This window comes from Oryzias latipes, chromosome 9 (genome assembly GCF_053564925.1).
Source record: "Oryzias latipes strain Hd-rR chromosome 9, Olatipes_Hd-rR_3.1".
Taxonomy (NCBI): domain Eukaryota; kingdom Metazoa; phylum Chordata; class Actinopteri; order Beloniformes; family Adrianichthyidae; genus Oryzias; species Oryzias latipes.
The window spans coordinates 19,519,828-19,642,259 of record NC_136245.1 but is presented as its reverse complement, the minus strand read 5'-3'; the positions used below and the strand labels follow the sequence as shown (position 1 = coordinate 19,642,259).

Here is a 122,432-nt window from a genome sequence, read left to right as displayed (position 1 = left end):
TGCTGGAGATGGTTTCCCAATGGCTGCTCTGTCTGGGGTGTCAAGCTGGGGGGGTTTAGAGTCCTCATCCCCCTGTTGAATCTATGTCCCAGAAGGCTTAGTGACACAGGCCCAGGCAGCTGCCGCAAAGCCGGATGGGTAAGGAATAAATTGCTTTGTCTCCTCCAGAGGAATGAAGACATACAAATAAACACAATCAGAGACAGGTTTCTACCACACCAGAAAAGTCACCAGGTTTTAACTGGCATGGATGGACAAACCTGTTTTGGAGCCATGGAATCTGATGATCCGGATTTGGCCAGAATGGATGGATGGCTCAACTTAATTAATGAAAAAATGTTTTCCTATGAAAAATAAAACACAACAACAATGCTGCAAAAGAAAATGTATGCATTATCTGAGAGGAGGAAAAAAAAACATGGTTTCTTGCTTTTTGGATTTTATTTTAGGGTCAGTCCACAAAGATGGACATCCAGGTCTGAGAGCAGCTTGTGTTGAGATGTTTGTGGGCACAGCTGTTTCCAACACCAAAGAGCCAACTATTGACAAGCGCTGTGGCAATGCACAGCCTGAGTGGCCCTGAGGCTATGCATGGGGGCAGACAACAGTTCAAACAGGTACCAGAGAATGACAGGCTTTTGGCTTTTTCTGATTATGAATCGTCCTTTTTTTTTCTCAGCTGCTTTTCTAACAAGCAGTTTTGCTTCATTGCAAAGCCTCCATGTTTTCAAAGTCCTTCGCTTCACCTATGTGTCACTTTAAAGCATTTTTTCTTTCTCTGCACTCTTCCAGTTATGTAATCTCTGTGTCTAGGTCCCTTGGTCCCACATATTGACACTGTCCCACAATGCTGGCTGACCAGTTTCAGGAGAATCTATGGAACAATAACCATGAACTAATTCATCAAACATGTTTTAGAGTGACAGCAGTTGACCTGGCTAAATTATAAGCTTCACTATTTTTGGAACCCACCAAATTTAAGTTACATAACTTGCCATGTGTGGGTTCAAAACAATCTTCTCAGCTGATGTTATGTGATCTGTGTTGACAACAAACCTCAAAAGGCATGGCCTCTGGGATTTGATACATGGTTAGCACCTGACTGACAACCACCATACAAGTCTTAATTGACCTGATTCCTATCTTGTCAGATTGATACTTGGTTGGTAAAATAAAACATACAGTTAATTTAACCTATGAAAAAAACTTTGAACTGTTTTTTTTTTCTCTTCTAAGGATAATAAATATCCCTATACTTGGAAATCTTTTTCTCTGAAGGACTCTGTCATGTGCAGTCTTGCACTGGTATTTGAAAAATGTTCATGATCTTATGAAGCATTTTCTACCCATAAAAACTGCTAAACCAAAACTACAGAATGGAATTTAGATTTACCAAAATAAAATGAAACTGTTAAAAAACAAATAGCTCTTTAAATCACTCTTAATTGCCAACATTTTTGGGGCTGTAAACATCCCCCAAAAGTTAACCAAGAATTAAAATAAAGTATGAGCTCATTTTGGGACTTGTGATGTGCCCGTATTTACAAGCTAATGAAAGAGATATGACTCTGTCCGTGACACCGAACCTCAATGTGGGCTTTCTGAAACAGCATATTTACAATCTTTTAGGTCACTCCAGCTCATACTTCATTGAACTCTGTTTGGGTTCTACTAAAAGAAATAAGCTCCACAGCCCCCTCTACTGTTGGACTGGTAAAATTGCACAGTCAAAACCAAATACAATCTTTCATAAATCTTTACTGGTGCAGGTTTTTTTAACAATAAATTGTGTGTGACATAATACAATTGGTACTAAAAAAATGAGATACATTTGCACGTGAATAAAAACTTTAAATACCCTGTTTCAATGCATTACTTATTTATCTTTATCTAAGACAATGTATGAATTGCTTTAATCCCAATCTATACCAAATACAATTTCATAAATGGAAACATAAAGCTATGTTTGGGTGTAGCGGATAATTTCACTCAGATCGTAGCCTGTCACTGCAAAGGCATATCCATCGCCGTCACAGAATTTGGCCCCACAGATTTGTGTGTCCGTCACGCATTCATTATGTAAATGTGCAACCTGCAAGGAAAGTACAACAAATTGGTAAGAATCTCATTTCAGGTCTGAAAAGTGAGTAATAATGGGCCAAATATGACTCATTCATTTACCTCTACAGAATTGGTCTCTGGTGTCACAGACAGGTGCCACACCCTGACAAAAGAGTCCTCAGCAGCAGAAAGGAGCTAAAATAAACGTTTAAAAGAATATCTTCTCAAACGGTTTTCACTGGTTAAGAAAAGGTATATTAAAACAGAAAAGTTCTGCGTTCAAATTAATTTAAAATTTAAAATACATTGATTCGATTGTGATTTAGAAATCTGACTATCACACAAATGAGAACATTTCAGTAATTGATCTGGCTTGTTCCATGTCCTGCAGCATATCTTTGTTCTCTCCTTCTTTCAGTAATTTTCTATTGTTAAAAGTAGCCAGTGTCAGAATTTTTTAGAAACCCGCTCCAATAAAAATAGTTTTTTGTGGGTCCCCGTTGGTGTTATTTTTTGATGACGAAGAACATGTATTAGCAAAATTGAGCTCAGACAATTGCAGACAAATAGATCCATGTCTTTGATTTGCTTGTCTGAGCTCAGAATTGTACAGTTGGACAGCTCTGATATTGCTTAGCTTGCTTACTCTGCATAGAGATTCATTTATCAAACCATTCTCAAATGGTTTAAGAATTCTAGTATACAGTCATTCCTAGTGTTCATTTTTTAACTTCAGATTCTTAAATTAAATACCTAAGCGATGATGGCATTTCTTTTACCGGTACCTTTTTTTAAAAAAAATTATGAAACAAAATATAATTCAGAAAGCTCACCAGTCCAGAAAAGGGAGCGATGTCCAAGGAGTATATCCAGCGGGCGTGAGCGTTAATCTCAGACTGCAGAATTCCTGTCACTGCTTCATAGATGCGGATCTGGCCCGAGCCATATCCTGCCACTACTGTACCTTTCCACAACTTGACAGATGAGCAAGATATGCTGAAAGCAGAGAGAAGCATAAAGGATCAATGCCATCCAGTAACAAGGAAAAAAGATAACAGATTTTAGATTAGAGAAGCACAGGAAATAAAAAAGAATCAAAGGATGATAGAAAAAGTCTATCATTTAGATAGACATACATTCTGATGTGATAAACATAAGGAAAAAAAACATAAAAGGAAATGAATGATAAGAAAGCATCTCTAAAGTTTAAACTATAGTGGCCCTGAAGTGCAAATCACATCAACACAAAAACATAGTGAACATCATAATGACAAATAACAAAACAAATATTAAAAACACAATATGAGCTTTCAGGAATCAAAACATATTTCCAAAAAACCAAAACACAATTCCAAAAAAAAGGAACGTAATAAAAATAAAACATTTTGGGAAACAGAAGTAATTTCCGGAAATCAAAATGAAATGCAAAAAAAAAAAAAAAATGAAACAAAAGAAGAAACCGCATGCGTTTGCAAAAACTCAAACGTCAAGTACCTTTTAGGGTTTCATATTGCGTTTCATATTTTTAATTTCCTTTTTACAGCCACCGTATGAAACAAAGTATTGTTCTGTTATTGTGCAATTGTAATTAGTACTGTTCCAATGTAGGCAAAAAACAAAAAACACAATAACTATAACAGAACTTACTCCAAACCAGCAATCTTATTAAGAAGTTGAAATTCCTCTCCAGACTTCCACACACACAGGCTGCCCCCGTCATCAACAGTCACCAGGTTTGCTACACACTCCTGAGGACCAAAGCATGTAAAGACATGGTTATAGAATATCTGTAGACCATCAAAGAATACTATAAAATATCCGTCATGAGGAGATTAACAGACCAAACCAACAGCTAATGGTACCTGGCTGCCAGAACACTCTGCTGCTATGTCAGTGATGGATTCCTTGTGCTCCTCGAGGACTTCAGACAGCGTGATGTTACTTCCTTTACTGGGAATGTCAAAAACTAGAATAGCGCCTGATGAAACACCTGGAGAAAAAGTAATCAAATAAACTCAAGACTTTTGGGATACATGATCAAAAAGTGTTTCAAAAGCCGATACTTACCCACACAGACGTAATTTTCAGAAACGGCTGCTATGCCTCGAGCAAACACTGCCTGTGCTGGGACAATCAAAATAAAAGCGTTACGCCACAAGGCTAAATGGAAGAATCATCTACTCACAAAAAAAAGAGCGTCAATGTGCAATCATGGATTTAGCAAAAGACACTGCATGTTTTTGAAATAGACTCATATGCTTATATCCGTTTACCTGTGGGGGTTTCAGGTGTGTCAAGTGCATGCCAGTACACCATTATGGAGCCATCAGATTCATACATCTAAAACCAAAAATGTAAACATGAGAGACTACAGAAAAGACAGTGACCACAGTGAATCGCACTTTTTATTGACATTTACTGGGATTATAGCAGAATAAAGCCCTTTTTTTCTTTTATGAAGGCAATAATTGTCAGCAGTCGAATCACCTGAATGCCTTTCTGAGAGGTCACCACCAGCAGCTCACGAGAGGGCAGAACACAGAATGCAGCCTGTAAAAAATACATGTATATTAGCTCTCAGCTTTAAAAAAAGATCTATCTGTATTAATTCACAATGTTAACTTCAAATACATAATGCATCTTTTCAAAACTTAACAAATCTATTTTTTCAGAGTTTTCTTCTATCTTATCTTAGTACCATCAATGTCCATACTAAAGAAGGAGGGATGATCTACCTCTAGTTTCTAAATCTAGTCATTTTTGCAGTGAAGTTAATAATAATATTATTAACTTGTAATAATATTTACAAGTATAAAAAAGGGTTTTAGATACTATCTTCTATGTAGGGCATCATATACATTTGTATGCATGCAAGTATAAGCTGGAACATCACAGCAGTGTACATAATTCCTTAATTTTTCTGTCAATATTTGTAATAAATGTATTTTTATCCAAATATGCTTTAGTTAGACATGCTGTAAGTTTCTATTTTGTACCAATAACATCCTTTCAAGATGAATAAAAAGTACATTTCCTGTTTTTAGTCTAAATATGTGGAGTCAATCTCCAATCGCTGCTCTGCTTCTTTTCCAATCACTCATCTTACTGCTGATTCTGATTATCAGCAGTTAGGAGGAAAAGGAAATGTGAAAAAGCCAGCAGGACAGTGACCCTTGAGCACTAGAGCTTGATAATCCCAGGCCTAAATAGTGTTCAAAATGTAACAGAGGGTATGTAGAAATCAAATCAGATGTTGCTTCGCCTGAAGTTAAACCTACGTGTTTGTACCAACTTTAAGGTACATTCAACGTCCATTGTTTTGGGTTCTTTAAGCCCATCCTATGAGTAAAATGGTTCCAGTTTTTCTTTTCTGAAAACATGTGCATAATGTTTAAAGACCCACTCCAGTCATCTTTTGGTCTATCGTAAATGAATCCCCAATGATCGTTTCATTACGATTATGTAATTTTTTAGTCTAAAAAAAAATTCTAGGACAGTTTCTAGGATATAGTTTCTGCAGGAGTTCATCAGAAAGTCATCTCTGAGTTGTGGGCAGAACTGCTGGCATGGGGCAAGCCCATTCCCCCTTCCCATCACCCAGAACTAAGCTCTCTGTTCACTCCTGCTAATTTCCATTTAATTCAAGCCTTTTGCAGACCATTACATCTAATTATCACATTTCCTGTGATTTTTCACACCGACGTGGCTTGAAGGAAGACTGACCTGCATTATGAGCGACGTGCTTGTAGCAACGTTGGGCTCCTTGGACTGCAGCTGGCGGTGGGAGTAGTTTAGCCCGTCCCAGGACGCGCTGACCATGTTGACCACGTTGGCATGGACCACTGTGAAATAGGTAAGACGCCTCGGTGCGATTCGCAGCACGCTGAGATTATTGTAGAGCGCCGACGCGCTGTTTTTAATCTGGATGCTTTTTTCTTTGTGAAACATGATGATGGAGGAAGCTTTGTCTAACAGGACCCAGACGAAGAGCGGGAGACTTGACCAATCTCTAAGACAAAGGGGAGCAATTGTTACCACGGTTTAATTAACCAAACAAATGAGAGAATGTAATTACTGAGCAGAAAACAGCTCTAAAGTCTAGTACTACTAGCCGCGAGGGGAACATGTTAGCTAAAGACGATTGTCGTGAAAGTACGACATAAAAAAATAAGAGAGCACTTAACATACCTTTATCTCAAATTACACAAATTGGTGCCTTTCTTCCATTAGTTCAGTTTTAACCCCTAAACATAGACGAGGACGGAGCACTTTCTGCATTAGCAATAGGATTACCGATGCGTCCTCCGCAGCCATAGAGACAACGTACTCTTACGTAATACGTCATCACAGCGTGCTCTGTTGCTGAGCAACCGGAGACGCTTGGGGCAGCGGTCGCACAGAACAGTGAGTACAGCTTTAAAGACCTTTTCACGACATATATGTGTTTGAATGTCATTGCAGTGAAGTGGATTGTGAAGTTTGATCTGCTAAAAATAATATGTAAGTGTTATTAAGGAAAAATTAAACGGATTGATGATTTATTTATCTTTGAATGCTCATGGCAAAGCTTAATGTTTACATAGGAGACTCAAACAAAACAACAGTGATCGCAAATTATAATAAAACCTTTCATTCAGAAACAGGATGCAATTAATTATTAATTCAATTTAGATCCAGAAAACAATACAGAACTGTATTTTGAAGGATATTTTTTTAACAAAAACATACAGTTTAACAGCACGCAGAAATCAGAACATTTTTTTAACTTCCATGTCCCTTTAAGGCTCCATATACGGTACGTGAAAAAACCACAACAGTAATGATGTTCAACTAACTCTACTAACTCTTCATTGACTTAGTTTCAAACCTGACATGTGATTCTTCAATTCTCCAGAGAATTACTCAGAAAAAAGGACATCAGGCCATTTGGACCTAATTGTTGAGCCCAGGGGATGCTGATGATGCAGTATGGGAGATTATGGATGAACTAGTAAGCAAACTATCAATACATGTAAAGATAATAAATGACAAAATCTGGATAAAATTCACATTTGAAACACGTGCTATGACCGTTACACATTTAAAGTTTTTGTGTTTGTGTTTGCAGCATTTATCTTATTCTGGATTATGGGCCAAAAAATACCTCACAGACACTTTGAAGTGCCAGATTATGTGCTTAGACAAAGGAGACGGTGCAGGGGAAACATCTAGAACAGAGGACTATGAGCCTTTGCCAGCAACTTTAGATCCCTGGGCTCAAGGATGCTTGCCAGTCGTGAATTTTACACACGAATTTCCCTGCATGTCACCACAGGTAATATTACATCTATTTCATGTTACTGCATTTTGTCTGTTGGACTGCTTGTAATCATAGTTACTTCATAAAGAAGACTTCTCTGTCTTTGAACAGGAGGATGATTCTGACTCTCATCAAGTCCAAGTCAGGTCAAGATGGCCAGTCAGTGAAAGGCTGACGAGCAGCCTTTTGTTGACCAATGAAAAAGGCATTATCTCCTTAGGAGACCCCAGTGGGAGAACATCTCCCACTGGTTGCACCCAACCACAGGTACCAGGTGCATTCTTCCTGCAATTATTTTTCTGCATTATTTTATAATTACACTTGTTGAAACTAAATATCTTTGTATATTTTACCAGGGTGTTCAGATGGATCAGATCCAAGTTCAGACAGATCCAAGTGAGAAAAAGCTTTCTAATGCTGGTTTGTTGTGTTTAACCAATAGTCCACTTTCCATTGAAAAACTAAAAAACACCATGAAGCATATCAGTGACACACAACATCATAAGAATAGTCAGAGTCCCCCACAAAAACGGAATCAAAAGAAAAAGCAGGGCACAAATCTGTCTCCTCAGGCTGATGCAAGCAGATTATTACCACTAATTTCCCACCCAAGTCAAAGAAAAGATGTGGAGGTGAAGAGAAAGAGTACAGGGCAAACTTTTCTGAAACATAAAAATGTGTCAGGAAATTTCCTCAAGGAGAGCAAAACGCCTTCAAGGTTGGATCCTTCATGTTTGCCTCAAAAATGGATTTGCCCACAGTATGAGATTGTTGATTATGTCCACACAAAGCAGAAATCAACCAGAGAAACCAGACAGGAATCAACATTAAGCAAGCAGACAGACTGGATTGAAGCACCACTAAAGCCTTTAACCAGCTCCAAGAATCCGCTAAAAACGACGAACAAGAATACTTTGGATTTTCCCCATTTGTCTAAAATTGAAAGGGAGCCAAACCAGACGAGCAATGTTGGGAGGTTTAACAAAGGTGTTTCTTTCATTGATTCTCAGGGTGTTGAAATCAACCCTCAAGCATGTAAGAGTCCAACAGAACCTACCAAGTTAAAGCCGATCCAAAACCATCCATATGTGCCTTTGTGTTCAGTTGACCAGGTTGCTATAGGTTCACCTCAGGTCTCTTCATCATTTCAGTCTTTGAATGTGACATCTGCCAATAATTAGTGATGAAATGTTATATTTGGCGATGAAGAAGCTATCCGCATACTGTATGAAATAAAAAATATTAATGATTACAACTTGGTTTTTTCCTAGTTTTATCTGGTAGAAGAAAAGCATTGAAAAGGAATCAAACTTTTTAGGAAAGAGGTGATTCTATATTACCGTGAGATACTTTGTACTGATTCATAATCAATTTTAGATGCTCCTGATTGGTGTGTGAGGCCAGGAAGGGTGTCTGTATTATTTATTATTTTTTCTTCTTCATTTAACATAAAATTTTCTGACTTTTATAGTGACAATAGGAACTTTGTCAGTCTATAACTGTAGAAGCTGTTCTTGTGTGTCAGCATCTTCTTGGTCAAACAGCTGATTTGTGTGCTGACCTCCCGCTGGGTGTGGTGGCGTGCGCCTGTAATCCAAGCTTCATGGAGGCTGAGGCTGGAGGATGGTTGGAGCTCAGGAGCTCTGAGCTGCAGTGGACTATGCTGATCGGGTGTCCGCACTCTGTTCCGTATCAATATGGTCTTCCTGGGGGAGCCCGGGACAACCAGGTCGTCTAAGGAGGGGTGAATCGACCCAGGTCGGAAACGGAGCAGGTCAAAGCCCGCGTGCTGTTCAGTCGTGGGATCACACCTGAGAGTAGATGCTGAAGTTCAGCCTGAGCAACACACTGAGACTCAGCCTTTTGACCTACTCTGTGCTCTTCATCACGATCCACCACAGCATAGTTTCACATTTTACAGTAGATTCTTTAAACCTTCTGTCTTCTCTGTTCAATCAAAACGCCTTTGTTTTTCTTCTTCCTACACTCCCCCCTACTGGACAATATAAGCATCAATGTCAACTAAAGTAAAACAATTTTTTCGGGGGATTTTTTGGAAATCCATATGGAATCGTATTGAATTGTTTCAAAAATCATTTTAAAAAGTGTGTTTTTAAAAAGACTGAAAAACTGTCTTGAAAAACACTTTTTTTAAACTGTATACACTATGCTTCCATATTCCACAATGTACTATGATGCTCTTAAATATAATTAGATTTTACTGTGAATTATGACTCTTTCACTTTGCAGTTTTAGTGGCTCATTTTAGCTGATAAGGTGGCCCATTTTACCTATTACCTGTGGCATATCTCTAAAATACGAGACAGGAGATGGTTCAACAGCTGCAGAATATAAACAATAGCATTGTATTCCATAAATTCAGCACAAAAACATTCAAAACAATTAAGAACACAATCAAATGTCATAAATTATTTTGTAATCCATTTCCAAAGAAGTTAACCAAAAACTGACTTAATTGATGTCAATTGATGTCACCTTGATAAAAATAACATACAATCCTAGAATTAAAACAGTTTATTTGTAACAGTAATATTTTAATTTTAACAATATCTTTTGTTTTTCTTTCTGTTTTTTAGTTTTAAAGTTTGTTTATGTTGCCCTATCATACTGAAAGCACTGTAAAAAAGAAAAGGGGTGGAATCTAGTTTTTCTTGTAAAATAATGCTGTCCTGTATGAAATGAAGACTCAGTGTAAATGTCAGACTCAACTGAGTCAATATAGTTGGTCAAATTGTCTCAAACAGTAGATCTGCAATATGAATCCCTCCAGAGCTGTTTTAAAGAAAACAATGAATGTTTGAAGATATGCCACAAAGACATTTAAATTCCTTAACAAAGTAAATAATTCTCAGATGTTTTCACTAATCCTTGTTTCCTTAATCATTCGGTTTTTACATGACCACTTTTTGTGTCAAATAGTAAAAAGCTGCTGTTATTGAGAACCCAATATATTTATATAATCATTTAAATCAAAAACCAGATCTTTTGATTTTGAAGATAAAATAGAAGTGAAGAACATCATATTTTATTAATAAAATCATCCTTTACAAAAGCTGGTAAAAAAAAGTAAAGTAACATAGACAATAAAAGGATTTAAACGAACTTTGGACTTCTGTGTGTGTAAAGAGCAGAGGGTGTGGATAGCATCCTTTGTGACAGTGGATTTTTTTTGCATCTTATATGTCAGGAGAGAGACCTGACTGGCACCTCAGAGAAAAGTCATCCACAAACTGTCACATAAAAAAGTGGTAAATAAAAAAAAAGAAAAGTTTATTAAAACATTTTCCAAGACTATGAAGATTAAGATTTTATATTTTTCCTGTAGTAAATCATTATACCGACAAATATTATGACAATATGTGTGAGACTTTAGTTAGAGAAGCTGTTCTTGTGTGTCAGCATCTTCTTGGTCAAACAGCTGATTTGTGTGCTGACCTCCCGCCGGGTGTGGTGGCGCGCGCCTGTAATCCAAGCTTCATGGAGGCTGAGGCTGGAGGATGGTTGGAGCTCAGGAGCTCTGAGCTGCAGTGGACTATGCTGATCGGGTGTCCGCACTCTGTTCTGTATCGATATGGTCTTCCTGGGGGAGCTTGGGACAACCAGGTCGTCTAAGGAGGGGTGAATCGACCCAGGTCGGAAACGGAGCAGGTCAAAGCCCGCGTGCCGTTCAGTCGTGGGATCACACCTGAGAGTAGATGCTGAAGTTCAGCCTGAGCAACACACTGAGACTCAGCCTTTTGACCTACTCTGTGCTCTTCATCACGATCCACCACAGCATAGTTTCACATTTTACAGTAGATTCTTTAAACCTTCTGTCTTCTCTGTTCAATCAAAACGCCTTTGTTCTTCTTCTTCCTACACTGCCCCCTACTGGACAATATAAGCATCAATGTCAACTAAAGTAAAACAATTTTTTCGGGGGATTTTTTGGAAATCCATATGGAATCGTATTGAATTGTTTCAAAAATCATTTTAAAAAGTGTGTTTTTGAAAAGACTGAAAAACGGTCTTGAAAAACACTTTTTTTAAACTGTATACACTTCTTCTTCTTTCTCTTTCGGCTTTTCCCATCAGGGGTCGCCACAGCGAATCATCCTTTTCCACCTCACTCTATCATGAACATCTTCTACTCTAACGTTAGCCAACTTCATGTCCTCTGTTAAGACATCCATATATCTCCTCTTTGGCCGTCCTCTTGCCCTCCTGCCAGGCAGCTCCATCTCCAACATCCTTCTACCAATATATCCACTATCCCTCCTCTGAACATGTCCAAACCATCTCAGTCTGGCTTCTCTGACTTTGTCGCTAACACAGGCAACATGAGCCGTCCCTCTGATGTACTCGTTCCTTATCCTGTCTAACCTGGTCACTCCTAAGGAGAACCTCAACATCTTCATCTCCGCTACCTCCATCTCAGCCTCTTGTCTCTGTCTCACTGCTACCGTCTCTAACCCATAGAGCAGAGCTGGTCTCACCACTGTCTTGTACACCTTTCCTTTGAGTCTTGCTGACACTCTTCTGTCACACAACACTCCTGACACTTTCCTCCACCCGCTCCAACCTGCCTGCACTCGCCTCTTCACCTCTTTTCCACACTCCCCATCACACTGAACTGTTGACCCCAAGTACTTAAACTCCTGCACCTTCTTCACCTCAGCTCCCTGTAACCTAACGCTTCTACCTTGATCCCTCTCGTTCAGACACATGTATTCTGTCTTACTACGACTGACCTTCATGCCTCTTCTTTCCAGAGCAAACCTCCACCTCTCTAGCTGTTCCTCCACCTGCTCTCTACTCTCACTGCAAATTACAATGTCATCCGCAAACATCATTGTCCAGGGAGATTCCTGTCTTACCTCGTCTGTCAGCCTGTCCATCAGCATAGCAAACAAAAAGGGACTCAAAGCTGATCCTTGGTGTAGTCCCACCTCCACCTTGAACTCCTCTGTCTGACCTACAGCACATCTCACCACCGTCATACTTCTCTCATACATGTCCTGAACTACTCTGACATACTTCTCTGCCACTCCAGACAACCTCATACAGTACCACAGCTCCTCCCTCGGCACCCTGTCATACGCCTTCTCTAAATCTATGAACACACAATGCAGCTCCTTCTGACCATCTCTGTACTTTTCCATCAACATTCTCAAAGCAAAAATGGCATCAGTGGTGCTCTTACGGGGCATGAAACCATACTGCTGCTCACAGATCTCCACCTTCTTCCTAAGCCTGGCTTCCACTACTCTTTCCCACAGCTTCATTGTGTGGCTCATCAACTTTATTCCTCTATAGTTGCTGCAGTTCTGCGTGTCACCCTTGTTCTTAAAGATCGGAACCAGGACGCTTCTCCTCCATTCCTCAGGCATCTTCTCACTCTCTAAAATCCTATTGAACAACCTTGTTAGAAATTCCACTGCTGTCTCTCCTAAGCACTTCCATACCTCCACAGGTAGGTCATCAGGACCAACGGCCTTTCCGCTCTTCATCCTTTTCAGAGCCTTCCTAACCTCATCCTTTCCAATCTCGGCTACTTCCTGCTCCACAACAACCACATCTTCCTCCCTTCTTTCCCTGTCATTTTCCTCGTTCTTCAGCTCCTCAAAATACTCCTTCCATCTTTTCTGTACACTCTCTTGGGTTGTTAGCACCTTTCCATCTCTGTCCTTAATCACCCTTATCTGTTGCACGTCCTTCCCATCTCTGTCTCTCTGTCTGGCTAGCCTGTACAAGTCCTTCTCTCCTTCCTTTGTGTCTAACCTGTCATATAGTTCATCGTAAGCTTTCTGTTTGGCCTTTGCCACCTCTCTCTTCACTCTACGCTGCGCTTCCTTGTACTCCTGTCTACCTTCTTCAGTCCTTTCTACATCCCACTTCCTTTTAGCCAACCTCTTCCTCTGGACGCATTCCTGTACTTCCTCATTCCACCACCAAGTCTCTTTACCGTCTTTCCTCTTTCCAGATGACACACCTAGCACCTTCCTACCTGTTTCCCTGATAATTTCTGCTGTAGTTTCCCAGTCATCTGGAAGCTCATCCTGACCACCCAGGACCTGCCTCAACTTCTGCCTAAATTCCTCACAAGTTTCTTCATTCTGTAGCTTCCACCACTTGGTCTTCTTTTCTGTTTTCCCTCTCTTCTTCTTCCTGACCTCCAGAGTCATCTTACACACCACCATGCGGTGCTGTCTGGCTACACTCTCTCCTACCACCACTTTGCAGTCATTAACCTCTCTCAAATGACCTCGTCTACATAGGATGTAGTCCACCTGAGTACTCCTACCTCCACTTCTGTATGTCACTCTATGTTCCTCTCTCTTCTGGAAGTAAGTGTTGACTACAGCCATTTCCATCCTCTTTGCAAAGTCCACCACCATCTGTCCCTCCAGATTCCTTTCCTTCACACCAAACCTGCCCATCACCTCCTCATCACCTCTGTTGCCCTCACCAACATGCCCATTAAAGTCTGCTCCAATAACAACTCTCTCTCCTCTGGGAAAACTCTCTATGACCTCATCCAACTCACTCCAGAATCTCTCCTTCACTTCTAACTCACAGCCAACCTGTGGCGCATACCCACTGACTACATTCACCATCACCCCTTCAATTTCTAACTTTAGGCTCATCATCCTGTCTGAGACTCTTTTCACCTCTAGAACACTGTTTACAAACTCCCCCTTCAGAATCACTCCTACCCCGTTTCTCTTCCTATCAACACCATGATAGAACAGTTTGTATCCTCCTCCAATACTACGTGCCTTGCTGCCCTTCCACCTTGTCTCCTGCACACACAGTACATCTACCTTCCTTCTCTCCATCATGTCTGCCAGCTCTCTGCCTTTCCCTGTCATTGTGCCAACGTTAAGAGTCCCTATTCTCAAACCTATGTTCCTGCCTTTTCCCTTCTCTCTCTGGCCACGGACCCTTCTGCCTCCCCTCTTTCTTCGACCAACAGTAGTCAAATTTCCACCGACACCCTGTAGGTTAACAGCATCGGTGGCGGTCGTTGTTAACCCGGGCCTCGACCGATCCGGTATGTCTAAAGTGTTGTGGATGATTCGCATGGTTATTTTGGCAATTTTTACGCCGGATGCCCTTCCTGACGCAACCCTCTCTATTTATCCGGGCTTGGGACCGGCACAGAAGTAACTGGCTTGCAACCCCTGTGGCTAGATTTTTTAATCTAGCCACAGGGGTTGTTTAAACTGTATACACTATGCTTCCATATTCCACAATGTACTATGATGCTCTTAAATATAATTAGATTTTACTGTGAATTATGACTCTTTCACTTTGCAGTTTTAGTGGCTCATTTTAGCTGATAAGGTGGCCCATTTTACCTATTACCTGTGGCATATCTCTAAAATACGAGACAGGAGATGCTTCAAGAGCTGCAGAATATAAACAATAACATTTTATTCCATAAATTCAGCACAAAAATATTCAAAACAATTAAGAACACAATCAAATGTCATAAATTATTTTGTAATCCATTTCCAAAGAAGTTAACCAAAAACTGACTTAATTGATGTCAATTGATGTCACCTTGATAAAAATAACATACAATCCTAGAATTAAAACAGTTTATTTGTAACAGTAACATCTTAATTTTAACAATATCTTGTGTTTTTCTTTCTGTTTTTTAGTTTTAAAGTTTGTTTATGTTGCCCTATCATACTTAAAGCACTGTAAAAAAAGGGGTGGAATCTAGTTTTTCTTGTAAAATAATGCTGTCCTGTATGAAATGAAGACTCAGTGTAAATGTCAGACTCAACTGAGTCAATATAGTTGGTCAAATTGTCTCAAACAGCAGATCTGCAATATGAATCCCTCCAGAGCTGTTTTAAAGAAAACAATGAATGTTTGAAGATATGCCACAAAGACATTTAAATTCCTTAACAAAGTAAATAATTCTCAGTTGTTTTCACTAATCCTTGTTTCTTTAATCATTCGGTTTTTACATGACCACTTTTTGTGTCAAATAGTAAAAAGCTGCTGTTATTGAGAACCCAATATATTTATATAATCATTTAAATCAAAAACCAGATCTTTTGATTTTGAAGATAAAATAGAAGTGAAGAACATCATATTTTATTAATAAAATCATCCTTTACAAAAGCTGGTAAAAAAAAAAGAAAAGTTTATTAAAACATTTTCCAAAACTATGAAGATTAAGATTTTATATTTTTCCTGTAGTAAATCATTATACCGACAAATATTATGACAATATGTGTGAGACTTTAGTTAGAGAAGCTGTTCTTGTGTGTCAGCATCTTCTTGGTCAAACAGCTGATTTGTGTGCTGACCTCCCGCCGGGTGTGGTGGCGCGCGCCTGTAATCCAAGCTTCATGGAGGCTGAGGCTGGAGGATGGTTGGAGCTCAGGAGCTCTGAGCTCCAGTGGACTATGCTGATCGGGTGTCCGCACTCTGTTCCGTATCGATATGGTCTTCCTGGGGGAGCTCGGGACAACCAGGTCGTCTAAGGAGGGGTGAATCGACCCAGGTCGGAAACGGAGCAGGTCAAAGCCCGCGTGCTGTTCAGTCGTGGGATCACACCTGAGAGTAGATGCTGAAGTTCAGCCTGAGCAACACACTGAGACTCAGCCTTTTGACCTACTCTGTGCTCTTCATCACGATCCACCACAGCATAGTTTCACATTTTACAGTAGATTCTTTAAACCTTCTGTCTTCTCTGTTCAATCAAAACGCCTTTGTTCTTCTTCTTCCTACACTGCCCCCTACTGGACAATATAAGCATCATTGTCAACTAAAGTAAACCAATTTTTCGGGGGATTTTTTGGAAATCCATATGGAATCGTATTGAATTGTTTCAAAAATCATTTTTAAAAAGTGTGTTTTTAAAAAGACTGAAAAACTGTCTTGAAAAAAACTTTTTTTAAACTGTATACACTTCTTCTTTCTCTTTCGGCTTTTCCCATCAGGGGTCGCCACAGCGAATCATCCTTTTCCACCTCACTCTATCATGAACATCTTCTACCCTAACGTTAGCCAACTTCATGTCCTCTGTTAAGACATCCATATATCTCCTCTTTGGCTATGCTTCCATATTCCACAATGTACTATGATGCTCTTAAATATAATTAGATTTTACTGTGAATTATGACTTTCAATTTGCAGTTTTAGTGGCTCATTTTAACTGATAAGGTGGCCCATTTTACCTATTACCTGTGGCATATCTCTAAAATACGAGACAGGAGATGGTTCAACAGCTGTAGAATATAAACAATAGCATTGTATTCCATAAATTCAGCACAAAAACATTCAAAACAATTAAGAACACAATCAAATGTCATAAATTATTTTGTAATCCATTTCCAAAGAAGTTAACCAAAAACTGATTTAATTGATGTCAATTGATGTCACCTTGATAAAAATAACATACAATCCTAGAATTAAAACAGTTTATTTGTAACAGTAATATTTTAATTTTAACAATATCTTTTGTTTTTCTTTCTGTTTTTTAGTTTTAAAGTTTGTTTATGTTGCCCTATCATACTGAAAGCACTGTAAAAAAGAAAAGGGGTGGAATCTAGTTTTTCGTGTAAAATAATGCTGTCCTGTATGAAATGAAGACTCAGTGTAAATGTCAGACTCAACTGAGTCAATATAGTTGGTCAAATTGTCTCAAACAGTAGATCTGCAATATGAATCCCTCCAGAGCTGTTTTAAAGAAAACAATGAATGTTTGAAGAAGTGCCACAAAGACATTTAAATTCCTTAACAAAGTAAATAATTCTCAGATGTTTTCACTAATCCTTGTTTCCTTAATCATTCGGTTTTTACATGACCACTTTTTGTGTCAAATAGTAAAAAGCTGCTGTTATTGAGAACCCAATATATTTATATAATCATTTAAATCAAAAACCAGATCTTTTGATTTTGAAGATAAAATAGAAGTGAAGAACATCATATTTTATTAATAAAATCATCCTTTACAAAAGCTGGTAAAAAAAAAAGAAAAGTTTATTAAAACATTTTCCAAGACTATGAAGATTAAGATTTTATATTTTCCTTTAGTAAATCATTATACCGACAAATATTATGACAATATGTGTGAGACTTTAGTTAGAGAAGCTGTTCTTGTGTGTCAGCATCTTCTTGGTCAAACAGCTGATTTGTGTGCTGACCTCCCGCTGGGTGTGGTGGCGCGCGCCTGTAATCCAAGCTTCATGGAGGCTGAGGCTGGAGGATGGTTGGAGCTCAGGAGCTCTGAGCTGCAGTGGACTATGCTGATCGGGTGTCCGCACTCTGTTCCGTATCGATATGGTCTTCCTGGGGGAGCTCGGGACAACCAGGTCGTCTAAGGAGGGGTGAATCGGCCCAGGTCGAAAACGGAGCAGGTCAAAGCCCGCGTGCCGTTCAGTTGTGGGATCACACCTGAGAGTAGATGCTGAAGTTCAGCCTGAGCAACACACTGAGACTCAGCCTTTTGACCTACTCTGTGCTCTTCATCACGATCCACCACAGCATAGTTTCACATTTTACAGTAGCTTCTTTAAACCTTCTGTCTTCTCTGTTCAATCAAAACGCTTTTGTTCTTCTTCTTCCTACACTGCCCCCTACTGGACAATATAAGCATCAATGTCAACTAAAGTAAAACAATTTTTTCGGGGGATTTTTTGGAAATCCATATGGAATCGTATTGAATTGTTTCAAAAATCATTTTAAAAAGTGTGTTTTTAAAAAGACTGAAAAACTGTCTTGAAAAACACTTTTTTTAAACTGTATACACTATGCTTCCATATTCCACAATGTTCTATGATGCTCTTAAATATAATTAGATTTTACTGTGAATTATGACTCTTTCACTTTGCAGTTTTAGTGGCTCATTTTAGCTGATAAGGTGGCCCATTTTACCTATTACCTGTGGCATATCTCTAAAATACGAGACAGGAGATGGTTCAACAGCTGCAGAATATAAACAATAACATTTTATTCCATAAATTCAGCACAAAAACATTCAAAACAATTAAGAACACAATCAAATGTCATAAATTATTCTGTAATCCATTTCCAAAGAAGTTAACCAAAAACTGACTTAATTGATGTCAATTGATGTCACCTTGATAAAAATAACATACAATCCTAGAATTCAAACAGTTTATTTGTAACAGTAATATTTTAATTTTAACAATATCTTGTGTTTTTCTTTCTGTTTTTTAGTTTTTAAGTTTGTTTATGTTGCCCTATCATACTTAAAGTACTGTAAAAAAAAAAGGGTGGAATCTAGTTTTTCTTGTAAAATAATGCTGTCCTGTATGAAATGAAGACTCAGTGTAAATGTCAGACTCAACTGAGTCAATATAGTTGGTCAAATTGTCTCAAACAGCAGATCTGCAATATGAATCCCTCCAGAGCTGTTTTAAAGAAAACAATGAATGTTTGAAGATATGCCACAAAGACATTTAAATTCCTTAACAAAGTAAATAATTCTCAATTGTTTTCACTAATCCTTGTTTCCTTAATCATTCGGTTTTTACATGACCACTTTTTGTGTCAAATAGTAAAAAGCTGCTGTTATTGAGAACCCAATATATTTATATAATCATTTAAATCAAAAACCAGATCTTTTGATTTTGAAGATAAAATAGAAGTGAAGAACATATTTTATTAATAAAATCATCCTTTACAAAAGCTGGTTAAAAAAAAGAAAAGTTTATTAAAACATTTTCCAAGACTATGAAGATTAAGATTTTATATTTTCCTGTAGTAAATCATTATACCGACAAATATTATGACAATATGTGTGAGACTTTAGTTAGAGAAACTGTTCTTGTGTGTCAGCATTGTCTTGGTCAAACAGCTCTTTTGGTTGGAGCTCAGAGCTTTCATGTTATAAATTTTATTTCAAGATTATTAACAGAATGAATCACAAAAAAGATGGATTTTGGTTGTAGTCCCACAATTGAACAATACATGACTCTAAATGTGTTGACTAGAAACTGAAGGCAAAACAGTCTCTTCCTACATGCAGGGGACATTTGTGTCAGTGATCCTTAGCTGATCCAGGGTTGTCTGATCTTCAGTCAAGCCATGGTTTGATGCATCTCTTAAATACTTGCTGGTTTGAATCCCACTCACTGTGTTTGACCCCAGAACAGCTGCACATGATTATGTCACTGCGAGCGTCCAGAGTTCTGAGTCCAAATGTGTCTTCCCTGTAAAACTGAGGCAGAAACATAGAAAATTCTGGTTTATATGTTAATTGATGATGAGCCGTCTGCCCTAAGCCCAGAGGGTTTTTGGAAACAGTCATCATTTAGGTAAGGGATACTGCCTAGACGAAGAGTCCGTTATCAGAAAGTATCGGACGACACAGAAGCCTGAACTGGCTGTTTACATGAAGTCTGTTTATTTCTGATAAACACTTCGAAGGGCATTACAAAAGAAATAGATATTCAATCATTTTTTATGACTTTATTCTTGTTCCTTTTTTGGTCAAAATTATTTTTTTATGAAAAGCCGACTATTTGACACGTAGTGTCTTGGTAATGGTTGAGCCGGCACCGACTTCAACTGCAGTGGCAAAGGACAGTGTTATGCAAGATAAACTGATCACACCAATACCTTAAAATAAAACATCACTTCAGAGAGAAGGTTCACCTGTTACTGCTTGTTTTTTTCCCAGATGGTGAAGCAAAAGTGTTTCAAAGAAGCCAGCGCTGAAGAATTTGGACTACTTTACCAGAACCTCTTTTTTAGGTGTACATTATCACTGTCCATGTATTATCGTTTTTTAATCCACACCCAACAGCCAATAAGCATTGAGTATTCACCCAGAAACTCTTCCATAAATTTACAGTGCAATCTTCTTTTGTAATACACCACAATAACCTATAGTTATTCCTATATGATTAAAACCTGTTGCAACCACCTACCCTCTGTTACAAACATATCAGTGGAGGCAGGAATTGTTTTTTTATTTCTGTAGAAAAAAATGAGATTAATTGAATTGAATTGAATTCAATTTTGTTTGTATACCCCAAAATCACAGCAACAGCCGTCTTGGTGGGCTTCGAAGTAAAACATGAACTCAAAAGGATCATGAATACAAAGAGTTCACTAGGAAAATACTAAAATGAACTAACAAACTGACTAACAAACAGCTATACTAGCAGCCCTGCCCTTAGACCCTCCTTCGCGGTAAGGAAACACTCCTAAAAAAAACGGATTCCGGAAAAAATGAAGAAACCTCAGGGGTGTCCACATGAAGGAGGGAGCCTCCCCCAGGACAGACAGGCGATTTACCAGAACTCTTAGAGAAGAATTAACTTATTAATTTATTAACTCTTATTAACTCAGGAACTTAATGCTGTGTTTCCTGATTACGTTTCCAGGGTAGCATATAAGGCGTAAACAGGATGGGTCCTAAAACTGAGCCCTGTGGGACTCCATAGTTAACTCGAGTGCACTGAGAGGAATGTCCATTTACATGAACGAACTGATATCTAGGCAGACAGATAGGATTTAAACCAAAGTGGCTTTTGTCCTGTAGGTGGCAGTAAAGCTGCTTAACTACAACTCTTTCTAGGATTTTAGAAATAAAGGGGAGGTTTGATTTCGGTCTATAGTTGGCCAAGATGCTAGGATCCAAACTGGGCTTTTTCAGAACAGGTTTAACAACTGCATATTTAAAAGACTGTGGCACGTAACCCGTTTCCAGACAGGCATTTTTCATTGTTAATATGGAATCATTAATTAGGGGAAAAGTTTCTTTAAAAAGTCTAGTGGGAATTGGGTCTAACAGACAAGTTGAGAATTTGGAGGACGTAACAATTGATGCTATTTCCACTTGATCCACAGCCGTGAAGCAGTCTAATGTTACAGAGGTTTCTATGGATGCCTCCACTTTTACCGCTTCAGCCTGCTCTGGGCTGATAGTGGGATTAACTTGATTTAACTTATGTCTAATATTTGAGATTTTACTATCGAAAAATGTAAGAAAATCAACAGAGCTGAGAGAAACAGGAACATGTGGTTCTACTGAGCTCTGACTGCGAGTTAATTTAGCTATAGTGCTAAAAAGAAATCTTGGATTGTTTCCATTCTCTGATATTAAGGTTGAATAGTACTGGCTTCTAGCTCTACGCAGAGCTTTTTTATAATTTAATAGGCTATGTTTCCAGGTATTCAGAGACTGCTCTGAACCGGAGCGGCGCCATTCTCTTTCCAACTTACGGGTTTCTTGTTTAAGAGAACGTGTTTCAGCGTTAAACCACTATGCTACTCGGTTTTGTCTAACGAATTTGGGTTTCAGGGGGGCAACAACATCGAGTGTACTCCTGAGGGCTTGTAAGGCATCATTAACAAAGTTGTCATTTATACTAGGACTGATACTATGGGAGCTGGACTCAGTATTTTCTCAGAATATCACTAAGTACTGGCTGAACTGTGTGTTTAAACTCAGACAGAACGGTCAGTCAAGGTTCTTCTAGGCTCTTTCTTATTCACTGGAGCAGTAGCATGTTCTAATGTAAACTGGAAGGTAATCAGAATGTGATAAGAAATGATGGGATTAAGAGGAAGGACACTCAGCTGGCTGATCTCTATACCATGGGTTAAAACAAGGTCCAGGGTGTGCTTATGACAGTGAGTGGGTTCATTCACACTTTGGGTGAAACCAACATCATCTAATAAAGCTGCAAAAGCATTTCCTAGACAGTCATGATTAGACAAATGCAAGAAAGCAAAAAGACTTTCTCCTGACAATGTTGTGTGTGCTGTGGTTGGAGCTTGCAAAAAAAAAAATAATAATAATTAACAGCAAAAATAAACCAAGATGCATCTGCAGCCAAAACATGACCTTTAGGCAGGACTGAAAACATGCTTCTAGCACAATTACTGTCAAGTGACTGTTTTATATTTTCTAAAAATAAAAATGAAACATTCTTAGGAGGTTATTTATTTTATGAAATATGAATCCATTATTATATGAAGAAAACCTGCTAACATCTGGCTAATTGCTTAAATATTACAGGTCTTTGTAGGCCTCTTCCATTCATGATGTTAGAGATACATAAGTGGGATCGGAGATACCTCGACTGCCATGGGATGATGACATCATCATCTGGTCCACCAATCAGCACCAGTTTCTTGATGCGCAGGAAGTTTTTTCTCCATTCTATATAGGAGATACGATTTTTTTCATTAAAAGTATTCTTTTTTTTAATATCCACAAAGCAAGGAGGAGGCAACTAAAGCCAATACCTGCCATTTTGCTGTGTGGTTTTCTACCATTCAGTAGTGGAAGGAAGTTGTTGTGTTTCAGGTATTTTACCTGTTGATGAGGATCTGCATGGAAAACAAGTGTAGCATTTTCTATTCGTCTGCAATCAATTAACATAACCACTCATTATGATTTCTGATCTTACCATTCCAAAAGTTGCAAAGAGAAATGCGCTTCTGCATAAATTTGTTGTAGCATAAAAAGTACACGGAATCCATTGCAGAAGATGGATAATAGCTTTTCATGACTTGAGACACTGTGGAGTTGGAGCACACATTTCACTTTAACTTCACTAGCTTCCATCAATGACACAATTATCACAAGAAGTTTTCTGACCTCCATACTGTCCAGCCAGTGGCGAAGCCAGCGCAATGAAAGCGTGCACGTTGTGGTTTGGGAGCACGGAAAGAACTCCTCTGCAAATTAGACCCCCTTTACATTAAAGGAAAAAACACATGCAAGAAGCTCAGGAACAAAGAAGAAGAATTCTATTTCTAGTAACTATTCTAGTAATTATGCTAGCAGCATCTGGAATAAAAGAAGGGTGGTAGGATCATGGAACTGATTGCAGAAGCAACAGATGCAGATTTATGGAGACATTTCTGTGTAGAATTTCAAACTTCAAGATTATCCCTCCATTTTCTTGAATAAAAACTGGGATTCAAATACTGCAGAACCAGTTAAAAGATGAGCTGCTGACTGAAACATTTGGCATGACCTAGATGTTCTGCAATGACATTCCTCCTTCAGTGAGGACTCTCCATTAGCTAAAACCAAGGACTGTGTTAATTATATTCATTTGGCAACAATTAAATCTCATGTACGGTTCTCCTTAGTAGCTGCTGTAGGTGCAATCACATTTTGAACAGAATTATCTCACTGGCTGATAACATGACAACAAAAAGCCACAGAACAATGTAGCAAAAAGGAAAAATTAAGACAAAAAATGTCAACATCATGGAGAATTTGCATTATCTAAAATATGGAGGAGACTGCTGTTAACTTTAATTCATGAACAAGTGCAAGCAGAAACACCCTGAAGAGACTCTTAAATCCTTGACAGCAGTGACAGCAGCTTAAATGAAAAATAAAAAAGTCAAGTCTTACCTTTGCAAGTTGTGTTGATGTCAAAGCTTCTACATCTTCTGTTTCGAGATTTTTACCAGCTGTAATTTTATTCTGTATTTGGTTTTTTATCAATTATTGTTGGTTAAATCACCAGTTTAAGCGGAAATTGGCCCTTAAACACTGTAGCAGCTGTGTGTATTTGCCAAGGGCACTGAGAAACTGTTTTGCATCCTCAAATTCCTTTTCTACCTATCAACCAAAGACCTTCCTATTAAACCAATACTGTCTTTGCAACATATGGGGAAAAATCCCAGACAATACAACACAAAAACAGGCCTCTTAGAATTAAGTCCAAATTCATACTTTTTAGGAAGATTTTCTTTGAATCAAAACAAAAACAACAACAAAATCTGCCAATAGGGTAAGAATAATGGTCCTACTAAGAATTCTTATTTAAATAACGATGTTCTAGTCAATAAGACAAGTTTTCTCTATCTTTGATTATAGTTTGCTATTAAAAAACTTAAGATAATTGTCTTGCAAGACAGAAAATACGACATTTTTTTTTCAAACAAGGGTCATTTTAGAGTGAGACATTTTTCATAGTCGCTCACAACCCCAAACGGTGCAACAAAGATGGTGAGCAATATATGAGCTATCCAGCGGTGAGTAAAACAAAGATGTACACGGATGCAGTCGTCTGCACGTGGATGCAGATAACTCAACATGTTATCAAGTGAAGAAACTGTGACCGTCCATTACGGTACTCATGAAGATTGCTATGTTGCTGAATAAATACTGTATGAGTGTTTGCAAACCTTGAGAGAAACACAGAAGATGAACACCACGTGGAGACTTCTTCATGATTCTTTGGATGACCTTCCCAACGCCGTGGACCTGCTTCCACAAGGGCTTAATGCTTTCCATATTGTTGAACAGATCAATCACAGTCACCTTGGTACTGGGATGCTCCTGCAGGGTTTCAGAGAGAAGAAAATTGATGCTTTACAGTCAGTGACACACGCGTTAAAACAAGTGTGATAACGAACTGTTTTTATTTTTTTGATCAATATACACTAGATCCTATAGATTTGCACACAAAGGCTAAATTATATATTTTTTTAATTATTATTTTTCTAAACTTTACATATTTAACCTTAAATATGAGAAAAATGCAACTATTACTAAAAACTAGAGTATATGAGTGTTAATACTGTTCATGTACAACTGATTTTTTTTTATTTGAAATGGTTTATTTCAAGCAATCAAATAGAAATAATACACAAAAGCAATATAATCATCAGTTATACATTCATACAGTAACTAATCAAACTTAGGATAATTAGACATAATTAATAAATATTGCTTGAAAGGGAGTGGAAGGAAGCGAATTTATATAATCCCACCCAGTTATACTATAACCATTTTATTACATGATTTATCAATATCCGGTTCCTAGGTTTTATCAGACAGAATTAACAATCATAAGGTATCAATAAAGCACATGCCAAAGATGAATTACTTAAGTACTACGTCAAAAATAACTATTTTAGAAATCAACATGGCAAATGCAGCATCTGAAATATATGCAAATTATGTTACTTTTAAAAGTCATCCATATGCTTTAAAACATAATACTATATCAGTAAAATAGACAACACTGTTTCAGGAATTTTCATAGCAAAATTTCATCAAGTATCAAAAGTTAAAAACATGTGCAAAGTTATGCTACATTAGGAAAGATTTTTGAATCAATTTATCAATTTTAGGAGCTAGTGAAGTAATATCATCAAAAGTCAATCAATTTAACAATTTTCAAAAATGATTAACCATTTGTTTTACTCTTTTTATATTTTTTTTTTGTATTTTTATTTTATTTTTTTATATAATAAAGTAATGCTGTAGGGGAAAAATAAAAAGGGTCCATAAACTGTTGAATTGTCCAAGGTTGGCATTTCTTCTTTTACTGATAACAGCCGATTTTCTTGGTTTAAACAGTTAATAGTTTTCTTCCATGTTATGTCTGCAGACATTAGATTCAGGTCCTGTTGGAAAAATATAATCTGTCGCTTTGAGATTACTTTTCCTTGTTGCATGTTCAATAAAGTCGAGAAGGAGAAACCACGGAACTCGGCCGGATTAAAGATTAACACATTTATTTCCCTAACAATATTTCTAAAACAGAGTAAAACAAAATAAAACAGATATCCGGTTTCCCAAAGTTTCAGAGCTTGCACAGCGCCAAATTACAAACGTCTTAACGTGTCAGCCTGTTGGGAACAAAGGAAAGTTCCTCCGTCCAGCTGTTTTAACATCTCGGTTTCAGCCGCCTCCTTCGTAGCACAGCATGGTGTCCAGACTCCTCCTCTGGACGCTCGGATTGGCTGGCAGGGAGCCTGCCTACCTCGTCCGTCCATATTAGGAGTTACAGCATTTGGTCCTGGCTTCCTGCTTCAAACGTCCAGGGGGGTTATTTCAAAGACGGACCACTGTCCGACGACCAATGGTGTCCCCATGGGGGTCCAGCACAGCCGCCCGGATCCCTCTCCGCAGGCAGTCAGTCTCAACCCTTTGTCCTTGTCATGCGAGTTGACACCTCCAGGGTTTCCCACGATTGAATCCTAGAGACAATTTAATTCTGGTCCATGTCAGATCTACAGTTAAGGCTTCCAGATGGTCTTAGAAGATCAAAGACTGTTTTCTCCTGGAGGGGGTTGGAGGTTGGAGCTGCATTCCTGAAACCTCTTTACATATGCAATTATCAGGAAGTCCCTTTTAATTGAAATGACTGAAACCCACACACAGTAAACCAGAAAGAAAACCTTCAATGAAATAAAATGAAGATAAAAACCTAGGAGAAATGAGAACCACAAAAAATAAATTCCTTCAGTCCGTATCCTTCTTCAACTGATATCAGCTGCGGTGAAAGTTGAGGTCAAGTTGTCTGCAGGTCAGAACTCTGCTGTTATACAGGTGACGTCAGACATACAGAGAAAGTGATGATTCCAGGTGTCATATTTCTTGAAATTATTTGGCTCTTTGATTTATTACTCCACGTTGTTTCAGACAACCGTAATCAAGCACTTCTCAAAGTCCTTCATGGTGTTCACGACCAGAACCTTGGCCCGGTCCTCTGGACCGAGTGGTTTGACGTAAATCCTGCAGCCTTTAACCCAAGTGTTCTCAATCTGTTTACGCTTCCTGAGAAGCCGTGCATGTTTTGAGATTTCAGCATTCCTTCTGGTCAGATGGTCGTTCAGATAAACAGCAGATCCTCTGAGATTTTTGCGTTGATTCATCAGAGCTAGCTTGTTGTGTTTGTGATTCACAAACCTGATGAGGATCGCTGGTTTATCCGTCTCCTTTCTCCTGGGGAGCAGGTGGCAGGTCTCGATGGTATTGAGATCCGGGGAAATCCCTTTAGATGTGAGAAATGAATGTATTTGCTGTTCCAGCGACGCTGCACCGATCTCCGTATTAGAACTGCTAGCTACGCTAGCGCTAGCATTAGCAGTGCTAGCTCCAGCTGCATTCAGCTTCGCTCCGGTTTTGATTGGTACTCCAGTGACAATGACATTATTCATCCTTACTTGCTGTTCCACATCGTCCAGTCTTTTCTCCAGAATCTCGACCCGGTTTTCTCGCTGCTCGTTTTGAGCCCGAAATCTTCGGAACTCTTCCATCATATCCCAGAGTGGTGTTAGCTTAGCCGACACTTGATCCATAAAACTTTTCAGTTTTTCTTGAATAATGTCAAGAGACTTTTTGAGGTCTTCGTATTCCTGGGGTTTCTTCGGGGGCATGGTCAGCTCTAATTTGAAGATAGTTGTATTCGCAGAGAGGCACGCCACGCGTCCTGCTGTATAACCCGGAACCGGAAGTCTGTGTCACAGACTGCAGTAAGAAAATCACAGTTTTCAAGAATTTCTCTTTTTTAACACATTTCATATATATGGAGAACTTCTCCTGCAGTTAGAGACCTGCTGTCCAGCATTCACTGTGTCTTTTTTTTAACTAAACATCTGAAAAGGTGAAATCAAAACGTGATCTGCAGCCGTGGATGATAGTAGACTGTACAAAGGCAACAGCTAAGGTGGATTTTTTTTTCTGTTGTCAGATTTTTTGACTCTTCAGTCTGGGTGATCTTCATCTCACTTTTCTTTGAACATCTTGGAACAGCTGCTTAAAAGCGACAATTAAAAAACAAAACAAAACGTGAAAAAGGGTTTTCAAAAGCACAATCTTCACCTGATCTTTGTAAAAACATGTGAAGAATAGTTAGAAACTGCCTTTAACTTTTATTAAACTAATGGTTTAAACTTAATTCACTGAGCATGTATTGTCATCTCAAAATTATATTACATTTGAAGAAAGCACAGCCAAACTATTGTTCTAACAGTTTATCCTCATCCTCCCTCTTTTTCTGTACATGTGTGATCTGCTGAGCAGGCCTCAGACTTATCTTCACTTTAGCCTTGGAGCTTCTCTCCAGCAGTAACCTGTGGGCGTGATTTTCACACGAGGTCCATCGGACGAACTTCTGAATATGCAAATGCAGGGTTTTTATACCAACCCCATCCCTGAGCTCGTTGGTTCGGACTTTGAATGCACCATGTTCATCTGTCTTTGTTTGTACGAAGTAAAACCTCCACAAAAGATAAGTTTTGTCTCTGAGTCATTATTCATTATTTCTGTGTGCAAGAAACTGACGGGGTTACGAACTAATACAATACAGTCCTTTCTAGACAATCCAGTTTCTTCACAAAACATATGGAATATTAGAAGCAGTTCAGTGCTGTAGCTCTTGTAGCAGACTTACAGATGGCATTAAAGCTTTAAAAACTTTATGACACAGACGTGCTGTAGGTAAGCAAATACATCTTTGAGATGTTTTAGCTCTATTTTTTTATTTGAAATGGTTTATTTCTTGCAATTAATTAGAAATAATAAACAAAAGCAATACAATCATCAGTTATACATTCATACAGTAACTAATCAAACTTAGGATAATTAGACATACTAATAAATATTGCTTGAAAGGGAGTAGAAGGAAGCAAACTTATATAATCCCACCACATGTTTCAGCTCTATAAAGAGGACTTCCTATCCTGCACTTTACAAGCACCTCACAGTGAGAAGTCCTACCTCCGTAATGAACCTGGAGAGTGTTTGTAGATCATTTGGTCCACTTAAGATGCCGTGCACGATGATCACATGTTTGTAGGAGCTGGTGCAGCCGACTGCCAGCAGCACCATGAGCGCAGGGGAGGTTAGGATTGAGCTCAAAGTCTTCATGCTAAAGCGCGTTGGCAAAAACAACCTCAATTGTCTTCTCTCAGCTTTTACATTCGGAAAGCCACACTGACTTCTTAAAAGAGCTGAGAATGCTGAGCTCCCAAAACCATTTCTGATTACTCATGGCTTCAGAAGCAACTTTCAAGAGTGATGGCAAAGTCCAGAAATAAAGGGAATCATTAAGATTGATTTAGTATTATAACCACTTTAAGCCTCCTTTGTGTATATATACAGTCAGGACCATAAATATTTGGACAGAGACACATTCTTTTTAATTTTGTTTCTGTAAATTATCACTGTCAATTTTAAATAAAACAACTCAAATGCCATTGAAGTGCAGACTTTTAGCTTTTTAAAGATAAAGATACTTTATTGATCCCAGCTTGGGAAATTCAGTAGTTTATTCAGAAATTCAGTAATTTATTCCATGGGTTGAATAAAAAGATTGTATAAAAATGTGAAAAACTAAAGCATTTTTTAAACACAATCCCTTCATTTCATGGGTTTGTAAGTAATTGGACAAATGACTTCCATGCTATTGCATGGGCAGATGTGGGCATTCCCTTGCACTGAACTCAGCAACACAAAAAGGTGTATGTGGGGGAGTGGGATATAATCATGGTATCGATTTCTCATCGTGTTTCGTTTTTTAACATTTCATTTTGTTTTTTGGAAAATACTGCATATCTTCCTGTAGTGGCTGGTCTCTATACACGCCGGGCAGGTAGCCAAACTTTAGGAATAAAAAAGGCTGGGCTACTGTTACAGGATATGGTTTTAAAAATGCTTTGGTTTTTACAATTTGTTTTGTTCTCTAAAATGTGATGTTTTTCAAATATATATTTTGTTTATTTATTGTTGCTGAGATCTTTAAAAAAATATTTTCGTCAAGAGATTTGATCTGATTTGCAGTTCAGGACCATCACTAACATTATTCTATCAGATTTCCGAGTCACACAACCTTTTATGATTCTTTTTGTTTTTGTAATAGTTACAATAGTTACAATAATGCAAACATTTCTCTTTTTAAGTCCCAATAGAAGCTTAAAATCCCATTCCAAGGAAAGAAGATCTGTCATACTTAATCTGCTTCAACACAAGACACACTGACGCGGCTGATTAAGATCAGTCAAATGGAAAAAATTCAGACATTCTGTTCTATTTCAGCTCAAGATTGTGAAGAACTTTAGTGTTCTTTCATGTTGTTTCTGCTTGGTGCTGTTCTTTTCAAAGTTGCAAGTTTTCTGTGGTATTGCACTAAGATAATTTAACTCCATAAGAATCCATACGAAAATGGAGTTTGAAATTCTAGGCAAGGCAAGGCAAGTTTATTTGTATAGCACAATTCGTACACAAAGTAATCCAAGGTGCTTCACAAAACAGAAAAATGCATTAAAATCACAATACATCATAGAAATAATCAACGTAAAATTTACTTTAAAAGAGAAGAAAAAAATTTGAAAATTTATTTAAAAATAAAGGAAGGAAAGGAAGAAAAGTGCAGATAGGACCTTTCAGTCATATACACGGCTAAACAGAAATGTTTTGAGTCTAGGTTTGAACATGAACACAGAAGAGGCCTGTCTTACGACTTCAGGGAGGCTGTTCCAGATCTTAGCTGCAGAATATTGAAACGCTGATTCCCCTTGTTTAGTTCTGACTCTGGGAATCAACAGGAGGCCGGTCCCTGAGGTCCTCAGAGTAAGAGATGGTTCATATGGCACTAACATGTCAGAGATGTACTTTGGTGCGCGGCCATGGAGAGACTTGTACACAATCAGAGCTGCTTTGAAGTCTATTCTTTGAGGTACGGGGAGCCAGTGCAGAGACCTGAGCACAGGACTAATGTGATCATACTTCTTGGTTTTGGTCAGGACTCGAGCAGCAGCATTTTGGATGTACTGAAGCTGTTTTACAGCTCGTTTGGAGAGGCCGGTGAGCAGGCCGTTACAGTAGTCTAACCTACTGGAGACAATGCATGAATAAGTATCTCCAGGTCTGGCTTTAATATTATGTTTTTGATTTTGGCAATGTTTTTCAGATGGTAAAATGCCGCTGATGTTACTGACTTGATATGGCTGTTAAAGTTCAGGTCAGAGTCCATGATTACCCCTAGATTTCTGACTTGATTTGAGGGTTTAAGAGACAGAGAATGAAGGTAGCTGCTGACACTTTCTCTTTGTTTCTGTGGGCCAAAAATAATAACTTCGGTCTTGTTTGAGTTTAGCTGGAGAAAGTTGTTCTGCATCCACGCACTGATCTGTTGAAGGCAGTGGCTGAGTGAATCCACCGGCCCATATTCACCTGTTGTCAGTGACACATAGATCTGAGTATCATCTGCATCGTTGTGATACGAAATGTTATTACTGTGTATTAACTGCCCTAGAGGCAGTATGTAGAGGTTGAACAGAAGGGGTCCCAGGATCGATCCCTGGGGCACACCACAAGTCAAGGTCATGTAGTCTGAGACACAACTCCTAATTTCAACAAAGTATTTCCTGTCTTCTAGATAAGACAGGACCATCACTAACATTATTCTATCAGATTTCAGAGTCACACAACCTTTTATGATTCTCTTTGTTATTGTAATAGTTACAATAGTTACAGTAATGCAAACATTTCTCTTTTTAAGTCCCAATAGAAGCTTAAAATCCCATTCCAAGGAAAGAAGATCTGTCATACTTAATCTGCTTCAACACAAGACACACTGACGCGTCTGATTAAGATCAGTCAAATGGAAAAAAATTCAGACATTCTGTTCTATTTTAGCTCAAGATTGTGAAGAACTTTAGTGTTCTTTCATATTGTTTCTGCCTGGTGCTGTTCTTTTCAAAGTTGCAAGTTTTCTGTTGTATTGAACTAAGATAATTTAACTCCATAAGAATCCATACGAAAATGGAGTTTGAAATTCTACATAAATTCTACACAAAATGTCTCCATAAATCTGCATCTTGCTTCTGCAATCGAAAGAGACTATTTGAACTAAGGCGCCAAACCATGGTCCTATCACCCTGCTTTTATTCCAGATGCTGCTAGCATAATTACTAGAATAGTTACTAGAACTTGAATTCTTCTTCTTTGTTCCTGAGCTTCTTGCATGTGTTTTTCTTTTAATGTAAAGGGGGACTAATTTGCAGAGAAGGTCTTTCTGTGCTCCCAAACCACAACGTGCACGCTTTCATTGCGCTTACTTCGCTACTGGCTGGACAGTATGGAGGTCAGAAAACTTCTTGTGATAGTTGTGTCATTGATGGAAGCTAGTGAAGTGAAATGTGCTCCAACTCCACAGCGTCTAAAGTCTGTAACAACTATATTCCATCTTCTGCAATGGGTTTAATGTACTTTTTTATGCTACAAAAAAATTGTACAGATGCAAATTTTTATTTGCAACTTTTGGAATGGTAAGATCAAAAATTTTAATGAATGTTTTTGTTGCATATAAACGGTAACAATTGAAATACCTGAAACACAACAACTGCTGAATGGTAAAAAAGCACACAGCAAAATTGCAGGTATTGGCTTTAGTTGTCTCCTTCTTGCTTGGTGGATATTAAAAACAAAAATACTGCTAAAGGACAAAAAAACCTTATCTCCTATGCAGAATGGAGAAGAAATGTCCTGCGCAGCAAGAAACTGCTCGACAAGACGTTGATGATGTCATCCCATGGCAGTCAAGGTATCTCCGTTTCTACTTGTAAAATCATTCAAAAACGTCGTGACTGATAAAGGCCTTAGGCCTGTGATGTTTAACCAATTGGCTTGATGATACCTGCTTTGGGATTTTATAAAGTACAGTAGGGTTTCTTCATAAAGTAATGGATTTGAGTTTTGTAAAAGAATTACATATTTATAGAAATTTCTTTTTATGTTTCATTATTTTGTTTCTTTTATTTATTTTTTTGGCTAGAAAATATAAAACAGTCACTTAACAGTAAATGTGCTAGCAGCATGTTTTTTTGACCTACCTGAAGGTCACGTGTTGGCTACAGATGTATCTTATTTCATTTTTGTGGTTTGATATATATATATATATATATATATATATATATATATATACTGTTTTGCAAGGTCCAACCAATTAAAGATTGAATTAGAATATAGAAAATGACTTCTATTGTCCAGTAGGGGGCAGTGTAGGTGCAAGAAAAACAAAGGCGTTTTGATTGAACAGAGAAGACAGAAGGTTTAAAGAAGCTACTGTAAAATGTGAAAGTATGCTGTGGTGGATCGTGATGAAGAGCAGAGAGTTGGTCAAAAGGCTGGGTCTCGGTGTGTTGCTCAGGCTGAACTTCAGCATCTACTCTCAGGTGTGATCCCACGACTGAACGGCACGCGGGCTTTGACCTGCTCCGTTTCCAACCTGGGCCGATTCACCCCTCCTTAGACGACCTGGTTGTCCCGGGCTCCCCCAGGAAGACCATATCGAAACCGAACTGAGTGCGGACACCCGATCAGCATAGTCCACTGCAGCTCAGAGCTCCTGAGCTCCAACCATCCTCCAGCCTCAGCCTCCATGAAGCTTGGATTACAGGCGCGCCACCACACCCGGCGGGAGGTCAGCACACAAATCAGCTGTTTGATCAAGACGATGCTGACACACAAGAACAGCTTCTCTAACTAAAGTCTCACACATATTGTCATAATATTTGTCCGTATAATGTTTTACTAAAGGAAAATATAAAGCCTATATCTTGGGGAAAGTTTTTAGTTTCCTATTTTTTTTAATCTCAAGTTTGATTTTAAAATGTGCTTTATTATTATTTTATGCTAAAAACAGCAACTTTTTTTCAATTTAAATAATGAAAATACTTTGGCTGTTTTTTAACAAGAGCAGCTTTTTTGACACAAAAATTTGGTCATATCTAACTGAATAAAAAGATGAGGAAACAGAAATTAATGAAAACATTTCTGAATAAATTATATTTTAAAACACTTTACATACTATACATGTGGCTTATCTTTAAATATTTAACATTTTCTTTAAAAAGAAGAAAAAACAAAAACAAAACCTTAATTTCATGAAAAAAAAGTATTCAGTTATTTTTATTTTTTATTTAATATTTGAGATTGTAAATTAGATTTTAATAATAAAACATGTTCAGCACTATTATTTACTATTATCTAGAAAATAAAAAGTTGGAGAGGCTGATCAATGCCTATGCCAGAAAGTGGCTTGGCCTTCCCAGGTGCCTCAGTACCATTGGACTCTATGGCAGGGGGATGTTAGAACTACCTATATCCAGTTTGGTAGAGGAGTACAAGTGTGCCAAGGCAGTGGCGGTTCTACACTAACTTACTCCCTGGGCGTGTAACACCCCCCCCCCCCCCCCCCCCCGCACACATACAAAATTTGACAACATCCTGTTGTGTTCCCTATCTTCTATTTAGCCATTTTACTCAAAAAATGCATGGATTTTCTAGACTCATATTACAGGGGGGTCAAACTCAGTCACACAGGGGCCTAAGTTAAAAACACGCTTAAGGTTTTGCCTGAAGAAGATAAACATTTACTGAACACACTAAAGCTAAACTTTTAAACCTTTTAAACTGAACTTTTTGAACATAAATATGAATAAAAACAGGAACATTAATCCAGAATAACTCAAGTTAAACCTTAAATAACTTGTAATATTTTGTTCTCCATTGAAATATATTCTGTCAAAATTATACAAATATGAACATGCTGCAGGACAAAACAAAGAAAGCCTGGAAATATTAATAAGAAATTACATATCAAATAATTCCATTTTTATGCTCTTTCATCCTTCTTTAGAGCATTTTTTTTAGAGCTGGACTCCTGCTTCATTTTTAGCAATAATTTCTTAATGTGTGACGTCCTGTGTGTGTCTTTGTGAAACATATCAGAGGGATTAGATCTAAAAAATAAAACTTATTGTGATTAATATGTTTAGGTCTTATAAAACATTAAAGACTAAATCTTAGAACTCATCAGTGGGATTACTCCAAAAATATTTGGCATTTCCCTAAATTTGTGCAACACCAACAATAGAAATCCTCCAAAAAACCTCAATCTATATAAAATGGTCTGCGCTCACCCCCCCCCCCCCCTTCCCCTTCCCCTTCCCCTTCCCTCTCACACGCGGCTCCGTCTCTATGACGGGAGGCGCAGCTGCGGCCCAGAGTTGATTGTCAGATAGAAAAAGACTCCCCTCACACCTTTTAGTGTGATTCAGCCAGCCACCGGCGAGTTGCGCTCCCCTCTCGAGTTTTTTTTACATATGTTCCAAAGACTACCGCAAAGAGGTGTGGCCGCAAGCGTCTTGCAGCAGAGGGCGGTGGTCACGTGCGCATCGGGTCTGCTGCCTGTGTCGGAGCAAAGAATTGTGGGAAATAATCCCCATTGCCTGCTTTTGTCGAAATTGGGTTGAGCACGGATGTTTGTTCTGCCTAAATCCTTTTCATGTGCCTGTTTTACATTGTTTCACTCTAAATTATTCTTTTTTTTTTTTTTCTTTTTTTTTTTTGCACCATAAGTGTGAAGAGGAAACAGGAGGAAGACATTATTAAGAGTCTGATGTGTCAAATTAAAAGTATTAAGTGTAAGTAATTTCAAATTAAAACTTCAAGCTACCTCTTTGAATATTGTATGTGGCACATTACTCATCGGACACGGCCAATGCTCCTATGAAGTGCCGCCCTGGGCGACCGCCCACATCGCCGCCCATATCAAAAACCGCCACTATGCCAAGGTCAGGTTAGAGATGACACTCCAAGATACCTGTGACTCACTGGTTGCCCAAGCAGCTCCCATCCTGGCCACTGGGAGGAAGTGGGCCCCGAAGGCAGCAACTGATCTGGCCAAGACAACACTTAGGCCGCCTTTACACTGCACAATTCAAGTGACCCAATTCCAATTTTTTCCTCTCACGTGGCACAGATCAGATATGATCGGTGAAAGTGTAAGCAGGACAAAAGCGCATGGATTCCGTTTTTCTCAGATCGGATACAGGCCTCTCTCATATGTGGACATAAATCGGAAACAAATCGGATACGTGCATTTGCGTGTGCCATGTAAGCAGACAAATCGGATATTCCCCAGTAAATGCGAGTCGTACGTCAGTGACGTCAATTCAGGACACCACCAACTGAGATCACATGACTTATTAAGGTGCTTTTGTGCGCTGATTTTGCTGTCAGCGTGTTACCTTTCAGCCTCAGGCTTCAGACCATAGTTGGAAACCGCTGTTATGTCCGGTCCGGTCCCGTCCCGGTCGGGACGCAAACGGTAACTAATGAAGCAGGACACCGTTGTCATGGAAAAAGCTAGAAGCCGTTAATTTCTTTGGGGGGGGGGGGGGGGGGGGGGTGGATGATGGGGACCGTGTGTGTGTGAGCGCGCGCGTGCTTGCGTGTATGTGTAAGGAGAGAGAGGGGGTGTGAGCGCGGAGCGGGGGACTGTCGGAGAACCGTAAATTAAAAATAAGGTGTCTCCCCCAAAGGTTTTGGAGTTTTTCTTAGCCCACTCTGGAGGCTAAGGGTTCAGAACGGAAAAGTGAACACTTGCAAACACTTCCTCATTCAAAACTCAGAGAGAGCCGAGCAACCCTCCTTCTTTACCTCCCCCGTGCATCCACTCAGGAGCGCCCAAGCAAGGCAACGCCTCCTTCCGTCGCCGCCTTGCCTCCATGACAACCACAGTCACAAAAGTCTGAAGGAGGTCCGCGGAATGCGGAAATGCTGCTACGTAGTCCTCAGAACGTCTACGTTTGATAGTTTCAGCATTGTATAGTGTAAATGCAAAAATCAGATACGGGTCACTTTTAAAAGATGATGTAAGCGGGTCGTCAAACAAATCGGATATAGTCAGAAAATCGGATATGGGCATCAAGACCTGCAGTGTAAAGGCGGCCAAAGACACAAAAGACATTGTGGGATGCGTGCAGGAGGGGAGGGGTGGTCTTGGTCTCTCATCTAGCGCAGCTTCCTGGAGGAAGGCAAACCCAGCTGAGAGGTGTAGACTGGTGGTCCAAGAGATACGCTGGGAAGAGGAAGCAGCAACATGTGCTCAAGCCGTGGCCCAGGCAAAGCAAGGTCAGTGGATAGGATGGGAAGGAGTGGAGAAGAGGAAGTTCTCCTGGAAAGACCTGTGGGAGATGGAGGCGTCCAGGGCAAGCTTTATAATTAGGGCTACCTATGATGTCTTGCCTTCTCCTGCAAATCTAAAACAGTGGTAATCTGGCAAATCTAAAACAGAGGAATCCCTGAGCTTTCTGGCAAGGCCAGATGCCGGGGATCACATCACACTTGAGCCGGGGGTGTCCGTGTCCCTGCGGTGTGGGTTCTGGTCATTGCCCTTGAGTGCTGAAGCCAAATTTCCAACTGTGGCTGAGCCTGGTCGGGCCATGTCTACAAAAACCCTTGTGGGCCCCCTTCTCCCCAGCGTTGGGCCCTCCTGGCGCTGCGGGGGGGCTGCTCTACTGGTTGGGCTGGGGCGGAACTTTCTTTCCCCTCATGCCTCCCTGCTCTCTGGCTCTGGGGGCCTCGTGGCGGTCCTGCTGGTCCTGGCCTGGGTGGCGGATCTGATCGCCCGGGGGGGTTGTTCTCTACCTGCTGTCGTGTGGCATTGGGGGGTTCTGGCTGCCGCGGCGGCGTTCTTGGGGTGGGGATAGCTGGTCACTCTCCCTCCTTCTTTTCACATTCCACCATCCATTTTAGAAGAACAAAAACACTCACTTAAGCACAGGTGTTAGCTCACCTTTGCACTAATAGTTTGCATGATTGATTGAATGAAATATTTCACACTAGTTGGTTTGAAGGCATAAGTGTGCGTATGTGAACACTATCTGTTTTGTGTACATGTTGACATGTGGACATTTTTGCAGCTAACAGGTGTGTTTATAACATTTGAGTGTGTGTGGACAGGCCCCGCCCTTTGAGATTTGAGATTTGTATTACATCTGAACCTTACCGTAATGATGAACGCCCAGTAGCTTGTTGCTTTATGCCGCTTCATGGTTTTACCCCCCCCCCCCCCTCCTATGATCACCCTACTACCCCCCCCCCCCCCCCCTTCTAACATCCCTCGCTCTTCTTACCTCCTTTCATTTTCCGTCCGGTCCAACACAAAAGATCATCCAAAACAATTAAAATGAATAAAGTTTTTCCTCGATTACAAAAGGGGTTTATTCAGACATACCTCTGGTTTGTTGGAAAATGCATAACCCCTGTTGTTAAAGTAAAATATGTCCAACACAAGAGGCCCTCAGTTCTCATCTGTCTGCCCAGCTGTTGGACAGGACAAGCTAAACAAAATACATTATGGAAGATTTTACTTTACCTTTTTGCATTCACCTCATATCTCTGATGTTCAGATGTGTGTGAAAAATAATAAATTAGCGTTAAGATCTGATACAAGAAGTAAATACGCTTTTAAAGGGAATTTACAAACTTTATACCATGTAATGTTGGTTTGCTCTTTGTAAAATTGCCTCCCACCACAAGGACGGCGCCAAAGATTGAAACCTTGTTTTCTCAACCGAACTCGCAAAAGAAGGCGGTATTTATGAAAATATAAGCCAATGAGAAGTCCGCTATTCAGCCTGAACACCAATCAGTGAAATATCATCATCATTAGCAAGTTAGTTTGTCCCTCAGCACACGTGAGTGTAAAAAGAAGGCGCTGTGTTGGTTATTCATCTTTACATTTCGTTTTTTTCCATTACTTTAACTCCTTTCTGTAATGAAGACGAAAAAGGAGTCAAGTGAGGAGGTATGACCGACATTATTCGCTTTTATTCCATCACTATAACTTTTAAAATGTTTCCCCCGCGGTCGGACGGATGTTTCCCCTAAACTAAAACGAACGATGTCTGTAATAATTAGCAGAAACTGCGTTGTTTCTCTTGTTGAACGTGTCCAGAATGTATTTATTTATTTGGTAGAAATGAATTACTCCCGTAAATAATTTACATGTTAAGTTGAATAGTGGTATTAGACCAGATGCATAACGGTTAACGATTAAATATGACACACACATATTTGTATTTTGTCTGATGTTGCAGATGTTTGTCTCTGGCTCATGTCATGATGAGGATCAGCCTGCTTTCCCAGCCAAAAGGAGCAAACCCGAGGTCCCGTCAGAAGAGATTGTCTATCACCCAGTGAAGCTGTCGAGAAATGACCTCTACAGGCCTCCGTCAGCAGAAGAGTTGAACCAGTTGAAAGAGGCTGAAAGCTTATTTCATTGCAGCCTCCTTAAAATGCAGGTGAGACTTCTGACATAAATTTATAGGAGGAAAAAAACAGTTGAGACGTTTATTTTACTTGACCAATTGCTCAGATGTTCCAGCCTTCTTCTTAAAATCCCTCTCAGATAATCTATTCATCTTTTTCGAAATTGTTCCTAGTAGTCTTTCAATTATGATAATGCCGTTTGTTTGTTTTCTCTAGGACTTAGTTTCTGCAGAGCGCCACTAGTTTATTAGAAATTCCCCTCTGCGGGCCAGTGTATTTTCTATGTTTCAAATAAGTTATATTTCAAACAGCATTTTTTTCCAACTGCTCCTGAGTCAGGAGTACATACTCAGAAGTGCTATTTTGAGCTCAATTTTCTTCATATATGTTGTTCCATCATTAGATAAATGCTATAAGAACATGTTTAAAACAAGATTTTTGTCAGTGGGGCTTTAAAATCCTGGAATGTCATCTCTGACAGATGGAAGAGCTGCTAAAAGAAGTGGTCTTGAGTGAGCGGAGGAGACAGCAAATTGATTCGTTCATTGAAAAAGTCACCAAGTGTCTTCAGGCTGTGCCGACTTTGCCAAAAGTAGAGGTATGTAGTAATAGATTCAAGTCCTTTACTCACATCTACAACAGCAGTTGTAAAATTATCTGACGGTGTGTTTACAGGTAAGCGACCTGTCTTGGCTGTCTGGTCCAGTGAAAGTTCCTTTTCTTCTGATGCCCAAAGCAACAAAAGGAAAGTTCTACATGACCCCACCAGCTTCCATCAATGTGATTGGTAGCTACCCTCTTGGGACATGTATTAAACCCCACATCAAGGTAGACCTGGCTGTCACGATTCCTGCTGTAAGTCTACACATAAAGTCTTAAATTAATTGTTATTAGTTAACTGCAGTTCACACATCCTCTCAATTGCCACCTTTCTTTTTTTCTTTTTCAGGATGTTCTTCAACCAAAAGATTTTTTAAATCAAAGGTATCCAAGGAAGAGAGCTCTTTACCTTGCAGGCCTTGCCCAGCATCTCTCATCCTCCTCTGAAGTTGGTACCTTGCGGTATTCCTGTCTTCATGGGAACCGCCTCCGACCAGTACTTCTGTTGACTCCTCCAGGTACCTTTATTAAAATGTGTAGCACACTTCGCGCATTTGTCACTTTGAACTTTGTGTTGCTCATAAATTCTAAACTTGGTTAGAAAATTTGAATCTTGTTTAAGTTTGATTTTTGGATGCTCCGTGTTGTGATTTTTTTGATTTTATTCAGGTAAAGACTCCAGTTTTACGGTACGTGTTCACGCTTGTCCTCCTCCTGGATTCTTCAAGCCCAACCGTTTCCACCCCCAAAGGAATAATGTCCGGACGGAGTGGTACACTGGAGTGCAGACCGCCCAGCCTGGTAAGACATAAGGTTCTACCTGTTTATCTTTGTAATCTGACTGGGGTGTTCAACAACATCTTTGAATCAACTGTCTACTGTGAGCAAATGATTAGTCTCAAAGTTTCTGTTTAGCTTGGTGTTTAATGAGAGGAAAATTGTTTATTTCAGAGTCCAGTGGCCCTCCCACTCCTCATTACAACAGCTCTGTTCTGGGAGATTTACTGCCCAGAGCTCACCTCCAGTTTCTGTCTGCTGTAAGCTCCCAGTGCTCGGCTTTCACCGACGGCGTGGCTTTACTCAAAGTTTGGCTTCACCAAAGACAGCTTGACCAGGTTGGGAGCTTACTGTTTGGACAGTTGCTTTTTGTATGTTTCTTTCCACTACATACATGTTCATCTCAGACATGACATTTCATTGTCTTGAAGGGCACCGGTTGTTTCAGTGGTTTCCTTGCCTCGATGCTGGTGGCTTTTCTTCTGAGCACTCACAGAATCAGCAACAACATGACAGCCTATCAGCTGCTGCGAAACAGCTTAAACTTCCTTGGTAAGATAACAGCAGCATACATTATTTATGCTATTTACATTTTAACAGTTATAATTTACAAACTTAGCTGTATATAAATATTTCTATTTAGCATCCACAGACCTGACAGTGAATGGAATCAGTCTTGCCAAGGACCCTGACTCTTCAGCTGTGAGTCAACTTTTGCAGGTTTTGTTTTACTTAAAACAAAAAAATGGGGAAATCCGTTCATTTTGTGTTCTTTTTCACCTTCACAGCCTTCTCTGGCTGAGTTCCACAGTGCTTTCCAGGTTGTGTTTGTCGATCCTTCAGGACATCTCAACATGTGCTCTGATATGACTGCTTGTGCTTACAAACAGGTGAGTCTCAGGAAAGCAGCGGTTTGGGTCAACGCTGTGATTTGCTTGATGTTTTGTGGTTTTGACCTGTTTTTTGTTTTGTTTTTGTGGTTTTTAGCTGCAGCATGAGGCGTCTTTGTCAATGCAGTTCTGGGATGAGCCCACTGTAGACGGTTTCCACTGCCTTCTCATGACCCCTAAACCCATGATAAGGACAAGTGACCATGTCTTCCAGTAGGTTTGCTTTAATCAACTAATATACATTAACAATACGGATATATTTTCTGCAACAAAAGGCTCAACACTCCGATCATCTTTTGATCTATTTTAAAAGCGTTTCCAGTGTTCTTTTAATTATGATTATGCTGTATTTAGCCATAATAATAATTTTAAAAAAGTGTCCTTTTCTAGGACATAGTTTCTGCAGAGCAGCAGTAGTTTATTAAAAATACACTTCTTAGCTCAACGTTTTCTTTATTCATTCTGGCATCATCATCACAACAACGTCACAGCCCATCCCACCTGCCCTTTCACAATAAGAGCACATATGAATAATTTCCATTAAAAAAAAAGTAAAGAAGTATTTGTTATTTAACTTTTAAAGGCTGATTCATTTCCGGCTAAGTACTTTGAAGACTTTCCCTGGACAACCTGGAAGTGAACCAAAACTCCAGAAAGTGTTGAAAATGCGCAAATGGAGTCAGAGTGATTGAGGAAAGACCCTCTGGAGCAATTTGAATAAATGTGAACATTTGCTTACAAGCAAAAAGATCTCAAATTTAAAGGTAAAACTTTGAGGAAGGGTGAAAGTATTTGGGTGTTTAACAAATATTGATGCCATGATATTTGAAACACATTGGTCCTGTAAATGTTACCTCTGTCTTTCACATTTCTTTTCAAGACTTTTCCATTGATGCAGACGTAAACATTTGATAGTTTGATTTAAAAAAAGCTGCTAGCTTTATTCTCTGAGCTCATTTGGTTTGTCTTTAAACTCCCGTTCAGGTTGTGCGACCTTGTGAAACTTCAGTCCACCTGCAAGAAACAGAATCTCCTGAATGACCTGATGGATCTCAGTGGAAACTACATCCAGGCGGCGCTCCCGTTTGTTCTGTCGCTGCTTCAGCAAGGACTTGGTCAGAGGATTCACCTGCTCACCCACTCCCTCGCTCCGGATCTTGAGGTTGTAAGAATGGTGTTTTTGAGGGAATAAATGCAGTCTTCTGATCATTTTAAACTATTTTGTTGCCAATGATAATGGAGAAAGATGATCTTTTTGTTTGCAGTGGTCTGTTGAGAGTGATGCCCCAAAATATAAAGCTCAGCCTCCTCTCTCCTTTGGTTTGCTCCTTCAACCGGAGCTAGCATCTTGTATCCTGGAAAAAGGTCCTGCTGCGGACAACCCAAAGGTAGAATCTCTTTGTTTTTATTTAGTCAAGGATTGAATTAGTTCTTTTTTCTATCATGATTGGAGGCGGTCGATTCATATTGTTGCTTTTCCGACTTTCGTAACATGCAAAACCCCATATTTTATTCATTTTCTGTTATTATTAAAAATTCCCTGTTTCTTTTGGCAGGCGGTTGAATTTCGTCAGCTGTGGGGCTCGCGCTCTGAACTGCGCCGCTTCCAGGATGGTTCCATCACCGAGGCTGTGCTGTGGGAAGGAGAGAGCATGTGCCAGAGGCGACTGGTCCCCCAACAGATCGTCACATATTTGCTCCAGGTGTAAGTACTTCAAGAGTGGACTTTTAGGAAAGATTTGATGTTTTGTTTTTTTGTAAAAATATAATATAGAAGTATCATTACTGGTGTGTTTAATTAATCTTTATTAAATCCTAACTTTTAAACATAAGAGGCAAAACAAAGTCTGCAGTTTACTGAAAATGTATGGCTTTTTAATCACATGTTCTATGTATCTTTAAAATACATCAATTTTATATTTAAGTCATTTAACATTTGATAATTTTTTAGCTTGAGGTTTATATATTTTTCTGTTCAGTTTCATCTTTCTCTAAATGATCCTATGGGATATTTTAACTCTAATTGAATTGATTCAGGCCAATGTTTATCTTCAACATTAGCTTGTATTGTGTTTTAGTATCTTGAAGCTTCGTTCCTTGTCTGAAAGCATTTTTTTTTTTTAAATAAACCAAGCCTTCAGTCATCGGGACTAAACAAAATGTCTTATATGTAAAGAAATGAAGATTATTGTAATACCTGACACTGATGGACAAAATTGTTGGTACCCCTCAGTTAAAGAAAGAAAGTCCACAACAATGCTCACTGAAAGACTTGAAATGTTCAAAAGTAACAATAAATTAAAATTTATTGAAAATTAAATAATAAAAATCAGCCATTACTTTTGAATTGTTGATTAACAGAATAATTTCAAATTATGGGAATTGAAGCCGTATGAAGCTATATGTATATGTGCATGGATGGATGGATGCATGCATGCATGGAAAAAAAGATAAAACTGATTTGTTTTTCCCTCAGCCATGCGGACATCCCAGAAGCCTCTGTGCGGCACATTGGAGGGATTGATGACGTTGTTAAAACAGGAAGTGAGGTAATGTACAGTCTAGCTCATCCTCATCTAGAGTGTTTTTTAAGTTTTAAATACCTTTTTTTCTTACTCTTCAGGTGCCCACTACTGGCGAGGAGGAAAGTTTAGTTGTGGTTCAGGCTTATGATGACCTGAGCAGGAAATTGTGGAACCTGGAAGGGCTTCCTCTCTCTATAACTGCAGTGCAAGGCGCCCATCCCGCTCTAAGATACACACAAGTAAGGCTTCTTGGTCACAATGATGCAATGCTCTTTCCAGTGCTGTAGGAAACTGTACAGTGCTAATTATTTATCCTAAAACATGTTTGCATTTGACTTTTTAAGAGTTGTAATACGTCTGCTGTTCCTCACAGGTATTTCCACCTCGGCCACTAAAGGTGGACTATTCCTTCTTTGACAAAGAAAAGATTTCCAGATCCCTGATTCCAAAGGAAGGCAAACCTTGTCCAGCATACATCACTCCCATCACAGGTTATTTCTTCATCCATTAGCCACTCGAAAAGTGTTCTGGTCTTACTTTGGATATCAACTTGGTGTCTCTGGATCAACATGGAGTCTTTTTATTTTTTTCTGGTTTTGTTCTTGCAGTGATCTGTCACATGGAGGGAAGTGGAAAATGGCCTCATGACCGTCTGGCGATCCGTCACATCCGAGCCGCCTTCCATATCCGACTTGCTGAGTTACTGAAGAAGCAGCACAATTACACATGCAGAGCCTGCCCTTCACATCTGGACGTCTGGAAGGTGTGTTTTCGTACTCCTCTCATTTTTTTGTGTTGTTTAAACACATTTTAGGAGAGCCAGGCTGAGGAAAGGGACAGAATCTCGATAAGGTGAGATAAAGAGGAAAACGGATAAAATCGGATGATTACATGAGCGCGGGGGGGTGGAAGTAACTACAACTATGGTTATTAAAAGCCCACAATCCTCAGGTTGTGGGAAATCTAATCAGCTCAGTAACGGCCCAGTAACAGACAGGCTTTGTTTTGTTTTATTTTATCTTATTTAATTTCGTGCGTGCATGAGTTTGTTTTTAAAGTGCTAGATATAGTTGTCGTCTACTTCAATGAAAATCCAATTTTCATTGGTTTTTACCAGTGCTGTCATGTGACAAATTTTTTTGTGTGCGATTAAGTAATCATGATCCGTAATTCATTAATCAAATTAATTTATTTGTATTCTAATGGTTGCCGTGAAAAGTCTCATTTTGGATGCATTTTTTATTTACATTTGTGACCCAGTGGCACAGCAAAAGATCAAAATATAATTTATATGTTATTTTTTTTATTATTATAACAGACTTTCAATCTTTACGTCTACACCACGGATTTCTTTCAATAAAAAAAAAACAAAAAACCTTAAGGTCCAGACTTCTGAGCAATCCAAAAAATATTAACAAGCTTCTTATTAATAGCTTACCTTAATACATATGTTGACACATCTTATTCCACGGTTTATCATCTCATGCTATAAGCTCTCCACGTGCCCCATTAACTTATGATGACAAACACCTCGTCAGGGTTTATCTTTTACATAAAAGATAATATTTGTGGCATATTTATGGCATTGTTTTGGCTTAATTCTGTTAAGAAACTACAAAGTCGCATCACAGCAGTGACAGGCGCTTGTTACCTAAAGGGACACCGACAGTGAAGTCAAATAACAAATAAAAAGTTTATACAAGTAAACAGTTGGACTCTTGTTTTATATTTGAGAACACAACAAGAGTTTTAGACCAAAAATGAGATTTAACGCAAAAAAATAACGCGCTAATTTGTCTGTCATAATTTGTCTGTCATTAATCACGATTACTTTGATAATTTGACGCCACGCCCCTAATTTTTACACCTGCATGCCTAATTCCATGAACATTTTTGAAGTTAAAAATGTCAAAATATTAGCATACATTTATTTCAAGTAGATCAATAAGATAAGGGGAAAAGGAAGGAAAAGTGTTGAACTAGAAGAGAGCAATAAGAATGATCAACCATAAAAGTTTAGAAAAAACCACTGCAACGGCAACACGAAGGAGGCTGTAAGGGCAGAGAGTTTAGTTTAGTTTAGTCTGTTTTTAGTTAAGTTTAGTATTCTCCAATTGAATAAATCCATTTATGGTCCTTTTGATTTTATGTTTACTTTACAATTATTGCTACGAAGCCCATTAAGACGACTGTTGTTGTGAATTTGGGCTATACAAATTGAATTGAATATAGAATATATGCTTCTGTTACAGACTACCGTAATTTCCGGACTACAAGCCGCTACTTTTTTCCTGCGCTTACAGCCCTGCGGCTTTTTCAGTGACGCGGCTAATTTATGGATTTAATTGGCGGCCGCCGTGTACGTACTTTCGAACTCAGTGAATAGTTTGAACTCTCTATCCAACTCCAAGCACGAGGCATTTCTTTTCAACACACCTCTTGGCAGCCAAACAGCATGGACTTGACTTTAGGTCTTAGACACTTCAGTCATGCTTCAACAAAACGAAACACGCATGCCCGGCCGCATCCCAGAATCCTTTGGGGCCATTAGACCCAACGTGCACGTGATCGCCGCTACAATATGATGAAGCTTTCAAGTTAAAAGCAATCGTTAAAAGCAGCGTAAAAAAGTCCACCGTCACCAACGGGTTTTGAATAGCCGGTTTGCTGCGTGACGGAGAGAACAGCGCATGGAGTGAATTTACACTCCATTTACGGTTTCTAAGGAAACCGTAAAAGCGGAATTTTGCTTTGAAAAGCTCACAGCCTCCGTGTGAGTTGGAGACATCTTCTCCTCCTGCTGCTCTTATAGAGCTGCGGGGCCGATGGCAGTCTGATGGCTCCCACACGTAACAACGCATCCGCCCCTCATACACAAAACGTACAGTATTAAGTCCGATTGCTTTGCACAGACACGATTTGCTCGGTCCACCGGCGCAATGGGGACGAAGTCCTCCTAATTGAAGCCGCCCTGGCCAGAGGTGTCGGAGTAGATAGGAAGGGGAGACAAGGAGCGCGCGGGGCGGGAGCGGAGCGCAGAGGCGTCCGCGGAGTGCAGAGGCTTCTGAATTCTGACGCACGCGCCACGCTGAGGCGCGCGTATCGCGCTGAGGCGCGCGCTTTTCAGTCGCCGCTGCTTTATTTTACCGGTGTGTTTTTTAACCAGCCCTGTTACTCCCATAACGCTGCCGCGACACAAGCGGAAGGAGAGCTTTACCCGTTCACCCCTCCATGCACTGCTGATACTTGCTCATTCTTAAACACATACAACAGTATGGCGAGCCGTGCGTTGGCCCCGCCTTTAGCCCCTAAAGGCCCGTACACACCGGGACGAATATTCGCCAGGCGTTATTCGCCAGCGTTTTTCGCCACGTTTTTTGTGTTCACACCCAGGCGATTTTCGCTGACGATGAGCCGAGCGAACATGCAATTTCATTCCCTGACATTAGATGGCGCTTAATGTAAACAGAAATACTTCTGTACACAAGGTGGCGCTGCGCAACTTTACGCTTCTTAAAGTCGCTTTTCCCTCAGAAGAAGAGAGCAAGTATTTACGCGCTTGTCAGAATCATACAAAGAAAACGTGAATATTTCAAGCACCAGTTGGAGCAACTGGTGCTTGGTTCGGGGATATTTTAGAATGTCCGTCATTATTTCTTCGCTGCTGTGTAGACGCTACTCGGCGTCTATCTTCTTCGCTGGTATGTGTGCTCAGCAAGGCAGTTTTGTGTTTGAGCGCCCCCAAGTTGTGTTTTACTGTAACTTCAGAAGCTCCAGACAGGTGTGCAAAAGCGCCATTCTCATTGGTCGAATAGATTTCGACGCGACGCGTCGAAAAAAAAAAACGAACCGGAGGCGTTTTTTTTTTTTTTTGACGCTCTGACGCGTGGCGTTTTTTCGCGTCGGTGTGCACACTCTCATTGGTGCCCTTTGTTTAGTCACGAGGCGTTAAACGTCGGCGAAAATCGCCGGCGAAATTGGTCCAGGTGTGAATGGGCCTTAAGACTCATGGGAAATGTGGAATCGCGGATGTAAATTTCCTCATCATAACTGAGGGATGTAATGTTGATTATATGGTTACTGTTTGTAATTTTATGTATGATACCTAGATTGTCAATAAGTAAAAAAAAAAAAAAAAGAATGAAATAAAAACACCATAACTAAGGAACTTGTGAACAGAATACAGGTCCATGCTGTTTGACAGATATCGATACACTCAAATGCATGAGCCAGAGGCAAAGCTGGTTACACCCACAACGTACTAATGAACTGCACTCACTCTGGGATGCTGGCCGTGATCTGTCAGGATGACAATATCGCCTAACACATGCGCGGCTTGTACTCTGACGCGGCTTGTGTATGTATAAAAGTAGTTAAACACGTAAAAATGGGTGGGTGCGGCTTGTAATCGGGTACGCTTTGTAGTCCGGAATTTACGGTAATCAAGTTCCTGTCATTGTTGGAGAAAGCCTCATGTCTGGGTCGTGTTTTTTAAACAGAGAGCTAGTAGTGAAGGATAATCAAATGTTGTTTCACCTTTAGTCTTACTATTTTTATACCCTAAATGTTTCCATTAAAAGATGATTAGACTTGAGAAAGCAGTGTTTTAAGTTTACCGTATTAGTTTGTTGAAAGTAAAAATGTGTGGGTTACAAATGAAACCTACATAAAAGTGAGTTGTTGCCAATCAGTTTGTCTGAATCTACTTTGATGGAGGTCCATGTTCATTTTAAGATTGCAAACAACAACTCTGTTTATCTTGGAATAGCTGTGACAGGGGAAATCTGCTGCCTTTATAGGGAAAACTTTCATAAATTAAAGTCAACAATACAACCGGAGTTAATAAAATGGTCTCCCCTATACCTCTCACTAGTTGGGAGAGAATATGCAGTAAAAATGTCAGTAATGCCTAGATTTCTGTATTTATTTCGGTGCGTCCTGGTATGCATTACTAATGCTAAAAAAACAAAACGCGTCTTCCAGAAGAATATTTGCAGAGAAGAGAATGAGATGGTGGGCTATCTCTTACAAATTTTTGTCAGCATTATTGGGCTGCTAATTTCTGTTGCATGTCTTCTTGGACACACCACTCAACACGGGTAGAGATGGAAAAGCTGTCCTTTGGATTTCTATCATTGTCATATGTAATGGGTGCATTACTTCCATTATCTAAACCCCTGGCAGTTCATAATCCTGTTGTGCGTGACTCAATTAAAATAGTTCATCAATTTAGGAAACACTTTGGGTATTTAGGAATCAGTCTATTTACCTAAACGGCATCAAATCCTTCCTTTCCACTCTCATTGTCAGATGCCACTTTTCAAAGAGGCCACCAAGCAGGTCTGAAGTGCTTCAACGATTTATTTACCAAACCAATTTGCATCTTTTCAACAACTAATTGGTATAATCTGCCAGCATAACACTTCTTTAGATATTTAAAGGTGTGTCATTTTAATGTGACCTCCACTTCAGGTTTTCCAAACAAACCTCTCAAGAATGTTTTGGATGACATCCTTAGAAAGAAGTCTTAACATGTTTCCATACATATCTCTCTCCGTGCACACCATTAAAACATCTTGGGAAAATACTATAAATATATTAAACAACGAAAGTAAATGGGAGCTGGTTTAGCTCGTGCTGGTTTGCGGTGCCTTCCGTCCGTGAAACCAGGGTTCAACTCCGGGCTGCTCCCTGTTCCCTTCTCTACTTCTGTGCCGGTCCCAAGCCCGGTTGCTTTGAGAGGGTTGCGTCAGGAAGGGCATCCGGCGTAAAACATTGCCAAGTTTACCGTGCGACTTGATCGCTGTGGCGACCCCTGATGGGAAAAGCCGAAAGGGAAGCAGCAAACAACGAAAGTAAAAATGTGACTGAAGTAGGTCATGTAAGGAATTTCAGGTCATCGCTGGTGCCCTGTGAGGTTTGTGTGGGTCAGTGAAGTGGGGTCTGGATAACATTTTGTGCCCATCTGCTGCTGGCTAGGAGGGCTTGGCGTTTCGAATCCAGGTGGCGTACCATCGTGAGCCTCAGGTGCTGAGGGAGAGCGTGACGCCAGAGGGCCTGCTGGTGCTGAGGGACAACGAGGAAGCTCAGCAGCTGGAGGTGGCCACCATTCACAAACCTCTACTCACCAGCACATTACACGGGTAAATTAGAGAAGAGTTCGTCTTTCCAAATGGCTAAAAATGCACGCTTTTACAAAAATGCCGTTTTTTTCTCATATTTTCTTTGCTCTGCTCCTCTCGTGGTGGTTCATGCAGGCTCCAGCAGGAGTATTCGTGTTTCGGCGCTGTTTGCCGCCTGGCTAAGCGCTGGCTGGCAGCTCAGCTCTTCAGTGATGATATCACAGAGGACACAGCAGATCTGCTGGTGGCGTCACTGTTCCTGCAGCCTGCTCCCTTCACTCCTCCAGGGTAACCACTTCCTTTAAATTTTTAAACAAGGTTCTAATACCAGGAAACTACTTTCTCCCAGATTCCCTGTTTGGCCCACAGATCATGTGACCCAGTTTGTCTGTTGTCCTCAGTTCTCCCCAGGTGGGCTTCCTTCGTTTCCTTCATCTGCTCTCTTCCTTTGAATGGAGGAACAACCCGCTGATCGTCAACCTCAACAACGAGCTCACAGGCAGGGCCTTAACACACACACAAACACTCCTGACCCCCTTTCTATTTACACTCTCTGCATACTTTAACATCCTGCTCTTCCAACTTCTCCGTCTCTGCCAGTTACAATGATTGTTCTTGTCTCTGTCACGTGCAGCTGCAGACTACACAGAGATCAAGAATGGCTTCATGGCCTCCAGGGAGTCTTTGCCTGTCATGTTCATAGCAACGCCTAAAGACAAAAAGTCATCTATGTGGACCAAACGAGCCCCTACTGTGCAGGTCAGTGCACACAAACACAGTCGCAGCTCCAGACATTAAAAAGTAGGAAACTTTCCAGTGCTGATTATTTATCCTAAAAAGCTTCAAAAATGCAATCAGAGCTTTATTTGCACAGTATATTTAGTAAAAAAAACAATTGTGTTCAAGAGTTACACCATCAAATATCATTTCAGGCATCCAGCTTATATATTATTTTTACATAACTTGTTAGAAGTGGAGAATCAGAAGCATCTGTGGAGAAAGGAGTTGCATGTCCGGGGCAGAGAGCAGTCGCACAGTTTTCCAATCCGGGAGCCTTTTCTTAACGCACACTGTTCCCCTGGCTCACACTGAAAATACACAAACTACATTCATCATTTATAAACTCATTTGAATGAGTGCTCAAAAAATTCTGGAGAAATCCTGATGCATTTCTAGAAACAAATTCTATTCTCCTTTAAGATTTTGAGGTCCCTAATACTTACCACAGGGAGATACCCATGCTTTTTTATCAGAGCAGGAAATTGAATGCTTTGAAGTCTTTCCAAAACCTGGTGTAAATCACTGATCTGGAAAAAAAAAATCTGATTTCAGTAAGATGGAGAGTTGGTTTTGTTTAGGTGGAATGCTGTAGCTCACCAGCTGCTTTTCATTGCCGTCCTCTACTGTGGCCAAATCTTTCAGGTATTTTGTTTTGTACTCCTCTGTCTGGATGTAACCGTAGCTGGAAAAGCCTCCAGTGGCTCTTAATAGAGTCCAGAAGAGAAGCACAACCCAGGCTTGCATGGTGCGCAGCTGACCCAGATAAGTTTCCTGCAGCAAGTGCGACCCCAGACCATGCGGAGGCTCTCCCAACATCCTCCTTTATATTGGAAGCACAGATCAGGAGCAGTGCGTTCTGGGATGTCCTAACCGAGACGTCACCTCCAGCTTTGTTTACTCTAAAGTCACTTCTAATTTTTTTTTTTTTTTTTTTACCGAAAATAAAACAATGATAAAATTTATAACCCCACCTTTACACATTTTAAAGGTTTGAACTGTTTATTATTGGATTATTTAATGTCAGTAACCTAGTGAAGAGACTTTGTTTCAGAAAGAAAACGATTGATTGGAAAAAAAAGTTTACGGTCTCCTGCAATCCTCTGAATTACCACTAGAGAGCAGAGAGTTTTTACCTTGCCTCAGGATGTGGGCGTTTAGAAGCTTAAATGAGGCATCCAACTGCATGACACTAAACCCTATTTTTGTGCCAGATTCTTGTTTATTTGCAAAGTTGCAGCCAAAACACTCAACTGGGCTACGATTCATCATTGTGTCGAAAATGAAGGGTTTGGAGTAAAATCCAGATCAGATGGTAGCTTTGTAAATTACACAACAAGTCTACGGACAGTAACAAACAACGGGGTGTGACTGTCCTGAAGTCAATTTATTGGTCTGTTTTTGCACTCTGTACTGGCGCTTTACTGGAAGACAAAGGAAATCACAGAATTCAGGTTATGCAAGATCTTCAGTCTGAGCAGCAAACTGCTAAAATCCTTTCACGCTTTATTTTCCATCTGCTTTTGATGTTTTTGTAAGATAGTGAGTGATAGAAGTGACTCAGTTGGGCATTTATTGTGATAAACCTTAGCATAACAACTAATAATAAACCTATAGAGCAGGTTATAAATAAGTTGTATGGTTGTTTTTTAAATCAGAAGCCCACATAAATGATCTTGAGTATTTTTTTTTCTTTTTTTTTTTCTCAGTTCCTAAACAAAACTGTCAACAGCGACTTTCTTGGCCTGATGGAAGCATTCCTCATTTGTTTTTCATTATACTTTCTTCTTGAAAAATCTTTTTTGATTCCACACAGAGCTTAGTCATTAGTTCCAGTTGGTTATAATTAGTAAACATTGTGTAAATCTAATGAAGACAACGTCAGAAAGCGGTCAAAGAAAGGCCTTCAGCCGGCTGGTGTTGTTTCAGATGCTGCAGCGAGTGATGACAGTGGCTGCAGAAAGCCTGAAAGTCCTGGAGCGTCAGCTGATGGATGGCAAACAGTTACAAGATGTCAGGGTGGGTAGAGAGCTGTGGTTTGATGGTAAATGCTGAGTCTAGTAGAAAGCTTAGCATTTGGACAAACACGTCCCGCCTGTTTGTCTCTTTAGGTTGTGATGCGTCCGCCCCTGGATGCCTACGACGTTTTGATTCACCTCAACCCAAAGCAGGTGCCCCTGCTCAGCCAGGCCGTCGACCCCCCGTCTGTCAACTTCAGCAGAGGCGTCACGGCCCAGAGTGCTGCCCAGTCTGGGGGGTCTCTGCCAGTAATTGACTACAACCCTGTGTTCCTTTACCTGTTAGAGCTCAGAGTAAGTTTGGAGTTTTATTAGTTGAAAGGATACTTTACTGTGACAATTTTATTAGAGAATTTTTTATTTGTTTTTAGGAAGCGTTTGGAGACCTGGCCCTCTTTTTCTGTGACCCCTATGGAGGAACAGTGATTGCAGTTTTATGGAAACCGAAGGCCTTTGCTCCTGCACCTTTTAAGGTGAGGCCTTTACTAAAATGTGCTGATTAAAACCAAAAAAGGTTTGCTTGGTGGATTAAAAAAACAACGTACAATTGTTTGTATTTGAGCTGACATGTCCTCATCCGTCACTCATCAGACCTCGCAGGTGTCTGCCAGGACCGTGAAGGTGACCGGCAATGAAGCAAAAACCCTCCCCAACGTTGAAGCTATACTGGAGGACTTCCGGGTGCTTGGAAAGGATTTGGTCAAATCAGTGGAGGCCAAAATGGACAAATGGTCATTTTAGATGCTTGAAAACCTCCATATCAAGATCCGTGTGTTAAGAAGAGGATTTTGTGACTTGATGACACCTCACTAAAATAGAACAAAGAAATATACATGAATAATCAAAGGACCTTTTGTTGGAACTTTTCTTTTTAAATAATAAAGATAAAAAATAATGTATGTTAATACAGAATGCAAATCTTGACTGCAAGTTTTAATTGAAGTTGTTTATACGTTTTAAAAAAATAAATGCATTTTTTGTCGCTAAATTCTCAACGTCTTTGACATCTTTGGCTCTACATATAAAATCATATTTAATGTGTATAAACTATATGAGTGACATCATCATGGAAAACGACTTCACCTTTTTTTTTTGTTTTTTTTTTTGCGATATGCCGTGTTGGAGTCAGATGACATCACTAAACAGTGATTGGTCTGAGTTAACATTTTTATGGCAACCACTCAACCTAATCATGAGTAAGTTTGTTGGAAGTCCACACCCCTACCACTGAAAACAAGAGAATCTGTCAATCAAATGTTTTGAATGACTTGAGACCACATAATTTTTTTGAGGCACCTGACTGATTAGGTTATAACTTGAATAACTCCCTACAAAAAAGTTAAGATTAGCCAGAGCATGTTAAAAAAGGTTGCAGAGCAATGATTATTCTGACAGATATTCAATTCATTCAGAATCATAATAGCCTAGAAGATTTTGGCTTCTTGGAGCCAGCGGGTACTTCCTGTTTGGAACAAGAGGGACAGAAGGTCACTCAGTCTAGTTCTCTTATCCCTTGTGCTATCTTAGACAACCCCACCCTTACATTGACGTGTTCTCCCCACCATGATAAAGGTGGAAAGTTTTCACGTAATCCATAGACACCAGTGAGGTTCACAAATCATTGAAGAAAAAAGGTTCAGAGCACTGTCTAGTGGGTCTAGATGACTGCAACTTTTTATGTTAAAATGCCTAGGATAGCACAAGGGTTACACAGTCTGAACAAAAACACGAAAGATATAAACATAAAAAAAGCCCTACGATTACATTAGTTGGCTTTTATCCACCCCCTCCCTCTACTGCAACCTTATTGTGGAGGCCCAGGGAAAGACCCAGGATGTCCCGCAGGAACCATGTCTCTCCACCTGCTTGGGAGCGCCTTGGGGTGACTTCAGCAGAGCTCCGAAAAGTTTCTGTGAAAGTAAATCTAAACATCTCTTTCAACTGCAGCCCCTGTGACTTGCCTTTGGATAAACAAATGATTGATGGAAGTTTTCAACACATCGTTCCCAACAGTAGCTTGAAATTCCTGTTTTTTCCAAGTAACCAGTCTTTTCTTGGGTAACTTTAGCTCATCCTTGTTTCCAAGACTACATAGGCTAATTGCTCTTCTTAGAAATGTATTTCATCATTTTAAATGGCGTGAGAGCAAAACTTGGCCTAACAGTTTTCGTTCTTTTCAATGTGCCCATCATTTAGCATTGCTTTTATCAAATTTTCTAATTTGTTAAAATCTAAGTTATTATTATTTTTAAGTTATTTTGGTTCAGTTGTTTTTGCTAATGTCACTTTCCTCTTTAGAAGAAAACTCCTTTTTTGGTCTTCACCAATGTCACAAATTTTATTTTATTTTATTTTGAAAAAATGATCTTGCATGGCAAATTTGCATGCTGTGACTTTTTGGTAAATTTCCAAGCATCAATTTCTTGTTCTACTGGTATTTATTTATTTATTTATTTTTTTTTTGGAGTTCGGCTCATAAAACCCTTCTCAAAGGACTGTTCTTTTCTTTTTCTACATTTTATTTCCTATGCATGTGCCCATAAACCTTCAAAATGTTCAAATTCCACCCCCTTTTTTTATCAGTTCACAAACAGGTTTGCATTAAATTGTGGATTTTTTTCTTCTTTAACAAAAATAAAACACAACTTGCCCTCAAACTGCTCTTGTAGTCTTAAAACACCTGAGAGTTCCCTTTTTGTTCTGGTTTGTTCAGACACATCACTTGCTGCTGGCAGTTGTTTCCTAATTCCTCGGCCAGACTTGCTGTTTGATAAAATCTATATTCCTCTGCATTTTGCAATATGTCACATTAACTCTTAAGTCACCCATAAGGTCTAGGATTAATTCTAAGAAGCAATCCCCTCACGACCAAGCCTAATGCCACATTTTTGGATTTATTGTTTCCTGCAAACCACTGCTAAACCACATGGATTATTTGCCCAAAGTGTGCTAGACAAACATGGAGGCGCTTGTCTCAAACCCTTTTAAAAAAATATTACAACCTCTCTTTGGAATGCACTTAACACAGTGAAATGCTCTATCCCTCTAAGTTACTTTAAAAGTTCAACTCAAAGAAAGAGACACTTTTATTCCCTACTACTTTTATGTGACTTCTTGTCTTGGTTGATACAATTTTGCAATTGTTCCTTTATTTTTTGGATATAGTTTTGTTTTAATGTCTAAACCTGAAAAGTTCTATTTCCAAAAACAGGTGATTTATTTTTATTTTTAACAAAGTATTTGGTTGATGCATGTGCAACGACTATTGCTTCTTTTAAATATACTTCCTGATTACATGTTTTTTCAAACCATAAAATTATTGCAAAAGAATACACAGTATGTAAATAAAACGTGTTATACTGAGCTCAACAGCACTTTATTTTTTATTACCCATAATGTAACTGAAATTTGACAGAAACAGCGTGTTCCATATAACTTCAGTCAAAACTGCAAGCATTTATTAATGGTCTGAACACTAAATCTAAGGCTCTAAATGCCTGCAGTTTGACACTCGAAACTCTAAGGTTACATTACATTTGTCTATTGATGTACAGGCTACCTTGTCACCACCTGTCCAAAAACCTCCAGGAAAAGAATTTTGAGATAAAAACATGTCAAATTTATCTGCCTATAGGTAGAAATGTGAGCATTCCTGGAAAGTATTACTTCAGTTGATGTTATTCCTAGAAGTGAGAAGTCTTGTTTCAACAGGCACAACCACCAAATTACCTGAACAAAGATGTTTTTTTTTATCTTAATCTTGAATGTCAAAAGGTAGCTGTTGCTATGCATCTGTTACCGTGTTATGTTATGAAAGCATTGTGGTGTAGTTTCAGTTCAGTGAAAAGTAAAAAAAACAAAACAAAGAAAAAGTCATTTTATGAAAGTCTCATAAAATGAAAGACCCGAATATTCTGTTTTTTCCACTATTTAAAATAAATGTTTTTAATAGATAAAAAGGGGAATGAATGAAAATGAAAAGCAAAACACACCAAGGTTAAGTTTGGACTGTTTTCCAATACAGGCAGATTTTTAAGGGGATATAAAGAGGATCACTGACTAAATAGATCATCCCAGGACCCAGACGGCGAACACTATAACTCTGCCTGTGTTCCTAAAACACCCCGAATACATCTGTTAGAGGATTGTGAAATATGAGAGAAGGCCAGGCAGGGATTGGGGAATGAATGCTAAAAATCACTCAGAGCCAGGCTTAAAAGACTAAAATGTTAGAGATAGTATGGAATGTCTTGGTTTAAGATAAAAGCCAGTCTAAGTTCTGCATCATCTGGTGTCTATAAACATATGTTCCTGGAGCTGGCAGCCCATAAAGTTTTCTGTATGCGATCCAAGGGTAGAAAGATAAATGTTTTTATGTTCTATTTTCTAGAAAGAAAGAAAAATTTGCATTGCTTGAATATTTCAAGGTGGTAAACATAGTTTTTATGTGAAATCCTTGGAGACAGACTGCTCAAAACAGAGATTTTTCTTTGGTAGTCCAACAAGCTAAAAAAAAGTGGTTTCCCTGTTTATAAGCTTTTTTATGCCATTATTGATCCATTCTGCATGCAGGTTATAGTTTTGTATGAGTAAATATCTCAGAACTGTTGTATTAGGTGTCAACATTAAAAAAATAAAGGTTTTGTGGTAAAAAGTTCTGCTTTTGTGCTGTACAGAAATCTAAAGTTTCTCTGAAATCCTCAAGTTCCCGTCTTCATTCCCTCGTCTCTAAGAAATGATGGTTTTATTAGTCACTAAATTTTATAATGATGACAGAATTCAAAGTGAATTTTGTAACCAGGAAAATGTGCTTTCAAGTGATCGTTGTGGGTGAGCCAGTGAAGTGACAGTTGGGGTGTGTAGCAGACAAACAAATCTGACGCCAGGTTTGCAGGATCTTATTGACACCAATATTCTGTACTTTGATAAAGTCAGCCCAATTAGGTTAGATAAGGGATCTACAGCACTATCAGGGAATCAAATGTAGTTTTGGTAGCAAGATGCTCGAAGTCCACCTGTTGTGTTCTAGTCAGCCCTCAGATTAAGGCTGATCTGGCCCCCGTGTGCAGAGAAGCGTTTGGGCAGCTGTTTGCAATGCAGAGACATTCAGAGTTGTTGAGTCCTTAGAAAATAACAAAACCTGAACTCATGAGTCCAGACCTTGACTGTATAAGAGAACTGGACTGAGTGACAACCTCCCCACTCGCAATCCAAATATGAACTACCTGCTGGCTCCAAGAAGCTGAAATCCCATAAGTCTATGGGATGCCCAGTTTAGTTTAGTCTGTTTCGTTTAGTCAGCTATTTTTTGACTGATTCTATGTGTTGTACTATTATTGAAGCCCGTTGAGACAACTGTGTTGTAATATTGGTTTAAATAAATAAAACTGAATTGAAACAGATTAAATTGTTGGAGTTGGGTATATTTTGAATTTTTGATCGCCCGATGTCTTTCACGAGACAGAACAAGCTAAACAACTCAAATAGAGCAAACTTGCCACAAAACTTCCGGTAAACAGATATTTTTAGGATGCATTGTTTTGATCCTCTCACCTTGAGGGAGAAATCTATTAAAAGTGAGCGTATTGAGACAGATAATCAACAGATCACCGTCTAAGCAAAGCTTTTAATTAAAAGGACTCAAAGAGATTTAGACCACTTTGCAAAGGTGAGTTAGATCATTTCCGAAACAGAACTTTATTTTTTAATTACTTTAAAATAGTTTGACATTTTTAATTTCTGTTTTTCATTGGATTTTTTTTAAATGAGACACCATGTCAACTAATCTAATAGAATATTCCAGAAATTAAATAAAATATTCAGCAACTCAATTTTCTTCCATGTTAAAATATTTTTTGCAATGAGTGGACATTTGAAAGGGTATGGGAGTAGTAACGGGTGTTTTGTGACCCTTTCCATAACTCTTTCCAATAGCTGATGGCCTTGCCTGAGTAAAGGTTTTGCAGAATCTTTTGGAATTGATTTTAAAACTTTTATCCACACAAAGCAAAAACTCAGATGATTTATATCTCATTTATATGCAGAAAATCTATAAACAATTGTGTTTCTTTTAAAACTCAAAATAGTATGTTAAAAGTGTTTATGTGCTAAGAGCGGTAGTAAAAATGTTAAAGAATCATCTTTTTGTGGTAATGTTATTGACCACAGATTTTTTTCCCCCTGAGGTTCTAACATATTGGGTTCCCTGCTGTTTGAGGGCTGTAAGCCTGGCTGTGGGCGTCGGCCATAACGCAGAGCTTTTTTTAAATTCTATTTACACTGTAAAGCCTTGCATTAGCGTGAGACACGCTCTCCTGTTCCAGCTGCAAAATAGTAAATGAAGTGGAGCCTAAAAGAGAAGAGTCTGACTGGTTTGTGCAGGAAGGAGTACCGGTACACAGCCGTTACACATACATGTGTGCAACTATGATTCTGGAAAAACGACACTGAGAAATTCCTGGAAGACACCAATTAGGTGTGCACTCAGGAATGTTCTCTTTCTTCTTCTCCCTGTTTTCCATCATGGATGTTTTCTCTTCTTAGATTAGTTTTTCAGTTATTATATCAGTTTCATCTTAACTTTAAAGTAAATTATTTTAACATTGTTTGTACAAATTGTGCACTGTTTAAATCACTATCTGTAATCATTGTGGTATCCTATAATCATCAATGTGTGATTTTCTTTTAACTTTAATATTTTAAATGAGACTTTTTGTTAAAAATCTTTAAAAGTTGTATGCACATAGCCACCAATTCACAGATTTTCTGCTTCATCACTTATATTTTCAGTTTAATCACAGTCTATTAAAGCTAATAAGATGCATCATCTGAAGTCAAAGTGTTGACTTCTCTTCAATTGTGGGAGTATGACACAGTATCGGTGTTGTTAAAAGCCCTCAATGGGATTCAGTTCAAAGAATGATCCATGTTTTGATTTCTCAGAAACCAAAGCAAGTTGAATTCTCAATGTGAAACCATGATCTGAGTTTGGAATCCTTTCTTTTTGTCAGAACTTGTCTTTACCACGAATTGGCTTCCTGTAACTTCCAAAACTCTATAATGACTAAATAAACACAGGAAGCAACCCAGAGTGAAGCAGGCAGCTTTAAAAAACAAAAATCACATTTATGATGCTAATCTGTTTCATTTGTCCTGTAAAATTATATCTTTTTGACTTATCTAAACCCGAGATGGCCCCATGCATCATGTTTGAGCGTGTTGACTCTCCCATTCCATTTGTTAGAGTAGAGTTTGACAGCGTCTACTATTCAAAGAAAAAAACGGGCGTGCACACGCCTACAGGGAGATGGAATCGGCCTCTGAAAGTAACAAAAAAGTGTTTTTAACTTGAAAATCCTCCACTTTATTTTCCAGTAACAGAAAAACAAAGTGGCCGGGATAGGCTAGGGCAGCCCTGTGACCCTGAAAGGGATAAACAGAAGAAGATGAATGAATGAAAAAAGAAGAAAGACTAGTCATGTAGTAAAACTAGTCATGTAGTAAAACACTCCATGGTCTGGTCTGGTATGTTCCTTAGAAAAAAACGTTTTTTTTTGCATGTTCATGATGAGCTGGATAAAAATGAATGGGTTTATATATGTATGAATTCTACGTGGATTTGTAAGAAAATGAACCCGGTGCATGCTTCTGCAAGTCCTTTGGTGTGGGATTTTCACCTGGCAATGAGAAATTGTCAGCCAAGGTTATATAAAACAAACTTAGACTTTAGAGTTGCACAACCTGAACAGCTGTGTGGAACACAATAATGAAAGGTAGAAAACAAAAGCTGATGTTTCCCCCAGGATTGAGTTCAAGCCAGTGTGGGGTTTGTTTGCTCCATCTTTTGATCACAATATCTTTTTGTTAAGTTTATAAAGTTAAAAATGTCTGATTCTGTGAAAAGTAGTACTTTCTTGGTTTTTACATCTTTGACTGTATATGAAAACTGCACAGAGTGAGTGTGATGCCCATAGAAAATGAGTCACTTTTGGCTTGAACCAAATTAAGTCAACTCAGTGGCATTTTGTTTGTGATATGGGCGCCTCCATGTTGGAGTCAGACAATGTCGGTAAACAGCAATTTGTCCGAGTCGGACTGAGTCAAAGATTCTATGGCAACCACTCTCGACAATCAGAAGTGAGCTCGTTGAAAGTCCCAAACCCCTTATCACTTGTAAGTGGGCTCGGGAGAATCTGTGAATCGAACATTTTGAACGTTCATTGAATTACCAGCAGGTTATTCAACTCATAAAACAAGACTGGTTATCCTGAAAGGTATAACAGATATTTTGGCTTCTTGGAGGCAGCAGGCAGTTCCTGTTACGAGCGCCAGGAGGGAGGGGTCTCTCAGTCCAGTTGTCACATACAGCCAATGGTTCACAATGAAAATACAAAGTGCCAGTCAGGGTAAGGGCCACTATATCTTAAATAAATAAAAACTAAACCTAAACAAACATGGAGAGTTGACTTGTGAGATTTACTGGGCAACAGATTAACAGAGGGCTAGCAGAGTATGTGGTGCATAAATAACCAAACCTAATAAATTATAGGTTTCGGGATCTGGCTCTGGACACACTTCTTTTGTAAAAAAAAAATTTCCAGTATTTTTCTAGTTCCTTAAACTTCTGTTTTCCTGGTTGGAAAACAGGCAGATGTTTGGGCTTCATGCTGCAACATTTCACACTTTGCCCTCGGGGTTTTAAAACTCTTTTTCTTTTGTTCTGGAAGTGAACACCTGCAGTTCTGCTACGCATGTCAATTGAAGGACTTTTTTTTTTTACCTTTCTCAATGGAAAGCTACAGCCACTTAGACTCATGTTGGACACATTTTTTCAAATTTCACAAAAAAGAAAAAGAGGACACTTTCAAGTTCATGGGCGACAGTGGCTCAGGCGGTTGAGCAGGTCGTCCAGTGATTGAAGGATCAGCGGTCCGATCCCCGCTCCCCCCAGCCAACTGTCATTGTGTCCTTGGGCAAGACACTTCACCCTCCTTGCCTCCAGTGTGGCTCCACTGGTGTGTGAATGTGTGTTAATGTCCCGGTGATGGTATGAGGGGCCGCAGGCGCAAACTGGCAGCCACACCTCTGTCAGTCTGCCCCAGCAGCTGTGGCTACATCAGTAGTTACCATCACCAAGTATGAATGAGGAGTGAATGATTATGAATGAATATGATTAATGGACACACTGTAAGCGCTTTGAGTGTCTAAAAAAGCGCAGATAAATCCAATCCATTATTATTATAATTATTATTAAGTTAAGACAGTTCGAATTAAATTACAATTTAAATGACCACATCAGATTTTTTGTCAGTAGATCTAACACCATCATCTGCTTGAGAGCCTCTGCAGAAGTTGTTCAAAACCATGTGGTTTGCAGATGATGCCCCTCCCGCTTGAGTGATGGATCTCTTTAGAGGAGGTTATTCAAAACAGAAGGAGAAACACACTCGGCACGGACTTGCACAACTCCACTATGTCTTCAAGTATCACTTAGTATCTCATTTATTAAACTTTTACAACCCCTTCATGCATGCCTGAGTTAATTTTAAATCATAAATCATATAAAACATATTCTTAAAGGTGAGTGTAAATAAATTGAGATCCAAGATTTCAAAGTATATTGCAAATTACCAATACTGATACGTGGCAAGAAAGGGTTAAGTCAATTTAATGAAATAGAACAGAAATCGACACATGTATTTTGATTTTAATTGCACTACGTTATATTCAAATTGTTTTCTTACAAACATGATATTTATTTTAATGGCGTCAGTAGGAGGTTATGCAATAACAAGGCATGACACAAGTTGACAATGTGTGTTTTCCATGACACAGTGTAGTTTGTTATGTAATGTGGTGGTTTTTTACACAAGAGGAATTACCCCCCCCCCCCCCCCCCAAAAAAAAAAAAAAGAGAAATTAGTTTGTGAAGTTATTGAGAAAAATATGTGAGAAGCAAAATGTAAAGATAAATGAAGACAAAGTCTGTGATCCACTCAGATGATGACAGTTTTTGAAGCAAAACTAGCAAGAAACATAGAGAATCAACTGTAAGGCAGCATATACTAGTAGTAGTTGGAACTGACGTATGTATTAAAACCAAAAGCAGAAGCTGCTGCAGAGAAACTAAGAAAGAAAACCAAACAGTTTGGCTCAAATGTAAACAAAATGTTTTAATAGCTTTCTTTTTGGATTCTGTTGCAATTTATCTTTATATAAAATGTTGAAGAACACATTTCAGACTCTGTAGAATGGACAAAAGTAAGTAATTACCGTAAATAGTGGTCTTTAAGGATTTGCTACTGCACCGGCAGACCACAAACAAATGAGCAATTTGAATTCCATGTGGAAATGTCACAGATGAGGATGAGGATGCCTCACCAATCCTAAACCTAAACCTGTTAAATAAGACTATCTGTAGATGCTGTTTGGCACCAGACTGAAACTCCTCAAAAAATAAAATTTAGTTCCGAAAAAGAACTTTAACTGCTTAAAAACAACATTTTTGAACTTTGATTAAAAAGACAAATTGGAAACAGGTCTAAATTGAGCTAAAACAGAGTAATCAAGGTGAGGTTTATCAATAAGAGGCTTAACCAAAGCATTCTTAAAGGCAGATGGGACAACTCCAGAACTTAAAGAAGTGTTAATAATAGACAGATAATCTGACAAAGATGAACTGAAAACCAGACTTTGAGGTGACCCCAAACTGCTATGGATTATTACCCATGAAACCATGTGTAGAGAAAACATGAAACCTTCAAACAGAACATCAGTTGGATCAGATAAACAATGTTGTGGAGCAAGAGCAACCAAGCCTCACAGAAGTGAGTTAATGTGATAAAAAAAAAGCAAGAATGTGATAAAAATCTAATCTGGAGGCAAAAATGAGAAACAAACAATGAGGGAAATGCTACGCCAAGTATCATGTCAGACCAGTAACTGCTAATGTACCTGATGTTCCCCTTTTCACACAGTCTTTTGGTTATATATGCACCTGTTTTAAATACACATTTATTTACCTTGGTACTGTATATGCTTACAGATACTTCACTTTTGTTACTGGTGTGAACAGCATCCTGGAGGAACCCAGAAACGACAACAGGTGATGAGAAAAAAAAAGTTGCACATCTTATGTTTGTATTGTTAGAGACAGGTCCTGCAAGAAAATCAGTCTGGAGTTGATTAAGCATGGAGAGGCGTGGTGCATAGGGTTGGTCCGATTCTAACCTGGCAAAAAAAGAAAAAAAGTCCTCTCATCTGAGCTATATAAGAAGAGCCCCATCCTCTCTGTCTCACAGTATCTTAGGAGCGCTGCATACCTGATCTGTGTGTCTCCTCTCAGCAACTACAAACATGAGTCGTCAAAAGATCATATTGGACAAACTAGCGCGGACCTTTCAGATCCGCAACAAGTTGCTTCGTCAGTCTCTTGCAGAATGCCTCGGGACCCTCATCCTTGTGGTAAGTCCATGTGATCCAAGATCCCAGCTGGTAGTTAAACTGTTGGAAACCACTTTGTTCATAGACTTAGAACTTTACTTCTAGGATCAAAACTTACTTGTATTTCTTTTTTCTTTTTTGTGGTAAACATATATGTCAAAATAAGAACAGAAAATATTTTCTGTAATTAGGATCTTTGTTACACAGATGTGTACATAGAATGTCGCCATCCTACACATCAAATGAAAGCTGTAGAGAGTTTAGAATCTCCTGAGTGTATGCAACTTCTGCATCCTGGGGGTTTTCCTTCCTTTTTGCAAATATTCAATTAACCTTTTGTTTTTTATTCCTCTTCATGACAGTATAATGTGATGTCACGTTTGTTTGCACGGGCAAAATGAATGGAATTTAGCAGCAATACAGACTTCAGAGAGAAACCTTTGAAAAGTGAGCAGGTTCTCTGTCCGTGTCTAAATGCACTCTTGCTGAAACTTGCTGAGAGAGAACAAACAGCTTCAGGTGGCTCCAGGCTGTGAGTGATGTGAAACACATTTAAAGTCTCCCTGTTATTTGCAAAAAATATTAGATGTAAGATCCTAAAGGGGAAAACAACTGTTTTCTTGACATGGCAGGAAGCATGCTTGTGAAAAATACAAATTTTTCCATACCATAAATAGATTTCTTTATAACTTATAAATCCTACAAACAAAGTATTGTTAGGTTTCATCATGTATCTTTTTTGTTTTTATGAAAAGAACTGTGAAAAGCGTGCACAAAAAGGAACTGTGCTCATCTTTCACACATACACCACAAAGAGGATGTTTTTAAAAGGGCTTGTGGGATACGCTGAGTTTTAAACAAAAAAGCTGAAATTCTAGAACAACCATTAGCTTTGTGTAAATGTCCAGAAGCTCAGACACAAGATGACAAAGATTTATTACGCAATGGCCAACGCAGAAACACAGCACGTCAATCCTCAGGGTTGAGCCTTCACATAGCTGACATGTTAATAACAGGGAAAGTCAGTAGCAGAACAGTAAGTATCACATTGCTGACATACTTTGGCATGTTCTCACTTCCTCTGTCACAAATGCCAGAGGTTGATCATAGACTGAATTATTGTGTGTAGATGTGTTTGTTCTATCTCTTTTTTTTTTAGCTTTGTTTTAAATGAAATTGGTAATTCTATAAAAAATAAAAAAAACACTTAATGCAAGTGTCATTGTTCAGGGTGTGTGCGGGTGTGTCCATTTAGACCTGCATTTTTCTGACTCACTTATTACATCTAAGAAACAGATCATTGACATTTTTCTTATAAGGTTAAAGTTGGGAACTGGAAGAATAAAGAATTTGAAGAGAACATTTTTTAACACTCTCTTTTTGAAACAAGCATGTTTTTTTTCTGCTTCAGAAGAGAGAAGCTTTGGGGCGCTAGCACCTCCTATTCTGTTCACACAGATTAGACTTTTAAGTCTGAGACAACTGTGAAGTGTGTCTCAGTGGGCTGGCTCAAGGTTTCTTTTTATAAGCTCTCTAACTGAGCTCAAAGTCAGTACAAGCTGTTTGTGACAGAACTACACTGAGAGATTTGTCGCCAGCTGAGGGAGAGCCTCAAGTAAAGTTAAACTAACTACAACATCATGGCAGCCTCACAGCAGGCCTGTTCTACAGGCAACCTCAGCAGAACAATACATGAACTTTAGATTTTATGACAGATTTAGGAACCTTTCCAGTGTAACATAATCTAAGTAAGAGGAGAATTAGTAAATCCAGGGAAATGGACCTTCGTCTGTAATTTAACACATCTGACATGATGAACTGGAGTCACTGCCCTTTACTTGAAAGCCTCTGTGGGGACAAAAAGCTCCTGTTTTTATCAGTCTCTTCTACGGCTCCGTACTCTTCTGAGTTGCAGGGGCTTAAAAGCTTTTTATGTGTTTCTTGGGCAGGAATTTTTACCAACTTTATTTTTGTACATTTTTTCGGTTGGTCAAATTGTTGTTTTATCTTTATTGCACAAGCAATAAAGTTTTGGCATGACATTACTGTTATGACCACCAACAGCTACCCAGTGCATCCACAAATCTGAGCAAATGTTTGAGGCACATCTATCCTCTAGGCTTACACGGGATATGTTTTTCATAAAAAAGAGATAGATGGACTTATGGACAGATGGACAGACTGTAAACAACAGGATTTATGTTTTATTTTCTACATTTATAGTCTAACGTGTGTTTCGTTGCGTGACACCTCAATCCAAAAACCGAGACAGACAATCCAACTTAAGATTTATTTATGGTCCTTTTGCTCAGTAAGGGCCAGTTTTGGCTTGGAATGGTCCAGGCTGAGCCTAGATCATAAACAGCCCTCAGGCGCCGGGCGTCCTCAGTGTGGTTGCCTTAAGCTTAACCTCAACATATGACTTGTGTGGTCTAACTGAAATTCACCCCTACTTTTTCAATGCGGACAAAGAAAAACTAAGAAGGATTCACCTATTTTGACTGTTGACAAAGAAAAGAGCAAAACATTCAATAATTTCCCACCAAGTATGATAATTCTGTTATAGTTCTGCACTCAGAAACTGTGGTGCTGTCTGATTGTAGACACAGACTTGTTTACCTCTGAATAAAGCAGTCCAAAAACTATTTTGAGCTTTTTTATATTTCAAATTATTCTCAGATTAGGTGCTGTTTGATTTTAACATAAAATATTTTTAAATTTAGCAAAACTGAATGTATTATTAGATGGAAAAAAATGAACAAAATTTGCTATTTTAGCAAACAATTGCTAAAACAGCTCAGGATAACTCCAGATTTTTGTTTGACAGAAGCTGTATTGAAAGCAGAAAACACTGTTAACATTATTTTACTAAACCCATTTGTTTTGTCTTCCAGATGTTTGGCTGCGGTGCCTGTGCACAGCATGTGCTAAGTGAAGGCAGCCATGGCCGTTTCATGACGGTTAACTTTGCGTTCGGCTTTGGGGCCACCTTAGGCATCCTGGTGTGTGGCCAGGTGTCAGGTATGCTAAGATGATTTCTTTGCCAAGACACGACCTAGAGTAACAAGAAAGTAAAAACACAATCCAGTACTGTTATTATTATAATATTTTGGATGAATTTTAAACAATATCCTGTATTTATTGACATCCTCTCATCTTTGTTGCAGGCGGCCATCTGAATCCTGCAGTGACCTTTGCCCTCTGCTTGCTTGGGAGAGAGCGCTGGAGAAAGTTCCCCATGTATTTCCTCTTTCAAACAATTGGAGCTTTCTTTGGGGCTGCCATCATTTTTGGCATGTATTATGGTAAGGACAAGCTCCAAGGGAGGAGTTTTTAGAGGTCTTGCAACATGCAGTTTTAAAAGTGTTGCTGTTTTGCACCTGTTTGCTATGCTTCGTTCTTTGTGTGTTTCTAGATGCATTGTGGGACTTTCCTGAGAGTTTTAACATGAATGTGACCAGTCCCACTGCGGGCATCTTTTCCACTTACCCAGCAAAACATCTGACCCTGCTTAATGGCTTCTTTGATCAGGTAATTTGAGATAATGACATGAGTTTTCTCTTAAAATGTAACATTTACAGCGGTAGATCATAAAACACACTGTGTCCACCACTTGTCTATCTTTTCAACAGTTTATTGGCACATCAGCACTGATTGTTTGCATTCTGGCTATTGTGGATCCCTACAATAATCCCATCCCTCAAGGGCTTGAGGCCTTCACTGTGGGATTTGTGGTTTTGGTGATTGGGTTGTCTATGGGCTTTAACTCTGGCTACGCAGTCAATCCTGCCAGAGACCTCGGACCTCGTATTTTCACCGCCATGGCAGGCTGGGGGATGGAAGTTTTCACGTAAGTCCTCACAATTGAAACATATATTTGTTTTATTTTTGACTTACCATTCCTTGATGATCACCTTTTTTTTTCTTTTCTGCCAACTCCACAGAGCCAGAGATGGGTGGTTCCTGATACCGATCTTTGCTCCTTTCCTTGGCGCCATTTTTGGTACGATGATCTACCAGTTAATGGTTGGTTTCCATGTGGAGGGAGAAGTTCGTGACAAAAGAGAAAAAATGGAGGAACAAAATGTCAAGCTAACAAATGTTACATCAAAGGAGGACAACAAAGAACTCTACTGAGTTTCACCAAGACATACATAGACGATTGAAAACAATTCCATGTAAATAGTTTCACAACCCTTTTTAAATACTTTTTTAAAACCACTCAAACTGCCTATTTGTCAGATTGATCATTTCAACTTCTGTATTCTGTTAAATATCTTGGTAACATACACTCTTGTTGAAATTGTTATGTACAGTATAAATAGAAAACCAAAATACGAAAAAGTTGAATAATTTTTTCTGCTTCACAGTGTCTGTAAGTTTAAATAGCAATTTGCAATTCTTATTATTTGTTTTATATGGAGTTATCAATGCATCATACAGGTGTCTGTCCCTGCAAGGTTATTTTAATCCTTATCAGGTAATCATTTTACACATTTGCAATAGGTTTATTCATTAGAAAAAAATACAAATAAAAAAATCAAATGTTTTTTAGAAATACAAGAAATAAAACAAAGAACTTTAAAAAAATATATTTTTAAAAGGTCCCTCTTTAAAAGAGGACATCTATCCCTTTTGATATTAATAATGAAACCAAAGTGAGAATACAAAATAAATCAACTGAGCTCTTATAATAAAAGTTTATTTTTAAATATAAAATGTTAACCATTTGACATACCTTTTTTATCCATACTTGCAAGCCAAATTACTTAAAGTTGGATAAAAAAAAGAGAAAAAGGTAAAATAGTTTTAGTCCTATCTGGGTGATGTAATTAGCTCACCAAGTGCTAAACAAAGTGACAGAGTAAACTATGTTGTTAATGAAGAAATCTGGAAAACAGCTGAAGAAGACAAGAAAAAGCTTGGATTTTTGACTACATTTACTTATGGACAACTAAATCTGAGAGGCCGCATGACAACAGCATAAGGAAAAAGAAAGGGGTTGGATTAATTGAGAAAAAAGTCTGAGAGATAAAGTTATTACGATGCAAATACTATGACAACTAAAAGCAACAGGCAGTCATGATAAAAATGAATAGTTTGGAATTTGTGTGTATTGCTGTGTTCATTTGTGACTTTAAATTTTCATTACCCGATAAAACGACTTCCTGTTTACTTTGGCTTGTTTTATAGCTTCCGGTGCTTTTTTAGGAGCTTTTGGTTTTTGCTGTAGTTTGTTCTTAAATGCGCTTTGTTGCTCCGTTACATAATTTGTGCTGTTAATTTTGTAAAAGCTTTGCTTTTTTACCTGGATCTAGACATGCCCCTTTTGTGTGTTGATGCTACCTTAAATGTTTATATCTCATCAGAATATGTAAACTTTTATAGACAGTTTCAAACTTATTGCGACCTATTGACATACTTGCTAACTGTAGATTCATGGTTGGTTGCAAAACTGTACTGTGAGAGCTTGTGTTTTGTGCAAAGGCTATGCTTTTTCCCCCAAAAAATAAACTTCTGCTCTTTTGTTGTACCATGAATGGACCTTCCATTACTCTTTTGTAATCTGATTTTCTCTTCTTTGTCAGAACTTCCTCTTGTTAGACCTTTGTATTCAGATTACATCTGATATTAAAAGGCTTACCTATCTTTTTGCAAGATATGTTTTCTGACAAGGTTCCCTTCAAGAAGGGTTATGTAAAATAAATAAATAAATAAATACATAAAAAAAATGAAATCTTGCAATGGAACCAAAAGTGTTTTTTAGAAACAGAAATTCAGATGCAGGTTCAGTTGAAAGGAGGATTTCTGATAACCTGACGTTTGTTGGCTTTTACCAAGCAGCAAGCCCAAACCAGAGCTGGCTTCAGTGAGGCTCATAAATCAGATCAAATCTAGGACTAACATTAATTCTAAAGCAATTATCTGCCCATACCTTCCATCATTCATTGACAAAGAGGAATATTAACATGTGTTCCCTTATCCAGCTTCATGTGCCTGGTCATGTTTTGCTATTCACTATAATAAGTACCTTTTAGTGGGACAAAGTTAGCTGCCAAGTTGGAAAGTACAGCTCTGATATTATTCAAGCCCTTCTCACAGGTCTTGGCAGGTCAACTTGACTGCTTTACTGCTTACCTGGCAGAGTCTTTGTAATATGAACGTCACTTGTTAAAAACGTGTCTTTTCCTGCTACTGCAGCTTTAAAAATCCCAGCTGTAAGAATAAGTTAGGGTATTGCCAAAATTAATAATGTGTTTTGTCAAAAGTATAGTTAGAAGTGGATCCATTTTTTTTCTTTGTTTCTGTTTTTTCTATTTTCCACTTGTTCTGTCCAGCTAAAGAACATGCAGATTTTAGCTGAGTGCTTCTTCTGATGGACCTGTTTTACTTTTACAATCCAAGTTGTGTGAAACTTCCTCGAGTGTTTGATAAACCCCTTTTGTATATGGAGCTGAACATTATTGGTTGAGATTTTTTTAATGTCACAGGTAAATTGCATGACTTAATTCTCACATACACACACACTGACAAACGGCATATTCTCGACTATTTACAGCTTTTACGTCTAATGATGGAGGACTTGTCTCACAGGGCACACTGACCAAAATTAACTCATGCACACAGATGGGCACAGACAGGATTTCCATATCCAACATTCTTGGAGAGGCATGTAAAAACATTACCCATGCCCATATTTGTGCCAAAGTGAAAAAGCAGGTGGGTTGAATGTATGTGCTTCTTAGAGTTGATCACACTGAATGCTCCAGCAGAAGCAGGAGGCCCGGCACCCCAGACCTCAGAGTCCAGAGTCCATGGCGCAGCGGCCCGGCCGATTCAGGCATCCAAGAGCCCCCCCAACAGACAAGAGCCTCAGGAACAACTACCCCCCCCCCCCCCCCCCCCACTAGACCCCCACAACGGAGACAGAGGACAGGATCTGGCAACCCCCTGGCCGAGGATCAGGAAGAACAGAGAGCGTGCAGAGCAGGAGCCCCACCCCGAGGTGCTCCAGGCCCAGACCCAAGCCCCAACCACATGAGACTCATGCCAGCACCCAGATGAGAGGCACAGCACCACCCAGGAGTCCTGAGCCCACACCTGCTGCGGATCTAACTTGAAACGAACAATATGTGTGAATGCTACCTCAGACGTTGTGTTCCTCTGTTGGTCACCTTACCAGGTGTTGATAGTTCGATTGATGACACTTTCTTTTTTTCCTTGTTTCTTTCAGTGGCTTGGCGTTTAGCATCTTTTATTTTGCAGGTTTGAGGGAAGTCTGCTTTTTTTCTTTTCATTCAGGGGGTGTTTTGTTTGTTGTGTTGCCATTGGCTCTCCCTGAAGTTGAGATGCTAATAAATGAAACTTTTTTATTTACCGGTATCTCCTTTATCTCCAGTTGTTTATTGTATTTTTGTTTAAACACATAGTTGTCCTGTCACCTGCACGATGGGGCCTAGTTTGGGGGAAACAGTGAATAATGCACATATTGCTGAAAACACCGTCTGTGCCACACCTCTCTGTTTTTTTCCCAATAACAAGCCTGTAATCTTTACATCCTGTGACAGTGGACATGTCTAGACACCATGCAAATGTCATGTATTAAAAAAAGGTTTCTGTTTTTCAAAACAGCTTTCTAAAAAAATTAAATGCAGCACCTTGAAAGCTGTAATGATGAGTAAGCTTGTTGGCACAGAGACCTAAAACATGTAAAAACTTTTACTCTGTCCCCGAGGCCATTCTTGTTGGTTCTAGAATTTTATCAAAGCATTTAAACCTGCACTTATATAAGAACAAGATGACTGATAGATCAGCGTAGACAAGAGAGCATGGTAGAATCCATTAATTAAGAATCCATGTAAATATATTTAGCTAACAAACTGATAATCAGTGTTTTTTAACAAAAATAATTGAGGATATCTTTGACAAGATCAAACAGCTTCCAGCCTGTGTCTTATGGAGTAGTAAAATGTTTCTCGCATGGCTGTGTGGACATAATTGAATGTTAATAAACACTTCAGGCAACAGTGCCATGTGTGTGCCATGTGTGATGTTACGTCCAAAGCTTTAAGCCGCTTTCACACCTTGCTGTGAGTTTGTTTCCTCAGATAAGCTTCTTCATGTAACAGGAGCTCCTCTGAACCCTGTGTGGGCCAGAAAAGACAACTCTGGTTCACTAGACCATGAATAACCCTTCAAATACAAGTGAACTCTGGTACAGTTAACTACAGTGTGAATGCACACAGACATTATGTAGTCTGTGTGAATTCCCCAACTTCATGTAGTCTAATGAGAGGACAGGAACATGACAAATCCCACAATGCAAATCTGAAGAAGCACAGTCTATCAAAAGGTTGAATAGCCTACGACAGTGTTCCCCCGTTTATTCGTGTTTAAATATTTGCAGTTTCACGTATTCGCAAACTTGAGTCCTCCGGTTCATCACAAAAAATCAGCTCAAGACGCATTTATGAGACTTTTTGCGTCTAAAAGAAGGTGGTGCGGAGGAGGAGGGGAGCTGAGATGAGTAGCATGCTGCCCCGTCGGCTTCCTTTTCGGCTGCTAAAGAATATTTCACAGCTATTTCCACCGGTTCCTGACTTGCTATTACCAAAGTTTCTGCCCCTGCACAGAGAATTGGTTTCAGCTGACTCAGAAGCAGCTGGAAAACATCCTGAAAAGCTGAGGAAGATGATTTGATGATGATGTTTAAAATGGAAAAAGTACAAGCTCCTTGTTTTAAGACACAGAGAGACACTCCTAATCTGTGTTATAAATTACACTACAGTACTCTATTGCTCTGAATAAAAAAAAAAAAAAAAAAACTCTTTATGTTAGGCAACATTCCGATGTTCTTTAATAAATGTTTAAAAAGCATCAGAAGTGTTTCAGAAATGTTTTTGATGAGTAAGGATCGGTGACGGACATTCTTTGTGCGGGGATGAGGTGTGGTTCTCTGTATTGGCGAATTCTGCATTTTGGCGGGTGTTTGGTCACTATTCCCTGCAGGGGAAATACTGCATAGTCACAAAGCAAAGGTTCCTATCAGGATAAGCAAGACCAGCAAGACTAGTCCTTTTTTTTTCCTTTTTACATTTTTTATGTCTGGAATGGATTTATCGGTACTGTATACTTCTTTACATAGTGTTTGACATAGGGAGTAGACTCCAGGAAGGCAAGCGTGTTCCTGTTCGCACTGCATCAAACCTTTGCTCATTACTTATCCCAGTAGATAAACAGACACATGGGTGTGTCAACATAAACTATTTTTTTTTATTTTACACATTTCCTCAGAATGTACTCTAAGGTTCAGATGGTTCACACACGCAGATTAAAGAAAACACTTCTGGACAGGTTTATTCATTTTCTAATGAACATTAGATTTTATTGTCTGTAAAAAAACACAAAAAAAACACTCAAACTCTATTTACATCAGTCTTATTATTTGCAACACTATGTTAAAAAGGGCACGGATTACACTGCAGTTCTTTTTTTAAAGGCGTTTTTCCCTTTTTACATGAACGTTTTTACAAGATCAGATTTATCAGGAAAACCTGATTTATGTCCGTGGGGAATTACATCATATTCTATTTGGTGCTCGTATACTTTTGACGGGAAAAACAAGTGCCTACATGATAACAGAATGAATTCCTTGGTAATTAAACAGTGAAAGACAAGAAGCCAAACTTTAAGGAACACAGGAATCTTCATTTTGCTTTTTTATTTCACCCAAAGCCACAGAAATATTTTAACTTCATATGATTGATAGCTCCTACTTATGTGTAATTATAGTTGAAACCAGATACTCACACAAACTTTTAAACACAAAACTTTTCTGTTGAACCCTAAATCAAAGGGCTGCACGGCAGTTTGATGATTAGGACTCTCTCCTCATGAAGAGAAGACCCTGTTCACATCCTGGTTGGGTATTTTCTGTGAGGCATTGGCATTTTCTCCACATGTATGCATGTATCTTTTGGACCCAAGTTTTAACTTCCTGTCGGATGTCATCTGTTGTTGCTTCAACTTAATTTTCTCATCTGTAGCAATTATACCTCACAGCATCATACCACCTCTGCCATGTTTCACAGCTTATAAATAGTGTTCTGAGACTTCAATCCCCCCCTTGAGAAGAGATTTTCCAATTACCATCGTGGTCAAACAGTTAAAGGATTTGGTGTAGGATTAAAGTTCTACAGACCACAATTAATTACTTCTGAAATTGAGGGTTGTCACCATGTGCAAAAGCAAACTACGGCCATCCTTTTTTAAAGAAGTTTTGTTATTATTGCTTTCTACTCCCAGAATAACCTTTAAGCAACAACAATACAGGACTATTTTCCCTGTGAATCATTACTGTCAATTTCAGCCAGAACTTTCGCAGACAGTCATCCTTGGGTTTACTGTATTTTGCACCTTAATTCATTTTCCCAAGGGACTCAGAATCCATCTTTATCCTGAGGTATTTGATGGTTGTACACTCACGTTTTATACTAATTGTCTGAATGGTTTAAGTATTTAGGATAAAGGGTCAGAAGCAACAGAGAGTGAGGGAAAAAGGTGAAGAGCTGAATTCAAGCAAGTTGCAACAGGTGAAGAAAGGGAGCAGCCGAAAGGCAAAGAAGAACACTATTATTGACAATTGCATCTGAGGATGAGCCACACTTGTGGAGGTGGCCAACTCTATTCCTGATGTTGTTGTTGCATTCTCTTGAATTTCCTTTGACCTCAAAGAAAGGGTCTGTGTATAGGTTTAGGGTATAGGTTTATATGCATCCATTGATGTGCCACCAACAAACGGTAAGTGGCATATATTAATATAGTGCTTTACTACCTTTTTAGAAGGCTTGAGGTGCTTTACAGACACAGTCACTCACCCATTCACACAATAATGCCAGGTTCACTTCTTAATACTGGCGCCATCCTGTAACTGCCAGGAGCAATGTGGGGTTCAGTGTCTTGCCCAAGTACACTTTGACCCATGGACAGGGTGGACGGGAAACCTGCAGACTTCCAGTCAGAGGTCAACCACTCAACCTCTGCACCATGGCCGCCCAACCATTCAGAAGATGATTTTTTTATTTAGGGGTTACACACCCTCTTCTTTGTTACCTGCAGAAGTGAATGTTGGTGCACATTCAGCCAGTGGGATGAGATGAGACATCTTTTAACGGTTTTGATCAAAGGTGTTTGAATACAGGGCTTGGCAATGTGTTGTTTTTCTAATACCTTTAGTGTTTTTTCTTACATAATCCTGATTCACTATATATATCTCAGTGTTATGAAACTTTAAATGGTAAAATAAGTATTGCAAAGCTCAAAAAGACTTAATAGGGAAAAATCACAATAAAACTGATTTTAATAAATGTTTTATGTGAAGGCACTCCTATGCTTTAAACAGACTGAACTAAAAATCCTACAGAAAGTCCATTAGTAGCATTCAGATATTTTTAACAGTAACAAATCAACTAGAATCTGAAATATACTCCAAAACCATGCAAAATGAAGCACATTCTCTCTGCTTAAATGTAGTGTTGATTTCTTTTCTTTAAAGAATGCACATATCATGATCTGTGGTGGGTTTTTCTTTGCTTGTTCTCCATTCTCTCCACCTCACCTAATCATTATCATTCATCCCATCTGTGAGCCACAGTTTTTAGGACTGACAGTTCCCTACACTCTTTGCCAGTTTTTTGTGCATTAGTTCATAGTCCAGCATTTCAGTTTTTGCTCGTCTGTTTGTTTGTTTTTTAACCCTTTTTCTATCCATTGTTAAGATTAAGTCTGTGCCTTTGGTGTAACAACCTGCCTTTCCTTTCTCTGAGTTTTTTTGCCTTTGGACTACAGATTTGTTTGCCTTCTCTGACTGGATTCCTCCTCGTTCCATGACATCTCCATCATGTCCTGGTTCCTTTTCTAGTGAGATCTCCGTTATTGTCAAGTTTCAGTCAGACAACTCTTGCAGTAAGAAATATTTATTTGACATTTTTCCACATTCTTTAAGTTGGCATTCACATATTTTCGTTTGGCATAAGGCTCCGTTCAATTCCATAAAACTTCCATAAAATTTCCATAAAACTTTCGGGTAACAAAACCCCCTTTACGGAGCCCACAGGTGGAAGCCGGGGAGGAGGGTGGGGCGAAGAATGAGCGCTGAATGAATGAACAACTGCGCACCTGGCTTAAATAGGACGCTGAGCAGGTGAGTTAATTAACTGAACCGCCCTAGGGTATTTACCTGAAAAACACTGCAGCGAGTATCTGCCCGAAATACGATAAATCGTCATTTCAGTCAGACAACTCTTGCAGTAAGAAATATTTGACATTTTTCCACATTCTTTAAGTTGGCATTCACATATTTTCGTTTGGCATAAGGCTCCGTTCAATTCCATAAAACTTCCATAAAATTTCCATAAAACTTTCGGGTAACAAAACCCCCAACACTAAAATCATCCAGAAGAGAAAATGTGAATGTATAATCAGTGTGTAATAAAATGGGGTGTGTTTTCGGCAGCATTCCATTTTCATTTCATTTCCCAGTATGACTGCTATGTGTGACCCGGCACCATTGACCGTTTGGGCCGCCCCCGTTCGAGTACAGCGCCACGAAGGGAACATGCTATCTAGTGGATCTGCTATGTGTGACCCGGCACCATTGACCGTTTGGGCCGCCCCCGTTCGAGTACAGCGCCACGAAGGGGACATGCTATCTAGTGGATCTGCTATGTGTGACCCGGCACCATTGACCGTTTGGGCCGCCCCCGTTCGAGTACAGCGCCACGAAGGGAACATGCTATCTAGTGGATTTGCTATGTGTGACCCGGCACCATTGACCGTTGGGCCGCCCCCGTTCGAGTACAGCGCCACGAAGGGGACATGCTATCTAGTGGATCTGCTATGTGTGACCCGGCACCATTGACCGTAGGGTCGCTCCCGTTCGTGGAAACCACTAGAGGAACATACTATCTGAAAGAGAGAGGGAAAGAAATAAAAGGGGAGCTTACATAAAATTACTTATACCTGATCTTAGAACGTAAGCTCACTTCCGCAAAACGCTGTGCAGAACTATAATTTAAACCGCCAAACAACCCGTATGATACACTAACTTAACATCCAATCCAAAGCTTCCAATGGCGTATGACATGCTTAACAGCCATTATTCAAACTTCTATTAAACTAAGAACAAGTTTGATGGCCATAAACTCTTCCATTTTGGCAACTATATATACACGCGCTTAAGTAACATCCATTATTTCGAAGCTCCCAACGACAGTACCACGAACGAGCTTAATAGCCATAATTTTCTCCATTTGGCATACCAATTATAAGCGCTCAAGGAACATCCATATAAATGAGGTTCCATCCCAGTATTAAGAACGAGTTCAATGCCCATATATACTATGCTTCATTGGCATACTACAAACAAATGAGCTTAAGAACCAGATTCGAGCTCCGCGCATACTATGATACAACTTAGAGCAACCTAAATTTTGAGGCTTCCACCTGGCTATAATTTTCTTTTAACATCTATAATCGAAGAATTTACATTCATTCTGCGGTTGACATTGATTAATTAATTCAGTCAGAAGAGTCATTGGAATGCAGTGGAGGTCCAACGCCCCGTCACTTTCAGTGCAGCAATAGGTACGTCGAGCAGTCATCGTTGCAGCACCGGGATCAAGGAATGCATGGGTGACGTCATTTCCTGGAAACGGAGAAGCTGATCGGGGCGTAGGGGTTCGCAGGCTCAGGATGCGATGCATAGATAAAAACAAAGCAGTGTTAGTCTTGAAAAGAATATATAAATAAACCAGAAACTGATCAGTTTCAAAATGATTGAGATAAATTAAATAACAGTGCTTTTAAAAAACAAATCTGAGAAAGTGAAATTTAGTAGATAGTTAAGGTAAAGACCCATTGTGGATTTATCGCACCCTAGAAACCACCATAATTACAAATTCCAACAGTGAAATGATAGTGAAATATATGACCTGCACGAAATCTTAACACCAATTTTTTTATATATTCCAATGATGAGAAAAGTAACCTTTGACAGTTTCAGAGGGACGCACCTTCAGGAGGCCATCGAGGAGTAGTAGATGGGAAGAGTAGCCAAGGAGATTTGTAGATGAGGAAGGTCAACATCCCACGTAGCAGAGGATTACAGCTCGGCTGGATTTGATGCCTTGTATTTGATATTAGTGGTTCTCAAAATTTTTATTTAGCCAAGGGCGACTGGATACTGCAAAAGAGAACTTGAGAGCCATGAGGGATCATAGGTTTTGATAGTATTTTTGCTAGACTGAACCTTAAGCATTTAGAGGCGGAGTATAACAAGCCTCTAAATGGGGATGCATCTAGCAGAGTGTCATCTGCTTAGAAAAGGCAGATAGAAGACTGACTTGTGGACACAAGATTTAACTCTTGAACTAAGCTTGAGAGCGCAAGTGATACATTTCCTACGGTCAGGGTAGAAGTTGCTCAAGGTGTTATTTAAACATTAACCAAGTCAACCTATGACACAATACTATCATTCAATATTGAAACAGCCTTAATATAATCTCCAAGGATGAAATAACCTGACGACCCCTTAAGAACCATCAGAGCTGTAGATTCTGGCGGCCGGACAAACACAAACCACTCTTCTTAAATCCTTTTCCCCCAAACCAGAAGGCGCAGACTCAGGAGAACAAGTGGAGGGAGCCTGAAGACACAACAGGTATCACAAAACCACTCCAGGCAAAGAGAGGGAAAGATCAAACGCAAAACACGAAAATCCAGAACAGGAACACGTGGCCCAGGATCGAACTACCCAGGACAAGAACACAAGATGAACGGATGACCATAGGACCAAAGCTACAGCAAATGTCAGGTGGGCCAATCATTGACGAATCATATCCAACCAAAATTTGAATAAACGACATGCTGCACAAAAGCTAGAGATGACATAATGGGGAGAGACAAGCATCAATGAACCACCCAAATCTATAGAAGAAAAATAAATCCGGACGGGTGGAGGACCGTACATTATAGATGACGTGGAAACCCAATTTTGAAAATAAAGTTTTTCCACAGAGATTCAAAAGACCAAGGATACAAAGGAAAGTTGGCCACCAAGAAATCATCAATAACATGCAAAATGAAGGGCACCAAGCGCCTACAAATATCCAGTACAGGGCGATAATAAAGTCGATTTTATGAGGACTGCCACGACAACGGAAAGGCAAACCGGCAAACACCTCGAGCGCCAACTGAAGGCCAATAGACGCCACTGAGAGGCATAGAGGCAGAACAGGGAGACCATCAGTGACAGTCATCCTCAGCCTTATATCGCGCTCGGAGGAAAATCGTGGAGACAGCATGGGGAGCTGAAGAAAATGTATACTAATCCTGAAGGCGCATGGGGAACCAGGCCACTGATGCCCAGAAGATTAACTGCGAGGCGCTAACAGGTCCAGATCAAGTCATGTCAACCTGAACACTTCCTAGGGGCCACCCTCAGTGGCGGCTTTGAAAACGATGCCCCGGAAGAATCCATCACATAGCCCCCACAAACCTCCAACCAAACTAGAGAGAGAACAACAAATTAACTGTCCAGCCGGGAAAACAAGGCCGCGACGAGACCGACACACTCACTAATGCGGCCGACGCAAGTCCCTGAGGACAGGGCAGGACCCACTGGGGTACACAGAGCGGGGAAAAACAGGCGAAGCAGAACCAGATGCAGAATGTGCGGGGGCAATGAACGACGATCGCTGAGTGAATAAAATGAGCCATAGACGCTGCATAAGAGAGACCAATCATAGGGAAAAAGTCCATAGAGCAGAGACGGGTCCAAGAGACACTGATTCACATTCTAACTAACCAGCAGCTACAACAACGAAGAAAACAAACAGAAGAACCGCCATAATAATAAAGCCAGCATCAAATTAAAAATAAGATTTACACACAGCTCCCAAAGAACAAAACAGCAACAGAAAACAAATGCTAAAAGCCACGATAAATTCAGCCAGCATGAGAAACCTGTCCAAGTGAGGACTGCCAGCCTTCACAACCACAGAAAGGACCCCACAACCCCTGAAAAAACAACCGGACGACGCAGAACTACGCAGCAGAAAAGGAATCAGAAGTGCATCATGAAGGACCCGGAGTCAAAACTACAATTCCCAGAGTCCTTAGGGGCGTGACGTCACCGAAGTAAACAGGAAGTGAGACGCAGCCATAAAAAACTACACGGGAAAAGTACCGCATGACGCTCACCGTGGATAATTGGGGTGACCACGGCAGACGAGAAGACCCGGACTACTCCTGATCGGGGGGCACGGACATCCCGAACATCGCGGAAAGCACACCCCTTGCAGATGCACGCGACCGCGGCGAAACGAACGCGCTGTGCGCCGTCAGCCGCCCGCGGATCGGAGGAGAAATTAAGGAGAGCAGACGCGGCGAAATGAAAACCCCACATCAGAAAGATGGGGATCATCCATCCGAAGGACGGGGGAACACAGCAAGATGCCGAAAGAGACGGAGACCTGCGGCCTCGGAGACCGGCGAAGAATGAGCGCTGAATGAATGAACAACTGCGCACCTGGCTTAAATAGGACGCTGAGCAGGTGAGTTAATTAACTGAACCGCCCTAGGGTATTTACCTGAAAAACACTGCAGCGAGTATCTGCCCGAAATACGATAAATCGTCATTTCAATGTAAGAAAGAGCTGGATTAAGTTTTTTGTTTGGAGCTGAACACACATAAACTCTTGTTTTTCTTCAGGCTCACTCATTTAACTCTTCAAAGATCTTCAAATGTTTATTCCTGTGTGTGTGTGTGTGTGTGTATGCGCTTCTAGCTTGGGTTGAACTTGAAACCTCACAGCTAAGACTACAAAAGAACCACAAGAACCTAAAGATGACCATGAGAATGGATAATTACGATTAAAGCACATCAATTAAAATGGAATCTTTTTGTTTGTTATGTTTATTGAGCTGGTTTTGCACACGGAAAGGTCAGAGTTACTATGTTTGTGGCTGGCTTCTTTAAGTTTTTATTTTTATCTTTTCTATGATTGTGGAGATTTGGCCCAATGGAATTTGAGGCATTTCATTATGCTGTACCGCATAAACCTCCTGGTGATGGAAATAATCAGTGGAACTGCTGCCTTTTGCGCATTGTTTTAGTCTTGGAGTTAACCACATTTTGTGAAGGAAACCAGCTCCAGATAATGGATCACGGGATACATTTCTTGTAAATGAAATCGTCATCGCATAAATCAGCCTGCAATGCTCACGCCAGCTGATAACACAACACGCATGCACACTGGAGTTTTCCAGATTGGCAGGGGAGTGCGCTGCAGTATAGGCACGAAGGGAGTTAACAAGAGATAAGCAAAAATTAAATGTTGCAGCTAAATCTAAAAACTATTCCTAAATCAGGCAACACTCAAAATCAGTAGAAGTTAGTAGGAAGACACATTTTTACTATGGCAACCTTTAAATACTCATTTAAAAGATACATCATTATTTTTTTTTTTTAACAAGCAAAGATTGAAGTTGTGAAACTGTAAATTTAAATGTTGTCATGTGGCTGACATTTAGAGACATGTGGGATGCCACAGCATTTTTGGGCTTCAATGAGCTCCTCAGTAAGCTTGATGCCCTCTCATTAGAAGTCAGCAGTATGTCTTTTACACTTTCTGGATTCACAGGAGGAAATGAACTGGTTTAGTTAAGCCCAAAGGGATATCCGCATCATTTTTCTTTCTCTGGCACTGTTTTGACTGGATTGAGTAATTGTCAAAACAAGGAAAAGCTCTAAAAGTTCAGTGTTGCAGGACACTCAGGGCAATTTCCTAATGAAAACCCCTTCTGCTTTTCTTTAACACCTTCTCTATTTCGATTTAGCCTTTTCATAAATGAACACCCCAATATTTGCATTGTTTCTGAACAACTGGATTGTGTGTAACATTTATTAATCTCTGATCCGTGTTCCCCCCAATTAGGAGACAAGTCCTTTCAGTTCAATTTGAAAGACTTTATTAATCAAACAATGGAATATCTCTGAGATAGGAAGAAATACAACCAACTCAAATTAGGTATAAAACTCATTTTATTGCTTGTTTACAGGCTAGAAAACATTAAAACAAAAACTTTTCCTGTGATTTGTTGTTAGTTTTCTTGTTTTTAAACAAACTATTATTTCTCTTTTTCCTGGGATAACTTGTGAAGCAATGCGGATAACAGAAGCTTCCCGACTGATAAAAGGAGAGGGCGTGTCCCCTTTCACAAGATGCCAGTTGTTACCCAGTTATTGTTACCCAAAAACAAGCTCCAGAGTACTTTCACAGTTACAGATAATTAAGATGTTATTCTGCAATTTCCTAGATTACGTCATGACAAAACCTGCTTTTCTGGTTTGATCCTGAAATGGCCCTGCCTTATTAGGTAACAGTCCAAAGTACACAGTTTCCCACCTATTCTGATTTTGTGTTATCTTATGGGGTCCAGATGACCCCACCCTTACATTGACTCCCTACCAGGACAAAGGTGGATAAAAGTGAAGAGGATTTCATATACTCCATGGACACAAGTGAATCTCACAAATTATTGAAGAATAAAAGTTTAGCGCACTGTCTTGTGGGGTCCAGATGACCCCACTCCAAATGTTAACGGGCCATGGATAGCACAAGGGTTAAGATATTTACCAGCAATGTCACAATGCTCTCAATTCAATAATCCATTAATCTCCTTGTGGTCAAATCAAATTCAGCTGATCCTTTCTTTAATTTGAGTTTTGCTCACACTTTTACCACCAGCAACTAAATCCAAAGGTTCAGTTTATCTTTCAGTTGATCTCTGAATTTGGCCTGTGATGTTCTTCACTCTGAAATCTGATGATCTTTAAAGGCAGTTGAGGCACTACCGAAAATACTTTTAAGCCAACTGAGAATTTGTCACAACTAAAGAAGAGCCCTCATGAATGGACAAACAAGTCAGTGTACATGCAGGACTCAACACAATTACAAAAGTTTGCACTTAATAAATGAATTTAGTTAGCTTTCTACCTTTAAAACATTGGAAACAGTTTTCAACACCACCAGACTGCAAAAAAAAAAAATCTACAAATCAGACAAGAAATCTGGATTCTTAGTAGTAACAGGGGATCTTAATTTTTTTTTAAACAAAATTAAGTTCACAAAATAAAGCACACATAGCACTGCCAAACAGTTAGCACAGCAGTGTTTGTCATGAAACAGAGACTAGGTCAGCTGGTCATAATGGTTCAAGTAAATATTAATTTTCTATTTACTGGTGCAAAGGTTGATACCAGATGACAGATGTAGTGGCTTTGCTGAACTATTTAAGTGCTTCTAAAGTGGTAAAGTTTGTCTTCCTTGGAGTCTGTCAAATCACAACTCAGTTAAGAACTTTTCTTTGAAAACTAACATTCTACTCTGAAAGCTTCACAAAGTTAGTTCTAATAATGCTGAGGCTGAGTTTTCTTTTCACCTCACTTTCTCAATTTTGTTTTTTTTTGCTTCCAGGAGACACTGGGAGAGATGCTGGTTGTGGTGGGGCAACATGCCAAATCACACACAAGCTGCCGGCGTGCTTTTACAGAAAACAATCACATCTGCACTGCCTTCATCGACATTTAAGCCTCATACAGGGGAGTAACAGTGCCATCTTTCCATTCTATTAGAATATCTCCTCGCTGTAAGTAGGGGGAAGAGTGGGAGAGATGCATGGCGTGCTCCGTCAGTGGGGCTCTTTCACTGAGCAGCGGGGATCCCGGAGCACTCATGTCTGGTCTGGGATTGAACGACTTCACGACACAAACCATCTTCTTCTTTCTGGCACAGAAAGAAAGGAAAACACCCAAGGGTTGGTGGTGCCACATCCATACCCTTCTTTAAACAAAGTTCCCAGTGCTTGGTTGCATTTTTCTTTAATTAAATGTGTGGATAAAGCTGTAAGCTTGCATTTCTGTATTATGCATTTATGTGATTTTGAAACCAGACGTTTATTAGATACTATGGACTGATGCTAACTTATTCGCAGCAAAATACTAGCCTCTTTAGTAGATAAAGGATCTTTTTTTATGAATCCACTTAAGTGGAGCTGTGTAAGTCTCACCTGTTAGAGTAAACACTGAGGATGAGGATGACGGCTCCTAAGACCAGAGCCAGGGAGGTCAACACCAGCATTGTGATCTTCCAGCCCATCCCTGCACATATTTACACACGTATTTTCAGAGAATATCAGGGACATTTACAAAAAAATCATTCCAGTTTCTATGGGATACATCATTTGAACATTTTGCTCAATAAATTTGAAAAAGAAAATGCTTGTTTAATAGGGATATTTTGGACTAACTTTCAAAGTAAGGCAGCGCATTTATTGCTGCAGCCTCAGTCAACTCTGAACTGTATATGTGTGTCTGTTGTATGTCTGATCTTGTTCAGGTTGTACTGGAACTAATTTCGTATGTCGGTGTAAAGCTGTGCATATGACAATAAATTAATTCTGATTCTGAAACGTTTTGGAGAACTAACAAACAGTTACTCTTTTTCTGCAACAGTGTTGCTGGTAATGCATTGTTTGCTCAGTTCCAAAAGAAAAACAAAGGAAAACACATGACGGAAAGCAATTATTTGTTGTGCACTTCGCACACAGGGATCTCAGAATATGTCCTGTTGAGGAAGTTGTTGTATTTTTTTAGTTTGTGGGCAAAAGGGACAACATCCCACTGTGTAAACTGAAAATCAATAACTCTACTGTAGCTGCCACACCCACAAAGGAGAAAAAATAAATACACATACTGCTGCCTACACAATAGATCACTTTGAATTAATCAAAGATGGACTAAAAAGAAAAAGTCACATAAAAAATCTAACAAAAAAAAGTATTCTAATAAACATTAAATAAAGTTATGCTAGTTAGAGTTCCAAACATCATGTGGTATTAGTGTACAGGGTTATCTGGCATTTCTACATCCATAACAGCTCATATTTGAGATCTTTATTAATACCAGTAAATCAAAACAGCAAGCATGAAATTGAAGCAATCCTGCATTCATATCAGTTTACAAAATAAATCATTTTCTTTGTATCTGTGGCCCCCTTGTGGCGAAAACTTTTAACACAATTAAATATTAACTAGTTTAAATTTTCAAACGCCTTCTTTAAAAAAAAAACATCAACCAATCTTCAGATTAAAACATTATTTATGCTAATGGAAACCAGCCTAACCAGTGACGGTTCTCACCGTAGTCTATAGTGAAAAAGATCATGGTTGGATCTTGAGGGGATTTGGTACTGAGGAAGAAATGAGTCATATTTCCTGCTTGATAAGAATCTGTCCCAGCAGTACCCACTGTAGCCGCATCTGGAAATGAATAGAAAACAACATGAAATGTTTAGGAATTCATTTTCTCATCTTGTTTATTTCTTCCCTTTGAGGCCTTGTCCCCACTCTGATTTTTTTGTGCAGTTCAATTCTTCAGTGTGCGCTAAGGTTTGGGTCAACTTCCTTTTTTCTACATGAGGAGCCTACTGAGAAGACGTAATAGAAACCTGATCTGCTCCAACCCTAAGTGGCTTTACAGACGGAGTAGCTGTTTTCCTGGATCAATAAATATTTGCTCTAAAGTGCACTTACAAAAATTAGATTTGTTTGGCCTGAGCCACAGCAGTATGCATCACGTGGGCACAGTGGTTTTAAAAAGCCTTCTGCAAACTGAAACCATATCCTTCTATAAATGAATGATGGTATTTTATAAATGAATGATGGTCTTTTATACTGAAAAAAACATCTCACACTAAATGAGTTCTGAAAAACATTTTTGTGTAGAATCGTGTAAATTTGGGACATTTTTTGAAATCTCATGTGATCACAATGCATGTCATTTCTATAGAGACACATACCTCTATCACTGCAAATACAAACCCCTTAAAAATAAGTCAAAAATGCTTACCCTATTGGCAGGTTTTCTTTAAATAGTCAATAAATTATATTAATGGGGTAAAAAAAGGGTCTTACCTAGAATTTCTGTTAAAGGAAAAAATTCAAGTCCCCAAGACATATTTTCTGAAACTGTAACATTGAAAAACCTTCTTAGAAAGATTAATTTTATTCCAAAACAGAAAATATGACAATATTTCTTGAAACAAGATTCAGTTTGTGTAGTGTAGACACATAGTTTAAAGAAATGAAATTCGTATGGAGTTGTCGTGTTATGTAACTTTATACTTATACAAGCAAGTGATGAGAAAGAAAACAGTTTTAATGTTAATATCTTTTATACTAATAACAAAAAAAACCAAAATTTCAAAAATTGCACATGAAAAAATATAAATTATTAGTGAAGCATTATCTTGGTTTAGGCTCTCACATGTGTCGGCGAGTCTCTTTGTGTCTGAACCATCACTTGGAGAGATGACTGGCTTTGTCTTTCCCAGCTGCTGTTGGGGTTGGCTTATGTCCTGTTTGATGCCTTTGCCACTGCAAAGCGTCTGGTTATCCAGAGATCGCCACCTACTACCTGGCTGTTATAAACAACACAAGATCATTTCAATAGAGCCCATAAAGGCGTTAAACAATTTCCCCCGATAAAATAAGTCCTACCCTCTTATGTTCCCCTGACAAGAAGACTAAACTGGATTCATGAGAAGCAGTCAGGTGTCGCTCACTGCCCTTCAAAGTCAGGTGTCCTTTCTTGGAGCAGCTCCATGCCTGGCTGCTAGCTTCTCCTCCCACATCCACTATGACCACTCCACTTGTAAAAATGCAGGGCTGTAGGCGGACGCCTTCGTACTCCGCATTCGGTGCAGTCAGGCAGTCCCCGGTGTGGTGACTGCGCAGAGCATGGCCCTCAGGCAGCCAGAGCCACTCCTGCAGGGGTGAAAATGGATCGCAACCCTCTAGAGAAACTCCTCCTCCTGCACGTTCCTCTGACACCTGTAGGCATTTACCCAGCAATTTATTACGAATCTTTAGGGAGGACATATCTGTAAGACAAACATCAAAAAAGAAAATTCTTCATTAAGTTGTCACAATCCCGCATCATTTTAATTTGAAAACAAGCAAAAAACTCATATAAGGACTTTATTATCCTGATAAAGATGATTTCCAAGAGCTGTAAATGCATATATAACAAGGAATACTTGCAATAGTTTTTATGCTACACTTTCTTGGTAAATTACTTTCATTTATAAATAATTTTCAATCAGAATCCTCCAATCAACAACTTTTGATATCAAAACTTTTTATTTTAGAACAATTAAAACACTTGAGCTAAATCAGCATTTGTCTTGGAAGCATTTGTCTTCCAAACTACTTTGATTTTCTCTACACTTGCTTTTCATTGTAAAATTTGTGATTGGTCACTTTTAGCCTGTAAACAATTTAAAAATTTTTAAACTTCAACAATAAATCCATCAACGGTTCAAAACTCTACACTGAAGAACTGACAGGTCTTTGTCCTCATTTAAATCATGTCAATCTCTCAGTTTACTTCACGGTTGACATTTTTTTTAACACATCCATAAATGTCTCATCAAAACAAGTCATCACTTGGAAAAGATTCCCCAGTAAAATATAAAAAACATTTTACTCTTAGAATTGTCTTATATATCTTATAATCTCCTTAAAGTAGGCTAAAATGAAGCACATTTTTTAAAGACCCTTTATTGCAAATGGTTGGAGGTAGGCACAGTGTTTAAATGTTAGATTTAAAGGGAGTTTATGATGGTTCATTAAAATGCCTACAGTTCTATTTTACTACGCTTTCTTTGTTTGTAGTTTTTTTCAAGTTATTGGTCAAATTCAACCAATTTGTTTAATAATACTTTAATAATAAAACTAGTTTAGCAGCATCGTGGGTAATGCATCTACATTTTCAAAACAGTTTTCAAAACAAGTTTTTAAAAGCATTATTTTACTTTTTAAGTTATATTTAAAAGTAAAAAAATATTTAAAATATCCTTAAGTTTCTATTCAGTATGAATAATGTCAAAATAATAATTAATAATAAAGTTTAAATGATGTTTGTTGAAATAATTTAGGGTACGTGTGGAAAACCTCATGTCCTTGTAAAAGCCTGGAGATTTCAGCAGATGCTCAGGATAACACAGTTTAAAATAAATATATCACCTCCCTTTCCTCTTTTTTTCTTTTAATGTTCTCAGTTAATGATGTTGCATCTGAACAATTTCTTTAATATTAAATGTTCAAACCCACTTAAAAGACAAATATAAACACTGCAGGTCCTTCTGCCCCCTTGCTGGTTCTCTAAAACTCAGTGAAGCCTTAATCTCTTTAAGTTAGCTCACTTTCTAAGCAGCAAATGATATTACCTTTGAAAAAGGCGAGAAGAAGCAAACAAACTTGCAGCAGGCTCCTTCGTCCCATGGCGATGGCACACTCAGATAATTGTGGTTTCAACCGCCTAGTTACATCAATTTAGCAACGAGTGGGAGGAAACAATGTTTCCCACACAGACATTACACACACCCTAAGATGAGCTGGAAGAGCATTACTCTCTTTAAGTGTTTTGATGTGCAACAAAGCATTTGGGAGCGGAAATAAAAACACGCTAACATGATTTAAGGATGTTAGCTGACTCTTGACATAAATTTCAGTATAAAAAAATAGGCAATGAATTCATGAAACAAAAATTGTCTGATGGGGAATTGTTTTAGTTTTAGCAGAAATTTAATTCAAATATTTTTAAACCCTGGTATTTGTTTACCACTTTACTAGACAAGAGGAAAAGATATGACTTCTGTGGTAGAACTGGGTGGACTACTAATGAGGACTAAAAGCATAAATCTGTTACAAGGAGAATGCATTGCTGTCCCTTGAAAAGAATAGCTGGACTCACCATGGTAAAGGAATGACACTGGTTCTAGATAGAAAAACTGTTGTTGACTGCTTAAAAAATGCCATCTTAGAAAACTCTAAGCTTGTTCAAGTCAAAAACATTTCCTGCAAGGGAAGTTTCTAAATTAAAAGCAAATTAAAAAGTTTTGTACATTTAATGTAAACTTTATTTAACAAGTTTTGCAGTATTTTTCTGACTAGTATTACAATCTGCTTGATCTTTGAAAATTGAACAACTGTTTGCACACAATGTTACAGCATACTGGAGGAAGTCGAACTTTTGTAATATTTGTCCAAAAAAGTGCTGAAACTTTTCAGGTTAAGAAAGTTGTACTTTAATTAAGAACAGAAATCTTTGTAACACACCTGTTGTTTGGGAAACATTGTCTTTCTCTACCAGGCAAGCATGAGTGCAAAAATGCTTCATTTTACGTTTCACTGTGTTTTAGATAAAAAGTTTATATTTTGATGTATCACTTACCACTTCCTCTTAACCCTTGTGCTATCCTAGGCACTTTAACATTGGGAGTTGGGTCATCTAGAACCACTAGACAGTGCTCTGAACCTTTTTTCTTCAATGATTTGTGATCTTCACTGGTGTCCATGGATTACATGAAATCTTTCCACCTTTATCCACCTTTGTCATGGTAGGGAGAACACGTCAATGGAAGGGTGGGGTCATCTAAGATAGCACAAGGGTTAATAGCAATAGACTGACTTGACACTCCATCTTGCGGTGGAGGTCAACTTGCAGAAAGAAAAGAAGCAATCATCACACATTTGAAGGCTCTACCTCAACATAACATACTGCTTGTGTGCATATCTCTGTGCACATACCTGTGAGTGTCTTTATTTTTGTGAGAGAGCATTACGAAACGTACTTTTCTGTCTCTTAATTTACCAGTTTGGAAAAATGGTCTCAGAGCCAGACAACAGGAAGGAAGAGGGGAAATCAAAACATGAGCTTAGGAAAGCATTGCATCTACTCTGTAAACAGGCCTCATGGATTTCCCCTGTGTGTTAGTGCACAATCACACATAATCAGGCCTTGATAGAGACGTTTTAGGTCTTGTGGTTTCTTGCTGATGTTTCTCAGTCTGCCTGACCTTCTTTCTGAGAAAATGTACTGTAAGTACCATAATGTGATACTATTCTAAAATGTCCTTGTATTAAGTTAGAAACAGCGATGAATATCTGTTTGACTTTAAGACATTGTTTGGATTTGGATTTAAAAAATTGTAGACTACAACTTGTACAGTGATTAGTAGTCCCTACAATCTTAATCTATAGCTGTGTGTTTTCACCACGAGTTGATTTGCAAACTGCTGTGAGAGGTTTGTTAGTTTGAAAACAAAAATGAAAAAAAAAATCTTGAAAGGTGTGGATGTTTGAACTTGGCCACTGTCTTGACAGTGGATTTTATGTCTAGAAATGTTGCGGCATTGACAATAAATGCAAAAAGCTTTCTGTTATTTAGACAAGCCTCACCGGACAATCTAATTAGGGAGAGGATAAAAGAATGTAATTAGTCCTATAGTGCTGGGACTCAGTACCAATGCCTTAAAGCTTGCTTTCCCAAGGCTAGCAGTGCTAATTAGAAAATGCATGTCTTCCAAAGAAAAAACCCTCTAAGAAATGGTTAAAACTATGGAGAAAGTGATTTCCATTTGGCAAGTGTGGCTGTCTCATGGGTTTGAACGCTTCACTGCAAACCTGTTAGCAATCCACATCATCTTGCAAACACCAGATGAACTTTGCTTTGAGAAAAGTCTGTAACACAGCTGAATCCCAAACTGTAGGAAAACAATTGTCACTGTATAAATCTTCACCCTGAACTTTAGAACCTCATAAAAACAAACATAAACAGAAATGCACACAACAAAGATGTCAAGTGAACTGTGAATAATTAGTAATGTAAGACATTAAAAAAACATGACCATACTTTTTGTATTTAAATGGGTGTTATAGTGTTGGGGACAAGTAGTTTAGGAGTCTGGTAGTTTGTTCTATAATGGAACTTCTTTCAGGGTAAAAATGTGAAAAGACCGCTATAAAGGTCAGCTAGGGTGTTGTTTTGGGACTGGAATTTTAAGGAAAGGCAGGGAGGGACTTGTTGAAGATGTTACTCACTGATAAAGCCAGTTCCAAATGCATGTTTCTACTGACATCTTATCAGGCACAGTAATGTTCCCTAAAGATCCATTCCAATGAAAATGATGTCTTTAACATGTTCTTGTAGAATTTTTCTGATGATGGAGGACATACTGTATATAACAAAGATTAAATCTGTGTTTCTGAGTATTACTTAATTTAAATTGTTGTGGATCAGGAGCAGATGGAAAAAAAAGACTAAAAGCTTGCAGTTTTAAAATCAACAATCTCCCTGCTTCACTCCAATCTGCAGCATCCACTTGCAGACAAATAGATCGATGTACGTCTCCATTTTCCTCCTCTGAGCTGACATCTGCCTAAACTGCATGGCTGGAGTTAGCTTGGGGTTGTTGGGTCTGTAAACTAGCGGGAGAGAGTGTAAACAAAGGGGATGATGGGAAATTAACACAGACTTACTCCCCACCAACAGACCCGCCCAGAAGTCAGAGGAGAATTTCTAATAAACTACTGATGCTCTGCAGAAACTATGTCCCAGAAAACAACTCAGATTTTGCCTAAAATAGTAAAATCTTAATTATAAGACCATTGCAAACACATTTACAATAGAGCAAACGATGAATGGTGGGTCTTTGAAATAACCAATCCGAATATCTGACTTTGCTGTGCTTTGGTGATTGTGTGTCAAAGTCCTTTTCTTATCAATCTAGTCAAATGTCCTCTTTTGTTCTGGTAAAGCTCAAAATCAGGTTCCATCAAGTCACATCAGTGGTCTATGTGTGACTGATACACTAAACAAAACCTCACTAAGAAGTATTTCTGCAGACAGCATGATTGATAGGCTGTAAAACCATCATGAGAAAAAAACAAAAGAAAACGCTTTGAACTCTTCACAAAAAAGTGCAGCAGAACAATATCTGTATCTTCCACTCCCATTTCAGAACTGTCAGCAAACTAAAGTAAATCCTAACGGGTTATATGACATTTAAAGAATCACTAAAACAATTGGACTGTGACATAAACAAAGGTTTATTTTGTTATTGAGGTTTATTTGAGGCAAGTTAGATATTTAAGAAATGCATCGTAGATAAAAGTGTGGCTTTAATTAGAAATATACAAAGCACACAAAATATGAGGGATAAATATTTATTCCGACCTATATAACTGTTAAGCAAAATTAAAATTTACTTCTTAGCTAAATGCTTACTTTATTTATTTCACCATCATCAACACAAAATGTCACACCCCTTTTCTCCTGCCCTTTCACAATAAGAGCGCATGTGTGAAATAATCATAAAACAAGTAAAGTATTGTGTTACTTAACAGTTCCTGAATTTATACCCAACAATGATCACAAAAGATACAGGCACTCAGGGAAATCAACAGTTAAAAAACAACTAAATAAAAGGAGCACCTTTCATATAAAGTTGTAGAGACAGATAACTCTTGGAGCATTACAAATATGGAGTGAAATGTAATGTTGAATACATACTTTGACAACATCTCTTGTATAAAACTTTCTAGTAATCTCTTATCTTTCATAACATACTATTTTTGCCTATAATATCCAACCAGTACGGTAAATATATTTCTGTTATGAAAAACCTTGAAACGATCATCCTATTATGTTGGCATGCATTTTACATCCACTCTTACACCAGCGAGGTACAAGGCATCTATGTGATACTGTATTGAGGTTATTGGGTGTCAGATACAAAGAGTGGTTGAAAGAAATAGATTACACAGATGGACCTTTTTCTCCTTGAGAAAGGAAATCTTCATTCGTCAAAGGTGCAGAAGGCAAAGAACTGTGGGCTGTAGGTGCTACAAATGGGGAGGAAAATTGTGGCACCGTGGGTGGGGCTGATGGTGGTTGGTAAATTGGTGGGGCAGTCGGTGACAGGTGAGGTGTAGAAAACACAGATCCGTAAGGAGGAGGCTGCTGTGGCACTGCATTGCCCCCGTACGCTGGGGGCATAGGAGGGTACATAGCCGGTGGAGCAGCATATGGCTGCGGCTGACCTGGGTATTCCGGAGGAGGTCCTGAAAATCCCTGAACTGCAGGGTATCCGTAACCACCTGCTTGAGGAGACGCTGGGTAAAGACCCATTGAGACAGCAGGTGGAGGAAAGTCGCTATGGCTTGGGCCACCAAAATCTCCAGGCGGAGCGATGCCACGCTGAAAGTGGAAAGCTGAGTCGGGATGTAAAATAGTTATGGGGAAGATGACCTCTGGATCGAAAGAAAAGCTGATGTCCAGGTAAGCCTAAGAAGAAAAATACCAGCCACCATAAATGTCTTACTTTTTAGAACAGAATTTGAAATCTGAAGGACAATTCATTTATTTATTTGTAAAAAGCCACAAACCTTTAAGGTGTACTCCAGTTTAATTATATCACAGCTCTGAATTGATGGTATCTGACCAGCAGGAATCTCCATCACACACTTCAGTTCTTCTTTGTTATTTTGCTCAACTGGGTCAAAAACCATCTTGCTGATTTCTTCGGTGGAACTCTTGGTATTCCCTCTGGCATAGTAGGTGATTTTCTTGCTTAAACTTAACTTGGGTTTAACTTTTTTGGAGGAAGAGTTGTTTACTAATAAAACAAGTTCCATGTTTTCACCTGAGAATGAAAAACACGGTTCAACATATTTTCACAAAACTGCTCAAATGCAACACCCAAGTCATGGAAATCACTTGTGTCTTTTGACTTTATCAATCTGATATCTTGTAAGATTAATACAGAGTTCGTAAACTTTTTAGAAATGGTTTTTCTTAACTTTTCCATAACCTTTCACAGAATTTCCAAAACCAAAAATAGAAACTTTTTTATCATCAAGAGCGCAAGGCTGAACTTCTGCCACAATTTAAATTTGGATCTCATGTTAAACTATTTGATTTTTTATGATTTTTTTCATCCAAAATATTAACATTTCATGACTTTTCCAAACCTTTACAGAAGATTTTGTTTGGATGCTATAATCAACCAGGTTTTTAAAAAAAAATCAGATACTTGGTCAACTATTGAACAATAACCAGCAAACTTACGAAGCAGCGGAATGTTAACGCTGTTTGCAGGATGCCAGTCTGTAAGTCCTGTTATTACAGTTCATCATACCACTGCAAGAAAATGATTTAACTAATATAAATTTGCTTAATAGTTAAAAGTTTTACTAACAAATCTGTCAAAGACATTCCCTAAAAGTAGTGGCCAAAATAATACTAATATTTAACTTTTGAATTATAAAACTCTACTTATGCTGGTCATTTACTTACCTGGCTTTCTGAAAAGATAATTTTTTAAGTCAAAAAATGATACAAAAAAAACTTGCTGTTGTTAAAACTAGGAACAATATCTGCAACTACTCAAACACCAAGACTTTTTAGGAAAACGAAGGTAACGTGTCATTGTTTACTTTGGAAATACAGCGGGGAAAATAAGTATTGAACACGTCAACATTTCCCTCAAAAACATATTTCTAATCGAGCTTTTGACACGAAATTTTCAACAGATGTCGGCATCAACCCAAGTAATGCACACATAGAAAGAAATCCAAACATATATGTTCATAAATGAAGTTATGTGTAATAAAGTGAAATGGCACATAAGTATTGAACACATGAAGAAAAGGGGGGATAAAAAGGTCTGGCAAGCCAAGAAAGCAGCTGGATTTTGTCAGTATTCAGAAGGTTAACCTGCCCCCTATTACAAAGTAATATCAGCTGGTATAGTCCTGATTGATGCCTTTTAAAATGTTTATCACCAGCAAGTTGTTAGACAAGAAGGACCACAGGACCACTCGTGGAGAGCTTCAGAAAGTCCTGGAATCAGCAGGTACTGTTGTTTCAAAGAAAACAATAAGTAATGCACTCAACCGCCATGGCCTCCATGCACACACACCACGCAAGACTCCATTTTAAAAGAAGAAGCATGTTGAAGCTCGTTTCGAGTTTGCGACACAACATTTGGATAAACCCATGACATTCTGGGAGAAGATACTCTGGTCATATGAGACCAAAATTTAACTCTTCGGATGTCATAAGACACATGTTTGGAGGAAAAATGGCACCGCACATCACCCCCAAAACACCATACCAACAGTCAAGTTTGGAGGTGGGAGCATCATGGCGTGGGACTGTTTTTCAGCATGTGGTACTGGTAGACTTCATATCATTGAAGGAATAATGACTGGAGAAAAGTATCAAGACATTCTTGATCAGAATCTGCTGTCATCTGCCAGGCTGCTGAAGATGAAAAGAGGGTGGATCTTTCAGCTAGACAACGATCCCAAGCACACAGCCAAGGTAACACTCAACTGGATGAAGAAAAAGAAAATAAAGCTGCTAGAATGGCCAAGTCAATCACAAGACTTGAATCCAATTGAAAATCTTTGGAAAGAACTGAAGATCCGGGTTCACAGAAGAGACCCCCGGAACCTTGAAGATTTGAAGGCAGTTTGTGTGGATGAATAGGCCAAAATCACACCTGAACAATGTATTCGACTGGTTTCTCCATACAGGAGGCGTCTTGAGGCTGTAATCACCAACAAAGGTTTTTGCACTAAGTATTAAATAAATTTCAGTAAGCGTGTTCAATACTTATTCCCTGTGCCATTTCACTTTATTACACATAACTTCATTTATGGACATAAATGTTTGGATTTCTTTCTATGTGTGCATTACTTGGGTTGATGCCGACATCTGGTGAAAATTTCTTGTCAATAGCTCGATTAGAAATATGTTTTTTGAGAGAAATGTTGACGTATTCAATACTTTTTTTCCCCGCTGTACTCTGCTCAACAGGTCACCTTAGTGCATCTCTTTGGTGACAGTTCTAAAGGAGTAATTGCATTTCCAAACAGCAGAAAAGTTTCATAACTTTAGCTTGATATTGCTTGAGGAAGACTTTCACAACCTGCACAGAATGCTTTCTTGTTAAGGACGGCCTCCAATTCCACAAGTCCTTTGGAAAAAAGGCCCATCTCTTTTCGAGTTGAACCACGCTGTGGTGTCTGTAAGCAAAAAAAACAACTTTCGTTTACAGCCTGCATGCTTTGTACACGTTTGACTGTCACTATAGCAAGTATCATTTTTAATATCCACAAGATAAATTGTAAAAATACAAGAAAAACTCAAAACGAAGTCAACAGACCAGGAAAGGCCGTTAAAATTAGGCTGAACCCAAGCTAGCTAATTGTGTGTTGTTTTTTGTGTTTTATTTATCTATAACTATATTTAAAATATATATACATGTATATATATATATATATATATATATACCGATATACCGATATATACCGATATATATATATGTATACATACATATATATGCCACAATCTCTCTGCTCTGCTCCATTCTGAGACAAATAGATCCATGTACGTCTTTGTTTTCTTCGTCTGAACTGGAGCATATATCTCAAAACTGTATGGCTGGATTGCTCCGATATTGATCGCCATTTTTCTTGCACCGCTAAAGTGAGGTTGGGGGAAAAAGGAGCCATATGCTAGCGAGAGAGCACCTAAACAGAGAGCTCTCAGTTATGGGTGACGGGAAGGAGGGACAGAGTAAGTTACATCTTAGAGGTCCTCAAAAATTACTTTTTTTTTTCTTTTTTAATTTTAATTTTGGGTAAAAACGGCATAATCTTCAATTAGATCAAAAGCTGATCAGAGTGGGTCTTTTCTAAAAAAGTATTGCTTCTAATTGGATGCAACATAATATAGGCATGACATGAAAGCATTTTGATTGCTGGATTGGATGTTTTGAATACCATTGGTGAATCAAGAGCGGGGAGAGACTTGGATATGAACAGCAGTTCCTTTTCTGCAGTGGTGTTCATTCTCCAACTTCTACACAGCTTGGCCTCGATTTTGTAGACAATTTTTCCATGGGACCCCTTAAACGACGACGGCATGCATCTGTTACGGTAAAATAAAAAAAAAACACAGAATTAACATCAGTTAAGAAAACAATTACAGATTCCTCTTTAGGATGAAGGGGCAAGTTTGATCCTTCAACTAGGGTTTCTCTTCTATTTTTTCTTGAAAGTTTTATTAACACCTAAGAAAGCTTGAAATAGTCGTTCCTTCTCTTTCAGGGATTAATTTTTAACAATAAAACATAAATTAAATAACTCGTATTGTATTTCAGTACTAGTATAGACTGAAATATATTTTCCAACAAGGATGATGGGAAACTGTTGAGGTTGATATTAGATCTCATGGTCAGCTGACTGTCATCGAAGATACTGAAAAAGAGCAAAAGGATGCTGCACGTTACTCACCCTGGTGGAATCTGAAAGCGGAACTTGTAAACATGGATCCCCTGAGGCAACACGGTTTCTGTGAGGTGAAGGAGAAATGTTTTACATCCACAACATATTACATTAAACACGCGTTTCCTTTCGATCCAAACAATATGGCACCTAATGCAGTTTAAACGCATTTCCAGCCAAATGTGTATTTTACTCGCCGTCAGAGTCCTTCGGGATAAAACACTGCTTCAACTTGAAATATCTAGTATGAGCGGAGTACACTTCATCATTATGGTCTTGATCAGATTCGGTCCAATGTACATTTGCGTCTCCCTTCACTTTCACAAATAGTAACTTAACTTTAGTTTTCTTCGACAAAGTGACCGTTACAGTTCCTGTTATAATGTCTCCTACGGAAAACGTTCCCTGCTCATTCAGGGAGTCGTGTTCTATCGTTACACTTCTACTTGAAGGCATTGATGGGCCGGGAAGTTACACTAACTGCAGGTGAAAGGTTGCACGTCTGCCTCTGATTTCTAGACATACAAAGTGGGCGGATGCCTTCTGACGTCACCCATAAGGATCCAGTGGGGCCTGAAGTACGGTCCCGCCCCAAATGGCCATCATCGAGGAACCTTTGGATTGTCACCACGGACTGTAAAAACTATCATTGGCTGTAAAAAAAGTCAATGATTGTCCACCCCTCCACACACACAGAAAACAAACACATGAAAGAGTTAGTTTCCCCTTTTTCCTTTTGTCTGCATAATTTGTAATTGGTACGACCATTTTTTATTAAATATATGTAGTTCAATCTAGTGTGCACATCAGTGTGACTGCAACACTATTCTGGTTTCTGCTTTTTTTATTTTTCTTATTGAGGTTTATTTATACCTGTGTGATGCACCAACAAAAAAAACAAGAAAAGAAACACGGTGTTTATGATAAGAGTATAATGTTTAGATACAAGGCTGTACAGTGGTGTAGTGGTTAGCACTGTTCTCACCTCACAATGAAAATGTCCTGGTTCGAATCCTATCTGGGACCGTTTCTGTGGAGTTTGCGTGAGTTTTCTCTGGATACTTCAGCTTCTTCTCACAGTCCAAAAACATGTTTCATAGGTTAAATGATGATTCTACCTTGTCCCTAGGTGAGAATCATTGCCTGTGGCCTATAAGAAGACTGGACCAAGCAAGGGTGATGTCATAAGGGAGGTCCCGATCAGAATTTTTGGTCCCCATTCAATTACAAGTCATTTTATTTTGAGTCCCAATCCGATTTTTTTTTATAAAACATAAAAATATAAACGTAATAAACAGATCCAGGTTGGACCATATTTTTATTTTCTTTTATCATTTAACATTTGAACAGAGCACTTTATGAAGTAGCTTAAAGAATCAAGTAAAAATACTGAAACTAGAAAAGATTATTTACTATAAACTAGTAAATATATGTGATAATTATTCATGTGAGAAACTGTAGCACTTTCCAGCCGTGTCACAGCAATCTCTCTTTCAGCAGTAGGAGAGCGCCGCTCTCATTAAAAAGAAAAAACAATCTTTTTTCCTGTTGAAATGTCTTTGTGCATCATTGTTTGTGTTAAAACAAATAGCAAGAGACACTTGCTGTCAGTTTAAAACATTTATCAAAAGACTTTTTGAGCCCCGTAATCGGAATCTGGGAATATCTTTCTAACTTTACCGACATGTTTTTTGTGTACCTCCTGTTGCTGTATTCTGCTGTGCTTAAAAAGTCCTGATCCGTTCATGATAGGCATACTTCTACTAGGGCATTTCTTTGAAACAACAAGCTTCAATACACTGATCCAAAAAAAGAAGAAAATAAATACAAGTGCAAGAATGCATTCAATGGCATCTGCGGCATGCAAAGCAGACCCCCATGTCCAGGCCAACCCGTGCACCATGCTGCAGGAGCTAAAGAAGCACACCACCCCAGCCCAATCTTTACAGCAGCACAAGTGTGCAAAGTAAAGGTGACAAATTATAAGGTTTTCTAAATCCCCAACTGGAAAGCAGTAAAAAGAAGAAAAAAATATAATAACTTCAAAGTGATACGAATAGGAATGTTGCATTAAAATTAGAGATGGTGGGAGGCAGTAAGTGAACCTAAGCACACGTCTAATCTACAACCTGTGAACTGCAGGGCTTCCCATCAGCACATCAACTCCTCAGACCTATTGTGTGTCCTAGTGGGAAAATGATCTTATAATTTTAGAGTTCCCTTCTCTAGGGAGTGCACAAAAATGAGACATGTTCAACTCCAACTAGTTAAGGAAGACAAAGGGAGTTGGAGTCAGCACACCCCCCAAACAAACATCCATACACCCCCTAAAGGCAAGGATGGGGAACTCTAGGCTTCGAGGGCATTCCTGCATGTTTTGCACACATACCCTGCATATTCTAAATGGCTGAACACACATTAACCAGGTAATTAGTCTTGCGTAGGGGTTGAATATCTGGAGATCATGCAGAGACACCGGCCCTCGAGGCCTGAGTTCTAAGTCAGAGAATTGGCCAACTCCCTTTGTCTCTGGTAATTATTTCTCAATAGAAGTCTATGGGGTTTTGGCTTCTTGGGGGAGGGATAGCTCAGTCCAGTTTTCTTACACAGTCAATGAAGCATCAAACAGGATGAGCTGCATCAACCTGTACACCTTCAACAACCTGCACAAGTGTGTGCATGCATGTTGTTGAAGGTGAAAAATGTGTGTAGATGTGTGTGTATATATTCCAAACCAAAACCGACTCATGTGTGTTAGATACAAATCATTGAAACAAATCGTGGGGAAAGTGCTTCCCTGCTACAAACCAGTATGTTTCCAATGAAAGTGTCAAACATTGTGCAAAATAAAACCTAAGTAAATAATTTATCGTTTTATTAAATTACATAAGCCAACTGAAAGGATTTTTATTAGGGCTGCACGATATGAGGAAAACTTGCGATGTGCGATATTAGTGATCAATATTGCGATAACGATAAATTTGCGGTAAATAAACAAATAGAAAAATAAACAAAAACATCATTCCCATTTCATTGCAACAGTTTCAAAATTATACTCCAAATGACCCTCATCGACATGGGGGACAAACGTCAGGGTGGCTAACCCTGGTCCTCAAGAGCCTCAACCCTGTCTGTTTTCCAATTCTCCCTAGACTGCTCGATAATGATAACCAAAATCAGGTGTGTTCAGTCAATCAGGATGTGAAATCACTTGAATCAGCCAATCAACAGCAAGCTGGTTAAGGAGAGCTGGAAAACAGGCAGGGTTGAGGCTCTTCAGGACCAGGGTTAACATAATAGGCCTCCATCTGATTGGTCAACAATGGGAAGGCGTCCATCTGATTGGTCAAAGCATAAAGGGATTTATTTGATTCGTTAAATGCTTCAAGCTGCTAGAAGATTGTTTTAACACATTTTGGGTTTGCGATTTATTGCGATATTCGCCGTCTTTTGCGATATGCATATTGCAGAGCTGGATATTGCGATAACGATAAATTTGCGGTATATTGTGCAGGCCTAATTTTTATTGTTATCTGCTGACACGGTGGTGGACAAAATTGTTGGTATCCCTCAGTTAAAGAAAGACAGTCCACAATGCTCACTGAAATGACTTGAAACGTTCAAAAGTAACAACTTAAAATTTATTGAAAATTAAATAATCAAAATCAGCCATTACTTTTGAGTTGTTGATTAACAGAATTATAAAAAAAAAAAAAAAACTAATGAAATAGGGCTGGACAAAAATGCTGGTACCCACAACTTCATATTTTGTTGCACAACCTTTTGATGCAATCACTGCAATGAAACGGTTTCTGTATTTGTCAATGAGCCTTCTGCGCATGTCCACAGGTATTTTGGCCCACTCCTCATGAGCAAACTGCTCCAGTTGTCTCAGGTTTGATGGGTGTCTTCGCCAAATGTCATGTTTCAGCTCCTTCCACAGATGTTCAATGGGATTCAGATCTGGGCTCATAGAAGGCCACTTCAGAATAGTCCAACGCTTTTCTCTGAGCCATTCTTGGGGGTTTTTGGCTGTGTGTTTTGGATGGTTGTCCTGTTGGGAGACCCATGACCTGTGACTGAGACCAAGCTTTCTGACACTAGGCAGCACATTTCTACCCAGAATGCCTTGATGATCTTGAGATTTAATTTTACCTTGCACAACTTCAAGACACCCTGTGCCAGATGCAGCAAAGCAGCCCCAAAACAGAACTGAGCCTCCTCCATGTTTCACAGTGGGGACAGTGATGGGACTTCAGACTGCAGTGGTGTGGTCTCAAAGCGTGAGAAGAACACATTCAGCGCTTCCGCTAGTGCAGCTCTGGAGTGTGCCTCGGTGCTGGTCTGTCCCCTGAACTTGGTCAGGTGCTGTAGTCCCTTCCACACCTGCCGAGGGTTGTTGTTGGAGAGGTGGTCCTCCATTTTTCTTTTGTAGTCCCACTTGGCCTTCCTGATCCCTCTCCTCAGATCGGCGCTGGCGGTCCTGTACAGGTCATTGTTCCCTGACCTAAAAGCAGAGTCACGACCTTTTAGGAGCAACCTGACCTCCTTGGTCATCCAGGGTTTTTGGTTGGGAAAGACCAGGATGTGTTTAACTTCCGTGACAGTCCCCAATACAGAAGGTGATGTATTCCATTACTGCCTCTGTGAATACTGTCAGGTCCTGGTGTTCAAACATACTCCAGTCAGTGTGTTCAGAGCCGTCCTGGAGCTGGAAGAGTGCATCCTCGGGCCAAGTAGTGATGCCATGGTCTTGACGAGTGAGGTTGAGCTCCTTTCCAGAGGTGTGTAAGCAGGGGTTAAGAGCAGAGAGAGGTGGTCTGACTGGCCTAGGTGTGGAGCTGAGTGGCTCTGTATGCATGTTTAATGTTTGTGTAAAATTGATCTAAGGTATTTTTCCCTCTGTTTGGTCACTTAACATGTTGGTAAAAAATTAGGCAGGACAGACTTCAGATTGGTCTGATTAAAGTCGCCAGCTATATTACGTGAAAACCGTCAGGGTGAATCCTTTGTAGTCTGTGTATTGTGTATGTTAACAGTGAAAGAGCTATGCTAGCGTTAGCATCTGTTAGCTGTGAGAGACCTACGCTAGCGTTAGCATCTGTTAGCAGTGAGAGCGCTATGCTAGCGTTAGCATCTGTTAGCAGTGAGAGAGCTATGCTAACCTTAGCATCGGGTAGTATGCAAACAGCTGTGATTAGCAAGGCGGTTAGCTCTCTGGGTAGATAGAATGGACAGCATTTAAAGCCTTCTACGTCTGGCGAACAGTGTTTGTGGATTATTTGGCTGTCTTTTGACCAGTTAATGTGTACATACATGCACAGGCCTCCCCCTCTGCTCCAACCCGAGCCTTCTTTGTTCCGGTCGCTGCGGTGAACAACGCGGCTAGTTAGCTGGATAGCCGCGTCGGGAATCTGCGGGTGTAGCCAGGATTCTGATTTAACCAGCACACAGAGCAGTCACGGACGTAGCGGTTTCCATCCATGAATTAGTTCCAGCTCGTCCATTTTTTTGTTCAGCGATCGTGCATTGGCAAGGAACACTCGGAAGAGGAGGCCTGTGGGGGGTTTTCCTCAGTCTTTACAGCAGGCCTGAGCGGCAGCCCCGCTTCTGCGTCCTGTCTGTCCCCCGTCTCCGTCTCCTCCCGGAACCGAAAACAATCCAGGGGGCACACGCTGGTCTCGCTATCTCCGTAGTAGGAATGCCATGTGCGCGGCGAAAGTCCTCTCTGGCTCAAACAACGACGAATGGTGCGATCTGACACTGATGTACCTTGATCTCGGAGTGCATCTTTAATGTCTTTGCAGGTTGCTCTGGGCTCTTTGGATACAGTTTGAACTATCCGTCTCCTCAATTTGTCATCAATTTTCCTCTTGCGGCCACGTCCAGGGAGGTTGGCTACTGTCCCGTGGGTCTTAAACTTCTGAATAATATGTGCCACTGTCGTCACAGGAACTTCAAGCTGTTTAGAGATGGTTTTATAGCCTTTACCTTTACGATATTTGTCTACAATTGTTTTTCTAATGTCCTCGGACAATTCTCTCCTTTGCTTTCTGTCGTCCATGTTCAGTGTGGTACATTTGGAAGCGGGAGGCGGGGCGATGACGTCAGTGCTTTCTCTGTGTGTCCAGCTGCTAAGAGACACAGACACACCAGGGGGGTATTCCAGAAAGCAGGTTATGCAACCTCCCACGGTAAGTTTGAGGCTAAAGGCCCGTACACACCGGGACGAATATTCGCCAGGCGTTATTCGCCAGCGTTTTTCGCCACGTTTTTTGTGTTCACACCCAGGCGATTTTCGCTGACGATGAGTGGAGTGAACATGCAATTTCATTCCCTGACATTAGATGGCGCTTAATGTAAAACAGAAATACTCCTGTACACAAGGTGGCGCTGCGCAACTTTACGATTCTTAAAGTCGCTTTTCACTCAGAAGAAGAGAGCAAGTATTTACACGCTTGTCAGAATCAAACAAAGAAAACATGAATATTTCAAGCACCAGTAGCTCCAACTGGTGCTTGGTTCGGGGATATTTTAGAATGTCCGTCATTATTGCTTCGCGGCTGTTTAGACGCTACTTGGCGTCTATCTTCTTCGCTGGTATGTGTGCTCAGCAAGACAGTTTTGTGTTTGAGCGCCCCCAAGTTGTGTTTTACTGTAACTTCAGAAGCTCCAGACCCGTGAGCAAAAGCGCCATTCTCATTGGTCGAGTAGATTTCGACGCGACGCGTCGAAAAAAAAAAACGAACCCGAGGCGGTTTTTTTTTTGACGCTTTAACGCGTGGCGTTTTTTCGCGTCAGTGTGCACACTCTCGTTGGTGCCCTTTGTTTAGTCACGAGGCGTTAAACGTCGGCGAAAATCGCCGGCGAAATTCGTCCCGGTGTGAACAGGCCTTAAGGAAGTTGATAACCTCAGCTTTCGGTTCCAGAAATGGAGGTATGTTTCAGGGTATGTCAAGTTGCCAAAGCAACTCATGCTCTGAACATAACCTGGTCTGGAGTAGGTTTAGTTGAAGGTTCCTTTGTTTACAGAGAGGTGAAGTAGCATGCTGTGTCCATTTGAAGATGATTTAGTGGATGAAGAAGCTCAGATAATACTTTTTCCACCATGAGAGGGTGATAAGACCACATATGGATGTTGGAAAAATAAACTTTTTTACTTTGATCTAACATAATTATTTGCTTCAGTCAAAAATAATTAATCTTTTTTTTGTTAAGTCAGTTTAAAAATAACACGTAGTTTTCAGACAGTTATTTTGCTTTCATTCAAATTAATTCAATCAAGTAGGTGTAACTTTGGTGCTGCTGTTAGATCGGCACCGCAAGGGATTGTGGGATATCATTCCCTTTGCCTCTCTGGACGGATTTGGGTTTAAGTGTGGAATTTTTGACCAAATGTGTTTAGTTGTTTTACTGTGTTTTACCGTGTTTTGCCGAGTTACTTTGTCCCACTTTGCTCAAGTCTTTGCACCATGAGGGAGAGGGAGGGAGAGGATGTTGAGTTTATATAGCAGATTTCAGCCAGAGTTCAGGCTTAAAGTCAGGCTAGTTTAAACATGCTTCCTGGAATACCCCCCAGGAGCAGTGGAGCTTTGTGTTAGCAGCAGAGAAGAGGGCTTTGTGTTGGTTGTAAACTTCTGATGATTACGTAGCAGCATTTCCGCCTTCTGCGGTCCTCCTTCAGACGCATCGCAGAGCAAGCTTTTTTCTTCGGAAAATGACAGCTGGAGCCCCATCAACAGCTAGCAGATTTCACCTACATATTTACCAGAGAACTTTTTGAAAATAAAATGTCAAATACCATTTTCATTTTCACATTAAGTGACAGAATAAGCAGTGTTTAAGTAGAAAATGAAAAAGCATTTTGAAGTATTGCTTTTTAATTTTAATATTAAGTCATTTGAAGCATTTCTGCATTTTGAAAATTAAAAAGCATTTCTGTTCATCCATTTCAATTGTCAGATTAGACATCTCTAAATGAATTTTGCTACACATTTACTAGAGAATTTTTGAAAATGAAATGTCAAATACCATTTTCATTTTAATTTTAATTAAGTGACAGAATAACCGCTTTTGAAGTAGAAAATGAACAAGCATTTTGGCGGATTGCTTTTTCATTTGAATTTTGAGTCAAAAAATGTCATTTTGAAAAGTCAAAAGCATTTCTGCTTTTGACTTTTATTTTTAATTATGCTACACTATCGCTTCCATAGAAAACAGCTTTTTTTTTTAAAAATAATTCTGTTAATCAACAACTCAAAAGTAATGGCTGATTTTGATTATTTAATTTTCAATACATTTTAATTTGTTACTTTTGAACGTTTCAAGTCATTTCAGTGAGCATTGTGGACTTTATTTCTTTAATTGAGGGGTACCAACAGTTTTGTCCACCACTGTGTGTGTGTGTGTGTATATATATATATATATATATAGGCTATTTCTTTGTCTCATGCAAATCATGTATCAAAGCTCACCTAGATCACATGCTTTGTTTTTATTTAGATTGGTAGCATCATCAAAAGCAGAGCAATAGCCGAGTGATAAATGCACAGTAAAGCATGTAACATTCATTAAAATCAGTAGTAGGGGAGTTAGTATTTTCTTTTAGTGAAAGAATACATTAAAATAGGAAATTTTCCAATATGGTTGATTCATCATCCTCATAGTTGCATTACAATGAATTACAGGCACATTGTGTTCCATGAATCCCAGTTTCAATCCACTTCCGGCTGTAGCGGTGATCTTACCATCTGAACCCTCTGCGGTTAAGAACTGCTTCAGCTTAAAGTATCTGGTATGAGCAGAGTACACTTTGGTTTTGTCTCCTCTTTTTTCTGACCATCGCACGTCCGCGTCTCCTTTCGCCTTGACACACAGCGACTGAACTTTAGTTTCCTTCTCCAAAGTAAGAGTGACATTTCCTGTAATTATGTCTCCTCCGGAAAACGTCCCCTGCTCATTCAGGAAGTCGTATGCGATTGTTAGGCTCTCAACCGAAGGCATTGAATGGCCACGTGTGAGTACCGGCTGGAGAAAATAAAGTATCGTCCGGTCAACCTCTGTTTACTTTGAGGTGAGTTTGGCAGAAAACCTCTCTCGTCCTGTCGACTAGTGTGGGCGTGGACTAAAAAACCACGCCCGTCTCTGTTTGTCACTCCAGTCCAGTGGAAGCGCACTACCACCGAGGAGCAGCGGACACCACGACCACGCGCGCATCCAGAGAGGTATACAGCACACCCTAGTGGCTAATTCAGGATGGTGCACCGTAATGAAAGCTCTCTCCTCAGTATTAAATCTACTGATGACCTCTCACCTTAAACATCAAGAAGCTTCTAAAATAAACCCCTCTTTAATAATTGATGGTATTGATATTTTCTATAAAAAGTGCAACATCAAACATAAACGTAATACTTTAAGTGAAAAACGAAGCATTACAATTAAAGGAGAAATTTTTCATTTTTTTTAAATGATCTTAATTGAAAAAAAAAGCATGTTTACTGCCAGATACATTTTGTTTAAATATTAAAATTAAAGAAATACATAAAAAGATTCTACATGACATTTACCCCACAAATATGTTTATATCCAAATTCTCAAATATAGAAATAATTGTAGTTTTTGTAATGATTTCCCTGAATCAGTTCTTCACCTTTTCCACTTTTGTAAATTCTCCTGTGAATTTTGGAACCAATTCGAACGTTTAGTAAACATCAAATTAAACAGTAACATTGTTATAAATTTAAAACAAATCCTCCCATATTTCAATTCTGATGATAAAAAGTAGAACATAGTATTAATTTTTTACTTCTCCAATCTAAATTTTACATACACAGGTGCAGAAAACAAAAAAAAAAAAAAAAAACAACTCCCAATTTTACTAAATATATGATAGAGATGGTTCAATTTTATGAATAAGTTAAAAAGATGAGCACAGCCAAGGTATGTAACACTGGTACAATATGTTCTTATCTTTTTGATGATTAATCCCCTCCTCTAAGAAAACTTTTTGTTTTGCAGAGAGAGAGAGAGAGAGAGAGAGAGAGAGCTTGGGTGAAAACCACCCGCGGAAGGGCGAGAGGGGCTTTTATATATACATGTTTTTATATATATATTATAGAGAGATAGAGAGAGAGAGAGAGAGAGAGAGAGAGAGAGAGAGAGAGAGAGAGAGAGAGAGAGAGAGAGAGAGAGAGAGAGAGAGAGAGAGAGAGAGAGAGAGAGAGAGAGAGAGAGAGAGAGAGAGAGAGAGAGAGAGAGAGAGAGAGAGAGAGAGAGAGAGAGAGAGAGAGAGAAGAGAGAGAGAGAGAGAGAGAGAGAGAGAGAGAGAGAGAGAGAGAGAGAGAGAGCCTATCCTGTCTCCAAATATTTTGTATTTGTTTTAAGCAATTTTATTTCTTATCAGGATACTTTCTTTTGCTATCCAGGTTCCTGTTATTTCTATTATATACTGTAATTGAAGCTGTTTGGAAAAATAACATTGGTTATTGCATCTGATGATATCCTTGATGATGTGTTTTGTACCTCTTTTATTAGGTGTTGATTTTTTGAACATAAGCTATTGACAGCTCAGTTAACACCATGACAACTTAAATCCTGCCACCAATCCATCTCCCATGTTATTTTTCCATTTAGGCTTATTCATGTTTTTTCGAGTCAATTCAGCCAACTCCTTAGTTTTCCCCATCAGACTCCCTTTCGAAACCCTTCCCCATTCAAACTTCCCGGAGTCCTACATTAACTTTTTTTTCTTTTTTTAACCAACACACCTGTCTCCTTTCTAACCAATGGTTGTCCAGTTTCCCCTAGGACCTAGTAGGCCAGCAGTATCATTGGAGCATGGGAGTTCTGTTTGCTTTAGCTGTTTGACTTTAGTTTTATGTTGAAAGCCCTTCCTGACCCAACCCTTTGCATTTACCGTACCTGGACTTGCATGGGATTGTACCTCACTTGTGGTTAATATAATGCCTAATTTTTTAATATTGACTATTTTTTTTCATCCATAAATTCTGGACTAGATTGAAAAGCAAGATAAAGCAGGAGACTGAATAAAACATGGAAAAACAGAAGGTAAAAGTGAAAAGGGGTTCATGTAGTGAAAGGAGTTAAAGTACAGAAAACCAAAATTATAAATAAGAGAGAAAGCAAATAAATAGACAACAATATTAAGTTGATATTCAAGGTTGTCAATGTCAGAAATACATTTTCACAGAAGGGCTGTTTTTGTGCATAATCACACACATCCACACACTCAATTATCAACTCAAACACAGATAGGCATACATAAAACCAATGTCTGCACAAACCTGCACCCAGACACACAGTCATGATGATCCACACATTTAATGGTACACACTACACATACAGACTCACACATTTATGTGTATATTGACATATACAGAAACACATTCATATTTCATGGATCAGGCAAACCTGCATGCATACAAATATCACATTTGTCCAGAAATGAGCTGGCAGGTGAGTTTCGGTGAGTGCTTGTTTACCAGATTGTTGGTAAAGAACCACAGAGAGTATTAGGCCCAGGGTTGGCAGAGACCAAGCTCTTGGGTGCCCAAAGTTTAGTTCAAGGTCCCACATGCTCAAAGACCCCACCAGCCAGACGAGAGGCCCACTAATTGAGAATTCTGAGCACTCACCCCCATCCTCCCTAGGGCCCCACAGCAGTGCACCTGTGAGCCCTGTGTGAGGTCCAGTATAGAGAAAAACAAGAGGTGACCCCTCACCTGTGAGTTTTGCAGTGGAGGAGGCAGAGGCTCTCAACAAGAAGAATGAATGGCCACCCAGAACTCATGAGGTTTTAGATGCAAAGATTATGTAAATTTAAAGAATGGCCTGACACACAACCCTGCACCAGACATGCAGTGTGTAGGTGTGTGTGAGGGTGTGTTGTGATGGAATTGAGTTTGCATTGTCAACTGCAATTCAACTTTGTGATTCTTGAACCACACATTTAAAAGTAGCATTCAATTCAATGCAATTATTTTTTACGAGTGAGCATTTTTCATAAAATTATTATACAGTGTATTTGTTAATTGCGCCTCACCCTGCACCCCTCAGTGGAAGTTCAGCAATCTATGTGTGTGTGTGCTTCCAGTTGTATCAGTTGGCTGTATTGCATTGGCAGAAAGGGTAGTTTGGTCAAGTCCAGTCTTTATGAAGATTAATGAACAGCTTGACATTTTTAGTCCTCTGTCTGAATCGATAATTTTAATACTCATAAGGCCAATGGGGAGCCAAGCTTGTGGAACACACACTGTGGCCACAGGGTGCATGTTAAATGTCCAAGTGGTAATCAATGCAAAGAAATTAGCTATCGATTTCTTATACCTTTGTAATAGCTTATCTATTGGTTTGCTCTTTCTAAAAATTCCAATATCTGTCGGATGGAAATGTGCTAGTAATATTGCTTCAGGGACTGTGCTTGCATACGTTTGCATGCACACACACTGCTTCACACAGGTTTGCTTGTGTGTTCAGGGGAAGACATAAATAGGAAAAGCCGTGCGATGTTAAAACAAAACAAATACATTTAGGAACCTACCTTCTGTCTTTGAATGAAAACCTTAGTTTAACCTCTTTACAAGTGCATTAACAGCAACATCTGAATAAAGGTGTGAAAGATTGTTGCAACTTTTTAGGAAGCGCATCCAATAAAAAAAAAAAAAAACTTTGATCCGGATCCAGATTCACAACAAAACTACACAAATTGAAATTTAGCTGTCACTTGTCATTTTCTAGAGGTTTACCTGTGATTATTTTCTACAAAATAATACTGAGAACAACTAAGCAAGTAAAAAGAGTTTAATGTATTTTATTTTCATTCAAAATCCATTTGTGTCCGACAGTAGCAGTTCTCACTGACACATAGTTAGGTTGGAGCTTCCTGAGCTCTGTTTTTATTCAACTGTTTTTGTTTTGTCTTACCTTATCAGACGCCTGAAATATTTGTGCGTTCTGACAAAATTGTGAAATAAAATTCAATATTTGTATGTGTTTTTTATTATTTAAGTGGTACCTAATAAACTTGCTGAGTTTGCACATCTCCCATTTCAATATTGAGGGAAACCTGAAGAGACAACACATTGAAACCATAAACACATGCCTCACCCCTGAATTGTGCAAACCCTCACAAAAGTTCTTTGGCATACACTATTTCTACTTTACCGCATGTGTGCACATATTATTTTTAGAGGATGCATACAAGCTTGTTACATTTTGATGACTTTATACAACTGGCTTAATTTTATTCATTTTTTTAAAAACTAAAAAGTTAATTGACTGTATGAAGTATTCCAGAGAAAATTCAGGAGGTGATACAAACAGTACTTTGCTACTCTCCAAGGGGGCACTTATGAGCTAACTTCAACTACAAGATTGGAAAACAATTAGTGATATATTTTTCTATTAAAAAAATGGATCAACTTGCTCTAAAGTTTATCAATGTTAGAAAAAAATAGCTTGAAACCAACCAAAGTCTTTGCTGAGAGACAAAACTTTAAAATTGTGCTTTTGATTAAAATGTGTATCAGTTAATAGGTTATAGACCCCATTGACTGGGTTAGCTGCTTTTTAGTTCTTGCAGATGTAAAATGTTACAATGTCCAAAAAAATACTCTTTCTAGTTCTAGAAATTATAAATCGAAATCCATAGTAGTCAGTGTATTCAAAGCCATGAACTTAATCAATGAGTTGAAGCTTTGGTACTGTGGTACAATGTGAAAGAATTTTTTTTTATAATTATTTAAAAAAAGATTTGACCTTTTATTTTAATATGATTTTATAATGATTACATTTTTTAGGGATGTCTTCAGTTTTGGTAAGAGTGACAATGAGTCTGTTAAAGCACACAGAAAATATGTTTTGCTTTGACCTTAAAGAACAATTAGCAAAAATGACTAAACTGAACTTTTGGTCTTTGTCCTTTTTTTAAATCCAAAATCTATCACACAACCTCTCCTTGTTCTGCTGTTAACCTGTTATCTTTTGCTGTTAATGGCGGCAGTGTTTGTTTATTTGCATAATGCTATCCAACCAGATTGCTTTTTATTATATTTTTGACATAATGCTTTGACCAGGACACACCTTAAAAATCCACTTTACCTGAACTAGTTTCAAGGCTAGATTTATGACCATGAAAAATAAAATATGCTTTTCATTCTGTCATCATTACAGCTCTATGAAATACGTCACAAACATGTACAACTCCAATGGCTAAAACTGTTTTCTGGTACACAGTATTGCAGACTGTTTCAGGTTTGTTATAACTAACTTGCAGAACCATGACTGAGTCTTTATCCAGTACACAACTAACAGGTGGAAGGTTTACCCACTGCATGAAGTGTCTTCCAGTTCCGGCCCATGAAGCAATACCATCCTACTTATTTGCCAATTTGATAGAAGCCCCGATGACAAGAGGAGAGGAGACTCCTTAGTACATTAGCTGGCAGTAGTCATAAATCAGCAGGTTAGATAAGGCTTATGGATCACCCCAACACAGCGATCCATACCTCTACCATCATTACAGTGGGAAAACGTGACATTTGTGATTGATTAAAATAGTGTGGGCCGGCTTAGGCTAAATCATGTTAAGTGATGTGACATTGCAGTTTCACATATCATAATTCTGTCAAGACAATGATGGTGGAAGGCATTGTCAAGGCATGATATCTGACAACAGTAGACATGTGGAGGGACCGGGGGAGATTTATGGGAAGGTTTTAGTGGTTTAAGGAAGATGAGCGAGAGTAAAAAGTGGTGATTTTCTGTGCATTGTCACCTCCAGAGTGACTGTAAATTTTAGCCCTGCACTGTTGGGAATTGGGGACATTTACACATCCTGACAAATTGCCTGTTGTAAAAGTATTTATCGGCCTTGTCCTCCCTTTTATTCTCACAAACACACACTGCTTTTATTCACACAGAAATATTTGTCCTAAAAATTTATGTGACACAGTTATCTGTGGTGTACCTGAACTATAGCCAGACACACGCCATTATGTTAGTTTTCATGTTTTAACCCCTTCTTGCCGTACGCCCCTAATTCGCAATACGTACCATCAAATGCACGACTCCACTTAATTTAGTATCACATTGAAAGAAAGAAACCTTGAAGAACATTTTTGATGTAATTGCAAATAAATGAAGAGGTTAAGAAAAAACTTCTAGTTTTTAATTCAGTAAAAATTCCTTATCTATATCTCAGCAATTAATCAATTGAGACTTTTTGTTGCAGATTAATACTGTTTGTGCTTGTTTTGCTTGATTGCTAAAATGTGAAAAAAAATACATTTTAAAATATTTATTTTTTTAAAATAAGTATTGCCACTAAAACATCTCACTTTTGGATAAAGGTGAAGTGTTCTGAAAATATTTTTCTTTCTTTTATTTTACGTATGAGGAAAAACAATTACCCATTTTTACCACTAGGTGGCACTGTTAGACTACCAAAAGGAATCCACATTGAAGAAGACTTGTTGGTGGTGGGGGGATAGGGGGTAGGTTGGGGGGAAAAAGAGCCTCACACTTACCTCACACGCAGACAGAGCTATAATTTACTAATAGTGTGGGAGCCGCCATTGCTGTTATCTTTTAATAGATTTGTACGGCGGAAAGCAGGTGCCTGTTGTTAATGTGTCCAATTGCCCAAGTTGCCTACAGAATTTAGGGCATCCATCACTGTCGTCAGCGGTGACACCCTGTCGTTCTACTTCATGCAGTGGGCAGGCTGGGCTGGGCTGGTAACAGATGAGGCTTCTCGCTCCTCCAGACGCCTATAGTCACACAGACACAACCACCTTACGTGCGTGCACACACACATTCTGAAACGCACATACTACCTAACTCTTGAAAGGGCAAAGTGAACTCACTCTTTTGAGTGGAAGTTTCTGTACTCATGGAACATATGGTCCACAGATGTATAAGATGTTAGAGAGTATGTTACGAGTAATCATAATACAAATGTAAATGCAGTGAACCTTTTTTTTCATTCTGAACAATTTAAAACACAGTTTAACATATATAGTTTTTCTCTCTTCACAATAAGACCTTATTAAACAAGCAACAGCTTCTATAGAATTTTGTTTATTTCATTTTACAGCATGACTAATTACTTTGAGGGCTTAGACATTTCTAATATGCTCACTCTTAACACCAATTGACTGTTTTTATTAGTTTTAGTGACTTTTTCTGAAACAACTCAACACTGGAGCCTCTTTATTTTTGAATGCATTCCCTTCTGTTTACTTAAAATTTTAGTATTATCCTATTGAATTCTATGAATTTATGATCATTTTTGATTGTATGTTTACCTTACAATTAGCGGCACGAAGCCCATTGAGATGACTGTTTATGTTAATTTGGGCTATATAGATAAAGTTAATTTGAATTGAATTGAACACAACTCTTTTTATATGAAACAAAGGCAAAACTGAAGAGTGATGGGAGCTTGAAATGTGCCCACCACGGCACATCATTGCTTACAGTGATGAAAGTCTTCCGGGAATTCCCGGAAATCCGGGTTTTTGAGCAAACCGAACGTACTTTCCGGGAAATAAAGACCTGATCTCTACGGACAAATCGCTTTCCGGATTAAAAAATGGTCTGAAATCAGCTAATTTTAGCTTTATTTTCTATATTTCTCCGCAGATCGCTTCCTCTATGGTCGTGGCCATCTCTCGTCTTCCCGGCCTAATTGACCAATGACGGGACGTTTTAGTTGCTTTCGGATGCGTCGACGGGTCTGATTGGCTCTGTCTGCACCACGTGGTCAGCGTGACTTGCTTCCCTAGAGACCAAAACTGGCGGACCCACGCTAAACTTTCACAAACACATCTGAAGAGTTTGCGATCAAATTTGTGTTAAAATAATGGCAGGCATCGTCATTATTGAGCGTGGTCACGACCTCAGTTGTGAGAAGACGATAAAAAACAAATTGAAGTGGTCTTGGCTGGAAAAAAAAGATTTTTAAGGTAGTGTAGGTCAAATACTTTTTTGTGTAAAATAATCTCAAAACCACATTTTGAAATAATTTCAATTTTAGTTTTGAGTTTCAGTTTTTATTTTGAATACGTTTCTTTATCTAATTTATTAGTATTTCCTAATTACCATGATTTAGTTCAGTATAGTTGACATTAATTATAAGTATTTGATGGTTTGGACCCGCACTCCCTTAAAAAATAATGTTTACAATGTTTAGCTTAGTTTGTATGTTTGTTTTGATATTTCCCAGATTACTTAGTATTGGTGTTAAAGAATTGATGTATTATGTTATAGAATTATAGTTTAAAGCAGATCCCATATTTTGATGTAATTATAGTTTGAGAAAACAGTGCAAGTGGATGTTGTACATCAGTCATTTCTAAAGCAGAAATAATGTATAAATAACTGAGGTATTTTCATAGAATATCATAGTTACTGGTGTTCTTTTTGCCATTTGGGGCTTTGATGTTACTATATTTTAGCAATTGTATGTTTTCCAGCTTTAAGGAAAAGCGTAGATTGTAGGATTGTGTTACTTTGAGCAATTTTCCAAATTCTTTTTTAGGACCAGCAAGTCCTTAATGGAGAGTCAAACTAGGGGTTTGAATGACAAATCATGATGCTCCAATTAGTCTTAGTTTCTAGCTAGCTGCCAGAATGCACCAGAATGCATCTAAGACCACGTATTTTCCCAAAATTTCGCTCTGTGCCCGCCATATCGCTCAAAGAAAAGTTCAGGGATTTTTTCCATGCCTGACTTTCATCACTGTGCTTAGTGCAGCTAAGGAAATTGGAGTTTAGGATGAACTTTCATCCACAAAGTGACCACAAAAAAGGTGTCATTAATAAGCAGACGGGAGGAAGGTCTTCCAGTTGTTTTTACGAAAAATGCTCACACTACTTCATGGGTAAGCAAAGCTTTTGGGTGAAACTTTTGCTATTTTGACCTGTCAACCAGGCACTTCTGAGTAAAAATCCATGTCAAGATGCAATTTTTATCCAGTAAAAGTTCCAAAAAGTCGAACTGTTGAAAAGTTAAAAGTAATTATTTGTTTAGTGCAAATGTAATCTTTTCTCAAACTTTGGTTCAATATTGCAACTTCTTGGAAAAAAGTTTCACAGAAGAACTTAGCATATTTTTATTTCATGAGATGACCAAACCTTAACAGGCTGTCCAATTTTCAAGTTTTAGAAAATACCTATAAAAAATTGTTTAAAATGGGTTATAAACTAAACAAATGAATACAAAACATGTATGAGCATTTAAACATCTAAATAAGTTTAGAAGATGCATATAAATACAAATCATTTTCTGAAATGTGAACCGTTCTTACTTTTATTATTATTATTTTCAAAAACTAAAGCTAAAGTCAACACGAGGTAAAAAATAATAGCAATTTGAACATTTACCAGTCATCACTGTTGTCCCTTCCTTCCCCTATCTTCCTCTTCCCTTTAAACTTATGTGCTATTCGGGGGGGTCTTCTCTGAATAAAAACCTCTCTTGAACTTCATGCAGGTGGTACACCATGAATGACCCACATAACAAAGAAGGAAGGGTCAGAAGTAATGTTGGGGCAGCTGGTGTTGTGAAAATGCCTCTATCTCATTCCCTTCCTCTCAATGTTCAAACCATTTCCTTTTTGAATAACATTATTACAAATCTTCCGTAAAGTCATGTTGGATCTCAGGTCTTAAGATGCACCTCGGTTTAAAGATGTGGAAAAGCAGAGCAAAGTGCAACCTTAAAACTGTAATACATCTATAATTACTAACACTGCAATGTTAAAACATGATGCATTTTATGTGGAAATAATTTTAAAAGATTTGGGGATAAAGATAAATGCTAAAAAAATGCAAAAAAGCTGTTGTTGCAGTGGACTTGAGACCTGCTCTGTCATATCACAGCCTATGTTTATTAAAACACATCTTTAACTTTCTGCTGTTGCACAAAGTTATGTTAAGCTGAAACTTCTGTTTTCTTGTATCTTGAAACCATATCATTTTGTTTCATTTATAATTACTTCCAATGGTGTAACTAAAGAATACTACAATTGACAACATTTAATGAACCCCTGCACATGGTGTTCTCTGTGATGAAATAATTAACATTTTCCATATTTTAGAAAACTCTATGAAAGATGGCGCTCCTCCAAGCTTTAAGTTGTTGACCTGGCTGCACTCTTGAGCCTAGCCAGGGGCACCACGTTGCTCACAGGTTTGCCCTCCACCCTGGAAAACCCTTTGAGCAGCTGTGTTTCTTTAGACCCAGGCTGAGAGTTGGATGGTATACAGAGGTGCCTGCTAATACCTTGTTAGGGCTGTTTCAGTTGTTGGGTCCTGGTGAGGTCACTGTCAGCACTACTTTAGCTGAAGGTGCTTGATCTGCTGCATGTTGTATGAAGCCAAGGGCTTATGTGCTGGCCGTTTGTTACCGACTCTGAATTTATTTTTATTTTTTTGTGCCTGAGGCCTTGTTCTTGTGACTCACTTGGAGCATGAGCAGTCCTGTAGCTTTGATCAGAAATGACACATTTTGCTTTACAGAATTTCAGTCAACAAAAGGGAGGGAGCATAAATAATGCACATCTTCAGCATTGTGCACTGATTCTAGAACATTTTTGACAGAAAGTTAGTGGGATGTACAGTCCATCTAAAAAGTAAGTCAAGTTTTGGCAAAGGAATGCTTCTTTTTCTTACTATTCTCTTCTGTTTAATTCATTAACTGTCGATACATTTAAGTTTCAGAGATTAAAAACCCTTCAGAAGAGTGGTACAGCCTCTGCACCCTTTCTTCTTCTCTGACATACCTCTTTACATTAAACAGAACCTCTTAGTCATGCAGTAATTGAACCATCATTTTATTTTGCACCATTTTCCTGCAGATTCTCTTTTATGCTTTGGATAATTGAAGCAGGTTGATGCCTTTCCCAGATCTTCCCACACTTCTCAATTTATGAATAGTGTTGTACTGCAATGACATCAGGTTATAATTATTTAAAAAAACCCGCCTGAAATCTTCAGAAAGCCTTAAATAATTATACTCAGCCACTAAGTCAATGTTGCTTAAACTCAAAAAAAAAAAGAAAAGAAAATCTTTATGCACATGCAGACACAGTAATTTTTTGTAAAACCTAATGGAGTTAAATGTATTTATAGAGCTACAATCTAAAGTGTCTTATCTTAACTTGAGTTTCTGAAATATTTGAGCAAAACAAAATACCTGGAAAAATATTTTATCTACTGTTTTTTTTAATTTGTTTATTTAAAAATAACTGAAGTACAAACATAGAGTGGTTAACCTTAACATTTTGAAATCAGCATGTGTTTTTAAAACCAATTTTTTGTTCTGTAAGTATTTTTAGCTTAAAGCATCATTTTTGTATTTGTTTGTCTTTTTTATTTCTCAAAGAATGTTGTGTCATTCCACCAAGTGATTGATTATTGCAAAAAGAACAGATCCAAGCTGACTGTGATGAACTGATCAGTAGGAGGAGCTTTGGTGATCATTTGTGTTCTTTTGTACAAACCGGTAAATAGTTTAGCTTGTTGCAAGATATATGAAAAATAAATAAAAAATGAAATGTAAAGGGTGAACGTTGCTTCGGTGTTGTCTAAGTTTAGCAAAGCTCGGAGAACCAGAGGGTCATCTTTCAGCTTCTGTCTTTCGTTATTTCTCTCTTTTCAGCTTTCATCTTGGAACAAGTTAAGCGTTAGAGGGGACAGACTTGCCAGCGAGCAGCTAATATTAAAGACAAGCTTTTTGACGAATTCCAACTCCTGAATGTGTTATCGTTTACAATCCAAAACCCACTCCCACTCCCCCACTCCATCCCTCTGCTGCCTCAACCTCTGCCCTCATACCCAGCCTTTTGTGAGGAAGGGAGGGCACCTCCGAGGCTCTCTTTGTGATTATTCACACATGGCAGTGGCCCTGTATTTTTTATTTTTATTTTTTCATTTTTATCCACAAGAGGAGAACAAGGAAAGAAGGGGCCACATATGTATGGATATGGTAAAAATATTCTACTGTAATATGTACAAGGCTGCATTTTTCTTGTTTTTGATTCGATCCGAAACGCTATTTCACTATCCTAAAGATAAATATGCTGATGCAAAGAGAAACTCTGTCCCACACCCTCCAATCCTAAATTTTTCTTATTATTCTGAAGATAAACATAAGCTTGATAACAGTTTTGATGTTAACAAAAAAAAACAAGTAAAAGGAAGTAAGCATAGAGAGGCTGGATACAAAAATTAGCCATATTTCCCCTTTTCATGCATTCTGATTGAGTTCTTTTTGTTAAATTCATTTAAAGTAAAAACTACTTTTGTAATAAAGATTTTTTAAAAGCCTTGAATGAGTGCCATCACTCGTTTGTAGACTTTTTTTCCTGCAGTGTTTATTGGGTATACACTTGAAATCTCAGTGGGGGAATCCAATGTTGAGCTGGCCTGGAAGTGTTGGAGTAAACAGTGAATGAAAACACAAATTAGGGAATATCACAGCATAGTATTTGGACAGACACTTGTAAAGTAACAGCACACGTTTCAAGAGGGAATTTGAAAGATCCTGCTGCTTTTTCAAAGAGAAATTCTTACTTTAGAACTATAAAAACCTGATTCTGTTTTATATTCATTCTTCTGTGGAATAGCCAGCCTTTTTAAATTTTTTTAAATTTTATTTTATTCCATAAATGTTGTTTCAAAGCAACTTTAACCTTGACTGAAAGAGTTAAATAAAAGCAGAGAATCGACAGAAAGGTTTGGGGAAAAAAATAATTCACTTATTATGTTATTTGTCAGGGGCAGTGCATTTGTGCATGTTAACTAACTGTGCCATTGGTCTTGGCCTGCTTGTAATAGGGTTCCAGCACAAACATTTTCTCTGAGGGACTTTTATTATTAATTCTCTCTGAACACATCCATAAATGAATAATGAAATAAATAATAAAAATGTTATTACTTTTGGCAGCTGGGTCATTTCCTGCATTTTCCTCTGCTTGTTTCTTTACTAATTAACTTTCCAAGGAGTTGTCCTCCTTTCATTGAAAAATAAAATTCGTCTGTGGGGTATGGAGTTTTGGGCAAGAAAGAAACCACAACAAAAGTCCTTCACACTTTTTTCTTTTCTTTTAGAAAATAAATATATGGCTTGTCAGATTCAAATTTGCAAATTTGCCTTCTGCAAACAGGATCTCATAGGGATGGGAATTCTTATAAACTAGAATAAGATGCGCTTCACTTATTTGGCAATTCCTTGCTGCTTTACAGCTCCTGATGAAGGTGCTGAACACAAGAATAAAACATGATAACTCAATTACAATAAGACAAAGACACAGCATGTGTTTTTATTGTAAAAAAAAAGGAAAACTTTTCAACATAGCAAGAAAAGTCTAGGCTCACTTTAGATTCCATACAATGATGTCTTCCAAATTTTCTCGATCAGTTGATCTATGCTTCAAAGTCATTCTATCGCTGTACCATGTGTATTGTGGGTTATTTATCGCTGATCATGTGACGTCACAATGCAGTGATTCCTCCCTTTAACTGCAACATTTAACCCTACATACCTATTTGTACTATATTTGATTTATGCATTCCTAGGAATCTCATCTCATTAATATGATCCAAATGTTCCTTATAAAGTCATTGTATATAACTTGGTTCATGTTTTCTGCCCTGTAGTATATCATCATTCCACTAGGGGCAGTAGAAAGCCTTTTTTTTACTGTTCATTGCAAAGGGCTGCTACCACGAAATCTCAAAAACACTTGGTGGAAAAAGACATTGTGGTTTGAATAAAACAAATTCATCTTTTGTGATTTTTTTAAATCACTACTTGATGTATTGAAAGAGTGTAGAAGAATGTACTGATTATTAATCTTTTATAATACAGATACCATTTTACACTGCATGGATCAAACTTAATATAGTGAGTAAAAAAGGTGCGTTTTTCCTAAACACTCATATCAATATTTTTGCATCTTAAATTAACATTGTTGAGAGCAAAAACTTACTAAATCACCCAGCACATCTTAACTTATACTGTCTACATCTCATTAAATAGATGATATTGCTAATCTATTTTGGTGGATTTTAAAGGGCTTAAAAACATTGTAATTCGGAAAAAAACAAAGTTCTGTCAATGATTTGATTCAGTGAGCTTGACAGGGTTAAATTGTGTGAGTAAACATACCTTATCAACCCGGGATGACCCAATTTGATCATGTTAGGCCTTTCCTTAAGCATCACACATGAAGGACTTCAGGCTACTGTATGTCTAATTTAGCAAATAACTGCCTCTCTCTTGTCCAGTTCCTGCTTTCAGATGCTTGCCCTGTGCCCTGGACTGTGCTCTTAAAAGGTTGGTAGGCTGGGACAGAGGAATGGCGTTAAGTAGCACTCATTTAATTTGGATCTTAAAGAGGGCAATAAAGCTAAAGCGTCAGTAAAACCGCTCCCTCCACTCCCTCCGGCATTACTATATAGATGACTCTTCTCCCGCTTTTCCTTCATTATAGTCACAGCAGCTCTTTCAAACTGCTCCTTCCTTCTCGCTGCATTTTACTGTTAATTGGTTTGCTTTGTAAGGTTAGACGTGCGGACAGAGCAACTTTGGGAGTGTTTGGTCGCCATCTGTGTGCATGCACATCTAACTATCTGCAGATGGCGGGTGCTTACAGACAGGTTGCCTCTAGTTGGGGAAGAAAGCGTGAGACGCGGTTTCGGTTATTTTAACAAGATTTATAGCCGCTCTCATAGGTGACTGTTTTAGCTCTAACAATAATTGTTAGTCAGCTGTCAAAAAGGGTGATTTAAGGCAAGAGAGGGGACGAGGAAGAGAATGTGTAGATCTTAATTTGTGCATTCCTGCAGAAGAATCATTTTGAAAAATGTTTGAGCTTTTGGATTTTTAGCTTTCAAACTGTGAAACATGACTTTATTGGATTACTCTGTGGTAATTGAGAAATCTGCCTTTGTTAAAATACTATTAGTCACTCGGTGAACCAGGTAAGTAGAGAAAGAGGTAGAAATGGCTAAATAATTATTTGACAAGGTCACAAAGCATGATCAAATAAACACCTGACTGACTTATATATATAGTTTCCTGCATTGTTTTGATGGGCTGAAGTGAAAATATCCAGCTTAAATTAGGCTAAAATGAGAAATGCATCTTTAAAACTAATAAACGGAAAAAATATATATTTTTTGCACATTCCAGTACAGCTCTGTTTTTTGTTTGCTTCCACACAAAAGCTTTGATTTTTCTACTGTATGCCAAATAGTTTTCTCCGCAATAAACAGAAAAAAAAACTACTAAAAAGTTAATTTCATCAAGACAATTACCAATAAAAAAAAAAAAAAAACAACAACTATGTTTTCTATCTCCTCAGCTTTATTAGTGCAGCATGGTTACCTGAACAGTATTGAGAGAACATCCCATCTTTAATTTATTTGGTACAAATATTTAATCTTGATAAGTTGGTTAAGAAACAATTAGGTTTTGGTAAAAGTTAAACCTTCTATTTCCAATACTCAAGATTGTTCTAATTTTAATCTATTCTCTCCTTCACATTAATAACACATTAGTTATTATTGATGTTAAAATACATTTTAAAAGAGTCAGAACTATCATCTGTAACTTTATTCTAAGTTTTAGAAAAAATCTGAGACTCAAATGTTGAAAGCCTTCAAAGAGAAAAATATTTGTTATATAAAGTGAGATTTCAAGCTACATAAAGGAATGAAAGAAGTGTTTATGTGTTGTCATAATGATTTAATCCTAAATTTACAACTTTTCTTCATTCGTGCTGATAAAACAGTTTGTTCAAGCTCG

The 122,432-nt window shown here is 38.8% G+C and overlaps 8 protein-coding genes and 1 long non-coding RNA gene across 14 annotated transcripts; 4 read left to right on the top strand and 5 right to left on the bottom strand.

Annotated features, from left to right (window-relative positions):
• Nucleotides 1–1,738: 1,738 nt before the first annotated feature.
• wdr54 (WD repeat domain 54) lies at nucleotides 1,739–6,407 on the bottom strand. The gene is made up of 10 exons (XM_078952213.1): nucleotides 6,250–6,407; nucleotides 5,785–6,070; nucleotides 4,549–4,611; nucleotides 4,335–4,401; nucleotides 4,129–4,185; nucleotides 3,924–4,051; nucleotides 3,709–3,809; nucleotides 2,895–3,057; nucleotides 2,182–2,256; nucleotides 1,739–2,092 (listed from the first exon to the last, which is right to left on the bottom strand). Exons 2-10 carry the CDS (start codon nucleotides 6,007–6,009, stop codon nucleotides 1,961–1,963), a joined length of 1,011 nt encoding a protein of 336 aa, XP_078808339.1. The 5' UTR covers nucleotides 6,010–6,070; nucleotides 6,250–6,407; the 3' UTR covers nucleotides 1,739–1,960.
• c20h2orf81 (chromosome 20 C2orf81 homolog) lies at nucleotides 6,312–8,615 on the top strand. 2 transcript variants are annotated; one of them, XM_004072454.4, is made up of 5 exons: nucleotides 6,312–6,465; nucleotides 6,956–7,051; nucleotides 7,169–7,375; nucleotides 7,472–7,627; nucleotides 7,717–8,615. In XM_004072454.4, the coding sequence occupies exons 2-5, from the start codon at nucleotides 7,040–7,042 to the stop codon at nucleotides 8,539–8,541; spliced, it is 1,200 nt and encodes a 399-aa protein (XP_004072502.1). In that variant the 5' UTR covers nucleotides 6,312–6,465; nucleotides 6,956–7,039; the 3' UTR covers nucleotides 8,542–8,615. The 2 variants fall into 2 exon arrangements, with proteins under 2 accessions (XP_004072502.1, XP_078808338.1); XM_078952212.1 differs by having other exon boundaries at nucleotides 6,462–6,561.
• Nucleotides 8,616–18,312: 9,697 nt separating this feature from the next.
• Nucleotides 18,313–29,088, bottom strand: LOC101166391 (lysosomal thioesterase PPT2-like). Of its 4 annotated transcripts, none has more exons than XM_078952216.1 (7): nucleotides 28,842–29,086; nucleotides 24,515–24,668; nucleotides 22,965–23,060; nucleotides 22,774–22,884; nucleotides 22,610–22,693; nucleotides 22,439–22,523; nucleotides 18,313–19,568 (listed from the first exon to the last, which is right to left on the bottom strand). In XM_078952216.1, exons 1-7 carry the CDS (start codon nucleotides 28,989–28,991, stop codon nucleotides 19,514–19,516), a joined length of 735 nt encoding a protein of 244 aa, XP_078808342.1. In that variant the 5' UTR covers nucleotides 28,992–29,086; the 3' UTR covers nucleotides 18,313–19,513. The 4 variants fall into 4 exon arrangements, with proteins under 4 accessions (XP_078808342.1, XP_023814303.2, XP_078808341.1 ...); XM_023958535.2 differs by lacking the exon at nucleotides 28,842–29,086 and adding an exon at nucleotides 27,287–27,586; XM_078952215.1 differs by having other exon boundaries at nucleotides 19,033–22,523; nucleotides 28,842–29,088.
• A 9,324-nt stretch (nucleotides 29,089–38,412) lies between these two features.
• nol6 (nucleolar protein 6 (RNA-associated)) lies at nucleotides 38,413–53,882 on the top strand. The gene is made up of 26 exons (XM_004072456.5): nucleotides 38,413–38,721; nucleotides 39,014–39,217; nucleotides 39,667–39,783; nucleotides 39,861–40,040; nucleotides 40,135–40,303; nucleotides 40,455–40,586; nucleotides 40,737–40,900; nucleotides 40,994–41,114; nucleotides 41,206–41,264; nucleotides 41,351–41,452; nucleotides 41,550–41,665; nucleotides 42,437–42,614; nucleotides 42,718–42,840; nucleotides 43,009–43,157; nucleotides 43,929–44,001; nucleotides 44,076–44,216; nucleotides 44,351–44,468; nucleotides 44,586–44,740; nucleotides 49,957–50,120; nucleotides 50,235–50,387; nucleotides 50,501–50,598; nucleotides 50,734–50,858; nucleotides 52,806–52,895; nucleotides 52,988–53,188; nucleotides 53,266–53,367; nucleotides 53,486–53,882. Exons 1-26 carry the CDS (start codon nucleotides 38,692–38,694, stop codon nucleotides 53,633–53,635), a joined length of 3,414 nt encoding a protein of 1,137 aa, XP_004072504.1. The 5' UTR covers nucleotides 38,413–38,691; the 3' UTR covers nucleotides 53,636–53,882.
• Nucleotides 50,951–51,708, bottom strand: LOC100533514 (cocaine- and amphetamine-regulated transcript ch9). Its single transcript, NM_001204795.1, is given in 3 exon segments — nucleotides 50,951–51,187; nucleotides 51,323–51,406; nucleotides 51,477–51,708. Coding segments are annotated over 3 exon segments (411 nt in total). The 5' UTR covers nucleotides 51,696–51,708; the 3' UTR covers nucleotides 50,951–51,079.
• Nucleotides 53,883–63,937: 10,055 nt separating the features above from the next.
• On the top strand, nucleotides 63,938–69,876 carry aqp3a (aquaporin 3a). Its single transcript, XM_004072457.5, has 6 exons — nucleotides 63,938–64,357; nucleotides 67,231–67,357; nucleotides 67,504–67,641; nucleotides 67,752–67,867; nucleotides 67,969–68,186; nucleotides 68,281–69,876. Exons 1-6 carry the CDS (start codon nucleotides 64,250–64,252, stop codon nucleotides 68,471–68,473), a joined length of 900 nt encoding a protein of 299 aa, XP_004072505.1. The 5' UTR covers nucleotides 63,938–64,249; the 3' UTR covers nucleotides 68,474–69,876.
• A 12,545-nt stretch (nucleotides 69,877–82,421) lies between these two features.
• On the bottom strand, nucleotides 82,422–88,845 carry LOC101166636 (uncharacterized). Of its 2 annotated transcripts, XM_023958536.2 has the most exons (7): nucleotides 88,687–88,845; nucleotides 86,957–87,339; nucleotides 86,724–86,877; nucleotides 86,372–86,425; nucleotides 85,598–85,717; nucleotides 84,467–84,557; nucleotides 82,422–84,183 (listed from the first exon to the last, which is right to left on the bottom strand). In XM_023958536.2, exons 1-7 carry the CDS (start codon nucleotides 88,739–88,741, stop codon nucleotides 83,985–83,987), a joined length of 1,056 nt encoding a protein of 351 aa, XP_023814304.1. In that variant the 5' UTR covers nucleotides 88,742–88,845; the 3' UTR covers nucleotides 82,422–83,984. The 2 variants fall into 2 exon arrangements, with proteins under 2 accessions (XP_023814304.1, XP_004072689.2); XM_004072641.5 differs by lacking the exon at nucleotides 86,372–86,425.
• A 3,487-nt stretch (nucleotides 88,846–92,332) lies between these two features.
• LOC101167126 (arrestin domain-containing protein 3) lies at nucleotides 92,333–106,735 on the bottom strand. The gene is made up of 6 exons (XM_023958537.2): nucleotides 106,345–106,735; nucleotides 97,607–97,664; nucleotides 97,094–97,241; nucleotides 96,238–96,334; nucleotides 93,689–93,945; nucleotides 92,333–93,587 (listed from the first exon to the last, which is right to left on the bottom strand). Exons 1-6 carry the CDS (start codon nucleotides 106,598–106,600, stop codon nucleotides 93,060–93,062), a joined length of 1,344 nt encoding a protein of 447 aa, XP_023814305.1. The 5' UTR covers nucleotides 106,601–106,735; the 3' UTR covers nucleotides 92,333–93,059.
• Nucleotides 106,531–118,413, top strand: LOC144994427 (uncharacterized). Its single transcript, XR_013657966.1, has 3 exons — nucleotides 106,531–106,670; nucleotides 106,758–106,821; nucleotides 118,281–118,413. It is a non-coding gene; the product is annotated as an uncharacterized LOC144994427 (long non-coding RNA).
• The last annotated feature ends 4,019 nt before the right edge of the window (nucleotides 118,414–122,432 follow it).

What these genes read in the sequence shown, in the direction of transcription:
- LOC101166391 (XM_078952214.1), bottom strand. Translation starts at nt 27,499, where the DNA reads ATGCCCCCGAAGAAACCCCAGGAATACGAAGACCTCAAAAAGTCTCTT. An exon ending in TCTTTGCAACTTTTGGAATG is followed by an intron (nt 22,694 to 22,773) that starts GTAAGATCAGAA and finishes TTTTCCATGCAG; the next exon opens with ATCCTCATCAACAGGTAAAA. An exon ending in ACCACACAGCAAAATGGCAG is followed by an intron (nt 22,524 to 22,609) that starts GTATTGGCTTTA and finishes TCTCCTATATAG; the next exon opens with AATGGAGAAAAAACTTCCTG.
- nol6 (XM_004072456.5), top strand. Translation starts at nt 38,692, where the DNA reads ATGAAGACGAAAAAGGAGTCAAGTGAGGAG. An exon ending in AAACAGCTTAAACTTCCTTG is followed by an intron (nt 41,115 to 41,205) that starts GTAAGATAACAG and finishes ATTTCTATTTAG; the next exon opens with CATCCACAGACCTGACAGTG. An exon ending in GTCACATATTTGCTCCAGGT is followed by an intron (nt 43,158 to 43,928) that starts GTAAGTACTTCA and finishes TTTTTCCCTCAG; the next exon opens with CCATGCGGACATCCCAGAAG.
- c20h2orf81 (XM_004072454.4), top strand. An exon ending in TTCCCTGCATGTCACCACAG is followed by an intron (nt 7,376 to 7,471) that starts GTAATATTACAT and finishes GTCTTTGAACAG; the next exon opens with GAGGATGATTCTGACTCTCA. An exon ending in CTGGTTGCACCCAACCACAG is followed by an intron (nt 7,628 to 7,716) that starts GTACCAGGTGCA and finishes ATATTTTACCAG; the next exon opens with GGTGTTCAGATGGATCAGAT.
- LOC101167126 (XM_023958537.2), bottom strand. Translation starts at nt 106,600, where the DNA reads ATGCCTTCGGTTGAGAGCCTAACAATCGCATACGACTTCCTGAATGAG. An exon ending in CCGCTCTTGATTCACCAATG is followed by an intron (nt 96,335 to 97,093) that starts GTATTCAAAACA and finishes TTTTGCTTACAG; the next exon opens with ACACCACAGCGTGGTTCAAC. An exon ending in AACTGGAGTACACCTTAAAG is followed by an intron (nt 93,588 to 93,688) that starts GTTTGTGGCTTT and finishes TTTTCTTCTTAG; the next exon opens with GCTTACCTGGACATCAGCTT.
- LOC101166636 (XM_023958536.2), bottom strand. Translation starts at nt 88,741, where the DNA reads ATGGGACGAAGGAGCCTGCTGCAAGTTTGTTTGCTTCTTCTCGCCTTT. An exon ending in AAAGAGACTCGCCGACACAT is followed by an intron (nt 86,426 to 86,723) that starts GTGAGAGCCTAA and finishes TCAATGTTACAG; the next exon opens with TTTCAGAAAATATGTCTTGG. An exon ending in CTCAGTGTTTACTCTAACAG is followed by an intron (nt 84,184 to 84,466) that starts GTGAGACTTACA and finishes TTTCTGTGCCAG; the next exon opens with AAAGAAGAAGATGGTTTGTG.
- wdr54 (XM_078952213.1), bottom strand. Translation starts at nt 6,009, where the DNA reads ATGTTTCACAAAGAAAAAAGCATCCAGATTAAAAACAGCGCGTCGGCG. An exon ending in CAGAGTGTTCTGGCAGCCAG is followed by an intron (nt 3,810 to 3,923) that starts GTACCATTAGCT and finishes TTTGGTCCTCAG; the next exon opens with GAGTGTGTAGCAAACCTGGT. An exon ending in TCGCTCCCTTTTCTGGACTG is followed by an intron (nt 2,257 to 2,894) that starts GTGAGCTTTCTG and finishes CGTTTATTTTAG; the next exon opens with CTCCTTTCTGCTGCTGAGGA.
- aqp3a (XM_004072457.5), top strand. Translation starts at nt 64,250, where the DNA reads ATGAGTCGTCAAAAGATCATATTGGACAAACTAGCGCGGACCTTTCAG. An exon ending in GGTGTGTGGCCAGGTGTCAG is followed by an intron (nt 67,358 to 67,503) that starts GTATGCTAAGAT and finishes TCTTTGTTGCAG; the next exon opens with GCGGCCATCTGAATCCTGCA. An exon ending in CATTTTTGGCATGTATTATG is followed by an intron (nt 67,642 to 67,751) that starts GTAAGGACAAGC and finishes GTGTGTTTCTAG; the next exon opens with ATGCATTGTGGGACTTTCCT.